Source organism: Uloborus diversus, chromosome 4, assembly GCF_026930045.1.
Source record: "Uloborus diversus isolate 005 chromosome 4, Udiv.v.3.1, whole genome shotgun sequence".
NCBI classification, from domain to species: domain Eukaryota; kingdom Metazoa; phylum Arthropoda; class Arachnida; order Araneae; family Uloboridae; genus Uloborus; species Uloborus diversus.
Window position 1 is genome coordinate 179,397,572 of NC_072734.1, and position 109,126 is coordinate 179,506,697.

Sequence of the window (109,126 nt, forward strand, 5' to 3'; positions counted from 1 at the left end):
ATGTATGTTTGTGGGTGTCTGGGTATATGTGCATGTTCCGTATACAAATCCACAGTTTTCGTCGGATCTCTTCCAAATTTGGCACAGAGGTAAATTGTTACTCAGGAATTCATATAGGTTTGTTTTTGGAATTTAAAAAAGATCCGAAGAGGTTCAAGTTTTTAATCATAAATTGCTCTTTTCGACACGAACAAATTTTTGTATAGTTATGAATTTAGTCGAAATGAAAAGACCGTAAAAAACTGCCCTAGATGAAGTTTCATCAAAGATTAACTACTATCGTTAAGTTTAGGAACTTTTATTCCAAGCTAATAAAAATGATTTTCAACTTATAACCACCAGGAAGTATTTTAAACACAATCAACACCAAAAGTATCATAAACAACGGCCGTTAATGTCTTATAGCGACAAGCGAAACGCATGTTTGATAAGAGAGCCGTAGATATGCGAAATAATGCTGTGCATCGTTTCGTAGCCCCAGGGATGCTCTCTAAGGAATACTCTGTCTAAAGCAACAAACTTAAATGCGTGTTCTCTCTACCTGCATGAGTGCGAGATATCATGTATAACATTTACGACAAGTATATTAGGTCTTAAAAATTTAAACTAGAACTAAAGTCTTGACAAATTTTAAATATTTACAAGACATTAATATTACTGTCTAACTGTCATTTTTACCTACGAAAATAGAAATTTGACGTCAATATAAGAAAATAAAATGTAGCTGACGTGCGTCTTTTTAGGCAAGTTACACTTATTCAATTTTGCTCTACGACATGGCACTAAATCATCATGGCAAGAGCGAGCAGACACATTTGGTAAAGTTTTTTTATATTAAGCAAACTTTTTCAGCGAAATATGCTTTTCTGAAAACATACAAAATAACCTATCACTTGATACCTTCATTCTCAAAAACACCGCCAAAAAAATCCGTAAAACGGTGTGCTATCGTCTGTTAACAACACTGACTGAATTCTTTATCTGAAAATATTGTAACCGCGTCCAAGAAGACTATTTTGTATATTTGTTCCTGATAATAGGGATTGACTTTTATTTTTTGGTAAGCTCACGACTCTTTCTAAGGAAACATTCAATGATTTATTTCCGAATAAAATGTATGTGAAAAGTACTGTTGCATTTTTTGATGTATTGGGGAAAACAAAACCTACAAAGTCGGCACAACGCTTTTCTTTCGAAGCATCACGTAAAAGGTTGTCCCACAAGGTGTGCAAAAGACAATCATTTGTCTTTGCGTTAAGACAATTTACGTACCGCCCGTCTGATTCAACCTCAGACAACGTACCAGTGGACACTACCGAGCCCAAACAACATTCCACATTCTTTTTTGCTTTAAGTTGATGCTACCTTTTCGGCAAATGCTTGATTTTCTGTGTTATTTAAAATATTTTGAAGATTTGAGCCTAGAAAGCGTTGTGAATGTAATTTTTTACGCTCATTTAGATAGAATTCATTCAATTGATTATCCAAAAGATATGTAGCATTAAAAAGCACCCGGGCAATGCCGGGTAGTAAGCTAGTATTGTAAATATACACGTTCAGTTATCTATTTTACTCCTGTCTTATTCAATCATATTCCATTGCCTATCACACTTGCTTCTCACTCATACTGTACATATGTAAATATTGTAAATAGAGTGGCCCTGAAACGACTCCTTTTTTTTTCTTCTTCCACAACCCCCCTCCCACCTTGCCTAAAGTCAATTCCTTCATGTCATTTCCCTCACACCTGGTAAAAGAGCCTTGCTCTGGCCAATAAAATATCATATCTGTATCTGTATCTGCTCGATTATTGCACGTCCAGATTGACTAAGTTCTGGTGCTACACAATTTCTGATGAATTTCAGAATTAAAATTTAGACGGTCATAGCCATCTTAAGAGGATTCATGCTTTTGTTTGCCTTAGAAGACAGTTGAAAGTTTGTTATCTAAGATACATTGTTATAATTATAAAAGAAAATTCAGTCCTGTTTAAAATTATTAAAGCCTTAAAGTAAAATAATTTTCAATGACAATCATTTATTGCCAACTTATGTTGAAATGCCTTTATATTTGTGCTCAAAACTTATTTAAAAACTGAGAGTCTAATATTTTGGGAACTCCCCCGCGCTCACTTTTCTTTATGGGTTACCATGATAGAAGAATGTTTGAATAATGAATCTTCAAATACAAAATCAAATGCATTTGTAAAAGGATTTTATTTTCGACCTAAACGAAATTTTTATGCAGCGGAATAAAAAAAACTTATACTAAGCGAGCTGATGTGTGCATCACATGACTTCCTTTTACTCCAATTTAATGTCATTTCCCCATTACTGGCAATTTTAATGTGATTCAATTGTTTGCTCTCTAAATATCACCAACCCAGTGACCAAATTCAAACAGATTAAAAAAAAAAAAAAAAAAAAACTGCCAAATTTGTCACTAAGTTGGCGACAAAACTTAGCTACCAAAAGACTGGCGATATATCGCCAAGTGTCCGACAAACTATAACACCATTTGAATTTACATCGAAATTAACAATGATTTCCCCCCAAAAAGGGGCAAAAGACCCCCTTAGGAACATCCGAATGCAACCAAAAGGGAAGGTGCACAACTAGGCCGCACTACTAGTCTACGTACCAAATTTCCACTTTCTAGGACGTACCGTTTTTTAGTTATGCGAGATACATACACACATACGCACATACATACGTACATACGGACGTCACGAGAAAATTCGTTGTAATTAACTCGGGGGTCGTCAAAATGGATATTTCGGGTGTTTGTAGGTTCCTAGGCATATATCCACGTGTGGTCGAGTTGTAAAAAAAAACTCAACATTCATTCGGGGGTGAGCAAAATGGAAATTAAGGCCGATTTTTGAGTGAAAATTTTTTCGCGAATACAATACTTCCTTTTTTTTGTGAAAGGAAGTAAAAACAACAAATAACGCGATTTTTTTAAAAAACTCTTATTAAAAAAGAAGAAAGATTCAACAAACTCTGCATGCAACAGAAGAAAAAATAGAATAGAAAAAAGTGTATGTTTTTTTTATGTTTTAAATTTTTTTTAAATAAGGGAACATAAAACTGCTGCAACTTTTTGATCCAATTTCGCAAAATTCGCGGGCATTTTGTTGCAAGTAGAAACGACAAGTGAAGTTAATGAACAAGTGGCTTTGATGACGCAAAATTTCCTGCGCAATTATGTATTTTTTGCAAAATGCTTTCATCTGAAGCAGAAAAGCGGGAACAAAAAAGATAAATTTATGTCTGACTTCGTTCTCTCAGTCGTCAAGGTGTTGACGCTATTAAGATAATTTAATTTATTTCCTTAGAAGGAAAAACAACACATTTACGGAAGAATCATTCTTGCCATCTTAAATATTTAATGGCGCATCGCAGTCATAGCATTTATAAGCAATTTCATTACTCATTTTTCTCGGTGTCTTTTTAATGAGTTTTGTGCTTGATTTAGATTGATTCTGGTTCTTTTTGTAATTGGTCTTGTAGCAAAATAATTATTTGACGTGATTTAAAATGTATAAATAAATTAATGAGATTGATAAATTTTCTGATTTGGACTATATTGGTGGAAAATTTTTCTGCTAACTCAGTTTCATATTTCTTTCTATGATGGAATGGTTGTATATTAAAAAGTACGTTGTAGGTAAAAATGAGCCTTTTTTTTTAAAAATATTACTAGTTGCATTGTTTGAAAAAATAACGTCTAACGGCATAAAAAAAATTGAACTTGATAACGTTTTAACTTCCTTTTTTTTTTTTTTTTTTTTTTTTTTTTTTTGCATAAAAAGAAAAGTTTTTGTTTTAAAAATTTATTTTTATGGATAGAATCCCTTCAGATGTAGTGGCTCTTTTTTTTGAGATTTGTTTTCTTTCTTTTACATTTTTTTTCCAGCCAATTAACACAATAGCTTCTGTAAGCTGGAAAAAAAAATGTGATTGTTTCCAAAATTTTAAATATATATATTTGAAAGAGCACGCTTAAAAACATAGGATCTCACCATATTTTAAATAATATGAGTAAGTTTACCATTTTTTAAAATTATTTTATTTGGTGCCCTTGCATTGTTTAAGCTTTTCTGCCGATGACATCACAAATGATAAGAAGCCATTCACTGATGCCATTCACAGAGCATAATATTTAATTCCCATCTTAACTCACGTGCAATGGCAACGATATGGTTGATAGCAAGCGCAGACGCAATATTTAATTCTCTTCTTGATTATCATAACGTGGAAACGCGGTAGATAGATGAGCCAAAGTACATCGTTTAAGACGTCATAAAGACCACGCCTTACTTTCCAAATCGGAATTTAAAAAAATATATATAAAAAATTAAGCGTTGGGAAAATGATAGTTTTTCTCGCTCCATGTAATTATATTTTTTTAAATTTTATTTATGTATTTATTTATTTTTACTTATTTATTTATTTATTTTTGCTTATTTTATCAATTTCAGTGACTAAAAGTAGTACTTTTGAGTGAAGGAAACAACCCAATTTAAAACTATATTCTCAATTGGACACATATATGTAGCTGTTCTTAAAATGTCGTTAGTTGCGAACAGAGAAATATGCTCTTTAAGTTCTTGACGAACTTCTTGTTTTCTTGTTATAATAAATTCATAAAAAACTTTCGTGGTTTTTTTTTTTTTTTTTTTGAGCAATCACGATTGCTTATTGCTTTCATTTGACTGTTTTGATCTCCCATGATTTTATTTTTCCCGCCAGCACCCTCTGCAGCATCACCGTCGACCGGCCGCCTCAAGATGTTGCTCCTATAGCGAAAACCGTCTCCAGATTGCGTCAACATCCTATACTTACACGCATACATACAAGCACCTACACACACAAACACGTACACACACATACATACACCTACACACACATACACAAACACATGAACACACACAAACACATACACACACACAACTACCCACACTCATGTCTGCACACAAACACATATGCCAACACACACATCCACATTCCAATGACATTTATTGTAAAAAATATATGGTAAAGCTAAAAACAAGCAATAGCATAATCATAAGTCACTAACGTTGAAGAAAAAAATGTGTGAAAAGACCCTCGGTTAATCCGAACTGCGGATAATCCAACCGCCGATAATCGGGAATTTACTGTACTGTAATTTTTTTCAGATTTTTTAACAGTGCTAGTGTACTTGAAATCGCCGTTTTATTTTGACAAGATGTCAACTTTAATATCTATTTTAAGCTTCTTTATAGCTGATATACAATATTTTATGTCGTAAAATACTATTAAAAAAGCGGATTCCCTTCAAAGACTGAAAAAATAACTGAAATTTAAGAAAAAAAAACCATCTATGCCAGTCACTCTACTCTACGGAATTTTCAGCTTAGTACTTTATATTTCGTCATCTAGAATAATGCACAGCATATGAAAAAAAAAAATACGCTTCCATTTTACTAAAACAGGATTTCAGAAGATTAAATTTTTCGCTTCTGAACTCCAGAACATTTTAAGTACAAAAGTAGATGTTTACCAAACATAATTCCAATGTCAAACGCGTAAAGGTCGAAACTCTTACAAGACAGGGGAAAAAAAGAAAAAACTTTGGAACAAATATTTTGTTTAAAAAAAAGTTGAGTAATCCTTTTAGCATTTGTTTAGATGTGAAAAATTTTCACGGCGAAAAGTAGTAAATGACATTTGCTTAGAGGAATAGTTTAGTGCTCCTGTCAGGTAGTAAAATGGATTACGACCTCTTTGCTTTCGTAGGTGTGAGCTCTTCGTTCTCCCTCGGATGTTTTTACAAAATAAAGAGCTTCCTAAAATGTACTTCCCCCAACATATTTGCTTGAGTTTTTTTTTTTTTTTTAACTTCATTGGAAAATCTTCAAGTTTGACATTTAGGGCGTTTTCGTAGTGGAAGTTTTAAATTTTATAAAATCATGTATTTGGAGGAGGTATTATGAGTTGAAATAGACAATATTACATAAAGTTCTTAAGGTGTGTTTAAAAATCGCATGTAGTTACAAAATGTGTTTCTTTTGAACTAATAATAATTAAAGTACGTTGCAATAAAATTAAAGTTGTTTCTTATGAATACTTAAGCAGAGAAATTTTTATTATAATAGAGGAAAATGCAACGATAGTATAAAAAACGATAGAAAAATATTTTAAGCTCATAATTGTAGTTAAAAAGCTACTTAGATTTTCGATTTTATATTTTCATTGTTTCTTCTTCAGTTGTAAAGTACATTCACACAAGATAAAACTAACTCACTAATACCATTAATTTGAAAATACATATTCAGTACGCATTTTTTTTTTTTTTTTGCAAACGAAACTAGTTCTTTGATTTTATGTTTCTCGTTTAATTTTCACCTAATAGTGTCTAGCATTCGCTGTTTTTTTTAACTTCAATGGAAAATCTTCAAGTTTGACATTTAGGGCGTTTTCGTAGTGGAAGTTTTAAATTTTATAAAATCATGTATTTGGAGGAGGTGTAATGCGTTTTAATTGACAATATTACATAACGTTCTTAAGGTGTGTTTAAAAATCGCATGTAGTTGCAAAGTGTGTCTCTTTTGAACTAATAATAATTAAAGTACGTTGCAATAAAATGAAAGTTGTTTTTTATGAATACTTCAGCACAGAAATGTTTATTATAATAGATAAAGATACAACGATAGTATAAAAAACCAAAAAAAAAAAAAAAATTAAGCTCATAATTGTAGTTAAAAAGCTACTTAGATTTTCGATTCAATATTTTCTTTGTTTTTTTTTTTCAGTTGCAAAGTACATTTACACAAGATAAAACTCACTCATATCATTTATTTGAAAATAAACATTCAGTAAGCAAATATTTTTGCAAACGAATCTAGTTCTTTGATTTTATGTTTCTCACTTAATTTTCACAAAAAGAAAAAAAAAATTGATACTAATATAGTGTGTCTAGTCTACCATTCGCTGTTTTTTTTTTTTTTTTTAGTTCAATGAAAACTAATGGAGGTAAGGGTTAACTGAAATTAAAAGCAGTAAACAGGCAGTGTACTGTAACCCGATTTCATTATATTTGAAAAAAAAAAAAAAAACATCACATTATACATGAGCGATAAGTAAACAAACCAAGCTATTTTCAACACATTGCCGTCTTTTAATTAAAAAAATCAAGCCATAACCATTCAATTAAAACCAAAAATTGAGAATCCGATGACTGACTCTAGAAAAGTAATAGAGCAAATTTTTAAAACTAATAACCATTAACACAGTAGTAAGTACATTACAATCATGTAATGACACAACCTTGCTTATTAGTGTTCTTTTCGCATGATGCTTAGTATGAATAAAACATGAAATTAGGTAAACTGAAATTTGCATAACTAGTATTTTTGAAACATAGAGTGGAAATCTTGGCTGCGATTCATGATTGCAAAAACATTTATTTGTCAAAAGCAAATTCAATTTTCTCTCTCTCTCTCTCTTTTTTCAAGGTACTATCTTCAATTTATGGTCATCTCAGGGATGGGATGCTTCCACTTCTGACCAAAAAGTTATTACATAAGTATATTGTTTCTAGAAACCTTCAAAGTTTAATTCTATGCTGACGAATGGGAAAAAAACTGATTTCTTTTTTGTGAAATAAGATGTCCATTTGAGCTATTGAAGCCCAAGTATCGTAGGCTAAAACAAGTATTCATATTTTACTAACAAATTAATACAGAAACTACTTGTGAACATCATTTTTCTCATCATTAAATTGTCCTCTCTGGGTTTTTTTTTTTTTCCTCTCTTCTTTTTGCGCCATTGAGATGTAGGGGAATATGGGACAAAGTGAAATAGTTAAAATCAGTGAGCTTTTTCAAAATGAACAGATTAGAAATTTGTTTTGAAAAATGCAGTTTATAAAGAAAGAGAATCGTATTTTATGATAAAACTTGTATTGAATCAGCATTTTTTATTTTTTTGGCAATAAATTTCCGTTCTCAAAAAAAAAGTGAAAAGTTTTCACTTTTCTTTCATGGGGTAAAGTGAAAAGTATGATATTTTTCAAATTAAATAGTTTCTATTCAACTGTAAAAAATGTTTTTGATCAAATGAATCAGTAAATAAAAGGTTGAATGAATTAATGAAAAGATTCTGAAACAATAAATGAATAATTAAATAAACAAATTAATTAATAGATGAAGAAAAATTAATGAGTGAGTAAAATAGAGAATGAATAGGAAAATTAGTGAATTAATGAATACATAAGTAAATTACTAAATGAAGAATGTGAATAAATTAACTCATTAATTAATGTTTAAGTGATTTAGTAAATGATTGAGTGAGTAAACAAAATAAACTATTTCTGTTTGCCCAGCATAAACATAACTAATTGTACATTGTACAAAATACAGTAAAACCTGTGAAGTTGACCACCCTTGTAAGTTGACCACCTGTCTAAGTTGATCGCTATTTTCCGACACAGAATTTGATCTTATCATATAATTCAACCTCTATAAGTTGACCACCTGCTTAAGTTGACAACTAAAGTAGCGCACCGCAACTTACACAGCTTTCATTGTATTTAAAATACTAATAAGCTTAACATTAACTAAATAATAACTACTACACTGAGAGTTAGAAGGTCTCAATTAATATTTAAAATGTTAATGACATGAACTTTATCATTTTATAATAATAAAAATAATTTTTGTTTATATAATTTTAATATATAATTTTTGATATTACAATACGAGTTTGAAAATTACCTGTATTATCATACGATTTAATCTTCGGCGGTATTTTTTTCATGCCTGGAATAGACTACATGTGCTACGACATAGTTAAAATATTCCCAGATAAGTGGTGCTAAAAGCTGAGTAAATATTTCACCATTTCACTTTGCCCCACATTCCTCTACTACTTCATCCTCTTATTTCACCTTTTTCTGCCTTGTCCCAGCTATCTGATAAATCTTTAGTTTAACTCGAAATGATAATTTCAATTTTCGAGTGTACACTTATTCCTTTTCTATCGTTAGGAAGAAAACAAAACGGGAAAAAGGGAAATATACTATATCTAAGAAATACTTTACATCAACCTACTAATGTTTCACTAAAATAGGAGACTGAGCAACTTGACAACAAATATTATGCGCAGATAAATTTTTGCCTCAAGGCGAAATTCAATTTAACGACTCTTCTACTATAAACACAATACATTTTGCTACTAAAATGTTCGAAAACATTGAAACAAATTACTCTAAAAATAAAGTAAGTATTTAATGCAATTGTCTTTTTTATGATTTTGAAGTTAAAAAATATTAAGCCAAGTCTGCATAGAAAAAAAATCCTCAGCCAGTGCAGTTTATACCGTTTAGATGGCAATAGTTGCTTTATGCTGATTTTTGATTTACTTATATACCACGTTTTGCAAGCATTTGTTATTTTTGCTACTAAGATGACTTCTCACATTTACTAATCACTAAAATTTTAAAGTGACTCATTTTAGAATTAAAAACCAAGTAATACCCAGGTAGCTGCCTATTTCATAATAATTTGATTGTGATATGTTTTTTAAATTATTAAAAATTCATTTATTAGGAAATGATGCTGACAAAAAAGAAAACAAGAGAATATTTTAGTTTTCAAGCTATCTGCCTGCCACAACGTTTAAACTGATAGTTGTGAACGGGTGTGTCAGTCTAATGATTTTGTGCACTCGTCTATTTTTCCAAAAATAATCAGACCAAATTTATATTTAAATTTTTTCTCTTGATGAATCCATGGAGAAACGCAGTAAATAGCTCATTTTTTCATAAAAACTAATGAAAATTTTACTGATAATTCCTCATAAGTTACTCTGTTATACAGTAGCTATAGAAACAAATATATCTATTATCTGTGTCGTCAAAATAAATATCGAAAATATGCTTTTTTGTATCGAATTAACTTTACTTCCCCTAAAAAAAGAAAGGACAACAAAGGATCTTTTTGGCTTTGAATTGGATTCAGCATGCTAAAAATATCCCAAAAACATTCAAATTTCAGAGGCAGCAATAACATCGCATCCTAGTGCAATTTATCAAACAAAAAACAAATAAAAGAAAACAGTGGCCAAAACCTCTCCTTGTGGTGCCATATATACTTCTAACAGGTTGATAAAAACTGATACAAGGGGGAGACTAAAATGCCAAACGTTGTAATGGAGAAGAATATATCATTAATATCCTGTAACTCGAAGCAGTTGTTAGAAAAACCTTGTAATCAGCGTTAGGACAGCTGCTTTGAACTGTAATCTCAAATCACGATTCTCTGGCGCAAGATTACCAAAGGTATTTGATTGAATGGATAATTTCGTTCTGTTATGATGGAAGCACGCGAACAAGATAAAAATATATACGACTCTTATTCGCCTTGCGTATATTTTCGCATTTCCAACACATTCATGACGCAATTTCCTGTTATTTTTTCTTCGGGAACATCCAATAAAACTCATTCTCAAATACTTAAATTTTTTTCAAAGGGTTAAGTTATAAAAGCAATAATCACATTTTATTTTCATGAACTGCTCGGAAATCGTATTTCTGATACTATTTTTTTGCTTGTCAACTGACTAATACAAAAAGTGTTACATAGATTTTTATCCGAAATTGAGTTCGCATGTGCTGCACGTTTTAGTCAATCACACTTGAAAATTCAGTAAGTTACCACCCTATAGCCAGGGCTAAGGCATACATGAAATACACCGCCAGTTCAGTCAATTCCAGCCGAGGACTGCAGTTTCGTGCTTATTAGCACTCATCAGCCCAGCATAGGAGTGACAGAGCTGGAGGTGGAAAACATCTTAAAGAAGCCAAGAGTGTCAAACAAACTGGTATTAGCTAATACAGAATTAGCAGTGACCAGACGAGTGACCGAAGCAATGGTTCGGTTCAACTCGAATTTTGAAGACAAGGCAGAATATTCAGTAAATTACCGCCCTATAGTATCAGTGCTAATTCTGTATTAGCTACCAGTTTGTTTGGCACTCTTGGCTTCCTTAAGAAATTTTCCACCTCCAGCTCAGTCACTCCTATGTCGGGTTGATTTCACTCTTATGCCGGGTGATATGTTTTTTAAATTATTAAAAATTCATTTAATAATTTATAAAACATATCACCCGGCTGATGAGTGCTAATATGCACGAAACTGCAGTCTTCGGCTGGAATTGACTGAGCTGGCGGTGTATTTCATACACTTGAAAATATTTAACTAATACATTAACCCATTAGATTTTTTTTCATTCAAAGCCAGTATCTAGTATACAAAATAACCATTTTTTATCCATTTTTTTATCCACCATTTCTTATCCATAACATTTTATTATTGCTAGTAATTGTCAACCGTATAAATACAGCCTCTTGGCTAGATGAAAAGGTTCAGAAGTGTGAAATTTCGGATACCTTGGACCGTATCCTGACGCACCTCGAAGCGTTTTTCTCAAAGTTCGACTATTGTTTTCTTTAGTCCAATTTCACAAACCAAAAATTGGCATAAAAACTCTTTCTCCATTTGGAGTTTATTCAGTACCGTTGGAAAGCCCATTAAATTTGCTCTTCAGTTAAATCTCTTCCAGTGGTACAAAGTTTGGGACGCCTAAAATAGATTTAAAAAAAAAAAAACTTACAATCTCTTTTGTAAGTCGTAAAACTGAATTTTAAATTGGATTGTTTTTTACCTTTCGCATGCAGTAGCAAATAACTGAATAAATTTAGCTGTTGTCAAACAACCGATAGACACGCATTTCTCCGTCTCAAAACCCAGGATTGAAATGTTTTATTTCATTTTTATTCCACTACTTATTTATTTAACCAATCATTCATTTTTTTTCTTTTGATTTATGCACATATTTTACGATGTTTTAATCTTTTTTTCGTAGTTTTCTTATAACTTGGACCTGGAAAAAGCCAAAAAATGGATGTTTATCTCAAAAAAAAAAAAAAAAAAATGTACATATTGGTAGTTTCTGAAACATCAATAATAATAATAATAATAATAATAATAATAATAATAAATAATAATAAAGTTTTTTTTTTTTTTTGCAATAAGTGGAACTTTATTTCGTGTTAAACTTAAGCATATTATATTTCAGTCATTTAAACTCTCTTATTCAGTAATATCTATTAAAATCCTTAATATTGTTTTAGCAGTTTAAGGGGACCGTGCACCTTGAAAGCTTTTTCTTTTGTTTATTAATTTTGAAATATGAAACTGGGCATAAAAGTTAGTAAGTTTATTAGCATGCAAAATATAGAGCAAAAAAAATGCAACAATATAAAAATTTAATTAAAATTAAAAATTTTGAAATTTAAAATAAAAATTTTAAAATGCTCTATGCGACTCAATTTTTGCTCTTTTCTCAAGCAATTTGCATTTTATCAAAGAACAGAACATCGCCAAGAACATTGGGTATCCATTTAAGGATTGGTTCATTATTAACTGCACAGTATTTTTTTTCGCGTAAAGCAATAGTTTTTGTTGCGAATATTACATAAAAATCAAAACTTTAATATTTTTAAGGAACATGAAATTCTCTTAAATCTTAATGCATACCCAGTTTTATCAAATTACTACCAAAGTATCATATTCTGAAATTTCAAGCATATCGGACAAAAATTAAGTCGCATGGAACTTTTTTCAATCTGTGTCGCATCGAATTTTCCCGTCCAAGATAAATGACGTTAAAGTCTAATTTCACCTACATTTCATGTTCTTCGTATTTTAACAACTACCGAAAGATATTTTCACGATGACTAAATATTTGACATTAATACCAATGTAAGAATTTATTAAAACTTAGTTTACAAGTTTGACACTTAGTTTTACTTAGTTTTTGGCCTTCTTTACATGTTTTACAGCCATTTTAATGGAAAATACGCTTTGTTTACTTTTTTTTAAACACATATAACTTCGCGATAAAACATCAGATCAACAAGAGGTTTTTTTCATACGATTCAGCACACTTCATATATTGTTACTTCCACGGAATAAAAAATCATATTTTTGACCGATTTGAGCTATTTGGAAGGTCCACGGTCCCCTTAAAAAAGTAATGTACAAAATTAAAATATAATACCATACTAGACGTCATTAAATGTCTGGAAAAAAAAGAACTTTTGATTTTGTAATCGGGCACTTTTTATCACGATTTAAAATTGTCTTGTGTTTCGTTATTTTGAATACTTCACTTTATTTTGTATGTGTATCAGTGCTGTTTGTGTGTAATTTGAGCGAAACATTGCACTTGAATGTTTCATGTTTTTTTAAAAAAGATCTGTGCTTTGAATTCACTGAAGTAATAGCCCACAAATTAGAGAAAGAAATTGGACGTAATTTTCCGAATTGGCAATATTTTTTCCCTTTTAATGCAAAATTTCTGCTTAGTTATTCTAGTAGTATTTTTGAAGCACCAATTTTAAGCAAATACAAGGGTCATTTGAAAAGGATTAAGAATTACATAAAACAATTGATACTGTACTAAAATGTTTAACCCGGCATCATTTAATCTTAATTCAGATTCGTTCTTATACAAGAGACAAAGAGCATGTAGAACAATAACCGCAAAACTTCGTTTGACTGAAGAGTTTAGCAGGTATTCCTTACACTATTTTATATTTTTCAAATTTGTAGTGATAAAAACTTTAAGTTTATCATCATGAGACAACTGTAAATATTAATGTATTTTTTCTTTTATTAAACTTAGTAAAATCTTAGTTCTAATAACTTAAATGTCTTTTGAGCAATCCTTCAAACGAATATTTCAATCTTGAAACAAACTTTAAAATTCCAACCCCTGATCTCAAAACACTAACTATCGTTTCTCTATGTCTTTCTCAATAAATAAATAAATAAATAAGTTATGACATGATTTAATGCCTTGTCATAAATGTGGTCATAGTAATTGTGCCCAATTCAATGAAATGACATTGATAGCGTACGAAATTGACGGTACAACGAACTCACTACAAAAAACGGTACGAAAATCACTATCTGAAAAACAAAAACAAAAATCTTGCTGTAGTAGGCTTGGTTTTGTGCGCTTGATTTTTTACAGTTCAAAACTTCAGATATGTTGCATTATCATTCCTAATCCTAGTAACTCCAAGCATTAAGTTTATTTATTTTTTTTCGTTCTAGAGCAAAAACAGCAAGTAAAACTTATGCATGAATCAAAAGCTATGGAAGAATATGCAAGATTACAGTAAAGGAAATAAGCAAGAAGACATCTTGACTGAATATCGTTTATATTTGCAAAGAATAAAAAATAAATAAATAAAAATAAAAATATAACAGTGAACCTCAAATCATTTTCTTAAATTCAATTTTGCGTTTCATTATGAAATATCTGTGCCCTAGAAGATCAGTTTTGTTAAACAGAAAACTAAAAACCTATTACTACATTGAAACTTTCAATCTCCGCCTACTTTGCTGGGGAGAAAAAATCAGAGCAAGAAAAATGACTTAAGGGGAAAAAAAATCCAAATTTGCGAATGTACTAAAAATTTACAGAAAACTAGCTTATGTGAGAAGTTAGATAGTAGATTAGATAAGCTTGGTTCTTAAGAGACAATATACCGAAAAGAACGCATTTAATGGCTGCATTTATACTTGAAATTGAGTGAACCTTTCACTGTTAAAACAGATTTCTTAAAATTGAGACAAAATCGCTCATTCTTGCAGGGTTGGCAAGTTTCTGCCGAGGCGGTTAAAACCACTGGTAGAAACCGGTTAAAACCGGCATGGCAAAAACCACTTTCTGCCACTTTGCGGCAGAAACTGGCAAAAACTCACTAAATGAAAAATTAATTCTTGATATACAACAGAAAATACATGGAAAAAAAATTAATTGTTTACCAAAGTACTGTAATGTTATTACAAAATTATCACAATTCAAAATCAAATGTTTCATTGTTTGGACCCTGCAATTGCCTCTTAGAAAAGGTGGTTTCAAAAATCTAAATAGGTTCTCAATTTACTACGCACAAATGAGAAATTTTAGAATATTCTTTAAACAGACGAGCTAGCCGACAATGCATCAAGGAGCAAGCAATGTTCGTGAAACTTTCATGCATTGTATAACTGGTCCATCATGGTAACTGGGGTTGTGGTAAAAATTTGACTGGAAAAATAAGTTATGAGAAATGGGGTCAATTTGTTTTGCAAAGCTGTGACATTAGGTACAAAATTAAGGCAAGTAAAATTCTGGCACTTTCTTCTTGAAGCATATGATATGCCAATTTCAATCACAAACAATTTAGAGGAAGCATATAAGTGAGCAAATTACAATCAGTAATGCCTGTTTAATTCTGTATGTCACTCCTCTTTCCTAAGCACCTCTGTATGTTTTTTTTATCCTTTGTTAAATTAATCCAAATACTACGAGCCTTTGCAATTGGAAAGTTCCCTTTCTAAACTAAATCAAGGACACTAGCATATGGGATTTTATTTTTTTTAATGATGAAATGTTTAAATTTTCAGTTTACTTAAACAAATATCATTTACTAATTACTTGAGTTATTAAAGACGTTTTTAAGTTTTTGCCAGTTTCTGCCGGTTTTTACCGGTTATAACCAGTTCCTGCCACTGGCATGGCAAAAACTAGTTTCTGCCGGCAGAAAGCCAACCCTGCATTCTTGAGAATATCACTTACTCAAAATGGCTCCGAGACAATTTGGCTCAGAATTAAAAAGTAAGAGTTCTTACTTTTAAAATATACCCTCTTCTCAACACCATGTTCTAATTTTTGAAATACTGCTCTAATCAGATGTAAGCACAAACGGTATCATTTCTAAGAATAGGGCTGTTTCAAAAATGGGAATATGTCGAATTTGTTTGAAAATATGAATGTCTCAAAAATAAGCACATATTGTACCATTCGTGAGTATGGTATTTTGCTCGCCTGTAATTCTTGCAAGTCCATAGACTTATTCGCTTCCTTTGAGAGTTTAAACAGCCACGACGGGCCGTAATCGAACTGAAGCCGATGATTTTTATAAATACGCTCAGTTAATCTTTAAACTGGAAGCTAAAAATATTTTTCACAACAGTGAGAAGTCTGCAGTGAGAAATTCAAGTCCTGCTTTCCTAACTGCGCATGCGTTATTTTTGAGATGGTCGGCTTTCTTGAATTTAAGTTTGACATTTACTTATTTCTAAGTCGAAACTGCTTGGAAAAAATAAGAAGATAAATGTTTTCATTTCTAAACAGATGATTTTTAACAGTGTTGTGAGTGTATCTGCTAAATTCACGTGTCGTATTTTTTGAATATGTTTCGTAAACATTGTATTGCCAATTATATGACTATAAATAGTGGTGATCATCAGCAATGGTGTCCTATGCCCATTACATATTTTCCTTTTTACTCGCATCCTCTATTGGAAGTTATGTTTCACTAATGAGAAGTAACTGGTACAGACCTGAGAATTATAGTGTTTCCTTCGCATTTTCATCACATTTCAGTTTATGTCACCTTTGTAGATAGTTGGACTTGGATAAGAAATTCTTTACGGCTTTTTAATGACGTAAATCCTTCTTGTGGGAGGATTCAATGTATTCCAAAAGGTGGCGATGTTCTCAGATTGATTCAGGCGTCTTGGCCGTAAGGATTAGCTAGTAGAAACTTGAACGTCTTGTTTGTTCAGTGCAATACTCGTGAGCTGGAGCTCATGATGATCAGGTGTTATTACTTGCATTAGTGAGCCCAAATCTAATTCTTGGATACTTGCAGATGAGGTATCACTCCATTGTATTGGCTTTAGGGGGTATCTTCTGCAACTTGATTACAGTTACAGGTACGAATTATTTTTTAAATATATTTCTTTAATGGAGTCGCAAAGATTCATTCTACCTTTTATTTGAATTGACTCTCTATGTCCAACTAACTCAAATTGAGAACATGAAACAAGTTCTGGGTCATTTTCAAAACAAACAGCTGTCCTTGAAATTCAATGCCTGCTATGTTACTTTATTTATTTTTAACTCTTAAGCACTTAACAATAAAATTAGTTAATAATTTTCAGCTCTGTAAGATGTATAAATGTTAAGCCTAAATAGGACTAACAGAATAAGTAAGCGCAAAACAAGCAGTATTAGTCTACTAATCAAAACAGCGCAAATAAGCAGTTCAAATCTTTATCTTAATTTCAACTCGAAATTAATCAAAAATGTCCTAATTCGACAGATGATTTTTTGAAATCTTTCCACATTCTGAAGAATCGTTCCATTTTTTAGCCTACTTTCCCAGTAAAAGTCAGAAAAAGAAGAAAAAAGCATGAAAGAAGGCTTAATGCATCTTAAAAATATCGTGAAAAACAAAAAAAAGTCAAAAATAAATAAAATAATTAAATAAATATTGAAAAATTAAAAATTGGAAAGTAGGGTATTGAGATGGGGAAAAATGTCTGTCGGTCTGTCTGTCTGTCGGTCTGTCTGTCTGTCGGTCTGTCTGTCTGTCGGTCTGTCTGTCGGTCTGTCTGTCTGTCCCCCCCTAATAACTTTTGAATGAATAGTCCGATTCGAACAAACTTTTTTTTGTTCGAAAGATCTCGGCGAGGACACCTCATTCCCATATTTCACTTTTTGATTTGAACTATTTTTTGTTCAATTTTGAACAGTTCAAAAAAACTTAACTTTAGCGCCTACGGGGAAATTCAAAGCAATTCCGAACTGTGAGGCGAATTTGCTTCAAACAAACTTTGTAGGAAAAAGCTTTTGATAAAAAACTTGTATATAAGATATCTTTTTGATTTGAACAATTTTCCGTTCAATTTTGAACAGTTCAAATCCCTTAACATTAGCGCCTACGGGGAAACTGAAAGTCGATGTAGATTCCGTACTTGAAGGCGGATTTACTTCAAACAAACTTTGTTGGAAATAGCTCTTGACGACCTACTCCCGACTCCGACTCCGAGAATTTAGGGGGACCTGACACCGACTCTGACAATTAATCGGACTCCGACTCCCCGACTTCAACTCTGACTTCGTAGCTTTGGCAAACATTTATACACGGAGGACAAATGACTGACTCCGATTCTTGGATATTCGACTCCAACTCTTTTATCCCAAAATGAGATTGACTCCGACTCCGACTCCGCTGCTGTGGTTTTAACTGTGAAATAATTATTGTTGATATGATTTGTTTTTATTTTCACGCTAAAGTTTTAATTTAGGTATTTAGTTTTCGGTGAATAAACTCGAAAAATATGCGCAGACGATTTTTTTTTTTTTTTGACAATGAAAATTATTTCTTTAAGTTGACATTTTATTGTTTTTTTTTATTTTGGTAAGTGCATTAATTCGTTTAAAAAATTGTTTTCGGCAACAGGGGGAAAAGAAACGATTTTTTTTATATGATGTATTTATTTTAATGAACTTATTATTATTTTTTCGTTTTGAAAGCTGTTAAAAAATTTTTTTAATGGAAAGAAGTGTATTAGCTGCTTTGTTTAAAAGGTGCTGCTATTTTATTTGTTCGTTTTTTTGAAGAAAAGTAAGGAATATTTTATTCCTAGAAATCAGCTTAAAATATTAAAAAAAATATGTTTGAAAAAATTTGCGATTTTAGCTATTTTTGAGAATATTGATCAGGTACTAGAAAGTAGTATGGGTATACGGGAAAGTAGGCTCGTCTAGTTCTAGACGGAACTTCTTGTATTACAACAATTTAGTATTTGTATTTAGTTCGGCTTTCATTTTTATCATTTGTTCTTTTTCACTGCTTGTCGATGAAATTAGTATCTCTTCGTCATTCTTAATTCTTGTTATTTGTCTTTACATTTTCTTGTTTTTATTTTTTTAATACCCTGTTTGCGTGTTTTTTTTTAATCAACTGTTTTCAATTGTTTTTCTTTCACTCTATTTTTTCTGCCTTTCTTTAAATGTTACAATTGCTTCGTTAAATATTTTTTAGCAAAGTTAAATTAATTAAAATTAATTATCAAGAAGCATTAATTGAAATAAAAATTATTAAAAGCATTTCAATTATGCTACAAAATTGATTGCTTATAGGTTTTTTTTTTTTTTTTTTTTTTTTTTTTCAGAAATACATTACTTAACCGCTTAATGGTTTTTTCCTGGTGAGAAATATACAAGGTGTTCCGTTTTAACCCGCAAGATCTTTATTTTCGCAACCGTCAGTCCTAGATGTATACTTCCAATTGCAAAAATGTTCAAAATCAGATGCAGAGTTAAAATATTGAAAGTTTGAAGTGAAAATAAAAATAAGCCAAAAAATACAAAATTTAACATTTTATACAGGCTTCAGGTCCCCTAACTTATATTTAGGGAAATAATTTCCATTAAAAAACAATTCTAACACAAAAAGTTTGAAATTAGTGCGACCAATATTAACCGAGATATGAAACGCAGCGTTTTGTGACTTGCGCCACTTTTCACTGGCTGTCAATAACACCTTTTGGGGGAAAATATAATGGTTAACAAGAGTTAAAAGTTATGTGTGTGCATAGAGTGGTTTTTCAAGTTGTTCGACGTTTTGTGGTGTGTTTTTGCGTATCACAGCATAACATTTGCATTTATTTTTGAATAGCAATGAAAAATATAAATACCTTGTTTTTCTTACTTCGACGACCTGTCATTCTTCTGAAAGGGCGATAAGTTCCAATCTCATCTTCAGTATGGTCCCTAAAACTTTGAAATGGAATATCTCCTTGAGTTATGGTCGCAAAAATGTCAAGTTTTCTGTGTCAATAATAGTTTTTAATGGAGATTATTTCTCTAAATATTAGTTAAGGGACATAGGGGCCGTATAAAAAGTTGAATTTTGTATTTTTTGTTAACTCTGCATCTGATTTTGAACATTTTTACAATCGGAAGTATACATCTAGGACTAACGGTTGCGAAGATAAAGGTCTTGCAGGTTAAAACGGAACACCCGGAACCACGGAATTTCTGCTCAAAGTTTCATTTTGCTTTGTTTTTTTCGTTACTCTCCACTTTTGACTTCTTAAACTGTCTTTTGTGTTCCACTGCGTTTCTCATCTCGGATGACTTTACATCCACAATCTCACACTTCTTTGCATTTTAAAAGATGTTCCTTGAAACCCGGGAAATACGTATTTGCAATCAATGGTTAATTTGTATTTGTCTATGTTGTTTACAGCTGCTACTGTGTTACACAGAAATATTTATTCACTTCATATGTTTATTCTTAAATGGCGTACCAGCATGGGTGACACCCGGGCCGGTAATTTAAGGTGTCACCCCCCTCCCACAACTAACGAAAAAAGAAGGTTTGAATGTTCTATGTAAACATAAAAACATGAAATTCATACAATTTTCAGAAGCAACTGCATTTGTGTTTTACGAAGTTTTAAGTGGGATAATGTACAAAAGAGAAATAAAAACTGAACGCTTCTTATATAACTTGCCCTAGACGCAAATGTGCAGGACGTCGAGAGGTCAGAAAAAAAAGTAAGGAGGTGTACGAAATTGATGGCTCTCGATGTTCAAACGTATTTTAATCATTAGGAAAAATAATGGGGTTCAGTTTTTTGGTTTAAGAGGAAGTTACTACTATGTCTAAGGGGTCATTCATTAATTGCGTAATGGTCCCGAGGGGGAGGTGGTTTGAAAAATCTCTACATACCCTTACTTTGGAGGGGGGGGGGTAGACCCATTCTTACGTAATATTTTCCAAATCGATATTTTATATTAGAAATAGCGCTGTCAAGTGGTTTGGCAGGAATCATATTTCGTTTTTCAAAGAATGAATAGTGTAAAATTTAATAAAGAATTGCACTATGTATGGCATGTCTTTTTTTTAACTAGTATCGCATCATACACAAAAAAATATTTGTCGAAAAAACATTAAGTCTAGATTCCTTTTACTAAATAATTGTTTGCAAAAAACATTTTTAAAATATTCAATAATAGTAAAGTTAATAAATATTCCAGTGATGTAAGGATCCTTATTTTATTATTTTGAAAAACGGAATGGAATCTTACGTAAGATTGGAGGGGGTGTTAAAACTTACCCTTACATAGGGGGAGGGGGGTCAAAAATTCCCAAAATCATCCTTACGTAATTAATAAATGGCCCCTAAGTATTGAAAATATGAATCTAATCCTGAATATAATATTCACTCCCTGATATGAGATCCCAGGGTTCCCCCTCCTACCCCGGAAATTTTCAAATTTGTAGTCTTGAAAATGCATTTTAGCTGCATATTTTTCTCAAAATTGCAGTTCGTCTTTGGATGACACCCCCCCCAGACGTGTGACACCCGGGATGAATCGTCCCCCCCCCCCCGTAGCGACGCCACTGGGTTTTGTACCCTTAGTTTAGTGACACAGCAGATAAATTTTAAAGACGTTTTAAGCAATAATCGAGTTTCGGTTTGGACAATTTTATTCATTTAAAGAATATTGAAAGTTTAGTAACAATTATCAATTACATGTATAAGAAAAAGTTTTTCAACACAATATGCATGAAAATAATGAGTGGTAGCAGAGTAGGCAAAGTCCTTTCCAAAAAATCAGTTACAGTCGAGCCCGCTTATTGGAATAGGCAATTTTCCAGGAAAAATTATTCTAATAAGCGGGATATTCCATTATCCGGGATAAAAATAACACACATCAACGGTTTAGTACATGGTAATTTTATTACATTAAGCGGGATATTCTATTATCCGATATTCCATTAAGCGGGCTTAGCTGTAATTACATTTAGTTATTTATTAGCTAAGAAAAATTTTTGGGACAAAAAAAAATTAAGTTCATAGAATAAAGGATACATATCTTTTAAATATCGAATTTTGTGACTGACATGCTTTGAGTATGACCCATATGACTTTTTAAAGGCTATTTTTTCAATGAATCCTTCATAAAACAGAGAAATATTTGAATTCAGGTTCTTTGTAAAAATAGTATTAGTATAATTTAAACAGAATAATAAATCACCAAAAACTACTCCCATTAAGAGGTTCGTTTGCGATATATTGTAGCATGGAATAGATTAAAACTAATTTTTAAAAAGAATGGAATTAAATTTAATGTGATAAATATAGCCATATTCTATTTCAATATTCAGTAGATTTACACTGCTCTAAAAAACAGAAATATAATGCTGAGGACTTCATGTGTACGTTATGTGTGCTAAACCTCATAAAACATTAGCATCCCTAAAGAAATCCTTAAGCAAGGAGTGGGATAAAATATCAGTAAGCGAGTTGTGGTCCACATTAAGGCTAAAGGTATCCACTTTGATAATTTGTAACTATATTAGACGAAATAATGTATTCGTACTAGTTCATAAAAGTCGTAATAATTTTATTAGGATTAAGAGTATAATATGTCCACCCTGGTAGTAATGAATAAGAAAATAAGTGAATGAATTCAATTCAATTCAATTTATTTCAATCAGGGAAATATATATACATATATATACACACACACACACATATACATACATATATATACACACATATATATATACATATATATACATATATACACACACATATATATATATATTTTACAAATATGCATTTCACATATAAAATAAAAAGAAATTACAAACAGAAATATATTTCTCTCAGTCGAATTGAGAATCCCTGATTGAGTAGATGGGAGTAAAGGCTATACAATAGCCTGACTAGCTCCCACCACTCAGAGAAGAGCTTAATTTAGAGCCAGTTTATAACATAATATAAAATTAACAAAAAATAAATGCATAATCATACAAAGAACACATAAACACAACACAAGTAATTCAATTAAAGTACGTCTAATTTTATAACAGAACCGAGGCATACTATTACGAATATGCTGCTTTATCCTAAATTGACTGCAGTTGAATTGAGTATAAAATTTTTTAGCCTATTCTTAAACAAATTTCGATTATTAATGGTTTTTAAACAATTGGGTAAGGTGTTCCACAATCTTGGTCCATGAATAACTAAATGAATTTTTATACACTGAAAAAAAAATCCTAAACGTTACTGAGTATTTCCGTGCAGCGTTGCGAAATTTCAATGATTTTTAACCACTTCCTGGAAAAATCAAGTTTTCTTGTCAAATAGTTTCCTGAATTGCTTCAAGTCGCACGAATGCAGACTTCTCACTGGTGTGAAAAATATTTTTAGCTCCCATTTTAAAGATTAACTGAGCGTATTTATAAAATGTATCGGCTTCAGTTCGATCGTGGCCTGTTTGCACTGATAAGGCGTGCAGAGGGCGCAAATCAAATCGGACTACACAGCTTTTCAAGAATCGCGGGGGAGAAACATTCTCTGTAATTACTTGCAATTCTGTCTTAGCTGTGGCCACCTAAGCAATACTGCTTTAGGAGCTTTCATGGAAATGCAGGAAGGTGCTAAACTATGATATTTTACCTACCTAAGTTTACTCTAAAGTTCCAGAGACATGCCTGGGTTAAAACAGGAAGATTTCTGAATATTTCAGGAAGGTTACTGAATTTTAGCAGAAAACGTTCTTGGTTTTTGTAAGATATGTTACTGGAAGAAATTGGGCACATCAGCTGCCCATTATTTTCCAGGAACGTTTCTGAATCGTTCTTACAGTGTATGAAGGAATGTAAATAAAGTAGTAAATGAATGCGTAGGTGATTTAATAAATGATTGAATAAGTAAACATAATGAACTAGTGTCACTTTGCCCCACTTGCTCTTGACTTATTGTACAGAACATTTAAATTAAAAGTAAGCTTACACTGTAAAAACGATTCAGAAACGTTCCAGGGAAATAAAATCTTACAAAAACCAGGAACGTTGTTTCCATAAAAGTCAGTAACCTTACAGAAATGTTAAGAAATCTCCCCTATTAAAGTCAGTCGTGAACTTTCTAGAAAAATTAAATAGGTTTAATTTATGTGATTAGAACCGTCCTGATTTACCAAGTAACCGCCAGAAATATTAGAGCAACCACGGCCAAGCTACGCGAAAATTGCAAGCAAGAACCAAGCATATTCATTGCCTGCAATTCCTGCCTCGCAAAGCTGTAGCTATTCAGTGACTTATTTGCTCCCATTGGAAGCTTAGTCAATCCGGACAGGCCATAAACAATCTAAAGCCGATACATTTAGTAAACACGCTCCGTCAATATTTAAACTGGTGGCAAAAATTCTGTAATCCCGAAACGTTCCACGGAAATAACCAGTAACGTTTCGGAATTTTTTTACAGTGTAATATTGAATAAATAAAAACTGCATCGAATTAGGTATCATATGCTTTGATCTTCAGCGATAGCTTTTTACTGACTGGAGTAGCCTACTGGTGATATCACATAGTAAAAACATTATCAGATAGGTGGTGCTAAAAACAGGGTAAATATTTCACCTTTTTACTTTGTTTAACATTCCTCTACATGTATTTCATATTTCATCTTTACGGCTTTCGGGTTAGAAGACGTTTTGAATTTTTAACTTGATGCAATATATTGCACAGCTTGTTTTCAACCTTCTGTAACCCCCTTTGAACTCTTTCGTGACCGAATTACTAGAAAATAAGGTGAGAAATCGAACCAGTTATCGCCACATTTTCAGTTTTGGTACGTTTACGCCTTTTGCTTCTTGATGCATCAAATCATATGCAAATTTAAATCAACCTTACCATGACAGCTCTGTCAAATTTTTTAAGATTAGTATTATTATTATTGTTGTTGTTGTTTTTGTTATTGTTGTTTTCTTGTTGGTTATATTACATTATACTTAGTGACTATGTTTTTTCCTGATTATGTTTATAATACATAAAATCAAAAAGAAGTGGGCTTAATCCGGGACAGCTGCAGCCCTCTCTTATTCCGAGACTTAGCAAGTTGACAGCAAATCACATAACTAACAAAACAGCAGTACTCTTCGCTGTCATTGATTGCAGGAGTACACGTAAATCAAACGAAGAAAATCAGTTCCAAAATGTTGAAAAATATATTGATAAAAATTATTAATGGGGCATTCCACGGTATTTTTGACATTATGTAGAGTCCGTAACGTGACCTTTTTTTGCCATAACTTTTTAATTTACCGTTTGATTTGCGAATTATTTTAATTTGAGCTGGTGTGTTGGTAGGAAAAGATCAAAATAGAATAATATGCTAATCAAACAGTAAATTAAAAAGTTATGGCAAAAAAGGTCACGTTACGGACTCTACATAAATGTCCAAATTACCGTGGAATGCCCCTAATACAAGATAAAATGACGAAACTACAAAGTGAAAATTTTATTTTCAATCATATGAGGATCTCACGATGAAACAAGAGAAATCAATGAATGTTCAAACAGTGTGAAGTGTCCTCAAACTATTTAGTTTTTTCTTGAATTACTTGGTAAATAATAGTTTACTTTTAAAAATTTAAATTAAAATTTTTCCCCCCGTTTCTATATGAGGCGTACCATAAGTCCTGCACAAGTGCGTGGGCTTAATTTTTCAGAAAAAAATTGTTTAAAATATAAATTACTTTTCTTTTTTTTTTTTTTTTTTTTGCAATACACATGTTACATATATCATTAAATAGCAGGGTTCGAAAAAATCATGATATTTTCGAATTTATCCGATATTTTGACATATATATCAGATATTTTGATGTGTATCCGATATTTTCAATCAGCACAAACTCACGTCTTCAAAATAGTAAATGCAGCTTCAAAACATTCTTTATTTCCTTATATTGTTATTACAAAATGTAGACTTAAAATTAAGGTTTCTTTTATTACTTATATCTAACATTTCATTTCACATTTTAATCAATTTTAATAGAACTAAGGCGATACGGGGGTTTCAATTTTTTGTAAAGTAATTTTCAATGTTTTTTTAAATTAATTTTCAGCATAGTTACAGGATGCTAATAACAACTCAAATATAAAATTTCATTAAAATAATTTTGAATTTATTTTTTTTAATTTAAATTTTGATTTTATAACGCTTTCGTCATATTACTCCTTGAGAATGAAATTTCATCAAAATTATGAAATACTAGCTAAATATGATACGTAAAGCCACCAAAAATAGAATATTGAATTATTTTTTCAAAATTTTGTGATAAAGATAAATAGTGGGGAAAAAAAGCCAAAAACTAGACATTTTCGTTAAAATATGATCATATTTTAATAAAATATAGCAAACATATTCCACAAAACTAAGCAAACAGAAAAATCTTTCACAACAAAATGTTAAGAAAACACTTTATTACTTAACATAAAATTTTCAGCAGATTTAAATAATAATTTTCCAGTTTGAATTTTGTAGTTAGGTCGGAAATTAAGTTTTGAAAAAATCAACATTTTCTATTTTACTATTGCAAATTTCATTATTGAATAAACCTCCATTTAATTTTTAAAAAATTTCACCACAAATATGATCTTATGATACATTTGAAATGATATTAGTTTTAAAAATTAAAACTTTATTTGCGTTTTTACTCATGCATTTTTATATGCATTTTATATGCATTTTTTAGTAAAACAAAAGGGGCAAGCTCCCACAAAAGGTGTCACCGACTCAATTCTTTCTTTTTTAAACGGTTCAGCTAAGGTTTTAGGTTTTAGAAATATAATCAATGAAAAATGTTGTTTGACCAATTTTTGCTCATCTGAAAGCCCATTAATTTAGCATTAACTGTTTTACTCATTTTTCTTCTGTTATCTAGTTTTACACAGTTATATGATTCAGAAATAAAAAATATGTATTAGTTGGTGCACAGTCATAAGAAATTTTTCTTCTTTTTTTTTCGGACCAATGTTTAATATTAAATTAGGCACTTTGAATCTGAATTAAAATTGTTACATTGCTAATAATTTTATGAATATAAAATAAAAAAGGAATACTATATTACTTTGTTATATTAATACATCATAAAAATATAGTACATAACTTTTTGGTTATTTCAAAAAATAAATGAACGATATTACTATGATTAATATAATTTTAAAAATTGAAAATTTCGTAGCTGAAAAAATAAACATCGAAAATGTCAGAATATCATGATATTATCTAAATAAATATCGGATATGCATCGAGGTATATATCATGATATATATGTATCGACTGATTACTTTTAATATATGCATTTTTACTCATGCATTTTTATATGCATTTTATATGCATTTTTTAGTAAAACAAAAGGGGCAAGCTCCCCCAAAAGGTGTCACCGACTCAATTCTTTCTTTTTTAAACGGTTCAGCTAAGGTTTTAGGTTTTAGAAATATAATCAATGAAAAATGTTGTTTGACCAATTTTTGCTCATCTGAAAGCCCATTATCGCCTTAATTTAGCATTATATGTTTTACTCATTTTTCTTCTGTTATCTAGTTTTACACAGTTATATGATTCAGAAATAAAAAATATGTATTAGTTGGTGCACAGTCATAAGAAATTTTTCTTCTTTTTTTTTCGGACCAATGTTTAATATTAAATTAGGCACTTTGAATCTGAATTAAAATTGTTACATTGCTAATAATTTTATGAATATAAAATAAAAATGGAATACTATATTACTTTGTTATATTAATACATCATAAAAATATAGTACATAACTTTTTGGTTATTTTAAAAAATAAATTAACAATATTACTATGATTAATATAATTTTAAAAATTGAAAATATCGTAGCTGAAAATATAAACATCGAAAATGTCAGAATATCATGATATTATCTAAATAAATATCGGATATGCATCGAGGTATATATCATGATATATATGTATCGACTGATATATATCTGTGAAACCCTGTTAAATAGTAAAGCATGATTCATTTTATTTTAGCTTTTACTTATATATTTTTTTTTATTTGCAGCATCAAAAAAAAATCAAAGTTGGAAAAAAAAAGGGCGTGTATTTTCTCGGATTGACCATACTATCTTTATTTGCTTATTATTAATTTCTATTTTCTTGTGTTTTCAATGCTGTTTTCATAACAGGCATTGCAACAATAGAATTCATGACTGATGTGAACGTTACGTTTAGTTGTATCTAATCGCTCATTATTTTCTTTCCAGAACCGTACCCTTGGCCTCAAAATCAACGTAAGTCTATAAATTATTTAAAAAAATTATTAAAATTATTCTCAATAAATAAAATGTTTCATTTTCTTAATTTCAAATAAAAACATAACTATGGTAGAATAGCGAAGTATGCCTATCACAATTAACAGGTAGAATATGATTGTTTCCTTTAGTATTGAACGAGTAACTAAATCTTTTCTTTCTGCGACGTATTTTGAATCTAACTGAAAATTTTAAATTAAAAATCATAAAACTGCACATCTTTTGAAGTAATTTCCTGCTTAAAAAAAAAAAGAGTGTCTCTTTTGAGTTGTACAGAAACGTGTCTTATGCCGATCATTTTGCATGTTTAAAATTTCTCTAAGTTTTTCAAACACCATTAAACTTAAAACCAATAAGTTTAAAAGAATATGAAATTCACGAAAAAAAGCCATTTTGGTCATTTTGTGGGAAAACGTAGGGGAGACTGGGGATTTTGATCCCTGAGGATACATGATCTCATAGCCAAAAATGTAACAAAATCATTAAATAGAGATTTGAAACCTGAGAATTATGTTAAAGTTATACTTGTACGTAAAATCTGGCAACAGTTTGTTTCTTTCAGCCATTTTGATTTTGCTCAAGAAATAACTGTCTAAATGTATCAATGAAAACTTTTTTTAGGAAAGCATTTTGAAGTATATATTATTACAATTTGAAAAAAATACTGAACTGTAATGTTAAAGTATATACAGTCTTTTATAATATAGAGACACATTTTTAGTAAATTGCCACTGATTGTTAATAATATAATCACTGAAGTAAATATGCTAAACAATAAAAATATCAGTTCGCACTTGTAACCCACATAACACCTCAAACATCCAACCATAAATTAACTCTACTGATGAGTTACGTTTTGATCAGCCAAATGAGCTTGAACAAGTTGAAATCGATGTCAAATCCTTTTTTGAATAGAAGAGAAAAAATGATTTTTTGCTATCGTTAGATTTACATCAAAAAAGTTAGTTGCATATTATGTAGACCCATTAGCGGATAGAATGCTAAGTTGGATTTCTAGAGTTTGAAATAAGTTTTCTAAAGCGAAAAGGTAACATGCTTAATCAATCTATTTTTCCTGAAAAGTTGACAAAAGTGTAGTAAATAAGAATAAATGTGTTAAGTTGCACACATCCAGATGGGTTGAGCTGAACTTTAAGAACTACAACAAACGAATTGTTCGCATTTGACTTTTCAGGTTTTGAAAATATCTGATAGGCTTTCGATTCTTTTCTATAAGTATGCTGATACTTACATTTTTCATCCCTCTTTTTTAAAATTAATTCAATTGATAAAACTTTTAATTTTACTGCTGCAAGACAAGGAGCAAATAAGTTGATTTTTGTGCTTGCCGTCCTTTTTCTTTTTTTATTTGTTGTAATTTGAGTTTCATTACGCTACTTTAAAAAAATTGTTAGCTTTATTTATGAAATATATTGTTCACAACTATATTAGAGAATACGTTATTGATCAAAAGCATCATAAGTTCAATAAAGTTGTGTACATTTTCTTTTACAAATGTCCTAGTGGAATTTAAAACAATGTTATTATGTGTTCACTTTATTATAATTTAATAAAGAAAATTAGAAATAGTGTTATTTTTTACAAACATAATGTAGAAAACTAAAATCCATTAATAAACTCCTGCTCTAATGAAAAGTCAGTGTATTTTCGCAGTAGGATCACGTATCCCCATTGAAGGTATCATGTGTCCCTAGGTGTGGGGATGCATGATCCCTTTATGAAATTAATGAAAAAAATTATTTTACCAAAACTATCTGTTTAATTTCAACTAAAAAAATACTGTCAGAGAGAAGGAAAAATTATCTTTCTTCACACACTTTTATTTGAAAAAAAAAGAGAACTTAATTTGCAGCCGAGAAAAAAAATTGAAAACTAAAGTAGGGGTCAAGTATCCCCAGTCTCCCCTATTTTTCTAGCACTAACAGCTTATATATTTTATTTAAATTAATAATTTAAGTAAGTAATGAGTACAATTTTGTTCCTTAAGAATCCACGAACGTACTGTGTGTAACGATGGTTATTAATATCTAATTAAAGTAGACCTAATCTGGAAACTTTACATAAGAACTCAAAAAAGAATGAAAATAATATCTTACAATGCACTTACACTGGTTTCTGAAATACTATTTTAAAAAAAAATCCTTCTAAATTTCGGTATTTTTGAAGGATTTTGTAATTACATATGAGATTGTGATTAAGAATAATGTTTATTTTTTTCGATCGGCGGCTGATTGAAGTGATCGAGAGAATAACTCCTTCTATAAGTCAAGAATTCCAAAAAAAAAAAAAGCAGCGGAAAGTTGTCCAAAATGGGAAAGCTAACATCTTGGTCTAAAGAAAAAAAAATATAAATGTTTTAAGGATGATAAAACTTGAAACTAGTTTCTTCTTACAATAGGCTCCAGATTTTCGGACTGCAATATGCTTACTTCAAAACAATAATTTGGATGAGGTAGAGAATAATTTTTTTAGAAAATGGAGCAAGGTCGACTTTTAGGACAACCAATTGGGAAATATTGGGGTATTCATTTAAAACAATGAATACTGTATCTAGCCTCTTTTAGTCCCCCCACCCCCGAGTTGCTATAGTAGCACTGAAACCCGTAGATGTTTTTTTTCTTTCTTTCTTTTTTTTTTTTTGTAACCCATATTCCTTTCCAACACTTGTCAACAGCTCAAGCTATGATACCAACTTCATCTTCTTCTTTGACAGCTGCCCATTATTGGAAATCTGAATATGAAACAAAGTGTGACGTAAAATAATTATTTAGAACTCTGTCCGTACTTAATATGAAATATTTTACTTAATTTTTTTAAATATTTTTTTCGTGCATTTTATTCCATTATTGTGTTATTATATTGTTAAAGTTTAATTTTTTTGAGCTTTTTATTAAGTACTAAGGAATCGCATAAAAGAGTCATTTGAGTTGAAATACCGTAAGAACATTCTTCTTATATATATCTTAATATTTAAGCATAATTTAAGATGTTTCATTATATTCTATGGCCTTGAAAATGGGGACGACTCCCTCCGCCCTGATCCCCGTTTTGAACAGCTATCGATACCCCCATTTAAGTCACCGGCGACTTTTTTTTTAAGTGGCACTCCTTTTGAGAGGATTTAGACAATTTATCTTTAAGTTTTTCAGAATTTACCTGAAATCTTGAAGAAACAATTCTATATTCCCAAAATCAAGATGGCTTAGTTAAAGTCAATTTAGTAAAAAATGAAAATCGGTCAGAAAAGTTGAAAGTTAATTACAAAATAATAAATCGTCAAACATGACAAAAAAGAGTAAATCTGGTAGGGCCAGTTCTAATCATTAAGAAATTGTAAGTCCACAATTGGCCCGCCGTCCTTGTTGTAAACAACGCTACCCTTCTTGAAAATGCTTTGCCACAAGACTGCACCACTTTTAACTGTAGATTTAAACATGCTCACATTTTCAAAATAACTGCTTTTTATTTACATTACAATAAAAATAATCTATAATTATGTTTGATAAGTGTCACACAAGTCTGAATATGCGAAGAAAGTTTCATACATGAATAAAAAATAAAACATATTATAGGCCATCCGTTTGTGTGCTCAAATTATAGCTTAACATAATGGAATAATTGAAACATTTCAAAAAAAAAAAAAATCTCTAGAAAAATATGTCATTGCAATTCAAGCTTTATGTAAATTTTTGCTACAGAAAGGTTTTGTGAAACAATCAGTTAAATTATTTTTAGTTTCCCAACAAATTTTATTCCAAATTCATTTTCATCAATCAAATTCCTTAGGAAATGGTACCCCACATCAATCTGCTTAGTTCTGGAATTTTCTATTGCAGAACTAGAAAAATCGATCGCAACTGTCACAGTACAGAGTACTATTAATCAATCTAAAATTCTGAACTCTTTTCGCGGCCAATTCATTTAAAATTCTTTTGATCCACATAACTTCCTTAGATTGTTCACTAATTGAACTATACTCCGCTTCCATCGTTAGCAGTGCTACGCATTTTTGTTTGAATGTACACCATATTATTCGTACCCTATCCAAAAACACTACAAGCGTCCCCCCCCCCCGCCAATGGAATCCGGTCGTGATATTTCCCGAGGGACTCCCATCTGGTATGTCACGTCAGTGACAGGAACAGGGGATCCTCGGGGGTAATGGGTAATGGGTCGTCGTGATTCGAACTGTAATCTGTATCAGAATAACAATGATTTATTCAATTTACAGACAAAATTTAGATTTCAGGGATCGACGAATGTCAATATGTACTTTGCCTTGGTATTTCTTTAACCCATTTAATTCTCACAGCATGCTATTTTATGATTTTCAGGATATTCTTATTCTACTTCAGATTTACTCAGAAGTGACATGAAACTGTATACCTCTGTTCCCCGTTCCTGTTTTTTTTTTTTTTTTTTTTTTTTTTTTATCTTTTTCCCCGCCCAGAATTTATTTTCATCGAATTTAACATTCAGCGCTAAATCTTGTCACTTCACTATTTTCGGAATCCCAAATTCTATAAGCATTCGTATGAAACGCATATCCTACCATGACTCCCTGTTTAGCTTTCATATCCAATTTCTTTATTTTCTGTTTTGGAATTCCAATATACGAAATACAGCCATAAAACACGGGAGTGTTTAATAGATGGCTTTCTTCCCTCAAATAGCTCAAAAAAGGTTTTGGTTTTACCTTCTAAAATCGCTCTCTTCCGTTAGTGGAAGCACATAGCTGCTTCTGCTCAAAACTGCTGAGGCACACCCGATTCATTTAAAAGTGTTCATTAATGTTGAGTTATAGTGTTCCATGACGCTACTTTGTTAACTAAAGGATTTGTTAGTTTTTTCGATTCTTATGCTTTGGTCGCTAAGGTAAATTTCAAACCGGGAGTTCAGAAATTCCTTTCCGTAATCGGACTTTTTCCCGCAAATCTCTCTGATGTTCTTTTGAAACCTGACAAAGTATTTGAAAACCTCACTTTTTTGAAAAATCGTCTATTATTGCGAAAATACCTCCCCCCCCCCCTAAAGAACTCAACTGCTAAGGAACCCATCGCATTTAAATGCAAAAGATCTTACCCGGCTTTGGCTTGAATCTCCGTTACAAGTTTAATCAAAATTCTCCGATTTTTCCGTTTTTTACGGATAACAATCTGGCATATTTTTTAATTTTTATATGCAGTGAAAGACAGTGAAGTACAGAATCACACTTTGTAGTATTTATAATATACTTTTTGTCTCTCATCATAAACACATTGATGCCAAACTTTAAGACACAAAGAGTTCTTAAAGTTAAATTTGAGGGAACTGACAAGTTCAAGGTTACAAGAGTTTAAAATTCTACTGTAGTTCTCGAGCATCTACTTTTGTAAATGAGTATGTCCTTCAAGGCGAATAAAATATGACAAATATTGCATAATAATGTAAATATTCTACTTTAAATTAAAAATCTGTAATTTTGTCGAGAAAGCAACACTGTTAGATGGAAATGAAAAGCTGAAAATTTTAAAATGTAACCAGGCATGGCATGTTGGGAAGGTGTATAATCTTAATTTGTCGAACGGAACTTACATATTTGCCGATTAATAAAATACTGGTGCAAGCACACATTAAGTAAGCACAATTAAGTACAATATCTAATGAAATTTGGATATTCGAGAATTCAAAAATTACAACATTACAATTATGTCCCCAAATTTGCCGAATCGGCAGACAAAGTTTTCCCAATATGGCAATTTTAGGGAGGTCATAGAGACTTCTCGTGACCTCCCATCTAGTGCCCTTGAATATAGTTTCTAAAATCATTTTTATGTTCACAAGTTTCAATGGTACTAGTGCATTTTTCCTGAAGTAAAACTTTAATTTCCTGCTGACGTAAATATAAAACTTTTAAAACAGAATAGTTTTGTGTTTGTATCTTAAGATGCTAATTTTTTTTTTTTTTTTTTTTGGAGTGCTTCATTGATATTTTTTTTTTTTTTTTGAAATAATTATTTTAGTTTTGTTCGATAAGTATGAAAGCTGGCTCCAGATTTCAGAGAATTTTGAGTCGTGCAGACAACAAAGTATTGTATTTCCAGTGTGGCAAAATCTTCAACAAAAAATATCAGTAAACTTGATACTGTTTGCATGTCTCTCGGTCACGTTATTATTTTATTTATTTACATTTTATTCATCGAGTTACGTACAGGATATAAAAGTTACTTACGTTATAACGTAAAGTTTATCAATAAAATGGTTAAATGCAAACTGTTATGGAATTTAAAACTGAACATAAGAAAGAAAAAAAAACAGAAGAAAGAAGTCAATCGCGATAAGCTAAAAATTTACTAGAAAACATAAGAATTTAAATTTTAAGTACTAACATCCTATATAACACAAAATATAATCGTTAACAAAGTCTAATGTTCTAATAACTTTAAATACGATCAAGAAAGGAATTGATTTATTTTTAAATCAAATTTGAGTTTCAGAAAATGTTTAAAAACTATCATACGTGCAGTAAAATATTCAGAATCACAACAACTGCTCGGATTTTTGCTATAAAGCAATCCCTACAACTTACTAACTTAACCAACTGAAAGAAATTGCAAAGTTAACATCAAAGAATATTGGGATACAAATTATGATTTCAAAATAAACAATGTTATTTTACATGCATTATCGATTATAAAGAAAACTACATTTTTAGGAAAAGGGAATGAATAATATAACTAGCACTTACCTTTAACTTGGATTACAGCTGAATAGTCCTGCCTCAGTATATCCGAAAAATAACTAACATGGCTGTCGATACCTTGAATTCATTAGTTTCTCTTCCCGTATGAAAAGAAACACCTTTTGCGCATCGTTTTGCGCAATCTAAAACAGTTTTACAGTTTTTCTCTGTCATTTAGTAGAGCAGTATTAAACTGTAAGAAACGAGCTGATGTGTGCATCACATGACTTCCTTTTACACCAATTTAATGCTATTTCCCTATTATTGCAATTTTAATGGGATTCTCTCTCTAACTCTTTAAATATCACTAGCAATGGCCACATTGAAAGCAGATTTAAAAAAAAAAAAAAAAAAAAATCGCCAAATTTTTCGCCAAGTTGGCGACAAAACTTGGCAACCAAAAGACTGGCGATATATCGCCAAGTGACCGCCAAATTATAACACCACTTGAGTTTGCATCGAAATTAACAATGATTTCCCCCCAAAAAGGTGCAAAAGACCCCTTTAGAAACACCCGAATGCAACCAAAATAGGAGGTGCACAACTAGACCCCACTACGAGTCTATGTACCAAATTTCAACTTTCTAGGACATACCATTTTTGAGTTATGCGAGATACATACGCACATACGCACATACACACATACGCACATACATACAGACGTCACGAGAAAAGTCGTTGTAATTACCTCGGTGATGGTCAAAATGGATATTTCGCGTGTCTATACATTCTTAGGCACTTTTCCGCATGTGGTCGAATCGAAAAAAAACTCAACATTCATTTGGGGGTGAGCAAAATGGAAATTAAGGGCGATTTTTGAGTGAAAATTTTTTCGCGAATACAATACTTGCTTTTTTTGTAAAAGGAAGTAAAAACAGTTTATTGCTATAAAAACAACAATTGTTTTTTGCAGTGTATTTGCTTCTTTACGAACTGTGCAGAACTATCTTGTTCCACATACAATACCTCAAAATCAAACTTCTGATCTATTATTGAGTTTCAGAAATAAATTATATATACCTAATTTAATCACTAAACAAAACAAGGAGTAACGGCTATGAAATTTGAACAAAATTGTACTAATTGTATTGCTTTAAATCTTAATAAGATTCAATACTTTGACTTAATTTGTGTGTTCTTAATTTAGTTCTCCTGTGTAATATATCCAACATTATAAACAGAAGTCGTATGAGTTAAATATATCTGCAATAGATAGTCATTAAGATATATTTTTTTAAAGTAACGTTAATAATTTCATGCTCAAAAAATAATAACATTTAAATAGAAACGCAGTCCTTGGATAGTAATGGCTTTCCATTTTTTTTTCCTATGCTTTGTGAAAAACAAAAATGGGATTGAGAATATAAACTGTAGTTTTTATTAAATTTTTAAGCATTCATTGGAGCAAAGCTTTGATAAATTTAAGTGTCATATTAGTAGATAAATGTCAATTACGCAGATGAGCAAGAAAACTTCAAGGAGATATTGAGAGCTAGAAACGTACAGCATCCTTTGCCATAGTTTCTTGAAATATCTGTTCAAAACCTTAATTTCTAATACATATATAATAGTGTGATACATTAGATATACTGTTTCCAATATGTCAACGGAGATTTATTCCCTTCACTAAACAAATTTCTGAAAGTCGAGATAAAATCTATTTCCTCACGTTTCACGACGGCTCATTGTGCATTTTCAAATGAGCAATTGTTTAGTAGATTGATAGTGGAGAAAATAAAATTAAATAATAAAAAAAAATTTTTTTGAATTTTGACATCTTGAATTTAAATTATGTTTTTCGCAATCACGTGATTTTTTGCGTGTGTGGAGGCATGTGTGTGTGTGTGTGTGTGAGTGTGTAGGTGTGTGTTTGTATCTGTGTGCAGGCGTGTGTGTGGGTATGTGTGTAAGTGTGTGTGTAGGTGTGTGCTTGTGTCTGTGTGCAGGCATAAATGTGTGGGTATGTGTGTTTGTGTATATGTGTGAATGTGTGTGTGTGGGTATGTGTGTGTGTGGGTATGTGCGTGTAAGTGTGTAGGCATGCGTGTGTGTATGTATGCGTGTAGGGTATGGACGCAACCTGGAGACGGTTTTCGCAAGAGGAGCAGCATCGTGAGGCCGGTCGACGGGTGGTGCTGGCAGAGGGAGGCGGGGGGAAAATAAAATCAGCGTAACGATAAAAACAGTCAAATGAGAACAATAAGCAATCGTGATTGCTCAAAAAAGCTTTCTGAAAAGTGTACGCACATAGTAACCACGCTTAACGCTGCTTTATATAAAGCGTTCTAAAAAGCTTAATAACAAAGCAACATTATGGTTATTGCAAAAATTTATTTTAAAAAAATGCATGAAAACAACATTTATTTGATGGTTTCTGCAGGCACGTTATATTTTATTACAAATTTTCGGTGATCGTTTTGCCGTTATTGTATTCCATGCTACCAAAGTTACGTATAAGCATGCATATTTCATGCAACTTTATAAACATATCAAGCGTGTACTGTACATGTACATTGCACCTTATTTTCCCGTGAAAAAAATCATTTTGAGTGCTCTCATCAAACAGTAGCATCATTTGAAACGTGGAAGTGATCAAAGTTTATGCTTCCTCTTTTAACAAATCTCCTCTCGACTAGACTATTTTTAAATTGAGACTACAAATTTCTATATCTATGTATGTTTTCATCTCTATATTATTATTTTTTTCAATCTCTAAAAGTTTAAATATTTTCTATCTCTATACATTTAAATATGCGACTAAAACCATTGTAACAAATCCGCGTTCTGCAAATAGGATATTTTTAAATCAAGATTATAAATTTCTATCTGTGTATTTTTCTTGTTAGCCTTCTCAAACGCTCATTTAAACTCACGCTTTTGCAAAGGGGTTATAAAGTAAGTTAAAAATCAAGAAATAAATAAACCTGTATCAATTCTCAGAACTAATTCTTTGAGAAAATGTTAAACTTATACCAGCAGTTACTCGAAATAAAATGAATAATGTTCAATACTTTAGAAGAAAACTGTTACAAATTATCTTCAATAAATATTCGAAAACAGCCGATACTAATTGATAACCGCACAGCTTACATCTGATTTTTAAGTGTCAAAGATTAATTTCTATACTGCTACCATTGTTTATTATGCAACTAATTTTCTTAAAATTGATAAATACTTTTCGTTTTATTTAGCTTCAAGGCAAATATCTAATGGAAACAATAATAATCCAAGTGGCCGGCAACAGGGAAATGTACCTGCCCAAGCCGGTCAAAGTATGGCGGATATGCTTCAGAAAGCGATACAAGCGAGCATAGCTCGACAAGATGCCGCTGAACAAGCAGCCCAAAGTCAATATAACGGCCAACAAAATGAAGGTGACAACGATTACGGTCAAAGCTCTGGTAATGATTATCCACAAGAAAATGGGAACTCGCAGCAGAGTGAATACCAGAACAGCGGTCAAGACTACAGTAGCAATGAAGATAGTGGTAACGATGATTATAGTAGCAATGGCAGTAGCGATAATGCTGATTATAGTAGCAATGGAGATAGTGGCATTGCTGATTATAGTAGCAATGGTGATGCGAGTGAAGCTGAAGGAAGTTCCTCCGATTCCTCTCCATCAGAAAGTTCAGTAACTTCTGCCAGCCATGCAATCGGTAAGTCAGTCTGACAGTGTGGGATTTTCATTTTTCATTTCATACCATGATTGCATTAATGATAAAGTCTTCTTTGTTTTATGTCATGTTATTTTCTAATTACTTAGACTATCTGAGCTTCATGGTTTCTGGACTCCATCCGAAAATATAATTTTCTCTCAAGCCCCCGTTCTCCAGGGAAAAAGTCTTTAAATGTTCGATGAAATGTTTCTCAATATTATTCGTTTTAGATCTCTTATTAACATCGTTGATTTTATCTTTAAGTACAGCCTCTCTCTCTCTCTCTCTCTCTACCCTATCTCTCTCTACTCTCTCTCTAACCTCTCTCTACTCTCTCTACCCCCTCTCTCTACCCTATCTCTCTCTACTCTCTCTAACCTCTCTCTACTCTCTCTAACCTCTCTCTACTCTCTCTACCCTCTCTCTATACCCCTCTCTCTACTCTCTCTCTCCCCTCTCTTTCTCTCTAGCCTCTCTCTCTCTCTCTGTCTATCCCCTCTGTCTCTAGTCTCTCTCTCTAGCCCCTCTGTCCCTAGTCTCTCTCTCTAGCCCCTCTGTCTCTAGTCTCTCTCTCTAGCCCCTCTGTCTCTATTCTCTCTCTCTCTCTCTCTAGTCTCTATGTCTTTCTATCTTTTCTCTCTCTATCCTCTCTCTCTCTCTCTCTCTCTCTCTCGCTATCTCTCCAGTCTGTCTCTCCCTCCCCAGTCCCTCTCTCTCTCTAGCCTGTGCCTTTCTCCAACTTCTCTCTATCTCTTTCTAGCCTGCCTCTCTCTCTCTTATAGCATAGGGTAGACCTACCAGTGAATGTAGGCTTAAGCGAAATTTAATTTTCAAAAAATCAAAACATCGTTAAAAACTGTAGCTTTGGCAAATGAGACTAAAAATACTTCAGCTGATATATTTTTATAAGCCTTTTGAAAATTTGAGAGAAGTTTTATGGTTATAAATTATATATTTCAGAAGGTTGAAATGAAAAAACGTGCGTCAACTTAGTGAATGAATGACTCTGCTTAAAGACACACCCAGCTTCATATGTTGTTTTTAGTAACCTTTCACATGACAAGTAAAATTAGTTGAAACCCGTTGCTTTGCATTTGTAGACCTGCTACAGAAGAAAATGTAAGACCACTAAACTTCAAAGAACAACTTTTTCCGCATCGTTATCAGCAAGCAATGATAACTTTGAGAATATCTTCTATACGTTACCTAGTCTTTACTGATCAGCAGTTTAGTTTCCAAAAGTTTAATTAAGTTTTGGCACACTAACCCGTTGGCGCGCTGAATGTTTACGCATTGTTAAGAAAATAAGATATTCATTAAACAGTAATATTAATAGAAATCATGATGAGATTTTTGAATGAAGACTTTTCTGAAGCAAATATGAAATTCATTAGTATTATTGCGCTATAATATTTTTACCTTTATCTAATGCAAAAATATTGCATTTTGCTCTGATGGCATCAGTGAATGGCATTTCATCACTTGGGATGTCATGAGCATAAGCGTAAAAAATGAAATTGAATCTGCGCATCGATTAAAATATTGTTTTAAAAATACTAAACTTTTACAGTGATTTTTTATTATTAATAACTAAGGTTTCTTGAAAAACTTTGTTTTTTGCAGGGTCAAAGGCAAAATCAAATAGCAAGGCGAAATCAAACAGCAAGCCAAAAAAACCTCACAATAACCGAAATGGACGAAAGCATTCCCATGCAAATCATAAGAACAAAAATCACTCAAACCACAAGAAGAAACCCCACAAGAATCATAGAAATTCGGGTAGTTCAAAACCAAAATACGGAAATAAGAAAAAGAAATCTACTTCCGAGCCTTATCCTTCTTCAGCCTTGTTCAATACCACAACTGTACCTGAATATATAATGGCAATGACTACTAATGTTCCAAAAGCTGAGACTTCCAGAAGTACTGATTTAGGTGGAAGTGAAACACAAGGAGGTATAAGTACTACCCAGAGCCCTGAAATCTCGTCAGACGCAAGTGAGGGTACTACACAACGAGCAGAAAGTTCAGCGCAAGAATCTGGAACAACAGACGTGTTACAAACTACAAGTCAACCGGCTGAAGCGAGTGGAGATACCACAAAAGCTGAAATTACCACTCAAGTGACTGAAGATGCTGTTAACAGCAAAACATCACAATCTAACTCTGATGAAGGCACTACTGATGAGTCAGATAAAAGAGATGATTCATCATCCACCATTCAAAGTGATAATAATGGCAACGATAAAACAAGTATAAAACCATCCTCTAATGATCAAAGCATTTCCACTACAGTATCTGAGGCTCTTAATGTTTCAAATATGGAATCTAAAACAACTCCAAAAATTTTAAATATTGGCCAAACAACGGGAAGTACTCAACGACCGAAGAAAAAACACCCTAACAGAAACAAACCATCGAAACCTAAGCGTAAAAACAATCACAAAGGAAGTGGGACTAAAAAAGGGAGAGCAGGTTCAAATAAATCAAGTAATGACAGCCACAACTCTACTCAAAGTACCTCAACTTCGGAAGAAAACAATCAACCACCAGCTGAAAGCAGTTCTTCCTCTGAAAACAGCTCTTCTTCAACCAAAAACGAGCAACTCTCAACTGAAAGCACTGTAGCTTCAAGCGAAAACGAACAACAATCGACTGAAAACAGCTTAACTTCCAGTGAAAACAGTGACCAACCAGAATCTACCACTTCAAGCGATCTAGCTGGAGGCAGTATAACTAGCATGAGTACACCTTCTAATGACCAAAGCTCTACAACAGTATCACCTGAGACTAGTGATACTTCAAGCACAGGATCAAACACCACTCCAAAACGTTCGAGTAACGGTCCAAAAAAGGGGAGCAGTGAACGACCATCCAAGAAATCTCCAGCAAAAAGTCGGTCAAGAGCCAGTACAAACAAAAAAAATAATAGAGGAAGTGGAAAAAAACGAAATAGATCACAGTCAAGTACTGCTAAAAATGAAGATCTAAGTTCTACTCCAAGTATCTCAACTACGAAAGAAAACAATCAATTGCCAGCTGTAAGCAGTTCTTCTTCCTCTGAAAACAGCTCTTCTTCAACCAAAAACGAGCCTCTCTCAACTGAAAGCACTGTAGCTTCAAGCGAAAACGAACAACAATCGACTAAAAACAGCTTAACTTCCAGTGAAAACAGTGACCAGCCAGAATCTACCACGTCAAGCGATCTAGCTGGAGGCAAACCAACTAGCATGAGTACACCTCCTAATGACCAAAGTTCTACAACAGTATCACCTGAGACAAGTGATACTTCAAGCACAGAATCAAACACCACTGCAAAAGGTTCGAATAACGGTCAAAAAAAGGGGAGCAGTCAACGACGATCCAAGAAACCTTCATCAAGAAGCCGGACAAGAGCCAGTACAAGCAGAAAAAACAATAGAGGAAATGCAAGAAACCGAAATAGGTCACAGTCAAGCACTGCCAAAAATGCAGATCTAAGTCCTACTCCCAGTACCTCAACGTTAAAAGAAACCACGCAACAACCACCTGAGAGTATTTCTTCATCAACTGACAGATTTTCTACTTCAGGCGACAGTGATCTACAAGCAGATGAAAGCAGATCTTCTGAAAACGAAGAAAATCAACAAGCAGATGAAAGCAGATCTTCTGAAAACGAAGAAAATCAACAAGCAGATGAAAGCAGATCTGAACATGAGGAAAAGCAACAGGCAGATGAAAACTCCTCAAGCGATGACAATCAGCAAATGACTGACAACAGCTCAATTTCAAATGAAAATAAGGACCAGTCAGTTGACAGCAATTCTTCATCTAGTGAAAGCTCCAGCAGTAACACAGGTTCGTCTTGTTAAAGTATAAATTTGCATGCTAAAACTCGCATTTTCCTAATAGAAGTTCTAGTTTCAATACTCCGCGAACATTTTTTGCTACTTTTAAAATTATTTTACAAAACACTCGGAAAAAATTTTAACACCAAAAGATGAATAAATGCTTATGAAAATATAAGTGGGATCATGAAATTAAACCGCTAATGTCATTCTATGAAAAAGGAAATAAAACATTAATTCCCCTGTTTAAAAAAGAAAATCTCCGTAAAATTGTCCATTTATATTTTCGAATAATAAAAAGGGGAATATGGGGCAAAGAGAACTAGCGAGGCAAAGTGAAATGGTGAAATATTTACCCCGCTTTTAGCGCCACTTACCTGGTAATAGTTTAACTATGTAGTAACATATGTTGTCTATTCCAGTCAAGAAAAAAGTAACTCTGAAAATCAAAGCATATGATAATACAATCAATTTTCAAAAATTGGTACTCAAATTGTAATATTTTGTTGTAAGTCAAAGATTATTTCAATATTATCGAATGATAAAGTTCTTGTTATTAACATTTTAAATATCAATTGGGACCTTCTAATATTCGGTTCAATATTCATTTAGTCAATATTTAGCTTATTTGTATTTTTAATATTTTTCAAAATTAGTCAAGTACATGCGGGACAAAGTGAAATTTATTTATTTCAGTTACTCATTCAATAATTTACTAAATCACTTACGTATTCATTTATTAACTAATTTATTTACATTCCTTCATTGAATAATACTTTTATATTACTTCATTCATTCACTCATTTTCTTATTCACTCAATTATTTTTCCTCGTGTATTAGTTAATTAATTTATTTATTTATTAGTTTATTGTTTCGTTATCTTTTCATTCATTCATTCATTCTTTTACTTGCTCATTAATTTGTTCAAAGATATTTTTCACAATAGAAAAAAAAATATTTATTACGATAAATATTTCATTTTTCACTTTGCCCCATGAAAAAAACAAAGTGAAAATTTTTTCCTTTTTTTGAAGAAACAATTTTACTGCCAAAAATAAAGAATAAAATTTCAATGCAAATTTTAGTATAAAATACAATGTTCTTTATTGGTGTACCGCAATTTTCAAAACAAATTTCCAATTTGTTCATTTTGAAAAAGCTCAGTCCTCTTAACCATTCCACTTTGGTCCACATTCACCTATATATACAGTAGACCCTCGTTTTATGCGGGGGTTACGTTCCACGGAAATGCCGCGTAAATCGAAACCGCGTAAATTGAGAGCTAATAATAGTGTTAAAATAGGGGTTTGGTTCCGTAGATAACAAAATACTTCATTCTAGTGATGACTAATTGTTTAATAAGTTTAATTCGTACTTATATGGACTTTTATGCACAACATGCATAAAGAAAACAGAAATTAATTTTGTGTTCCGTTTATAAAGAGGAGTAGAGAGAGGAGTGTAGGCCTATGATAGTCTTTTGGCAGTCATTAAGAATTTTTCTCTGTAATTCTTTGCAGAGCATTAACGCATCCATGATCACTTGCATCATTTCCATGATAGAATCTTCCTTCACTAACAAATCAGAAAGATCATTTCTATTGTCTATGAATGGCTCAAAATGTTCAATGTGAACATTTTTGGTTGTGCGTCATCGATGTCGATATATTCGTTGCTTTTGTCCTCCTTTCTCACTCCTAAAAGCTCTCCTCCCAGTGAGTTCTGAACTGTGTGAGTTTAATAACTTTATTTCTGGAAAGAGCTCTGGAACCAATCGCATAAAATGTCTCCAGTGGCCCAAGCTCGGTCATTAGCACGCCAAAATGCATATTACACGTAATCTGCAATCTTTAGGAGTTTGGATTTTGAAAGAGGGGAAATTTTTATCTGTTTGCATTGCCGCATCCGCGTAAAACCGAAACTCATCCGCGTAAAATAAAATAAAGGTGTCAAATCTTAAACCGCGTATAATCGAAATCGCGTAAAATAAACCCGCGTAAAACGAGGGTCTACTGTATAGCAACTGCAGCAAGGAGCAGATCTGGTGTCTTTCTAATGCGGCTGTGTTAGAGGTTCTACCTTTTACAGACCTAGTGTGACCCCCGATATAATATCCATTCTTTCATATTTCACCAGTATCGGCGGATGCAATACCACCAGAATGGGGTAGTTTCCTTCAGTCAAAAATACCACTTTTAGTCAATGAAATTGATAGAATAAAAAAAAAATAATAATAACATGGACCCAGGAAATTCTTTCATTGTTACAACAGTTAATTTTTAATTAATTTTTTAAAATGTTCGATTTTTCAAACAAGGCGTGGTCTTGATGACGTCTCAAATGATGCGCTTTGGCGCATCTTTGTACCGCGTTTCCACGTTATGATAATCAAGAAGCGAATTAAAATTGCGCTCTATGCTTGCTTTCAACCCTATCGTTGCCAATACACGTGAGTAAAGATGCGAATTAAATATTTTGCTCTATGAATGGCAACACAGAATGGCATTTCATCATTTGTAATGTCATCGCCAAGAAATGTAAACAATGAAAGCTACCTATTTAAGTATTTTTTTAAAAATATTAAACTTAAACAAATTAATTAAAAAATGGTCAGATCCTATGTTTTTAAGCATGCTCTTTCAAAAAAAAATACTTTTAAAATTTTGGAAACGACCCCATTTTGACTCCCAGTTTTCCACCAGATGCAGGCACTTGGGTAAGGTAGAGCCGCTATATAGATAGGCCGACGCATCAGCTTAAGCTTAGCCATTTTGGATCGGATTTTTCATTGTTGCACTGCTTGGGTTACCACAGCAAAGTTTCGGATTTCGCCAAATTTGCCGAAAATAATATTTTATCCAATAAATACTTCACGTGCCGCTAATAATTGATCACAGTGAACAATCACCAAACGCGATAAGTCGCCAGAAAAGACAACCACTCAAACACGCGCTCCGATCCAAAAAGAATGATCTTCAGCTGATGCGCCGGCTGGTATATATAGGGGCCTTAGGGTAAGGAGCAGCTAGATTTTTTTAAATTGATACTTTTCCTAATAACAAGCAAATTTTTATTTCGGTCCACCAACTTATCCTTTTTTCATGCCTTGTAGCATTTCATTTTCTTTCATTATTTCTTAGAAGTTAAAATTTTGATGCAAAATTTGCGGAATTAGGGGGGAAATAACTTTTAATAATGTTCCTTAATAAAAAATATTCATGATATTCTTCTGAAAATATCAAAGCGGAAGCTATTAAAACTTCTTTTGTGTTCAAGAATTAAATAGAACTTATGCATTTGTTTTTCAATAGAATGTATTATAATTTTTACTGAAATCTCATGTAGTAGTACTTTCAGTGCCTTAAAGCTGCACGCCAATGATCTGAAAAATAGTTTCAAAAGTTTATTGTTAGTATCACAGTAACTGACCATATTGTAAAACTAAGTTCCAATTAAGGCATGATTACAACTCTTTTTTTTAAAGAAGTTTGTGTATGCATTGAAAAACAATATGTTGACACTAAAGTCAAGGGTACCTTCTCTAAAATAATAGTACCTACATAGTATAGTATGTAAGTGCATTTTAACATATCAAGTCTTAGATTTTAAGAGAATGACATGTTCGATTCGGCGACACACGCTTTGGCGTCAATATTGGATCATGCGCAGTACACACTACACAGTATATGATGTACAAATGGCCTGCATTGCTGAAGTTGAAGGAGGTATAATATTAAAATCTGAGCCTTTAGGCATCAATGCGGTTTATTGAGTCGCAGCCTATACCTATTCAGCAACATTGTCTAGAATTTTGTATTCTTTCGAATTAACAAAGTTGGCACATGGCCCCGTCTTCCATCAATCTCGAAAAACAGCTTTTCTATCCCCTAAAAATGATTTTTTTTTCTTTTTTCATAACGAAGTTTTAAGCTAGTAAATTTATAGCTCACAACCATATACAAAACAAATAATAAATTAATCAGAACATGATCAAAGAAGGAAACATAATGGCTTGGAGCACACATTTGCTAAGTAGCTATAGGTATTTTTCTTCAGAGAATTTTCAAAGCTTGGATTTGAATCAAAATACAAATGTATTATTCATTAGCTCTGAAATTTAGATATTGTGTATGTTGAATTTTTAAGAAAGCATGAGAGCAGCCGTTATGTGTTCTTGGTCAGCTAGTTCATTTCCAAAGCTTAATCCATTTTTCCAAAAAATGTTACTTCAAACTAGTACTCTAACCATAGACTTGCAGTTGCAGATTAATAGTAACAGTTTAATAACTGTGAAATAACGATTTGGTTATCTTTCTGAATACACATTTTTCACATAATATCCCTACTATCCTTTTAAGATCGATAAATTTATCAAAAATAGAAGCTAAATGAGCATTTTTTTTTTCGAATTTACTATCAACAATCTCACAATTTTTAGAAGAATACTTTTAATTAAAGGATACATAGCAGTTGCTTTTGTTAGTATTAAAAAGTGCTCAGAAATATCAATTTTCTTGTTATGCTATCCATTGTCAAAAATGGAATTTTAGATAGTTTACATCAAGGACAGTTATATTTAAGCATTTTTTAAGCATGATGTTTCAACTATTTTCAAGAATTTTCGAATCCAAATGTTATAATTAGAATATAGTTAGTGGAGTATTATTAGTATAATAGCTATAATAGTAGCAAATGCATGCTTTAAGAATTCTAAACGCATTAATTGAACCTTATATTTCAAGAGACGACTCTTTGACCTTCACATTTTACTAACCTTAATTTAATACCATTCATTCAGGATGGATAGAAATTAGCTTATTGCTTTTATAACAGCTTTATGCTCATATTTGCTGAAAGCTCAATTTTAAATAAAAATTGCTCTAAGACCAAGTATAATACCGCAACAATTCAATGCTTTGTTAATCAAAAATGAGAATAAAAAATTGTAAAGAAACTCTCTATTTTAATAAAATTAAACAACTTCCAGAAAACTCACAAATAGTTTCAATTACAAACAGATTGGAACTGATACTCTTATATCTTAGCTAAAAAATGTACAAAAAAAAAAAGGGTCATGAACACACAAGTCAAGAAAAAAAAGTGACTCATCCAAGAATTCTTATCAAAATTTCAGAATTTGAACTGAAGATGGTTTTTATTTTTTTGAAATGTGTTTCATCCGAGATATTACTGGTTACATGCCAAGCTGTATGAAAAAATTATAAACCGTTTTGACGATTCTTCCTTCTCTGAACACATTCATTAGGAGTGTTCATTAGAAATTTTAAATTAGGAGCAGAAAAATATGCATTCTGCCCGCTGCAGTTCAACTTCGAATAGCTACAGTTCAGGAACATGTTCTTCTAAAATCTCAAGAGAAGTTCAAAGTTAGATTTGAGAAACCTATTTGCATTTGTTAAACATGCAACTGTCAAGCATTTGTGCTTGAAGAGATTATCTGATGAATATAAAGATACAAATAGATTTTGCATGAATAGTGAAATAAAAGCCATATTTCGACTTATTTAAAAATTACACAGAGCGAATGAACTACTTTGTTATACAAAATGAAACTAAGAAGAAGAATGAAGAAAGAGATAATCCCCAGTCGCCAACAGGCACCCATTTCATTTAAAATGACTTCCAAAAAGTCGCCAAAAGAAGCAACCATTAGTTCCTTTATTTATTAAGGCCATATCGTGTATCGTGCTACGACAACACGCTTCCGATCCTCAGATCCTCAGCGCATCGGTCAACTCCAACTTGGCAACGTAATTCAGAGTAAACTTCCTTAAGGTAATTTATTTTTTGCGCAGAGCATCTTTGTAAGAAAAATAGCTATCAAAAGTCAAAAGTGGCTGCCATTTTTTATTTTTTTTAGATCTAGCAGCGAGTGGTTACTATTTCGAATTTCTAGTTTGGAGCTTTGAATAAAATTCAAATGTCGACTAATTTAAGAATTGTATAGAGCGAATGAACTTCTCTGCAATACGAAATGAAACACAGAAGAAGAAAAATGAAGAAAGAAGGAAATTAAAGAGTTTTCATGGTGTTTTCAGAAAGCAATCTCAGTGAGTTGCAAAATTATTAATCATTCTAAAGCTTCTAACGCAGAATATTTGGACACAAAAGGATCAGTAAGAATATTGTTTCACATGGTGGTTGAAAAAATAATAAGAGCTTGCTGCATCAATACTACAAACACATCAAACGAAAGCGATCATTTTACTTCTTTCAAAAGTCTCGACAAATGATACAGTGAAATTTCGTTACAACGAATACCAATACAACGAAATTTCCGTTTCAACGAACTACATTTTCAGTCCTTATATAACTACTATTACATTATTTGAATTCCATTATAACGAAATTCCCCTTACAACGAACAACATTTGCAGTCCCTTGAAGTTCGTTGTAACGGGATTTCACTATTAACTAAGTTCTTTGACAAAGCTTGTTCTCCAAGAGTAGCAAAGTAGGGGAATGTGGGACAAAGTGAAATGGTAGTAAATTAATAAGAAGTAAAAGTATTAGCAGTAAATTAAAAAGAAAAGTTGATGGCCCAGGTGAAGAAAAGAAGAAAAATTTCCAAAGCAGAAGCTATAAAACATACTAAATAATTACTGGTCCAATTATAACTTCCACTCAGAAGCCACAGTGAAGCTGCTTCTTCTGGTAATATACAGAAAAGGTTCATTTTTAAAACCATGTTATTAACTTGTTCCCAAATTTTGCGAATGGTGATCACAAGCAGTAAGAAGGATGTGCTTCATTTAGAAAGATGCATTCCAATTAGACATAAACTGAATTACAACTAACTTTTTAAATAACCAGTTTTGCAGTTTTGACTGATTTAACTTTCACTTAACTCAGAAAATTCACTCATTTTTAATTGTTTCAACTCATAGATAAACATTTTACTTTCACTTCAAATATTGACTAAAACCAGTTAGACGCGGTCAACTAGAACTGATAGGACACAGTATGCTGATTGACACTACAAGAAAAAAAGATTCACCTAAATCCGAAACATTTTCTTTCCCAAGTAATTCAAGCAATATGCATAAAGTGACCTCCTATAAAATGACTGATGTCTATTATTTTCCACAAATGTCGAATTCTGAAAATAAACAAGGAGGGCTGACGGATTTCATGTGAGATGCTACTCCTATGGACCAATTGGCATTCATTTTCCATCACTTGAAGCACGATGAATCAATTTGCAGGAAGTTGAAAGTTTTATCAATTTATTTCTTTTTCATCACGATTAATCATCTAATGCTGCCTCGAAAAGGTTCTAAAAATGTTTTTTAATAAAAGGTTGGATGGAAAGCTTTCTAAAAGCAAATGCCATTAAAATACTTCAAATACTACTGGCGTGTAAGTCTTCAAGCAAAAGCACTGGTCTTGGAACTGCGTCTAGTCTTGGAACTATCATGTACCAGCTGTGCCTAGAGCAAAGCATAACTGCAGTATAATAGCACTACACTGAGTATGTCAGCAGTAAACTGTAACTGAAGTATAACTTTGCCTCTTTTTTCTTTTATTGAGTAGCGTCAACCAGAACTGACAAGCCATGATATGCTCACAACCGCTACAAGAGAAAAAGTTTCACTGTCATCCAAAACGATCATTTCCCAAGTTATTCGTATAAAATATAATATGACATCCTATGAAAAAAATGTTTTGACGTCCTTTTTAAATGTATTACTCGGTAGTAGAGCAAAGTTGCAAAATTCAAAAATAAAGATAAAGATTCGAAAACGACAGAAGACCTGCTTAAATACTTGAAACAATATTTATTTGACATACCTAGAGAGTTCTGTTCAATTTCAAACATATTAAAAACTGTCAACTGCTAAAAGGCAGTAAAGAGTATGAAAGCTTAAAAATGAGGAAAGGAACAGATACCAAATTGAATTCTCAATGAATCTGCAAAAACTGTCAGACTTTTGCTAGAAGAAGAGTGAAATTTTCCATTTTACGAAAGACATTTCTAAATTTGACAACAGAAAAGAAAACAATCATCAGGTATTTATTCTTGTTCATAATTTATTTTCTATTAAATAATAGTTACTTTCAAGAAGTCTTGGAAAATGTTTGTAGTATGTATTTTAATGATAATGATACAGAGCTCATGTGTGTTGAACTTAAATACTTACATAATTTTTCTAAAGGCCTTTGGATAAACAGAGAGAGATTGAGAGAAGATTTTTTCCCTAGTATCTTGGATGAAGAAAGCATGAAGAAATAGCAATGTCCATGATCAGTATATAAGATAATGCTAAGCAAATAACCTTTAGCATTAGCTTATTGGCAAAAACGTCGAACCTCATCCCAATCTGAAAAAAAAAATTCTACCATTGTCGATTTCAAATGTTCTCCTAAAAATATTCCGTTGCCTTAAAGGCGATAAGAAAAATTATCTTTTCAGATTTTTTCAAGACTACCTAACTAATTTTGAAATGTAATATATAGAGAACCATGCTTCTAAAGATATTGACAGCAGAAACATTGCTGGTACATTTGTTTCTATGAAAGCCAGAAGCAAATTCATTTGGGGGGGAGGGGGTCGGTATTTTTACTCGCAAACTCTTTATTCAGTTTTATTGCCCGCACGATTTACAAGGGGTTATTTCCAAGTGACACTTTACAAAGCTTGCTAGAATTAATTACGTTTCAAACACACGCCTTTGTTTAGGTATAAATGTAGAAAATGGTATTTAAAATTTTTTTACGTATTCCTAGTTGATATCTCATTGAAATTACTAATAGTATTAACTTTTATAAATGAATAACAACACTTTTTCAAACGTTTTTTCTTGAAAACTTCGGTGAAATTCCTAGTCAAGTATCGAACTCGAAAAAATAGATTTTTTAATGCACCAGACCAGCCATTTAATAACTTGTTTAGAAACAAATTGATGCATTTGAAATATCCGAAAAAACAAACTTTAAAGAATATATATTTATATTAAGGACTGAAAAAAGGAAGTTTTTTCTCATAATGTTGAGTTTTTTTTACAAAACAACAAGATCCGTCTTATATATTTTATTTTGACTCTTCAAATATTTCTGGTAAATTCATCAACAAAATTAAGTTCCTTTAACTCTGCCTTCATATTATTTTTCTTTGTATCTCAATACTTTTCCCGAAGCCGGTATTTATTCCTCTAAATTCAAGGCAATGTATAAGTTGTATTGATCGCTTTTAATTACTTGTACCAATTTTAAAAAATGTCTGTCCAGGATATAAAAGAAACAGAAAGGACGATAACTACCCCTAAACACATATTTTCAACTTTTTAAAAAATAATTTAACATAAAATTAGTTCGAACGGTTGTATATTCAAAACACGTTGACTAACCAAACAAATCCTACCAGCAGTGACAAACACTTTCTTTGTCGAAACGTCATTCCGCAAATTAAGTACTCCACAAACTAAGAAAGATATATTTTTCAAATATCTTCCCTTAACATTTTAAAGTGACACAAAATGTAGCACAAAATTTTCAACAATCAGAAATAGCAAGTGAAGAAAACGAACCATCGGAAGCAAATGCCTGGACTTGTTAGGAGAACTAGAGAAAATGTAGTACTTCGTAATAGGAGAACTCTAAAATCGTCAAAACTGGTAACTTTCAGTGATATAAGAACAGTTTATTCTCCTCAAATCGAATTCGTTCAAATAACCTAATCGCACTTTAAGAGCCTGATGCCCAATAGGAGCAATAGACTTAATCGCTGATGGATCTAGATTTGTCTTAATAGTTCTACAGAAAAAAAAAAAGTTTCCGATGAAGTTACATTTCCCCAGAGTTGGTCAGCAGAAAAAATAATACTAGACTACAAAATTTAAATAAGATAAGAAATAATACTAGACTAATAATTTCTACAGAAAAAAAAAGTTTCCGATGAAGTTACATTTCCCCTGAGTTGGTCAGCAGAAAAAAAAAACATTTGTGGATCCTCTTGTTCACGGTAGAACCCTTTATAAGGCGTCTTACAGAACTTTCAATAAGTACAGCGGTTCTAGTAAGGTATACCATCTGTACCTTCTCTCTTATTGGACAACAACAGGGATCATTCGTTGCACATAAGCAGCCTTGAACATGATGTCACTGCACTAAGTAGAAAACTTCTGGAAAAAACGCTGCTGAAGAAGTAAAGAAAAAAAAAAAAAAAATAGTCTAGGAGTCTCTTTCGACATTGCACGAAACATTTGCTCTTGTCATCGGATATATCTGCAGCGAAAAAACTTTTTCTCCGAAAAAAAACATGATCATATTGAAGATATCGCTGCATAAATCTCCTAAAAGCATAAGCCTTTTCTATCGAAAGTTTAAGTTTACGTTAAAGGATTAAATCTGTCATGTATGTCACTCTGGTTTAAATACTTTCCAAGTTCTTGAGGCAATGCATAATGGACTCCAAACACCCCGAACCCACTATAGTTGGGGGAAATCCAGCCTGTCAGCATTCTGACGGCTACGCAGATCCTAATCCCCACTTTACAACGCCTCCAGGTTAGATTTACCCCACCTATAGTGACACTTCTACCTGCTTTCAAATTGATCTAGTTTCAGTTCCTCAGATGTCATCTACAGGATTTTCTGCACGACATGTCGCATTCACGTAGAAAATCGGCGTCATTCAAATCATTCAAACGATTATAACTTGTGCTGCAGCCCTCACAAGAAGCTGAAAGGGATCGTTAGTACGTTTGTTATTTTCCCTCGATGGCTGTCAATTCACTAATTTTTTATTTGACTCTTTCTAATTTTCCTATTTACTTGTTATCAATCTTCCATGCAACACTTTGTGCACTCTGTTTGCATATGCACGTACTAAGTGTTCCAAAAGCATACTTATCAAGATAGAATATCATTTAATGGGGTGATTTTGGGGGATATATTAGCAGTATTTCCTTAAATATGCTGATGCATTATAAGTTTTTCCCTGGTGATTGTTTTCACCGAATAATGCAGAGTTTTCCACAGTTGAGGAATCAGCTGAGGTTCAGAACGAATAAAGCCAGCAAATCTTCTTACGACGGAAAACTGGAGTAAAAGTTCAGCTTGACATAAGAAGAGACATTTAAAACGAATTCCAGCAAACGGGATCTGTGTGATAGCCAGCACTAAGGAAGACCAGGAGCAACTTCACGATATTGATAATCTCCTATTACCAGTATCATCAATTCAGACGAAGGGTTTCGGATTTAAAATAATAATTCGTAAATTAAACTTCCCGCACATAGTAAACCATCACAGGTTTATTCTATCTCTGCTAAATTTACTAGTAAAAAGAAGTAAAATTTCGTTCCTGGTAGGTATATTTCGAGTCATAATGTATACATAAATCATTCTTTAGTTCATGGGCCCGTTTTTTCAAAGCCACCGCTCTCTCTGAAAATTCATTAATAATATTATCACTTTGTTTGGCATCCTATTCTGCATTATTTTATTGCTCTTTTTTTTTCAGTCAAAACTATTTTAGAAAGTTGACTTTGTGACACGTAATAAAACTCAAGTTATTTGACTGCATAAAAGTATGATCAAAGACATGAAGTATTTTTCTTGGCACCTCCAAATATAACCCCCATATGCCCAAAATGAGGTCCAGCGCCTTAGTGGTAGCACTTCGCGCTTTCATGCCGCAAACCCGGGCTCGATTCCCGGGATGGATAGGGTAAATTCAACCTTTCATCCCTTCAATGGTTGTATGATAAGAGAACCAAGCTCGCCTAGAGGATCCAGATTCGGTTGACCACCTAACCGACACATCTGCCTTTGCCCCCCAGTGTCCTCGGTCACGAAAACTGAAATGGGAATAGTAAGCCTTGGTCTTCCTAGACAGTTGCGCAACTGAGTTATATACCGGAAATTTACCAATATAAGTTCCAAATTTTTCACATATTTCTGAAGTGGCTAGGACCTTCAAATGCATTTTATGCTTGCAGTTGTGCTTTTTCTGATTTCGAAGTTTAAATAACAAAGATATAAATATTAGTTTTAAACGGTCTTAAGTTGTCTAACACATCAAGTAAAACATATTAAGTGCTGTTATAACAAAGTGGTGATTTAAGTTCTCATAAAAACCAGTTAAAATTTTTACGCCTTTGAAAAACTAAAAAAGATTTAAATTTCAAACGCCCTAAACTGTTATTAAAGATACAATAAACACTCCGTCACAAGAAAATAAATTCACCTAGAAAAAAATGAGCTGCAACAAAAAAACAAAAAACAAAAAAAAAAAAAACTCGTCAGGAGAGTAGCTTGGGCATGAAAATGAAATGATAGAGACATGAAAATGATTTAAATTTCGACGTCAAGGAGGCATGCGCGCTATGAGCCTATCTGATATGAAGCTGGGAGAGTTTTTAAGCATGATGCTCATGCTTTAGTGTGATTCAAACGAGTGGTTCAAGGGGAGTACTATAGGTATCAGAAAACCAGGTTGATTAGATATGCGCATTGACCTCCATCTCGGGCGGAGAGATCTGGTAGTTGCTCGGTGGCAGCAACATTGTACCTAAGTAGGTGCAGTCGCGGAGGGTTATTGCATCTCAGGAACAGAAATTAGAGACAGGATTGATCAACCAAGGGAGCGGCAGCTTCAACACCAACAGTGTCACTAGCATCGATTCGACACCCTTTATCACCTTCCATGCATCCCGTGGTATCACTGAAAACCATCCAGAGATGTCGAGCTGAGGCTGATATACAAAGTAGCGTCCATTACGATACCTACCACTGTCCCCACATCATGAGCAGCGTCCATTGGACTTTTTCCGAACTCGGGCAATCTGAACTGGAATTAACTGGAGGCGCGTAATCTTCGGCAATGAATTTCTATTGAGCTTCAGTGTCGATGACCTACGAACACGCATGTTAAAGCTTCCTTGAGCGACTTAAGGAGATTACACAGTATGTAACAGTTAGGGAACGATTTGTCTGGACACACGATAGTCTATTGTACTCTTTCTAGACACTATACGGACTCGCAGTTACGAGAACATCATTTTAAGGGTGGTTGTGCTACCTATGCGATTAAGTCCCAGAAGTGACATTTATCAGCTAGACAACGGTCGTACACACATTTCACAACTTTCTCTCGACAATATCTTCAAGGAAATAAAGTGCTCCCGTAGCTTGTTAGGTCACTAGATCTTTCACCAATAGAGCACGATTAAGTCCTACTTGGAAATCCATCTCAGCCGCCCAAGATTACTAGTGAGTTAACTGCCTAATTGCAAAGATTATGGCATCATGTTCTGGTCATAGGTGATCTACTTGTCTCGATACCATGCCGCCAGGCCCGGATCTGCGTACCCACAGACCCCGCAGTATGAAGGGGGGGGGGGACGTCATTAAAGGACCCAACGGCCCAACAAATTTAAAATAAAAATTTAAAAACACTATCACTAATACTTATTAACTTTGCACTGCTGCCCTCTGCGGAGGGGCCCTGCATAATAGTTGCAGGAGGCCCAAAATTTATAGATTCGGGGCTGCATGCCGTGTTTCTGAGGTAGCTACAAAATTTATTGATTTCTAAACTTTTTCGTGGCATACCTTCTTAATCAAACAATCTTTCGTTCTGATTTAAAAACTGAAAAAAAATATTTCCTTATACACCTTATACATCTAAAGTTTCGTGTTGATAGCCCGTTTCCTTCTGGTGCAAGTATTTTATGTGACAGAGAGTATTTACGGCAACTGATATATCTTTTACGAACTTAAATCTTCAACGTACATTGCTTTTCAAACCCGCAATAAACAACTTTCATTTCAAATAAATTTTACGATTTAAAACATATAATTTGAAGATGAAATGAAATAATTTATTCATTAGAACTATTTTTTCCAGATATGTCTCACACAGATGATCTACTTGGAATGGAGCAGAAAAAATCTAGTAGCTTAGAAACGAATACTAATAAAAAACAAGAGCAGAAAAACTCAGAAATTCGTATTCGTAAAAAGCACCATCATAATCGAAATCATCACAAGAAAAATCATAAACATAACCACAAAGGAAAGTCACAAACGTCTCGTAAAAATTCAAATGGCTCCAAACAGAAACATTTACAAGGAAACAGTACAAGGAAAAAAAACGGAATGATGACAAGGGCAACAACTCCAAGCGATTCAGATAATGATTCAACAACTTTCCGTGGTTCGTCTGTCGATACTTCAACAATGATACCAGTAGGAGATTTAACTATGGGTACTGATGAAGTTGAAAACTCAAAAACAATGAGCTCTGAAGATTCATATGGTTCAAGTTACGTTCCAAGTACAGATAATGAGATGAGTTCGGATTCCACCACTGTTAGTTACCTTACTTCTCAAGACACACCTTCTTCCCAAAAGTCCGCTTCAAACAGTCCTGCAACAACAAAATCACAAAAAACAAAGAGTTTCAACACACAAAGTCAGAAAAAGCACCACAATAAAAGTCACAAACGAAACCACAAGGGAAGGTCACAAACCTCTCGTAAAAAAACAAATGGCTCCACACAGACACACGACACAGGATATAAAGCACGAAAATCAAAAAATTCCAACAGACAAAGTCGGAAAAATAGTCACAATAACTCTCGTAAACCTACGCACAATGGAATGTCCCATACCCCTAGTAAAATGACAAAAGTCTCTAAACAAACACAAGTAAAAGGAAATAATACAATGAAAACAACCGACATGATGGCAACAGCAACAACGTCGAGTTACTCGCATGATGAATCAACTACTATCAGTGATTCGTCTGTTGCTACTTCAACAATGGCACCACTAAATGATTTACTTATGAGTACTGATGAAGGTGAAAACTCGAATACCATGAGCTCTGAAGATTCTAATGGATCAAGCTACATTCCAAATACAGCTGATGAAATGAGTTCGGATTCCACCACTGTTAATTACCTCACTTCTCAAAACACACCTTCTTCCCAAAATTCCACTGCAGACAGTTCTGCTGCAGCGAAGCCACAAGAAACGAAGAGTTTCAACACACAAAGTCGGAAAAAGCATCACAAGAAAAATCACAAACCTAGCCATAAGGGAAGATCACAAACCTCTCGTAAAATTACAAATGGCTCCACGCAGGCACACGATTCAGGATATAATGAACGAAAATCAAAAAAATCCAATAGACAAAGTCTGAAAAACCATCACAAACCTATGCACAATAGAATGTCACATACCCCTAGTAAAAAGAAAAATGGCTTTAAACGGACACAAGTAGAAGGAAATAATACAATGAAAGCAACCGACATGATGGCAACAGCAACAACGTCGAGTTACTCGCATGATGAATCAACTACTATCAGTGATTCGTCTGTTTCTACTTCAACAATGATACCATTAAAAGATTTATTTATGAGTACAGATGAAGGGGAAAACTCAAAAGCCATGAGCTCTGAAGACTCAACTGGTTCAAGCTACGTTCCAAGTACAGATGATGGAATGAGTTGGGATTCCACCACTGTTACTTACCTCACTTCTCAAAAAACACCTTCTTCCCAAACGTCTAGTTCAGATAGTTCTGCTCCAGCGAAGTTACAAAAAACAAAGAGTTCCAACAGACAAAGTCATAGAAAGCATCACAAGAAAAATCATCAACCTAACCACAAAGTAAAGTCACAAACCTCTCGTAAAAATTCAAACGACTCTAAGCAGAAACATTTACAAGGAAATAATGCAAGGAAAAAAACCGAAACGATGATAAGAGCAACATCACCGAGCGATTCAAATAATGATTCAACCACTTTCAGTGGATCTTATCTTGATACTTCAACAATGGTTCCAAAGAGCGACTTAATTATGAGTACTGATCAAGCTGAAAACTCAAAAACCATGAGCTCTGAAATTTCAAATGGCTCAAGTTACGTTCCAAGTACTGATGATGGAACAAATAATGGGGACTCTACTACTGTTAGTTACTTTACATCCCAAAATCCACCTTCTTCCCAAAAGTCCAGTTCTGACAGTTCTGCTACAGCGAAGTCACAAAAAACAAAGAGTTCCAATAGAAAAAGTCGGAAAAAGCATCACAAGAAAAACAATAAACCACACCACAAGGGAAGGTCACAAACCTCTCGTAAAAAAACGAATGGCTCCACACAGACACAAATACCAGGAAAAAATACAAGAAAAACAAAAAATTCCAACAGACAAAACCGGAAAAACCATCACAACAACGCACGTAAACCTGTGCACAATAGAAAGTCACATTCTCCCAGTAAAAAGACAAATGACTCCAAACAGACACAAGTAGAACAAAATAATACAATGAAAACAACCGACATGATGGCAAGAGCAACAACGTCGAGTTACTCGCATGATGAATCAACTACCATCAGTGCTTCGTCTATTGCTACTTCCACAATGATACCATTAGAAGATTTATTTATGAGTACTAGTGATGGTGAAAACACAAAAACGATGAGTTCCGAAGATTCAAATGGCTCAAGTTACGTTCCAAGTACTGATGATGGAACGAATAATGGGGACTCCACCACTGTTAGTTACTTTACATCCCAAAAGTCCAGTTCAGACAGTTCTGCTACAGCGAAGTCACAAAAAACAAAGAATTCCAATAGACAAAATCGGAAAAAGCATCACAAGAAAAACCATAAACCTCACCACAAGGGAAGGTCACAAACCTCTCGTAAAAAAACGAATGGCTCCACACAGACACAAATACCAGGAAAAAATACAAGAAAAACGAAACATTCCCACAGACAAAACCAGAAAAACCATCACAATAACGCACGTAAACCTTTGCCCAATAGAAAGTCACATACCCCTAGTATAAAAACAAATGGCTCCAAACAGACACAAGTAGAACGAAATAATACAATGAAAACAACTGACATTATGTCAAGAGCAACAACGTCGAGTTACTCGTATGATGAATCAACTACCATCAGTGATTCGTCTATTGCTAGTTCCAGAATGATACCATTAGGAGATTTATTTATGAGTACTAGTGATGGTGAAAACACAAAAACCATGACTTCCGAAGATTCAAATAGTTCAAGTTACGTACCAAGTGCTGATGATGGAACGAATAATTGGGATTCCACCACTGTTAGTTACCCCACATCTCAAAGCACACCTTCTTCCCAAAAGTCCAGTTCGGACACTTCTGCTACTGCGAAGTCACAAAAAACAAAGAGTTCCAACAGACAGAGTCGGAAGAAGCATCACAAGAAAAACCATAAACCTAACCACAAGGGAAGTTCAAAAACTTCTCCTAAAAAAACGAATGGCTCCACACAGACACAAATACCAGGAAAAAATACAAGAAAGGCAAAAAATTCTAACAGACAAAGCCGGAAAAACCATCACAATAACGCACATAAACCTATGCACAATAGAAAGTCACATACCCCTAGTAAAAAGACAAATGGCTCCAAACAGACACAATTAGAACGAAATAATGCAATGAAAACAACCCACATGATGGCAAGAGCAACAACGTCGAGTTACTCGTATGATGAATCAACTACCATCAGTGATTCTTCTATTGCTACTTCCAAAATGATGCCATTAGAAGACTTATTTATGAGTACTAGTGATGGTGAAAACACAAAAATCATGAGTTCCGAAGATTCAAATGGTTCAAGTTACGTACCAAGTGCTGATGATGTAACGAATAATTGGGATTCCACTACTGTTAGTTACCCCACATCTCAAAGCACACCTTCTTCCCAAAAGTCCAGTTCGGACACTTCTGCTACGGAGAAGTCACAAAAAACAAAGAGTTCCAACAGACAAAGTCGGAAAAAGCATCACAAAAAAAGTCATAAGGGAAGGTCACAAACCTCTCGTAAAAAAACGAATGGCTCCACACAGAAACAAATACCAGGAAATAATGCACGAAAAACAAAAAGTTCCAACAGACAAAGTCGGAAAAACCATCACAATAACGCACGTAATTCTATGCACAATAAAAAGTCCCATACTCCCAATAAAAAGACAAATGGCTCCAAACAGACACATGCAGAAAGAAATAATGCCATGAAAACAACTGACATGATGACAAGAGCAACAACGTCGTATGATGAATCAACTACCATTAGTGATTCGTCTGTTGCTACTTCAACAATGACACCATTAAGAGATTTAATTATGAGTACTGATACTGGTGAAAACTCGAAAACCATGAGTTCTGAAGATTCACTTAGTTCAAGTTATGCTCAAAACACGGATGATGGAATGAAAAGTGACTCCACCACACTAAGCTCTCTTACTTCTCAAAATACACCTTCTTCACAAAAGTCCACTTCAAAAAGTTCTGCTAATGCAAAGTCACGAAAATCAAAGAATTTAAACAGACAAAGTCATAAAAAGCATCACAAGAAAACTCAGAAACCTAAACACAAAGCAAAGTCACAAACCTCTCCTAAAAAAACAAATGGCTCCAAAAAGAAGCACTTACAAGGAACTAGTACAAAGAAAACAACCGAAATGGTAACAAAAGCTACTACACCCAGTGACTTATATGATGATAATGCAACAAGTATCGTATCAAGTACAGATGGAGACCATTCCTCAGTAACTGCAACAAATAAAAATGACAATAGTCGGAATACCTCTCCATCAAATCACTCCCAGACCACTAAAAAACCAGCAAAACCACACTCAGAACATCATCACAAAGGCCACAAACATGTGAAAACGCATGATGAGAAAGTTACAACAGCCTCTTTAGAAAATAGTTCGATTCCTACTGAAAGTACGACAGAGGTTAAAGCAACTGAATCAGCAGTTCCAACAACAACCGCAGTAGTGATTGAAACTTCTACACCACCAGAAACTCTTTCTCAATCTACATCAAAAGCTGAAACGAAACCAGGGAGTGAACATCATGCGTCTGATGGACAACCGAAACATCATAAATCTGAACAAAAAGAAGAATTTCTGATGTTAGAGCATGGTGATAGTTTAGATAACGATAATAAAAAAAGTGAAGGGAATGGACATCATGCCTCGCATCGGCAACAAAAAACAAAACCAACACATCATAAGCATGGGGAAAAAGAAGAGTTTACGATGTTAGAGAATGGCGATAGTTTGGATGATAATAATAATAATGGTGATGGTACTGAACATCATGCCTCGCATCGGCACCAAAAAATGAAACCACATCATCATAAACCTCAGAAGAAAGAAGAATTTGTGATGTTAGAGCATGTCGATGGTTTAGATGAACATGATAATAATGGTGATGAAGATGTCAATAATGAAAATCGTGATGATAACGAGGAGAACACTGAACATCCTGCAGAACTTACTCCCACGGAAACTACGCCTGAAACGGAGACAAAAAATGAAAATAAAGAGTTACCTGAAACTGTGGCACCAACGGAAACTACTGTATTGATTGAAACTGTGACAACACAAGAAACATCTACACATTTTGATACAAAAACCGAAACTCAGACAGGAAGTGGACATCACACTGGACATCACAATGGACATCACACTGCACATCATCAGCACAAAGGAAAACCGAAACATCATAAACCTGAGCAAAAAGAAGAATTTTTTGTGTTAGATCATGGCGATAAATTAGACGATCATGAGGATAAAGAGCCAAAAATAGAATACGTAGTTTTAGAGCATTACGGATCAGACGTAAACAACACACAATCCGAAACTAATGAGAAATCGCATCATAGAACACACCATCACCATTCCGGTAAAGGAAACCATCCTCATTCTTCAAAAAGTGGCAAAGATCATCATTCCAGATTGCATTCTAACTCTGAAAATACTGTGCACGATACAAACTATAACAGTAAGGATACAAGAACAGGTAAGCGTTTCTCCCTAAATTTAGAATAACGAAACGTTAGGGTAAAAAGGATCACTTTTGACCTATTTCAGCATTTAAAGTCTTAAAACAACAAAAGTATTATATTTTCATGTTTTTGTTTAGTCAAATTTTGACATTAATTTCATCCTAAAAGCATTCGAGCGATTTCAAGAAGCATTTTGAAAGTTACAAAACAAGAAATAGCCATAAAAGCATTGACTCATTTTTCCCTATGATAGGAAAAAAAATAGATCATTATGTCAAAACGATGTTACTTTAGAGTATGGGTGAACCAGTTTATTAAGGAAGCAACTGCAATAAAGAGACTCAAAAATATTACATTGAGCAGTTTTATTTTGATATTTTAAAATGATACTGTTTGCGCTAATTGAAAATTGAATATTCCATTAATTTTATGCCTTTTCCACAAAGGGATATTTTCTGTTTGGAGAAAAACGTAACAATTCACCATTCAAACATTTAAAAAAATAATAAATATTCAGATTGTAATCCTTTTTGATCAAATTATGTATACCGATAAAAAAAAAAAAATCACGAGTTTCAAGCAGTTGCCGCCAATTAGCGCTGACGCTATGCCTATCCTCGCTTCTTGCTTTTTTTTTTTTTTTTTTTTTGTAACAACTTTTCTGCTTGATTTCGGCTCTAATATTCTATTGCTGAACTTAGTAATGCGACGAACAATAGAAGATGAGATACAACAATTTAAAACCGTGGATCGTTCGTGAAAAGGGTTCCTTCGCCGTCCACGCAGATCAAACAAAAATAACTATCGTTAAAAACATATCGCACCGGTGGAATGATAGGGGCACATCTCAAAAATTACGTTTTATGGAAGTGCCAGAAAATGTACACTCTAGTCACTTACTAGAGTCTTTTTACCAACATTATTTTTTAAAGATTAGCCAAAAGAAAAGCGAAGAGAGCCAGGGTGAACATTTCAAAATTTTGAAAATATCTCAGTCGAATCCATTGAAAATTATCTGTTTTGAGATCTGCTTTTTTCATTTCAAGGATGCGATATGCAGTGAATACAGTGGTGGAGATAATTGAGCACCTTTAACTTATTTTTATTGAGGTGAAATAAAATTTATCTTAAGTGGTTTTGTTAAATATTTTTCATAACATATTCATTTCAAAACGGATAATTCTTTTGAAGTAACCCTACTCATTTAAGCATTTTACTGTTTAAATTGACACATTATGCCCTTCTATGTAATTTTTGTAGGTGACGGTTCTGCCACTAATTCCGAAAGAGATGCAGAAGCAAATTCGGCAGCTGGAAATCAAAGTTCGTCAGCAAAAGTTGGAACAACCACGGAATGTATGGATGCATCTACTTCAAATGTAGATTCTATGTCAACTTCACTTTCTACAGAAGTTGCGAGATCTGCAGTACCTCTTGTCGCACCACCCTCACTAATACCTCCAACAATGGAATCAACTGCTGCACAAGACAGTTCAACTCAAAAAGAAACTACAGAATCCTCTTCTGCATCAGCTGAAACGACATCATCTGGAACAGGTACAACGAGAATTGTGGAAATAACATCAGAGCCTGAATCCTCAACAGAAGCCATACCCGCCACAACAATAGCGTCTACAACTGAATTCATGCCAAAAACAACGCGTGAGATAACATTTCCCATTCAGTAATTCAATTATTTAAAATCATTTTTAGCTCTTACTTCAGCCCTAGGTTACGTAAAAATATTTTTTACAAGTACTGAATTCAGAACACCATTCTAAATTTTAAAAATATTATTTTATTAGAAAGTTCCTAAAACCTGCACGCATCCAAACTATTTGCGTACGAAAATTTGCCTTTAAGTACTTATTTTTTCTTTGCTGGCTTGGATACTTCTAAGATCGTTGGATATCTACTCTAAAATCACTGATATTTTCCATTATTAATTTATTTATTTTTTCAGATATTTGACAGTAATTCGGTTTTTATCGCAATGTCCTTTTGATTGTTAAAAATATTTCTACATTAAACTTTGTATTGTAGTTAATCATTAGTACCTTATTTACAACTATCGAGTTTTCTCTATAGTCTTGGTTTTTGCCTTATTTGCGAAGGTATAGTTTCCATACAGTTGGAATTTATTCTAAGGCAAACATCTTTCAGACTTTAATTCACTGTCAAAGGCAAAGACAGGAACAAGTTCTTCACTGCAGCCACCTAAAATACCAAAGCTATCAAAACGTTGATAAGATTTGCAGTTTTTTAATTATCCAAGTTCCTTTTATTTTTCAGTCGTAAGTCGTAAAACTCTTAGTTTTAGATTTACAAACACAGAACTATTACTCAGAACTTTCACTGGGCATTATATGCAAAAAAGAAATTGAACACAATGCCTAATAAATAATTAACTTTTATATTTCTACTTTTTTTTTTTAAGTTTTGATTTTTTTCCCTCATAATTTGACACCAAAAATTGCATTTGATTCATAATTAAATTTAAATTTATCTTCTTTTACATAAAGTTAAGTTCAAAAATAAATGCCGCGTCGTGATCTATTCTGAATTTAGATAAAGTTTGCGCTTAATGAACAAAAACATATATTCTGTTATTCATTACATACCAAAATATTCAATGTGATAAGCGAAGTGAATATTTGATTTGAATTCGTAACTGAAATATTAATTGAAAACTTCTGGGAAATTATTTTAGCTTTAAATTATTAATATACTTTTATTAGCTTCAATATTTCGTAGCAAAATCACTTTGTGAAAATAATCACAGTCAAAATTTGAGTTCGTGTTTTAAAAACTTGATCCCCAAATATGAAAGATCTTCTTTTATATCTGTCACTACTTTTTTTACTTATCCGTTTTTTTTTTTTTTTTTTTTTTTTTTTTTTTTTTTTTTTTAATTAAGATAACACCTTGAACTAAAGTAGGTTTGTTCTCTTGAATTTCTTGGGGTGAATGATTATTTCGTTGGTTTAAATTTTTAAATTTACTTGCCTTTTCAGAAGAAAAAACAGAAATAAATCCGTCACCCGAAAATGAAACTACAAAGAAGGAGACTTATACAGAAGCAAATGAAGGGACGGACGTAAACGAGACGATTCAGGAAACTATCCAACCTGACATAAACACATCGTCAGAATCCTCAGAAACAAAAACGAATGCTATATCATCAGAAACAACAATTTCATCAGCAGTAAAGTATACGACATTACAACAAACTGATAAAACAACCGAAGAAGTGACAAAAACAGCTAACGAGGCAAATGAAATATCAACGGAAAAAAGTGGTACAACTACTGAAATAAATGAGACGATTAAGGAAATAGGAGGTGAGACACAAGAAACAACTGCTGAACCACAAAAATCAACAACTACACCACGAGAAACATCAGTTGAACTACAAAAAGTAACAACAGAATCACAAAATGTAACGGCTGAGTCACAAAATGAAACTGCTGTATCGCAAAAAAGTACAACTGAATCACAAGAAGCAGAAGCACAACCCGAAGAATCAACCAGTCTAACAAGGAAAACAACAACTGAATCAAACGAAACGGTACCTAACTCAAATCAAGCAACCGATGAATCAAAGGAAGTAACTCAAGAAGTTACAAAGGAGGAAGTTACCTCAATGACTGAAAAAAATCAAGACACAACAACGAAGGTAAAGGAACTAACTACCAAAGAAATTGAAACAACTAAATTAAATGAACCAACAGGAGAAGCAGCAACTGCATCCATTAGCAGCAGTGACGCACATGAAGTTACAGCTGAAGAAAATAAAACATTTGAAACCTCACAAGAGAGCAGCACATTAACTAATGCACAGACACATGAAGACAAGGATATGTTTAAATCTCCGGAAACTTATACAACGTCCGAAAGTATTCCAGATGAATTTCCTTTTACCATGGCGTCGACTGAAAACTGCACTAATGATTATACAACAATAACCCCACCAGAAGGTCAGTGCTTTTTTCATAAGTTAGCAATTAAATTGATGATTTATGAGAAAAATGTATTTTGCAACATTCTATAATCCCCTGTCTGTACTTTCATATTACTATGCTCAATCTCATTTTAAATGTAGTTGTTCATTTAACTCATACAGCTATTATAGTTTTAGCTTTTTAAAAGAAAGCTACGGAAGGAATTATTGTTACCATATATTTAATTGAAAATATTGCGAGTAATGTATACACGCAAAGCTTACAAATTCAACAACTTGTTTATCTTTTTGTATGACTTTCTAACAGCACACTTTTTTTTTCTTTCTACGTTGTTGGGAAATGGTTCGACTTTTTCATATCTAATTACATTTTCATTTTTTCTCAATTATGGTTTGATTGTTTTTCAGTACGATATTATAAGATAATATTAGACACAATCAATCTCATATTCGGTTTATTAAATTCTAAAACGTTTTTCTGATTTTTTTTATTCATTCGTTTTTTAATTAAAAACTGTTTCATTGAAAATTTTTTTACTCTTTCTAAGCGCTTTAAAGTTTGATGCCAATTTTTTCTTTCTTTTTCAAATTTTCGCATTGCTAAACAGAAAGTACTTTAAACAAATTCATCGGTGGTTAACTTCAGTTTGAATCATTACCTTTAGAAAGGATTCCATTTTTTTTTCAAATATTTATCCAAGCTTTCATACTTTTATGTTTAAACCAATTGAACTTTCAAAACATAGATTGTTCATCAATTTCTTAAAAATTAACATTATAAACACACAGTTTTACATTCTTGAAACTTATGTCGGAACTATTTACAAGAAAAACTATTGAGAAATAACTATTAATTTCTGAAAAATATAATTTTTGATTAAAAAAAAATTAGTCATATAATTGATTTTTTTCCATGATGTTCAATATACATTTGATTAGTGTAATTTAAACCATTTTAAAGCTAAACACTATTTAAATAAATCTAAAATGATCGATAACATTATAATACAATAAGATTGATAAATTTGAAATAAATGAAATTTCTCTTGTTTAAGAGAAGAGTTTTCTACTTGATTATCTTTTAACTAACAACGTTCAATGACAAATTTTTCATTATAGATGTTGCATTTTTTGTAAATATATCTTTCCTTAAAATTGTTAGGTGTGCTTAAATTCTTATTTTAATGTTTGGCATGAGTTTTATTTTCGGAAGTTCTCTAGATTATCATTTTAACCTCAATGTTTTGTAGTTTGATATTTGTTTGACGATCAGCTGGGAGCGTGAATCTCTTTTTATTCATATCTGCAGCGTAATGCGCGGCTTTATTTTAAAACCAATGTTATACTTTATTATAAAGGCTAACATTTAAGCGGCGTTAGATACCTACGGTATGAAATGAAGTTTGTTACAACTATCACGATTTTGGTTAAAAGTCGTTATACTTTAAATCTTTGCAAAGTTTCGTCCACATATTATTATTCGTTTTGTTAATTTTATTACTGCGTTTTAAAACATTATTATTACATTTTAACTCTGTTATTTCTTTTGTGTACAAAACTATCTCATTTTATTTTTATGTCTTAAATCTTTCATCTAAATTGTTATAAGTAACCACATTTTTACATTAATTTTTAGTCAGAGAAATAGTAAACGATCAACAGACTTTTTTTTTTATTTTAACTTAAAGCCCATAAAATGTTTCAGAGCAAGAATAAATTTTGCGAATTTCCCACTATCGAAATAAGAATATTTTACTGAGATATAATTGAATATTAGAAACGACGAGTTATGAGAGAAGGCCTTCCATTATTTGCAACAGTTTTAGAGTGAAGCCATTTTACGAAAAGTAACTTACGAGGTTTAAAACCAATAGTTGGAATTGTAGGCATCAATTAGTTAATGCAAACGCTTTGTAAATTTTGCTATTACAAAAGTTTCATCAGTACCTAAGTTTAAACCAAACCAAACCCAGTGGTACGACAGTCAATGGAGGCCAAGGCCTACTGTGCCTATCTAAGTCCTCAAGAGCTCTGGGGTGCTAGGCAGATGTTCCGATTAGGTGGTCAGCCGAACGCGGAACCCCCAGGGTGTAGTTCCCAAGCACGCTTGGTATTCATTTTATGATCCACTGAAGAGATGAACGGCTGAACCGACCATGTCCTACCCGGGAATAGAACCCGGGCCTGCGGCGTGGGAGCGCGAAGCTATTAAGCCACTGAGCTTCAGTACCTAAACTTACCGAGCTTAAAATGTATCATAATTTTGAGTTGATCTCTACTTGCTTTAAATAAAGAAGATTTCATTCGTAACTTAACAACGCTTTTTTATTACGTGTCCCTTAATATTATGCGAACAGCATCTAAGGAGGAACATTATGGGAAGGTTAACCATTATTTTCCCACGATGCGTTGCTAACTGGTTTCAAGATCCACTTATTTAAGGTCCTACAATACAAAATTAACCATTTATGAAATAATAAGTGGTTTTTAAACTTTATTAAGTTTTGTATTTTATTTTGAACTTTTTCTGATTTTATTCCACTGTGAGAGTTTTGTTTCTGGTATGGAAATGGTTTTTTCAATGTTTCCAGAAAAGGCAACTGCTTTTTGTTTTCCTGAAAAGCACTTTCACAATTTTCAGGGTTTTATATAGCTTTATTACTATTATTATTCGTACATAACCATAATTATTTTCCAGTTTGAAGGCAAAAACTAAAAATATTCAAAATATTTCTACTCTGTCGTAACTGGTATTGACGAAAACAGCAAAAATTCAATTTTTCTATCAAGGAATAACCGAACATGGTCCACTCACATGTTATACATTTTCTTTCTTTTTATTATTTTTTCGTTCGTAAATAACTGAGTTTAATTTCTTACTTTGTGTTAGAAGTTTATTACATCAAAAAATTTTACTGAGAGTAAAAATTTGAGAGAAAAAAAATACATGCCCGTAACAAAATAAGGGATAAGGTGTCTAAAGTAATATATGAAAATTACGAAATGGTTTTGGGTAAAAGGCGAGAATGCTGTATTAATATTCATGCTTTTGATAAGTTTTAGATTTATATATAAATTAACTTTAAAGTACTTCAAATGGTAAATAAGTAAGAGATTTACTTTCATACAGAATTCCTTTATATTATGTTTTCAACATGATGCTTTGATTACGAATTGAACGCCCCATAACTGATGAACACACTTTTCCGTGCAACAACAGTGAAGGTCAAAACAACAGTTGAGGATCTTTAAAAATCATAACTATATTTTCATTAGGAACGAAACTAAACAGCATTTGTTTTCAGCTTTTACTTTGGGTGAAAAAACGGCAGATAAAATGCTTTTGTTAATGCATATGCCAGAAATTCAGTCGTATTTATGTACTGCAAAATACATGTTTGATTAAATATAATGATAAATAGATTTTATTAATGTAAAATTAAGAACGTCTCTGTGGTAAAATTAAATAAATATGTTTCAGAAAAAGGAAAAAAGAAAAGAAACAGCCCCATTAATAAAATAACTTCATTAAAAATTAAATGAAATGCCTCTGAAAAGATTTTTCAAATAATTAACTCTATTCCTAAACATCTTAAACAAAGGAACAATTGCTTGATTTTTTTGGAAATTTAAAAACAAAGGCTATCTAAAAAAGTTCTTTACTACAATCGTGTATAAAATGTGTCAGTACGTATTCCTCATTTCTGAACTTGTGGGCATTTATCAATATTTAAAATATCTCTCAAAAGTATGGTAAAGTTAGGTATCCTCTGGTAGTTATCGCTTAACTACATTTTTCGCAATGCTTTCTCATTTAGTCTCAGTCATTTCAAAGACGAACCTAAAAAAATTAGCAGTAACATTGAAAACATATATCAAATATCCTATTACAATGAACAATGTCTTCCGTATTTCTAGATTTTACATTTAATTAGCAGCATATAATTATCAGTTGAGACTTTAATAGTTACTAGTTTATCAAAAAATTTCACTCGTATAGAGAAAAGAGCTAAAAAGAGAGTTTGTCAAACTTTCTTGCTGAAAAGTATTGTAATGTCTTAGCAAGCAAATACGAATTTCAATGAAGTTTTTCTATTTCTGCAATGGTAAGAATAGCACAATAAGAGTAGATGCGTTCGCTTATTTTACCCCAAAAATTATTCTTTCAGTCATACAACAGAAGATGAACTTTTATGGAATTTTTATCGAATGCTCTTTAACAATGATATTAGTATCTGAAAAAAATTCTGGAAATCACTTTGAAATCAATTCCTTGATCAAAATAACTATTATATGAAAATTAATTCAAATTTGCGAATTTAAAAAGAGCTTAATGGCTCCCAGCTTTTGGTCAAAAGTGAAACTTTTATCCTAAAAATATTTTTAATGAAACTAAATTGAATTCAGGAGTGACGTGTCTGCAAAACGAAAGTTACTACAAATGCGTTCCTCACTGTCGACACACTTGCTTCAACTTCAACAGCGATTTCCCTTGCCCTTGCTTTTGTGAGCCAGGTTGCTTCTGTAACGAGGGACTTGTGGTTGATGAAAACGGAAAATGCATTCCAAAGGAGCAATGCACTGAAGATCCAAATGACATTTTCTGTGAGTTGGTGAAGTTTCTATGACAGAATTTGAAATGTACTTGAAAAACTTAACTCTGAAAATATCTCCAAGTGAACCTGCAAACATTTTACTTCGCAGTTCTAATCAATTATTAAATGTAAAATGCCAAAAACAGATTTTATGTACTTAAACACTTTAAGTTATATTATAACCTTAAATATAATATTTCGTTATTTAATTCAACCTTTTTTTTAAATCCCGAAAGTAATCGCGCATAAAATAAGGATTAGTCAACAGTTAATAGATGATTAATTCTGTGAAATACGTTCAACAAGCTTCCTAATGGTCACTGCTTGCATTATTTTAGTTGCTACGCTGGAAACCTTTCTTTTGTTGCTAAAAAAGATAGTGCAATCGTGGTGAATTGAAGTAGGAGTAGTATAATAACTGATCAAGGTTTTTAAGTTTTACATTTCATACAAACCTGCCAATCCGTTTTCAAAGATATGATTGTACACGTTGAATATGAGTAAATATTGTAGATAATCAGCGTATCAAACTTAACACCGTCATATTACCAGTAAGAATCTCAAAAATTACAAGTTGTAATTTTTTTTTTTTATTTATTTACTTTTTTTACTACAGGATCCTTTTGCTAGCTTTTCCTCAATGCTTTCCTTTTCTGTTGCGCACATTTTCCTTCGCAATCTCTCTCTCTCTCTTTATCTCTCTCTCTCTCTCATGATATTGTCGCTGCCTTTTTTTCCCCCTTTTAAGATAGATAGCATACTCGTATACTGTTGCCGGTTAGTTAAGTGGCTAGATTATGGAAAATTGTTCAATTAAGTGCCTTTTTTTTTCTTCTACAAACCTTTATTATAAAGTATAGCATCAAAAAATGTCTGCTCTATTGACATGTGAAGATATTAGTTTAAGTTTTATTTTGAACTGTTTTCTAATAGTGCTGACTGTTTCGAATTGAATTGCTTTTGCAACCACATTTTGATGGATATCTTGCATAATTCAGTCCTTTACCTTTAGAACTCTGAAACCAAACTTGACTTTTTGTGCCAGCTAAGTGCATTTTTATCTTCGTAATTGATCACATGCTTTGTTTTTATAAATTGCTAATGCAATAGATTCGGAGTTATTGAGGCCACGAGTATATTGTGTAGAAAAACATCAGATAGCTCGAAATTCATCGCAACAAATCGTGAAAAAAATGAGGTAGATTATGCATATCATCTCAATGATAAATATCTTGAAATCCATCACGAACTAACTATATATTTTACTGCCAATTTCTTCATTGCTATAAGATTGGTAACCACAATGGATATTGCATCTTTAGTGATCAACGTTTTAAATAATCCTTTTCTGAATATTTGAGTTGTCGTTTGAAACTCAGTGGGTTATTTCTTCATTAAGTTGCCAAGTTCAGTGATGCAATTGTCACTTAAAATACCATAGCCACATTGTCTATAAAGATCGTTTTTTTATCAAACTATTATTCTGCGCGTGGAGAGCAATATGCCTCACGTCTTGTGTCTCACTTTTGAGTAGATTATTTACCTCTTCCACTGTTTCTCTCAATAAATTTGGATCCTCTATTAATTGGGATTTAGATAAAAATAAACAAACCTATTTTAAAACTTTTGCATTTTAATGTAAGTAAAATCTGGTTTTATTGAACTTGGCGTTCTTGAAATCTGAAACATCACTTAGTTAAGTATGGTCTAAGCATTAAATATATTTGTAATATATTTAATGCTTATATTTGTAACATATGTGTTACATTGCATTATACGTTTTTACTGTTGTATTATACGTGTAAAAACAAATTGACCTACATTACATGATAATCTTTGCAAAATATTATGTTTGTATGATTTATCTGCCTTATGTTCAATATTTTTCTTTTGGAATCATTTCTAGCTATCTCAATGTCATTTTTAAACATTATTATAACTCAAGAAATAAGTATATTTTTATCTTTTCAGTGCTTATAACATTGACTTCCAACTTCAAATAGCAAACAAATTGTTCATTGCTTTCGTTAAAACACATGATTATTATAAGGTTTCATGTGATGAATTTTAATTTTAAAGCTAGTCTCTCAATAAATGTGCAATCATATGAAAATAATAATTATAAATTTATTTTCAAAACTCACTTATTAGAGCAACCATCCTCAACTTGATTACACAAGTAAACACACTTTTACTGATTTTCTTTATGTCATTTCTACTGTATTTCTTATGTTCTTTGTACTTAGAATGTTGCAAATGAATTTTTCTCATGGTAGTCTTTTTAATGCTAACTTATTATACGTTTGTTCATACTTAATTTTAATTTTTGTGTATGAACAAGCTAGCATATAAAGATTTATTACAGATTCTGTAATTTATGCTTTCTATCTTTCATAGCACTTTCTCTAGCACTGGCCTTTGGGTGTTTCTGTTGAGACTCAACACACAAATATTTCTGAACACTTTACCAAAAGAAAAGTAACATTTTATTATATAAAAACGTTTGATTATTCTTAGAGTTCTTTAAACAGCGATTATTTTGAATTTCATAGCATTAAGTTGAGGCATGTGTTTGAGCCTCTGTTTAGATTTCTAATGTTTGAGCTTCTAAATCGTAATTTTTTTGTAATGAATGCTGCATGAATAGGAATTAGTCAATTTGCTTCAATGCCGTTGCAATACCTTTTCAATAATAGATCAAATCGCTAGCATATTTCTTTGAGCGCAACTTATGGCGTCGGATTCTGTCTACAGAAATATAAATCTACATACGAAATGATGTTGTGTCAGAAAATGTACGAGGAGTACTCAAATAGCAAAATTAGATATATTTAAATTCTAAAAGTTTGTACTTGTAAAAGCTTGAAAGACCTTGTTATCTTCTAAGAAATAAATCATCTGAAAAATGCAGAAGACTGCTGAGATAAACAGCGGGTTTTTAGGGGTTTTTTTCTAAAAACAGTAAAAAATGTGCAAAAAAGTAAAAAACCACTTTTAAGAGGATTTTTGCTTATACAGTCAGAGTTTGGAGGGAAGGAGTAAATCTCTTTTAACACCGTTTACATTTTTAGAGTTTTGATAAAAGTAGAAAAAATAATGCTTTTGCCATAGCGAACTCTGAAAATTACAATGAAGTCCAGAATCGAATTAATTTTTTGCCAGATATGAAAGATTGACTTAATTCTTAAATTTAAAATGTATTTGATTTTTGGAGAACTTTTAAAAAAATTTACAGTTACTGCCCTTTACCTGCATACAGCACTGTACAGAAAAGATAAAGTAATATAATAGATGACAAAAATGCAAAAAAATGAAAATTTTGCAGTTACTGCCCTTTACCATCACACGGCAGTATTGTTCAGCTGCAGTGATGCTTTCTAAATTGCCATAATTTATTATACAATCAATGCAGGAGCTATACATTTAATCAAAATAAAAAACGAAAGTTCAGCGTACTTATAGTTACGTTCTTGTTAAATTTATACTATGAAAACATTTAAAAAAAGGCTACAAATTTAATCCGGATAAATGAGGGCCGGATAAACGAGGTCCTACTGCAGTAGTATTTTTCAACTCATTTTCGTAGTGTTGTATTTATTTCCGTATCTCGATAGTTCTGCGTAATATCAAAGATGAGCGCACCACGTTTTGAGAATAATTGCGTTTGATCATAATTACATTGGTATTTTGGGACTGGTAATACCAGTACTACCACGTTATGTAAATTAATTTTAACAAGAGCGATATTTTGCTTATTTTTTATTTGATAATGGCTTACATTTACCACCAGCATACATTTTTCAAAAAATTGTGCATGACAGTGTTATGTGTGCTCGTTATGCTATTCCCCACGATTATAAATTTCTATCCTATGAGTACTTGTTGTTATTGTATAGAGTGTACTATCTGTGAGTACTTGCTTATGAGCAATTTTAAGAACATGTAGTTAACACTTGTGAAAATCTCATCTATGTCGCTACAATTGTGGCACGCAAAAACTTTGGAATCCTAAGGTATTAACTAAAAGGTACAGCGTCTAGGCGAAAAGCTTTTATTTTTCACCATTTATTTAAGAATTACATAGTTTAGATAAAAAATTTCCATACGAATTGCTAATAGATCTTTGAAAGAACTCTGGAAAATCCTCTACCAAAGTAAAGAAATAAAATAGTAATTATGATTTTAACTAAACATATTTTTAACATTTAAATATTTTTTGTAACAGTTCTTTAACATCATATAAAATTTTTTGTGCACATTTATTTATTCATATTATTATTATTATATATATATTTTTAAAGTAATGTATCCTCGGCCGTTCACAAAAATTTTTCGCAAGTTTCGACGGTCCCCGAGTCAAAAGTTTTTTTTTTCCTTTTCTTTTTCCAAAAAAAAAAAGGAACGAAAAAGGAAAAAATTAAGAAAAAAGGGGAAGAAAATCTCACCGATCTGTAAAAAAATTGGTATGTTTTCAACAGTCTGCAAACGCAAAGTTTTTTTTTTTTTTTAATAAACAGAAACAAGAAAAAAAAAAAGAAAAAAAAAAGAAAAAAAAATCATCACCGCTTCTGCGACTTTTTCCAAACTCTCTTGTCGGTCCGTGGGTCAAAAAAGGTTGAAAAACGTGTGTAGCAGACATTTTAAAATTAATGCTAAGTAAATTTTGACATTGTTTTAATAAGGTAGTCATAAAATATATCACTAATTACAAATTCCACCAGCATTTACTAAACCAGTATTAGTCCTAACTTTCTTCTGTAAGAGTGGAATTTCCTATGATTCGTGTAAATACGTGATTCCACATGACTTTAACTTCTACTTTTACCCTTTTAGCTACCTGTAACGATGATGAAGAGTATTGGGTATGCATGCCCAAAGTAAGAAACACTTGCTACAACGTTGCCAGATTGATGACAAAGAAAGATAAAGACTGTGTGTCTGGCTGCTTCTGCAAAGAAGGCCTAGTTAAAGACGAAGAATCAGATGAATGTTTGGAACCAGAAGACTGCCCGACGCGTAAGTAGCTTCATGAGATTAAAGCCCTGTATGCTAAGTGTGGTATACAGGATTTCCATAAGATCAGGGGTGTGTTGGGGCCGAAATGCACAGGAGCACTGTTCAGAAATATCATTCCCATTAATATCTAATTTTATTGTATTCAAAAATCATAATTTCTTTCCAAAATAGGTTTATTTTATTCTATTCAAATCTAAAGTCTTCTTAAAATTTACATTTTTAAAAGCATTTTTGAACCTTATAATAAATGGCTTTGTTTTAAAATGTGTAAACCAAAATAGTGCACAGTTAAAAGAAAGGATGTCCCATTTATCTGCTTATCCAATTTGTTTGGTGTTTCGTATTTTTCATTTAGATATCTTTTAGTAATCAATAGGTGATGATTTTTTTTAATATCTCAATATTAAAAGTTTGGCTAATATACATAAATTTTACACAGTTATAATGTGTAGCATTGAATAGTTTTTTGGCAAATTCTCTCCCCCCCCCCCCTGTTTCCGTTTTATTACATTCTTTTTTACATTCGTATGATGAAAAGGGTGTAAAAAACATTTCAAGAAATAGAGAGGTTAAAACAAACCTAAAACATAAGAAAAAAACTTGTTTCAAATAAATTCAAAATATTTTTATATAAATAATACTATCTGTTACAATTTATTCCAGTCCACTATACGATTACTAAATTTGATTAATGCGAACATTTTTTTACAAATTATTATTATTAACGCCCCAGCTTAGATTTACCTATTGAGCTTTCGCACAACCCAATACAGATACAAATACAAAGAGACAACCAGCAACAGGCTATGAGCCCAGTTAGGCTGGTCCTAGTCAGCTTATCAATCCTCAATGAAGATCAAGAACCCTCTCAAAACTATTCACACCATTGCCAAGTAACAGCTCTCTCTCTCTGCTTCTGGTAAACTATTCCAAATTCCAACAACCCTCTTATAGTAACAATTTTTCCTGTTTAGCTTGGGATTTAGAAAGCTTACAATAATGCCCTCTGGTTTTGCCATATGTGCAGAAATGTAGCCCTTAAACGTCATCTGTTTTAGTAAACTAAAATAAGTGGATCATGTCCACTCTTGATATTCATTGCTCAAGACTATATTTCATGTTCCGGGAATCTTTTGCGATTTGTCAATGCAAAACAAGTCTGAAGATGGTCTCTGTTCATTATTTTCCTTATACACAAAGTGGACCTGGTCTCTTTCAGTGATTAATACACTTACTAATACGGAAAATAATTGATGTTTCAAACTTATTTCAATAAACTTAAGTAGCTGGATGATTAAGTAGCTCTTACTATTCTTTGCTCAAGACTAGAACTCATCTTCCGTAATTGATCAATGCGAAACGAGTCTGAATATAGTCTCTGTCCGTTCTTTTCCTAGTGTCACAATGGGCAGAAAGAGTGACTTTCAGTGACTAAATCAATGCTGACAATAAATAATTTCTCAAACTTATTTGACGCGTCAATGCTTAAAAATAAAATATAAAATCAATTTTTAAGTGAGGCTTTGGGTAGTTCAAAAAATCTTTTTTTCAGCTAGAGTCCAGGACATCCCCTATTTTTTTAGACTTACTAATAGTATTATGCTGTAAAAGTTTTAGTTTCTTACTCAAATTTTAAGAGGGTGCTGAACGACGTAACATGGAAAATATCACACAAATTTAGTAACATTTTATTTTCCCAGCTGTTTTTTTTTTTTTTTTTTTTGTAAATAATTGTTTTATTGCAATGTATATGCATATTACTTGTAAGTATTATAATATGTAGCATTATTTTTCAGTTCATACATTTTTTAACCCCTCCCCTCTCTCCATACTTATGAAGTTTGGGGGAGGGTATTGAGCACCCTCTTTCAGTTGAAATAAAAAAGTAAAAACTCTTAAAGTATATTACCATCCACAAGTCTAAAAACCTTGAGAGGTGTCCCGTTATCTAAGAGAAACTTTTTTTTTTTACACGTATTTTTGAACCACCATAGTGAAGCTGATAATTGTTACCACTAATTCTGTCTATTTTCTTAGCTACATGCGAAAAGAAGGAGCAGGCAGTAATATGCTTAGATCCATGCAACACTTGCAGTATATTTAGAGGCTGCACTAACTGCACATTCACCAGTTGCAATGAAGGTTGCGACTGCCCAGAAGGCTTTAAACGCGACGACAACGCAGAGTGTATCCCAGCGGATGACTGCCCACCATGTGAGTAACTCAACGTATCTCTTTAATCAACAAAAATTTGTGGAATTGTGAACTTCAGAATGCGGTCCTAACATGTCATCATAAAATGTAGAGAAGTAGGGAAACATGGGGCAAAGTGAAATAGCGGGGCAAAGTGAAATGGTGAAATATTAAATCCGCTTTTAGCTTCACTAATCTGGTATTATTTTAATTATGGACTGCCCACCATGTAACTCAACATGTCTCTTTAATCAACAATATTTTGTGGAATTGTGAACGTCTGAATGTGGTCCTACCATTTATTTATAAAACATATAAAATTAGAGAAGTAGGAGAACATGGGGCAAAGTGAAATAGCGGGGCAAAGTGAAATGGTGAAATATTTAATCCGCTTTTAACTTCACCAATCTGGTATTATTTTAATTATATAGTACCATATGTAGTCTACTCCAGTCAGGAAAAAAACACCGCCGATGATTAAAGCATTTGGTAATAGAGGCAATTGAAAAAAAATTGATAATCATATTGTAATATTTTGTTATAAATCAGAAACTATTTTTGTCACTATAAAATGATAAAGTTCTTGTTATTAACATTTTAAATATTTATTGAGACTTCGTACTATTCAATTCAGTATTGATTTAGTTAATATTAAGCTTCTTGGTATTTTAAATAAATTTTACAATAGGGAAGTTTTCGATTTTTCAATTTTATTTTTATATGATGTAACATGTATGAACATCATAGGTGAAAAAAATTTTTGCGATACGTTAAGTAGTTTTTTTAAATTAATTATTAAAGTTCAAGCGCTTGTGACGTCAAATGGCATAGGAAGTGACGTCACGCGCTCTTCCGATAGGCGAGAAGCTGAAGGACGTGCATATTCGACATCGAAGACGAAACGTAAAAGGCTTATCTCCTCGCATTTAACTCTTCGCGTTTCTGGAATATTAAACCTCTCATCCTCTCGGAAATATTCGAATACCATCATTGATGTTAATTGAGGAAGATTATTTAGATTGTGCTTTAACGAATCCGGCCTCCATAGTGTGTTCAAAAGAATTATTGAATTTCTAAAAAATAAAAATATCAGCGCGCTCAAAATGTCCCTAGCGAAAACAAGGGATCTTCGGCGGAAGGCTGCCCATTAGCGCCCTGTGACGTAGGCTCGTGACGTTTCAGAAGCGCGCACTTTTGCTCGTGGATTTTTAAAAATGCATTAAAAATCAATCACGGTGTTTTAAAATTCGGCGATGGTGCATTTTTTAGTTTTGAGGGTCAATTAACAATATCCAATAGCCAAAATATGAACATTTAATAGGTTGCAACTTCCCTATTAGTCTAGTACATACGGGACAAAGTGGATGGGGCATAGTGAAATAGTTATTTCATTTACTCACTTAATCATGTATATAAATCACTTACGCTTTCACTCATTAATTACTTCATTTACATTCCTTCTTTTAGTAATTCACATATTTATTCATTTCTTTTACTCGATCATTTATTTTTCTTCATGGATTAATTGATTTATTCATTTAATTATTCGTTTTTTGTTTCATTATCTTTTCAACTATTTATTCAACCTTTTATTTACTAACTCTTTTGATCAAAAATATGTTTTATAATCGAATAGAAAATATTTCATTGGAAAAATATTTTATTTTTTACTTTGCCTCGTAAAAAAAAGTGAAAATTTTAAACTTTTTTTTTTGAAAACTCAAATTTACTGCCAAAAATAAAAAGTGCTGTTTACACGCAAGTTTTATTGTAAAATACAATGTCCTTTCTTTATGTACTGTAATTTTCAAAACAAATTTCTGGTTTATTCATTTTGAAAAAAATCAGTCATCTTAACCATTTTACATTGCCCCACATTCTCCTACTAAAACTGTTTCCAACGATGTGGCTTAACTACAAAGATAGTGCTCCCCCTCCCCTCCATCCCTTTTTAGTGTTTAAGTCTGTCAACATTTTCAGAGAGCTCAAATGTAATAAAACTGTATTATGCGAAACTGCATTCTCACTAAAGTTTCCAGCATTTCTTCAGAAAATAAGCGGATTTACGTAAAATGTTTTTCTGCTGCAAGAAGTCAATATATTTCCTTAAAGCAACGTTTCAAAAGTATGAAACTGTGAAATACTTTAAGAGTTTTTCTTATGTATTATACCAATAGATGCAACAACCTAAATCAGAAATAAAATTGGGGTAGTTGAAAGTAATGTTGCGGAGTCGGACAGATTTTGGGGTAAAGGAATCGGGAGTCAAAAGTTTAAAATTCAAAGAGTCCGAGTCGGCAACTTTCCTTTAAAATACGCAACTGTACCAGTGCTTGCGGAATCGGAGTCGAACTGATTTTGGGGTAAAGGAGTCGGATCGATCATCCCCCCCCCCCCGACTCCGCTGCCCTGGTTGAAAGCAGATAAGTTGTGGCTTCAAGTTTACCGTCAGGCCCTGAAAAACGCTGGGCCCAGGATCAGGGATCCTCATTTCTTCTCAACGTTACATTTAATAGATTTTGCATTTATGAGACTTGAAATTAATTTTACTAAAAACAAAAATTTATTAAAATGTCTTTTGTTTCTTTTTATTTAATTCCCAATTATTTGCAGTTCAAATAAAATATTCAGTATGTTTGTAAAACAAATTATCTAAGAGTATTACGTTGACATTTTTTGCAGTTTTTGGAAATAGAGTATATCTGGAAGTGAAGGGTCTGCATAAACACTAAGATCAGGACCCTACTATGGCTTGATCGGGTCCTGTTTATTGTAAATGTTAAGAAAACCATGCGTAACGTGGGATGCTAATCAGTCCCCGTATTATTTTTCAGGTTCAGAAAGTGATGAGTGATGAGTAGCATATAAAAAAGACTACAGGTGTTGAGAAGTCAAAAACAGAAGCCTCGGAAATATACGATGAGTGTTGTAATGCTGGAAAGAAGAAAATAAAAATGTGAAAGCTGTTCATGTACTAGATTGTTACAAATAAGAAGCGAATAAAAAGTACAATAAAAGTTATCAATGTCATTTTACAAATGAAACACATTAAGACAAAAATAAATGATTATATAAAATGAAATTTTTAGAAAAAAAAATCCATAAATTTGCAATTGATAAAGAAATTTCTAGGTAGTTACTAGAATGCCCACAGAGCGCAAAAAGTAAGTGGGTAATCACAGGTGCAAAAAAAATTCGTTCAAATCAGAACTTCCTAACTGCTACTTTGTTTGAAATAAACAAAAAACGTTTCATTTATTTTGCGAACGTACTCATACAAACTGAATTACGGGTGGTTACAATTATAATAACTAAAAGAGTAAGAGTGACGTAACATCATTTTCTTACCATAAAGAAAATTAATTACGCGGGGAAAATTGCTTGAAAAAATAAATTTAATGTGAACTGGATGAAACGTCTTCTATTGTATTTTGCAATCGACATTGGAGCTGTAACTATATTTTGTGCTAGTTTACAGGTATGGGTATGTCATTTGAAAACTCTTCAATCGAAACGACCAAAGGTTACAGTTCAATATATATTGCATTAAGAAAAGAAAATACATTTGCACGAACAAATATCTTTTTTGAATACACATTTCAAAAAATTAAGAGGAGCAACTGCGCCCTCTTCTTCCACTACTAGCCTGCTGGTTTGTATTAATAAGGTAACTACTGTTTTACTCCCATTATTTTAAGCAATAGCTTTGCCAGTTTTGAAAATATATATTTATATATTTGACAAAAATTATTCTTATTATTTTGTTAACACATTGACGATGGAAAGCACAACAAATTGTTCTGGACAGCAACTACGAAAGAATTCAGAAACACTATCGCCAATTTTGTGCAAACAGAAAGTGAGGTCTCAAACTCTTGAAGAAAGATTGACTTTTCAATTGGCCAAGGATCTTGTTTAGTAAAGGAATGCGCGATTAATACATTTTGACAAATCTTACGAAAGTTTTGATTTTATTAATTGACCTCTTAATGCACCTGTATTAGACAAATTTAAATTTATCCTTGAAAAAATGTGTAAATTTTCGCTTAATGTGTTTCACGTGTAAGCTGACTGTATGCTCGTAGCAGAACATTTTATTTTTTCATTTAACCAATATCTTTAGACCGATAGCAGAAACCGCGCCGTGCGACGCGACGCGACTCCACGACGCCTGATTCCTAGACGGTCTAGTGCAGACAATTTCTAAACTGAAAAGATTTTTTTTCTGCTCTAATCAGTCGAAGCAGAAATCTACAGTGCCGAAGAGAGAAAAAGTGAAATTAAAAAAGACGCTTAAATCTGTGCAGGAGCTTCAGTGGTGAAGAGTTTAGAGCACTAGCTAGCTATAGCTTGACCACGGAGAGATGGCGATAAACGGGAAGAGGAAACAGAACACTTCATTTGGTAATCGGTAGGATCAGCAAGATCGAGCAAGCAGTAAAGTTTTTAAACGTTTTTACTTAGTATTTCCTACTCTACTAACAGTAAAGTTTTTACTACTTACTACCTTATCGGTAGTTAATCGGTAAGATTGCAGTATAGTTTTTAATATTCGCGAGATCTGGCTGAACGCATTTATAACAAAATGAGGGAGTCCATTTCCGCTCCGAGTTCATCCGCCATAGTCAAACTATAGGGGAAGATGACCCAAAGCGGGTAGGCCTTCGTATGCCCCCCTCCCCATGGTGTGCAAGCGGCGATGCATACGTATGTCGCGTTTACGTGAACACCCCCAAGTTTTTATCAGTCCCAGCGAAGCAGCAGTGAAATAGCATGGCGCAACCAGGCTTAAAATTAAAAAGATGATACATTTCTAAAAAAAATTAAGTTTTGTAACTTATTCTGATTAGTCGAAGACCTGCTTATTTTTTTGATTGTCAATGATACTACGTTATTCTGACACCATCCACTTACAACATACGATAGTCATTTCGTTTGTTTCTTTTTTAAATTTAAGGTTATAATTATTGAAATAAAAAACGTGCCTTCGGGCAAAGCGGATATAGGATTTAATCATATATTTATTTATAGTTTTTTGACTCGTGTGCTGACTTAGATTTCCTATTTCAATAGGATAAATCTAACTTTAAAAAGATATTTTTTAGGATCGCAATAAATTAGTCAATTAATTTAATCAGTAATTTCTTTATGTTTCATAAACAAATGTGCTGACCTTAAATTGGATAAGTAAAACTTTTTTATATATTTTTTTATAAAGGCAAGTAGGTAGTCAACTAATTTAATCATTTATAACTTCATATTTGATTGGCAAATGCACCCAATCAGAATTAGTTAAGCTTACCCGCTTTGGGCTCCCTTGTAGGGCAAAGCGGGTTTTTCAAATATTTGTAAAGCTTGATAATAAATAAATATTGGGTTTGAAATAACACAAAAATCATTTTTTATTTTGAAGTCAAGAACCCTGCTAGGAAATATAACCGAAATTGTTACGATCAAAACCCAAAAACTACAAATTTCGAGCGTTCTTCGAAAACCTACCCGCTTTGGGCAACCCTCCCCTACCTGCGCCGCAGTTTTCAATTTTGAAGCTTTTTAACTTACGTTCTACCAATAAATTTTAAATTGTTTTTTAGGCATTCCTTGGTAATGATTTTAAGTATTATGGCTAATCTAATGTTGGTTTGCTTTAAAGACTTTTTTTCTTATTTTAATTCTGTGTCGTAGACTGCTGACGGAAAATTCTGCTGCCGGGATCTTTAATAATACCAAAAAAAAAAAAAAAAAAAAAAAAAAAAAATTAAAAGAAAGAAAACTAACAGTATTGATTTCTTCCACGTGCGCTCATTTAAAAAAAAAAAAAAAAAAACATTTACGAGTTAAAAAAGCATTAACAGTACGCATTGAAAGTCTTTGAAAAGATTATCATTCGATGCAAGATATGCCAAATTAGTTCTTAATCAGTGCCTCATAATCCCAAATTCCAGTTGTCCAAAAGTAAAATATTGATCTGTTGCACATTTGTATTTGGTTGCTATTGAGTAGACGTTTAGCCTATTTTCGGCAAAAAGTGATTAAAAAAAAAATAACTGTAATTTGAATTCCGAAACTTTGAATTCAAATTATGTTTTTCGCAATCACGAGTTGCGACAAGACTCTACTGGTTAGAGTTATTGTTTCTAGAAATGGCTCCCCCGCCCAAGCATGTCCCTCCTCCTGGGTGCTTACGTGTATATAGTTGTGTGCGTGTGTGTGTAGGCTTACGTGTGTGCACGTAGGCGTGTGTATGTGTGTAAAGGTGTGCGCGCGTAGGCGACTGTGTATGCGCATGCGTGTGTAGGACATGGACGCCACCGCCCAGCAAAAGTGGGTTCCGGGAGACAGTGCTCAGGACCAGCCGCGCCGCCGCCGGTGGACGGTGGTGCTGCAGGCCTAGTCCAAGATGAAAAAGGAACCGGAACATCAAGGACTGTCAAGTGAGAACAATAAGCAATCGTGATTGCTCAAAAAAAAAAAACATTAATTTTTTTTAAACGGAAAAAGGATATTACAGTCGAACCTTCATATATCGAACTTCCACAGACCGAAATTTTCTATGTATCGAAATCCCAGCAAATTTCTATGTTTATTACATAGAAAAATTGTTTCTATATATCGAAAAAATTTCTATATATCGAATTTTTTTTCCGAGACATTCGTAGATTTTTTTTCCTCTTTAGACTGTTTGTCTCATGAAAAATAAAGGTTAGGGGAGAAAATTATGTTCACTAAAGGTTGCTACGAAAATCATAAGGAATCTGGGGTTGAGGGCTGTGTAGATAGGTCGTTGTTTCGTTCTAGAATTCTTAAATTCCCTCAAGTTTATTTCAAATATCTTAATTGTAACCAGTAACATTGTAAAATCAGTTTCAAGTCATCCCTTTCGTCTGTTGATTATCGTTCCTAATCGTTTTAGCTGCAGTAAAAATCATTCAAGTTAAGTAGATTAATTTTTTACTTTTCTCTCGATTTGTCAAAACCAAAATCCCCTTTGTTGCAGATCAAATTGAATTGCCGAAGAATGAAGATGTATGAAGGCGCAAAAATGTAATTTCCGTTATTTTTTTAATTATTAACTTTCATTTAATCCGATGCTAGTATAAATTAGAAATTAGGTTTCATACACGAAAATCAGCTTTAATTTTAATGTTTTAGAAGATTTTTAGGATAAAATGAGATCGTTTCTATATATCGAAATTTCTATCTATCGAATTTCTTTCCGGCAATTTGCTACTTCGATATATGGAGGTCCGACTGTAATTGAATGAAGTGCTTAAATATTAAAAGTTAAAATATCAATTGTGGGGTTATAAGGTTTGGAAGTGTCTGTCTGCCGTCCCAACCCCTCTATTGACTTGAGGGAACAGTTCTGTCCGTGGCTGCAATTCGGGCCTCTCTCCCCCCTCCCCACACTATTTATGGTTCATGTATTTACTTTATTTTCCAATTTAGGAACCAAAACTAGAAATTATAAAAAACAAGCTGATGTGTGCATCACATGACTACCTTTTACACCAATTTAATGTTATTTCTCCATTATTGGAAAAAGTTATTACGTACATAATTCATCAAAATCTTCAGAAAACGTGATTACAGCTGTTAGACTTGCAACAATTATCACTCATATGCTCTCAAAACCAGCTTGAGAAAGCGCTTTTTTTCTCTTTTTTTTTTCTTTCATTTTTTTGCTGCCGCTAAAAATCTTATGGTTTTTAGTTGCCGTTTTTTGCCCCCCCCCCTCCCCCTTGTTTTTCAGTCCCAATCACCACCTCTGGTTCTCTTTGAGCGAATTTATTTATTTATTTAATAGGCCAGAAATTTAAAAAAAAAAAACCTCAGAAAAACCACTAACACTAAATTATTGTCATTTTATTTTAAACTCTAAATTGCTCTTCAAGAAAATACCAAAAAAGTTTCGAACATGTTTAGTTTTTTGAGCAATCACGATTGCTTTTCGTTTTTACGTTCATAGCTGATGTCTTATACTTTTTGAGGCCTCCGCGCACCGGTGCTCAACCGGAGTGGAGGCTCCTCGTCCCCTGGAATAATATATGTAAGTGTTAACTATATACACAATGAAAAACCGGTTCTTTGGGCAACCGAGGCCTTCTAGATAGATGGGCAAGCATCCGAAAAGCGCATGCTTGCAGCTGAGCACATGCTCACATACCAATTCTTTTACCGAAGCTTGATAATGTGCAAACAGCGTTGCATCCAGAGGGATTCACTTTTGCCCGTTAAGTTCAAGATTCGTGCGTTCAATGGCGGCCAGTGGTAGCAGCTACAAAATTGCGCATTTATGTTAGGAATCGACTTTATTTACACCCGACCCCTCTCGTCTTTACATAATCCTCTTTAGACAAAAACAGCATCCAGTCCTAGGAATCGAGCCACTGGCATCTGTTGAATATTGATATCTTGAATGCAAATTATGTGTTTGGCAATTATAATTGAGACAGGAAACATTTAAATCAATCACTCCAAAAGCAAAAGCTAACCAACATAATCAAAATGGCTTATTTACTTTATGTTTATTTGAAATTCTGCATAAACTAATAATTATAGTTCCTTTTTTTTAACTGTACAGTTTTAAAGAGGTAGTATTTAACTGAATTGACATTTTTTACAACATTTGGTTTGAGTTTTCTCAAACAATGCATGTTTCACTCATCGATCCCGAGCTGCTATAGTTAGCAATGTCATTTGACTCTTATATTTGGTAATTAGCATATACATCTTCTCAATGTTAGAAATAACAAGTAGAAGAGCTCGGGTGTTGTATGATTCTTTAAGCTTCCTCTTAATTTCGAAGCAGCTGATCATATTGAATGGCAAAACTGTTCTCTAACAAAACCACCTCTTTCAATGCATCTGCAAGACCAAGACTTGGAAGAAATATGGAAAGAACAAGAAGAGTTTACAGAACTCACTTTTGAGGAAGTTCCCCGACTGTTAAACGTTAAAAAAACGACTGTTAGACATTGTGAAAGCTAATATCTAAAGCTGCAATAAAAGCTTGGTAAAACTGCATGAGATGGATACATTCGCGCATAACTTCAAGCTGGAAAGAACTTCTAATGTTTGACAACGAGGGACAATGGTATTCAAACAACCTAACATTTAATGTGCATAAGGTATTGTGCTGTGCTGCTAAGCACAAAAGTCGTATCTGCAGTCGAGTTCAAAATGAGAAATTGCCATTTAAAGTTTTGCGCCTCCATGTATTTGATTCAGATGCAATTTTTTTAAATTAAAAAATATACATATTTCCCACTGTTAAATGACCATAAAACATTGTTGTATTTAGGTGAAGTGGCAAAGCGAAATGGAAAGATTGGGTGCCTGGAACATTGAGCGTTGTGTTAAATACTGGGTTACGAGACAGCAGATTCACACGTAGGTGAGGACATTGTCGTGAGCATGGCGCCACTGCGCATCGTAGCGTATGTTGTGATGTTCGACAACCTGGTAGCCAGTTTTCTTTGACAAAATGAACCCTTTTAAATAATACGCCCCCTTCCCCACCTTCCCTCATGAACGAAATTGCTAAAAAGAAAAGAAAAAAAAAACGTAAAAATTTCGATGGCGTTGGGTGCACCCTATTCTCTCCTCCATGGAAACTCTATAGATATAAAAGAAAATCTTGCTGCCAAAGATGATGTTCACGTGAAAGTTAAAATTCAAGCAAAAATACTGTTAAAAGAAGGAAAGAAAAAGTAAAGTAAAAATGGAAAAGAGCTGTTTTTATTGAAAATGAGTAAAATATTGGTACGAGAATTGCAATAAATATATACGTGTGTTTTTAATTAAAAATGTTTTGAAGATTGCCTTGTAATGAACTTATACAAAATTAAATCATCAAAACATAAATCTGGGTCGAAACTTCATTTGCATAAAGCTACATTCCACAAATTTCATTTTACTTAAAAAGAGCTGCCGAGAGCTTAACTGGGGTCACAGGAAAAATATTAACTAAGAACCCCACCTAACTGCCAGACCCTACTGTCTGCCCACTTAGCAATAGGATCTAAATAATTTTTGACTGTTTTTCTTATTCTTCAATTTTTTTAACTCCATAACGTTGACATCATCAGCAAAACAGCTCAAGTTTCCAAAAATATTTTCTATCATTTATAAAAGTAATAAAAAGAGGTCCAAAAACTGATCCTTGAAGAACCCCACGTAAACATTTCACTTCATTTAGAATGATTTCCCCTCGAAACGACTATTTGTTTCCTTCCAGTCAGCCAATTCCAAACCCAAATTAAAATTTTCCCTCTGCTTCTTATATCAGCTAGTTTGCTTAGCAGAGTACTTTATTGAAAGCGTTTTGAAAATCAATATGAGCAACATCTACACACTTTTTGTTATCTAATGCTATGGTGTCATAGAAATGCAATAAATTAGTAGCACACGGTTTACCTTTCTTGAAACAATATTGCAAACTAGTCAACAGACTATTAGTCTCCAAGAAATTCATATAATCTTGATTTTGATTAAAGTTTCAAAAGTTTTACAAACCACTGAAGTCCGACTTACATGTCTATAAAGTGTGTCCCAAAAGTTTAGAGACAACAAGGTTTTCATGTTTTACAAGTTAAAAAGAGAAGTAACGAATTCAAAACAATTATAAAAAATGTCAGTACAATATTAATACTTAATAAAAAAAATTACACAATCACAGACTTTGTGATAAAAATTTAAACTAATATTTTACTGCCCAGGAAGTTTATAGACAAATCATTATTTTCCTTTAATGTTCAAAATTTTAAGCCATTTTTTCTAATAACTTCAAAAACTCGATCAGGCATACTTCAAACAAGAGACTGAAGAACTTCTGGCTTTAATGAAAACCAACTGCTCCAATAAAATGCTTGGGTTTATCAATAGCTCTATTTCAAACAAATCTAAAGAAGTTCTTCTGCCCCTATATTGAAGTTTGGTAAGACCTCATTTGGAGTATGGTGTTCAGTTTTGGTCTCCTTATGCCGGCTACAAGGCTAATAAATGGACTTTCTCATTTAGACTACGATTCCAGGCTTAGAATGCTGAAAATGTACAGTCTTGAGCAAAGAAGAGACCGAAGGGACTTGATTCAGGTGTTTAAATTTATTAAAATGAAGATGTTACGGAGCTAAAGTTTAGCACTGAAAACAGGACAAGGGGTCACTGTTTTAAGCTATTTAAATCTCAGGCTAACATGGATATTAGGAAAAATTATTATTTTAGCAGGGTAGTGGAACCTTGGAACAGCTTACCGGAAGGGGTGGTAATGAGCAAGGGAGTAGATAGTTTTAAGAGGGTCATTGATCTTCACTGGGGATTGTAAATTGACTAGGAACAGCCTAGCTGGGCCCAGAGCCTGTTACTGGTCGTCATATTTGTATTTGTAATTTGAAAAGCCTAAGATCTTGAACTGTTGCAAACTGCCTCCCATTAGCATATACATCTTGAGCTAATATTCCCCAGAAATTCTCTATTGGGTTTAGGCCAGGACTAAAGGCTGGCTAATCCATAAGAGTTACTTGGTTTTGTGTGTAAATCACATCATTGTAGAGTTAGACATGTGAATGGAGCAGTTGTCTTTGTTGGGATTTCCATTGGTTCTCACCAAGCAATTTTACAAATGGAAGTAACTTCTACAAGCGTTTTCCTATAATCTTCGGAACATTGAGGACCTTTCAAAAATGATATGTCGGTTTTTCCATTGAAAAGGAATGCACCTCAAACCATGAGTGAACCTTAATCTTCCCCTCATTGTCTGCTGAAAAAAGTTTGAAGTTCCTTGCAAATATCGTGCCAGTTATATGCGCAATCTTCAGGACCATCTAAATTGAATTTCTTTTCATCACTAAAAAGAACTTAACCATTCATTTCTCCCATTCATGTGATTTCAGGCCCACTGAACACGAGTATCTTTATGCAGTTTTGTAAACTTCGGCAAGGAAGAATTTTTCGATATACAAGAAATGCACTTGCCTGCAGTTGTCAACGTACTGTTGATTTTGACACTATAAAGCTTACTTCTTTACAAACTGACCGTGTTGACAGGCTCTGGGTTAAAAACTTCCCATCTCTCTATCTTGACGTTTAGTTATTTTCTTCGGTCTTCCAGAACAAAAGGTTTGCATCAAAACTATTATTTTTTTGACAAAATTTGGTAAATACCAGCCCTACTGCGTTCAATTTTACTTTCAATGTCAACCACTTTCCATCCACCACCCATTCAAACGATACATTTGCAAAATTTCCTTTTTAGACAACTGCACATTGCAGGACATCTTGGCAATCATACAGAACAGAAACGCAGGTTCGTTTTTGTGTCAAAAAACTTGTGCGTCACAAGAAAATGACCTTGTAGAATGCAAATTTTGACAACCAGGTTTTTCATCGATTGTCTTTATACTTTTGGGACAGCATTTTTTCGTTTATATTATTTTAAATTATATCTATGATCGATGAAAGTTGTTTGAGCATTTTATCATTATTATGTCATCATTTGTTATTTGCATAGCTTATTTCGCCTTGCTTACTCACATAGTTAGCAGGTGGTTTCAATAAAATAATTGTCTATAAACTTTTAGGACACACTTTAATTCTCTGCATTACAAATGTGACGACCAGCAACAGGCTCTTGGCCCAGCTAGGCTGGTCAGTCAATTTATTAGTCACCAATAGTCGGTGAAATTAGAGCAAAAACATTTCACTTCCGGATACCAGTATGAAATTTTGTACAGAGCTTATGTTCATATAAGAGAGTAAAAAAACTCCAAGAGGCAATTGATTGGAGGTCAAGATCCCCCCTATGGTGACGTCATCAAAATGGCCACCAGGTATCGGTTAGTACGTTGGTTTAACTGCTCAGAACTACATAATAGGTCATAATATTGTAAAATTCAAATACATTACCTGATAGCCGTTTAAAAAACCTCTTCAACAGTCTTCAGTTTTATTTTCTAAGACAAATAGTTCAATAATTATTACAATATCAACATGAAAATTGATAGGAAAACAAGGACTTTTCTGTATTCTCCGATATTGAAGTAAAAATTTTACTGTTTTACCTGCATTATAAAAGAACCTTTCCAGTTTCAATAAACTTAAATTTGTACTTCATGTTTTAATACCTTTTGTCAGTATTTTACCTATATATTGAATGAAAGAGGGGTTAACATATGCAGAAATAATCAAAGTCACCGCCCCAAATGGATCAAGGACTTAACAATTAATACTAGCATATAATAAAACAATTTTGTTTAAAATGCTTACATTTTAAACATAAAAGAGAAATAGACGAAAATTACACATTTTAATACAAAGAAAAAGTACCTATTATAACGAAAGCTGCAATAAGTTTTTTTAAGGAACGTTTTACGCATTGCACTGACTCACTACAAAGAAGTGTACAATTCAGACCTGATCTGACGCATTGACAGCATGCACACATCTTTTTGCACTTACATGATATAGTTAACATAATGCAATTTCTCCATTGCTATTTCGGGGTGTGCATACCAAAGAGGTTTAAACTCTTCACCGATATTTTTCCATCTCCACTGACATGGATCAAAGAGCTGAAAATTTCGCTGAAGACATTTTGTACATAGTGAACACTGCAATATTGCTCTCTTTAGGTGGTGCAGAAGAACGTAGCTAGATGGTGGAATACATTCAGTTGGTCTGTTTTGCTGGGTGAAGAAAATTTTCCTAGCCTCATTTACGGTTTCCACTGAGCTTTATGAATGATATGTAAGGACAACGAAGTGCTGAACAAGTAGGAAATGCTTATCGTCTTCACTGATGCTCTCTGGTACTTTAGTATAGTACAAAAAAGCTTTGCCAACATCTCTAAACGCCATCCATGTTTTCCATGCAGTAGTTTTACCAATGTTGGCAAAACTCGACACCGTGTCAGCTCTTGTAAAGTCATAGAAAAAACGCAGAAGATCTGGAACACCTTGTGGAATTTTATGATGCAAAAAGTGGATGGGAATATACCACAGATATTTTCTACTTCCACACTCCACCCATAGCTCTTGCAGTTTCGGCACTCTTGAAAAACATACAAAGCAATCACGATACATGCACAAAACATACAACATCACTGTCAACACTTTTCACGGTGATCTTTGCATGACCCAAGTATTCTATTGCATGCCACACATGAAGGAATAGCCTAGCATCGGCTTCTTCGTGTAACACAGGAGATATGGTTTTAAAATTGTTTTTGACTGAAGCAATTACAGTGTCTTTGAAGGTGCATACAACCTGCTTCCCATCTGGTAGATCTTCATGAGATTTTCTGCCAAAAATTCGAAAAGCTCCTCTTTATTTTTATCGTTTACAAGAAATTCACAAGACTTTGGCATCAAAACATTGGATTTAATACTTATTCTTGGCCCAGATCCTCTCGATTGTCTCGTGTCGCTTTTCAAACTTCCTTTTAAACACTGGTCAAAAACTAAATCTACCCTATCAACGCTTTTTAGTCTCATTAAAATGTACGGCTTCACAATCTGATCGCAGTATTGTTGGACATTTCGAGTAGACTGAGGAACAAGCATGTGAATCAGTGCAGTCCCATGAATGATCATAGAAGAAGCATTTGGTTCCAGAATAGCCTTCAAATCCAGTCCAGTAGATTGGACGGTACAAGAAACTATGTCGGACTTATTACTTGGTTTCCTAAGTTTGCCAAGGTTGGATATAGAAGGCGGACACAAGCTGTTTTCATGGGAAAAAATTCTTTCACATCCATTTGCCTTGCTTCGCAGGCAACATAGCTCAGCAAAAAGAGTGTTGTCCATCCTCAAATCAACAATATTTTGCTTGTCTTTGGACATAACAGATTTTTTTTTTTTTTTTGCTGCTTATCAGGAACAGATTGTTTCTTTTAATAACATCATGTATGGATAATTTTCTTAACACCAAGCGATCTTCTACAAATGTATTGAATTGGCTTATTCCGATTGCTTGCGCTGACATCAGAGAATCTCTCAGAGACATATCTGAAATCGGAGACATCTTTCTTCCTAAAGAATAATTCTTTTGCTGCTTACTGTAGCTAACTCGTCAACTTCGAAAGGATTCCCGTGTTCTTCAAATGTTTCAACTATAGGCTGGAAATACTAGTTTGATACCAAATACAAAGAAAACTCACCCTCTATTATTTGTAATATACAGGCGAACCAAATGACTTTTTGATTTTCTACTACGGGCAAAGCCGTGCGGGTACAGTTAATTAATATTTAAGAATGTTTTTGTGAGTACTAACCAGTTCATTAAGGACCTTTTGCAAGCTTTCCAAAATTTCCATTATGCAATGTGTGTTCTCTGCATCTGGAATTTTCTATACACCTGGTGATTTATTGTAGTGTGGGTAAGTTTTGCACATTATTTAAACACATCTGATTTACAAAATAGTTTATCATTACTAATTTTGATGGCGGAATGTCTAAAAGGAAAAGAACTCCAGAGAATAGGCTTTTATATACAAGGTTAACCATATTGTCTTGCAATAGTTTTCTATTTCTTCATTTTGGAAATCAATTACAACTGTCTCTTGTTTTAGGGATTCCTTTCATTTTAGCTGTCGTATAAAGATTATTTACTATGTTAGTAAATGTTTAGATATGAACACAGAAAAATTTCTACAGTATATTTCAAAATCTTTCGTATAAGATTCAACGAAAAATAGAATAGCTGGAAAATGAAAATTTCAAAATGCTTATTAAAACTCTGTTCAAAAAGAGAATGCTCAACAGCTAAAATATTTCAATACCTTTATTTCTTAAAAAGAAAAAATAAGCAAACAATTCACAATAAAATGCACAGAATCACAAAGCATAAAAACTGCAGAAATTAAAGAATAACAGAAAATTATTTGAAAGATCATTAAAAAAAATAACAGAGCAGAATTCACTTATGACAGAAAAGGTACTTTTTCAGGTTTTAAAAATATTTTTGAATGATAAAAACTCTGATAAAAACTAAATTTTAAAAACATTTTCCTTTAGATTAATTTTTTATTTGAGATCATATAAGGCGTAATGAAGAGTGCAAGAAACTATCATGTAAAAAAAGAGCAAAACAAAATATATTTAGTGCACAAAGAACTGCTTATAAATCATCATAATGGAATTATATTGTATATCATTTGTACACTAAACTCTTAATTTATTACATTTGAGGCACCGAAAAGCAAAAGGATGTAAGAATCTTAAGTTTTGAGTGAAATGCCTGCAAAGTTCAACTTGTTGCTAGCCTTCATTGAAAAGCTTTTCTACATCATATTGTGTAGCAGCAGTGTCCAGGACTACTATTACCATCTCTTGTTGCAAAACAGATAAAAGTTTTTTGAACTATTTGTACTAGTTATCTCAAACCGTTTTATTTTTGTCACTTACACCCCTTTGCTTCTAGGTACTCCATTTCGTTTAAATGCATCAATTCAATTAAAGAATCTAGCAATACGCAGAAAAAGAACGCATCAGATGAGCCAAAAACTAAGCACTGGAAATTCAGCAATGACAATTACTTAGACATCACCTGTAACATAATTAAGCAAAACATTTTTTTTTGAGAGAAAAACACACACCATTTTGTATAATTAATTAGAAAATTGCCAATTATCATTTTATCCTCTTTTAAATTGAATCATTACGTTAGATATTTATTAATTAGTTACAACATAGTCTAAACTTCTCGACTGTTCACAACAAAATCCTGAATTTATAATTTAGCACGGTTTCTTTTCATTTGGATTATGTTTTGAACCCACAATTAAATGCAAAGTACACCAATCTTAGACTTAAAAACTGGCTAAGAGGTAGGTGCTAAAATTATTTAAAGTTGTAGTTTTAAGTTGGGATTAAAAGTAACAAAGTGACATCGTAAAAGTAACATTGTAGTGACAATGACCAAATGCATATGACTGTACAGTTTGAAAAGTATCATGCTCTCTTTTGATGCATTAAAATTCACACAACTTATCTTATATAATTAACCTTCCAAGCGGCAGCCATGTTTTTCTAGAATTTCTGATTTGTGTCACCACCGAAATACTAGGTGGACCCATAAAGAGTCAGTCTTTTCTCAAACGAATTTTACCCCCCTCGTAATCCGCAGTGGGTGGGGATTTCCTTCTGCTTCATTAGGGACGCGTGACACTGAGCGACAGCCTACCTGCTCATCAAAGCTAGTACAAAAGAGAATGTGTGGAATGTAGTTTCCCTCCTAGTTGCAACTTAAAACCTGTTAGTTCAACAAAAAAGGGGACATAATATGGATCTTATTTGAAAGCATAAGGATAGTTCGTTTTTCTTCTAAATTAGAATGTATATCTCCTAAATAATGAGACAAGGGAGCACATATTTTGACGCAACATTTTATTGAACTAATCGTACATATATTTATGTATTGAGAACAAATATGACTTTAATTTCTGTCCATTAGGTTTATTTATACCATATAAGTGACTTTTTTTTTAACTTTAATATCTTTAACTAGACTTTAACTGGCTTAAATTAAAAACATTTGATGACTAACTTCTCTGAAATACCTCAAACAACTGACAAAAGAATAATATTCATTAGTTATTTTTAATAAATCAAGTTTTTTTTTGTTCCATTCAGAAAGTTTCCAATGTTTGACTGTTTTGAGTAACCTTTTGTCTAATAGTCTCTTTGAAAAGATCAGAAATATCTTTTTATGCTGTCCTGTCCTGGATAATGCTCTTATCCTAATACCGGCACTCTTTTAACTTTATTCCATACATTTCACTAGTATCTTCAAAATGATCATAAAATTGGTCTAAAAAATTGTGTGAGTAACCACACTACATACTCACATAATACGTAATGTCTTGGCAGCTTATTTTATGAGCTAGCGCGATTAATTTTTAAGGCCTTCAAATGGCTTTTTACACTATACGTTTTTAAAAACTTAATTTTGACAACAAAAAGTAAATAAAATGTAAAAAAGGGTATATAACCTTACATATATATAACCTTAATATATAACCTTAAATTCAAACGTTGTGAAACTTCACGTTTTTTTTTTATGCAGCTAGAAGTTTTTGGAAAATATTCATGTTAGTTTTCACTCGTAAAGAAACTAAATTACAGAAAACAAAAACCATCACATTATAAATAAAATGTTTTCATTCGTGCGATAAGTGAAATAATAATGCGATAAGTGATGTTAAAAATGAAAAAATAGTAATAAAAGCAGCAGACAGGTGTTTCGGCATTCCAAAGAGCCTATTCTTTAATCAAGTAAACAGAGCCTGATTACCGCAGGGACATGCAGGGCACAGGCCTCTCCTCTTACATATCAGGGGAGGGTGGAAAAATATCCGTAATTTATCATGCTAAATAAAAATAATGATTTCACTCAAAATCTAGAGTACAATGTTATCATTGATATTTTCGCAAATGCAAAGACGAGGAAAAAATCTCTTTATTTGTTGATAAAAATTCCCCTTAAAAAATTGATCTATTTGCAAATCTCAAAACCACTCCAAGTTTAGGCTGTACTTACCATTAAAAGTTATATCATAATACCTTTGATATTTACTTTAAACTGACAAAGTTTAACCTCATATTATATAATTATCGTATACTATAACTTTTCTACTTTTTGAACGTTGTGATTAAAAGTTTACCACCAAATTTAGCATGGTTGTGTTAATACGCAAGTATCGAAATATTTTATAGCTATAGCTTCAGAATAAGCGGAAATATAGGGAGGCCGGGGGGGGGGGGGGGGGGCAGAATGAATTTCATGCCCCGTGTCTTTAAAAATCTTAGTCGGGCTTTAGGGGGCCCTGAAATACAAATAAGCTCCATGTCCACTATCAGAATGATCGGGCTCTGCAAGTAAATTAAAAATATATTATGTATAAAAAGGCAGCTGCGGAATGGCACAATTGTGATAAATCTAACATAATGTAAACTCTAGTTTGAATATAAGAATATCAGAGAGTGATTATGATTTAATGTCAGTTTTCATTCGATTTAATGATGTTATATATTTTTCACCAGACGCGCGTTAGAAATCCTACTTTTTAAATATTTCATTCTTCTAACGCCTTTGGCACTAATCATAGTTGAATTGAGCGGCTATTTCCAGTTGTTCAAAATTGGAATGAAAAGTCGAACTTGATTTTGAAGAAACAGCTTATGTTCTCAAACGAAAGCAGCCAGCAGTGCACTTTTAATAAAAATGCTTTAAGAATTATATGTTAAAGAGCGCTTTTGTGTGTGTTCCAAAGCTCTTGGATAATAAACCGTAAGGGCTAAAAAGAACATAGGTCGAACGCAAAACTACTATGTTTTTTTTTTCTTTTTTCAATGGTCTCACTTAGATATTTTTTATTTTTAGATCCTTTTTCTTCTTTGAGTACATTTTGAAGCTTGAGTCCTACCTTCGTTTAGGATATGTTTTTTCTTAAATTCCAAGCTACTTTTTTATTACATGTAATTAATTTATTTGCATTTCAGAAAGTTAAACTATTGCCTCATTTTTATGAGTTTTTTTTTTTTTTTTTTGATGTTCTGTCATTTTTGATCTAAGTCGAGCATTTAAAATTGTTATTGAAATATTATCTCAAAATCTCTTATTGTTCATATTCAAATATAATTAGGAATACTTAAGTAATAAATAATGCTAAGATTAAAATTATTGCTCAATGATAAGTATTTTCATTTTATTTTAAAGCCATTTTTCATATGTATGTTTCTTTAAGTGTATGTTTTGCAATGCTCGCTTTTATGAATATTTTTGATAATCAAAGCCAGAGATCGAATAATGCGTATGAAAATTTTAGTGCTATATAATCAAACATCGGTTTAATGACAGATAAGGGATAATTGTTTGATTTTGTGTTCAAAGTATGGTTTCTTCCAAGCGTGCCTTCTTTCTACGCATAGGATGTCTTCATTCAATACTTTAGTTAGACCATTTCAAATTTAAATGAATGCTTCTGCTACAATGAAATGGATGCTTGGGGGAAAGTTGTTCACTATCAAATCATTGTAAGCAAATCATTAAGTGACAGAGCAGGTCCTTGTGATTCTTTTAAATGCACCAGAATAAAGGAAAAAAACTGACAGGAAACGGGACATTGTGATTAGTTTAATAGAAAATGCGCATGTGGTTCAGGCTTACAACTTGAGTGCTATTGATGGATTAGGTTGCATGCATCTACTTTTGTCATGTATTGTAGAAACATTCAACTAATAACAAACTATGCATTCGGGAATCTATAAGTAGGAGAGGAGGCTTTAGTATAAGAGACTTACCGTTTTTAAAACTATATTCTCTGTTTTTTTTTTTTTTCTTGATTGTATATTGGTACACTTCTTAATTTATTTTAAATATTTATATACGATAATTGTAAATGCTTTCTTTCTTTCTTTCTTTCTTTTTTTTTTTTTTGATAATTGCAAGCGAATTAGATGTTTTTTTTTTTTCATTATTTAACTTTATATGCTTAGCAGTAATTTTGAAGGATTATTCTGTAAATCATACCTATGAAAAGAGTTTCCTATACCAATGAAGTTAAATTGAATTCATTTGTTTATTTTTTATAATTTTCATTGTCTTTTTTTTAAATAGGTGTTTGACTTTTTTTCTTCAATATTGCAATTTTTAACAGCATCTTTTATGAAACAATCACGAATTGCTTACTATCCTCATGTGATCAATGTTGATCTTTCTCTGATTTTTTCAGATTACTACCGCGACGGCTGTTTTTAAAATTTATTTTAGAGTGCAAAATTTTCGTCGTCATAGTTACGAATTGTCTGCTGCTTGATTTTATTCTTTTTTTTTTTTTGTTCAGGGATTGAATCAAATAGAGTTTACATTAATTTTTTTTTTTTGTGTGTGTGTAAAATTACTTTTTTACCGAAAGAAAAGAACCCACCCATATAGATGAAATTAAACTGCAAAAGTTCATCATATAAAATTTGCGGATTGCTAATTCCCATCATTTAAGATTGACAAGAAATAAAACTGTATAAATTTATCTGCTGTAAATAATCTTTATGGCAAGTGTACTCGTGGATGTCAGCCATAAAATCTTAATTTTTTACTACCGCATACAAATCACCATTTTTTTAAAATTGATACGCCTCGTATTACTTATGCTAGAAAACCACCATTCATAATATGACGGGTGCAAATTTCTTGGCCATTTTTATTCCATTTGTAGAAGTAAGAAACCCAACGAGTAGGCTGCTATCAAAATTCGTGATTAGGAAAAATGTCACTTGAATTCAAGACACCAAAATTCAAATGAATGTTGGATGCTGTATGGTTTTAAATATTTTATTATTAACGTCGCTCATTCTTTACTGCATATAATTTATTTCTTGATGCTAATATAATATGTGCAAAATTTTATGATTCAATAGTGTTCTTTTTCATGAATAAATGGAAATTCGAAAAACAGAGATTGAAATGTTTATAAAATTATAATTTCTCAAACGAAGAATTTTTCAAATGCTCTCACTTCAATCATTGATTAGGAAAATATTACTTTATCAAAAACGAGTTTTAGTTATTTTTAGCTTTTTTTTTTTTGTCTTTAAAATTGTGATACTTGACATGTAAAGTAATATACGCCTCTTGTAAAAATTTCGATTTTTGAGTTAGTAACATTTAAAAAAAAATTTCTAAACATCATTTTTTTCACGTCTGACCCATGCTTTGAAAAAAAAATAAACTGGCTCGCATCGAAAAGAAATAATTAGTCATTAGTTACCAATTAGGTTCAGAAATCATTCTAAAATGATTAAGAAAAATTCGATCGAATCTTTAACTATATGATGTTTTCATTATATGCAGAAGATATGTACCTTTCGTATAATTATAAGTAAGGCCTTTGTTTTTCCTCTGTTTAATTTCCAGTTTTAGTTTTTCTTTATTATTAATATTGTTATTATTTCAGAACTACTAGTTATAGAATTAGATTCTAATTTTAGACTGAAAATTTAAGTTTTTTATCGCAAAATGATACATAGCCAAGCCCAGTTACGGTTAAAGCGATAAACTGAGAAAATATTATATGTGACGGAAGAGTTGTACCTGACACCTAAGATTTTATAATTGTGTATGTATATATATTCCTCCCCCCTCCCCCATCCCCTTTAATACACATTCAGGTTTTATGATGCCTATTTTCCTAATTAAATAACGTTGTACTTAAATACACGTGCGTATGTTTTAAATAAAATAACAAAATAACGTTAAAAGTACTTAAAAGAGTCATTCATTGTAGTGATATTTTGAGAGAAGCTACGTTGGGTCCCATCAACGCCAGACAGCAACACGCCTCCCATTCAAATTGAAGGAGAGTCTACCACACCTCCTATTACACGCTAGAGTGACTTAAGGGGGAAGCGAAAAATGCCGCCACGAATATATTCGTAGCTTGCCGTTTTCAGTACGAAAAAGTTTCCGAACATATTCGTAGCCTGCCGTTTTTAATATAAAAATAATTCCGAATATATTCGGGCTCGCCGCCAGGAGGGTTAAAAACTGAGCGTATCTATGTATCTATGTATGTCCAAGCTTCTTCTCCCGAACGACAGTGAACTGACCATCGAACCAGGTATCGATGAATTCGTCATCTTCCCGTTTTTATGTTTGGTTATTTAACAAAATCTTCCGGTAATAATTAGCGGAGATATCAATTAAAAGCTATTAATTATGACTCTTAGATTTCAAAATAAAATCCCTATTTTTCGAAGGCTTTCCTCCATTCAAATTATTATTCAGTGCTTCATCTCAACTTTCTGCAACAATGCTTTTATTAAAATGTATAGCGTGAAGAAAACCATTGAGATAAAAGATTTGTTGTCAATTTTTTTTCTCAAATATGAAGAGGTAAAATTCTTGTTTTTGTTTTGAGGCTTTTCCTGTAATTCGGGGGATTTAAAATGTCTATTTTTTGGGGGTTTTCCGCAATCTGCCGCAAAATTTCACTGACTTTTTTTTTGTTTCAAGCCTGAGTGTTGAACTCGCGTCACTTGACGTAACTTTTATTTTCGAGGTGGACCGCAGCTACTGTCTAACTACGGATTGTATGGAAAGTCAAACATCCGGTTTACACACGGAAATGGAAGCATCTATTAGTTTTCAGGGATGGCAGATTTTGCAGATGTATGTTACCCTTTAAATTAAGCAGAGTCTCATTCAAATGAGCGGAATACGTGCATAAAATTTTAATTTTTCCCCTCATTCAGATGGAGTCGCCTTAACTGGATGTTTGCCAATTCCATACAATCCGTGGTCAAACAGTAGTATAATATACTAGCCGCACTGCAAGGATTGCACGGTCTACCTCGAAAATAAAAGTTATGTCAAGTGATGCATATTCAGCAATCACGCTTGAAAAAAAAAAAAATATATATATATACATATATATTAAAATATTGCAGCCGATTCTGGAAAAATGATCAAAAAGAAAATATCTTAAATCTCCAGATTACAAGAAAAGCTTCAAAACAAAACCCAGAATTTTATTTGTTCATATTGAAGAAAAAAAAATGGCAACAGATCTTTTTTCTCAACGATTTTCTTTACGCTACAAATGTCAATAAAAGCAATGTTATGGAAAGTTGAGATGAAGCCCTGAATAATGATTTAAATGGAGGAAAGCCTTCAAAAAATAGGTATTTTATGTTCAAATCTTTGTATTCTAATTAAGAGTTTTTAATTGATATCTCCGCTAATTATTATCGGGGGATTATGTAAAATAGCCAAACATAAAGAGAGAAAACATATGAATCTATCGTACCTAGTTTGATGGTCACTTCACAGGCGTTTGGGAGAAGTAACTCAGACATAGATAGATAGATACATAAATAGGTACATACGCTCAGTTTTTAATTATGTAAGATGAATTCATGTTCCAAAGATTTCTTTAATTTGTCAAACATTTTCTGAAACTGTTGATGTGTCCTACTTGTCCCAGTCGAATTGGTACCTACAATCCCAAATTCTAACGTACATTACTACACTTCTTTTTAGATTAGCTGTACAGGGTGTTTCCGTTTTAACCTGCAAGACCTTTATTTTCACAACCGTTAGTCCTAGATGTATACTTCCAACTGCACAAAATGTTCAAAATCAGATGCACAGTTAAGATATTGAAAGTTTGAAGTAAAAATAAAAATCAGTCAAAAAATACAAAATTTCAATCTTTATACGACCCCATGTCATCTAACTTATATTTAAGGAAATAATATTCATTGAAAAACAATTCCAACACAAAAAGTTTGAAATTAGTATGACCAATACTCACCAAGATATGAAACGCAGCGTTTTGTGACTTACACCACTTTTCACTCGCCATCAGTACCGCCTTTTGGGGGGAAATATAGCAGTTAACATGTGTTTAAAATTATACCTGTACATAGAGTGTGATTTTTCAAGTTGTTCGAGGTTTTGTCGTGTGTTTTTGCGTTATCACGGCATAACATTTGCACTTATTTTTGAATAGCAATGAAAAATATGAATACCTTGTTTTTCTAACTTAAACGGCCTGTCATTCTTCTGAAAGGGCGGTAAGTTCCAATCTCCTCTTTTGTATGGTCCCTTAAAACTTTAAACTGAAATATATCCCTGAGCACAAATGTTTGCACAATGTCAAGTTTCTTGTGTTTGTAATAACTTTTAATAGAGATTATTTCCCTAAAGAATAAGTTAGGGGACCTGGGGCCCGTATAAAAGTTAAATTCTGTATTTTTTGACTCATTTTTATTTTTGCTGCAAACTTTCAATATCTTAACTCTGCATCTAATTTTGAACATTTTTGCAACTGGAAGTACGCACCTGGGACTAACGGTTGCGAAAATAAAGGTCTTGCAGGTTAAAACGGAACACCCCTGTATACATAATACTATGTACAAAACAGAGTATGTCACCAATGCGCACATCTCCCGAGTCCGTTGCAATCTGCTCTGTTCTGAGAGATTGTTTTCCCCCAGTGACATCAGAGGGCATCGACGTCACTACGATTACGATAGCGGAGTTTGATACACCACAGGATCTGAGAAACTTTAGTGCAAGTCTGCTAACCTTACAAAACCAAAAAGCAGGAGGAACAAAATGAAAAGATGGAATAATTTTTCATAACCTAGGAATAAGAAGAATGCTAGTTCAAAATTGAAAAATTTTCAGTTATAAATCATAGAAAAATTAACCACCAACGAACTATAACATTTACATTCATCTTCCAGTAGACTCTTAAATGATTAAAAACAAAATACTATTTTTCTAAAAAATTATTCACTATTTTATTTGTAGCATCTTTCTTCAGTCTAGAAATTGGTTATAGATGAAAACTTCAAAATCAACAAAAATAAAGATGTTTAACCCCATGACCCTTCCCTTGTATTTGCCACTGTCTGTCTTGAACAATGCAAAATGTGACACAATCGTTTCTAAAATCTGACATTACAGGAATATTTATATAACAGTTTAAGAAACCCATAGATTCTTCAACTATAAAAGTAATTCCCACAAAAAAAATTCATAATTTCACAAAAAAAAAAAAAAAACCTTACCTTCTATTTTGGAAAATAATGAGGCATAAGTGAGTTGTAGAGCTCAATGTCTACTTCAAGGAAGAGGCAAAATATGACTCGATCAAACTAAAAACAAATTAGAAAAAATTATGCCTTACATATTTTGGGAATAATGAATTTCACAGTCCACACAAAAATAAATATTAACTATTTAAAATTGAATGTTGCTAGACAACATTGCTATCATTGTATTATGCTTAACAGTACTGGATTTAGAAATACGCACAGATTGTAACTGAGGCACTAGTACAAAGGTATAAGTTAGCATTTCTGTTCAGCTCATTTTTATTGATGCATATTTCCCACTTTTACCAAAATAAAAATTTGGAGTGGACTACACACTACTTAAATGAAAAAATCAACCAAAGTTTTGATGCACAAAAATTGCAAATCAATGCATACACATGTTTTGTTGTAACAAGGTACACCTTTTTCAATGCAAAGAAGTGTAAGCTTTTGGATGAAAAGTCATCCGAGGAAGGACTTTTCATCAGACCGTTCCTTGAATGACTTTTCATCCAAAAGCTCACGCTTCTTTACATTGAAAAAGGTGTTCCTTGTAACAGCAGAACACGTGTCTGCATTAATTTGCAATTTTTGTGCATCAAAATGTTGGTTAACTGAATCATTTAATTTTCAAGCACAAAGGTATTTATTCGTTACACACTACTTCCTTTCATGCCTAATAAATAATCAATAGTTTAGTTGTTAACCAAAGTACAATTTAATTACAACATTATCGCAATTCAAAATCAAATGTTACATTGTTCAGACTCTGCAGTTGCCCCTTAGAAAACTTGGTTTCTAAAATCTAAACAGTTTTTCAATTTAATGTGTACAAATGAGAAGTTTTAGAATATTCTTCGAGCAGGAGAGCTAGCAGGCAATGCATCAAGGAACAAGCAATGTTCGTGAAATTTTCCTCTATTGTATATTTTTTTTAACTGGACCAACTAGTAACTGGGGTAATGGTAAAAATTTGAGGGGAAGAATAAGTTTTGAGAAAGGTGGCCTATTTTTTTTTGCAAAGCTGTGACATTAGGTACAAAATCTATGTTAACATTGGCAAGTAAAATTCTGGCACTTTCTTCCTGAAGCATAAGTTAATTTCAATCACAAGCAGTTTAGATGAAGCATATAAGCGAGCAAATTACAACCATTAATGCCTGATTAATTCTGTATGTCACTCCTCTTTCCTAAGCACCAATATGATTTTTCTTCCTTTGTTAGATTCATCCAAATATTACCAGCATCTGCAATTGAAAAGTTCACTTTTTGAACTAAATCAATGGCTAGGATTTTATTTTTTAAAATGATGAAATGAAGTTTAATTTTTTTTATTTTACATTTACAAATATCATTTAGTGATTAATTGAGTATTTAAGACACTTTTAAGTTTTTGCCACTTTCTGCCGGTTTTTACCGGTTATAACCAGTTTCTACCACTGGCACAGCAAAAACTAGTTTCTGCTGGCAAAAAGCCAACCCTGTTTTAAGCTGGTTCAGGCCCCATAGTTCAAACTCTTGTTCTACGGCATATTGGTTTTTAGTTACGAGATAAAGGTACATACACCTGCATGTGCTTATGATAATTACTCAGACATGGTCAAAAGAGAATATTTCTGTTGTCATTATATTAATTTGTACGTATGATGTGTAAAAATGTTGTAAAACTACTCAACGCAAATTCGTGGGAGAGTCAAATGAAAATCTAAGCCATAATTAGTGTTTTTTTTTTCTTCTTTTTTTTCTCAAATACAACATTTTGAGCATTTTGTAAGAGAGCAAAATAAGAGATAAATAGGGGGGGAGTTGTGAAACAGTTTTCCCAATAAGTTTTCTTGATTTTTTACTTATGCCAGAAAATTTGGAAATAATTTAATAATTTGAAACAAATGAAATGTCTTTCATTTTAATATAAAATCAAACACACTGCAAAAGTAAAAACTTTCAAAAAAAAAAAAAGGCAGATAAATGCTTTACAGTTACAAGGAACCTTTCTTTTTTCAATGCAAAAAAAAAAAAAAAATGTGAGCTTATGTATGCAAAGACATTCAACAAAAAGTTTTTCTTTTTGTCATCCTATTATAAAGAATCCTCATTTAAGAATAAAAATGATATCCTGGGAAAATCTTAAGAGCTTTAGAACTTACACAAGAGGAATTTTTCTCTAGATAGTCTCGCACAGTTCGAAGAACGACATTGGCAGCATTTTTATTTGGATACCCATAAATACCAGTGGATATGCAAGGAAATGCAATTGTCCTGATTCCATTTGATTTTGCAACATCTAGACAGCTCCGATAACATTTTTCTAACAAATCTGGCTTTTCTCCTATTGGACCAACTGTATGAATAACATCTAAAATACCATTTAAATAAAAGAATTAATTATTTGGAAACAAACAGAAAATAGATAATTAGTATCAAAGGCAAAAATTTAATTTTAAAAAGTAAGGATTTGCATTTCAAAATATTGTTCAGGAGAAAGTAAACAATTTCTTCAAGTCCAGGTTTCTTCAAAGAAAATTGAGTTTTTTTTTTTCAAAAACTAAATGTGTTACTGTTTTACTATTTAGTTATTTAAGAATCACAACATTAATTTTCTTGCAAAGTAAAAGTGACAAGGGTTGTATCAAAGCGTGTGCACAATTTTCACAGCTAATGTGTACAATAAAAGTGGTGCTTGAAGAACTGCCTCAATGTTTGCTTTGTGTAAATCTTCAGACATCGGAATAGCAAACTCAATGAGAGAGTTTCTCCATGTTCCAACAACAACTAAGTCAGAACAGGTCACATATAATCAGAGGCAGCAATTGGGACTGAAAAGTGTGTGTGGGGAGGGAGGGGGGGGGGGAGACAAAAAAATTAAAAAAAAAAAAACAACTAAAAGCTATAAGACTTTCAGTAACATCCAAAAAAAAAAAAAAAAAGAGAAAACAAATAGTACAAAATTTTGTTTGTGCAGGTTTTAAGAGCAGATGAGAGGTAATTGATAAAAATCTAACAACTTAACTTCTGTCTTTCTTAAGATTTTGATAAATTATGTACAGTCGTCCCTCGCTACTTCGCGCTTCGACTTTCGCGGCTTCCCTACATCGCGGTTTTTTCTAGTTTTTCATATTTTGTGCAATATATTAAGCAATAGAAATGTAATGGTGGTTGAGGATGCTGTTTTATGTATAGGGGGCTCTAACTGTGATGAAAACCTACTTAAATTGCCGTAAATAAGTTTTATGCTGTCTAATTAGAAAAATATATACAGAATCCTACTTCGCGGAAATTCAGTTATCCCGGTAAAGTCTGGAACGAATTAACAGCGATAAACGAGGGTTGACTGTACGCAATAACTTTCCCAGAAGAAACTCAGATATGAATTAGACTTGCATTATTTACCCCAAAGCACTTTGAGGTATCACAAACACTTGGTAATAATTTCATTAAACAAGTATGGCTTGTTTAAGTAAAACAATTGATTTACTAATATCTAAACAACAAATACATAAAATAAAAGTTATTGTTTTTGCTAAATGATGCTTTGTAAACATTTATACTAAGTAAAACAAATAATTATGTTCTGAAAATTTTGACATTTCTGCTTTTTTATAATTTTTAGTTTTTGTTCTTTAATTGGAAAATAAAAGAAACAAAAAAACCAAAAAAGTGAGGAGGAGAGGTTGCTCCCTCTTGCCCCCCCCCCCCCCCCATTGAATGGCCGCCACTGCATACAATACTAAATGTGTAATATCTTTATAACTTTAAATTTTCACTCAATACATTTCTTGTGTGTATTTCAGGAGCTACAGCAGAGTTGAATTTATTTTTGATTCAAGATCTGCAAAACTAAATTATTTCTGAAATATTTCCTAACAGTTTGTAGATATTGGAGCATTTAAATTTATTTATTTGTTTGACTAGAAGTGGAAAAAAATATTTTTGTATCAGCCTTAGAGCAGAAGAAAATAAGTTCTGTACCTGTCATTAAGACAAACTAGTTATGTATTTTATGTATCTTTATATCTTTTATGTAACATTTCTTTAGTAGTAAATAGTTTAAAAAGTAAAACAAAAAAAAAAAAGAAAGAAAAAGAAAAAATAAAAGAAAGCATGTTTGCAGGTCAGGTCAAAGAGCAGTTTAAAGTCTCCAAAATAAAAACATAACTGCAACCTTATCAAAACTGCCAAATAATGACCATTAAACTACGTATTTAACATGTAATTTTTTCATGCAAGCAAGTAAATATTTATTCAAGATCATATGAAAGGTCAAACTATTAGAGTAAATCGTTTAACATTAATTGAAAAAAAAAAAAAAATCAGGTTATACTTTTTTAATCCTTTTGGTCAGAATGTAGAAGGATGTAAGAGCAACAAGAAAAAATTTAGGAGTGATTTTAAGGGAAAACACGTTAAATAATGGAACATTTTTTGACCTTTCAATGAAGCAGTAAGAACTAATAATAAGTTTCTATACGCTGAAAATACATGGAAAAAAACTTTAATGAGCCACGAAATTTCTTAATTTTTGCAAATACAAAAAATAAAGTAGTAAAAACATATCCAAATTTCTCATACTTTATGCAAACAGAGTGCATAAAATAATTAATAAAAAATAAAACAAATAGCTAGTAAAAGTAGATTAAGGAACCAGTATTATAGCCATGATTTTATTTTGGAGGAGAACCTATGACGCTTAACTACATGAAGACACAGCAGTCCTCCCCCCCCCCCCTCTCGGAACTCGGAATTGAACACACATTAATTCTGTGTACATGACGAAGTTCATACTGTTACAAAACTATATTAAGTAAAACGCAAACATTGAGGTACATTTTTTCAGGTAGGATATTATACTTTAAATGAAATTTTTGTTCAAAATTTTCAAGACCATCCATTTATATCCATAGTTAATAATTGAAATTCTAATACGCCATAAAAATACAACTCATGTGAAAAATTAACACACTTAAACTAGGTTAACAGTGTTTTGTTCACTAACTTCAAAAATTTCATTTTCATTAGTAAACTTGTAGAAATTTCGTGATAACATTTTTATTCCTAATTGGATTTCAGACAGAATTTTACTTCCATAACTCAAAATAATAATGTAAACAATGAAAACCAGACTAGAGCTCTGAAAAATATACAGAACAATGAATAAATAAATTTAAATAAAAAAAGTGTAAAAATGTATCAGAAAAAAATAGATTTAACTGTACCAACGTGTTTTTTTTTGCTCGAGCCAGAGGAAGGAGGGGGGTGGGGGGTCCACGGAGGTCTGGAGTTTGAGAACCTCTGACCTAGGTCATGATGTTACTAGAGTGAACGTTTGCCAAATTTTTCACAAGGTATGAAACTTCAAAAGTTAAACATAGAAAATTTTAGGCATGCATCTGATCATTACTGTTCAGAAATTTATGCATAGGCATACTTTACTTCTTGCAAGGCTGACTTAAAAACTTACAATTTGCAGGAAGTCGATAACCACCAGTAATTTTAGCATCACCAGTGGAGCACCCATTCAGAGTGATACATTCTTCTAAAAGCATTGGTCCAGCAGCTCTATGAATAGCACCATCAACTATTGAAAATGAACAAATAAATTTTTAAAAATATTACATATGAATGAAGACATATGAATACAGGTGTCCCTCGTATAACACGGTTA

At 32.6% G+C, this 109,126-nt stretch overlaps 2 protein-coding genes across 8 annotated transcripts; one reads left to right on the top strand and one right to left on the bottom strand.

Annotated features, from left to right (window-relative positions):
• The first annotated feature begins 16,647 nt into the window (after positions 1-16,647).
• LOC129221403 (dentin sialophosphoprotein-like) lies at positions 16,648-81,881 on the top strand. 7 transcript variants are annotated; one of them, XM_054855877.1, is made up of 12 exons: positions 16,648-16,825; positions 28,002-28,028; positions 37,983-38,450; positions 40,074-42,287; positions 56,152-61,616; positions 61,665-62,112; positions 63,359-63,760; positions 65,113-66,075; positions 70,467-70,664; positions 75,488-75,670; positions 77,708-77,884; positions 80,698-81,881. In XM_054855877.1, the coding sequence occupies exons 1-12, from the start codon at positions 16,762-16,764 to the stop codon at positions 80,715-80,717; spliced, it is 10,629 nt and encodes a 3,542-aa protein (XP_054711852.1). In that variant the 5' UTR covers positions 16,648-16,761; the 3' UTR covers positions 80,718-81,881. The 7 variants fall into 7 exon arrangements, with proteins under 7 accessions (XP_054711852.1, XP_054711851.1, XP_054711853.1 ...); XM_054855876.1 differs by having other exon boundaries at positions 56,152-62,112; XM_054855878.1 differs by lacking the exon at positions 70,467-70,664 and having other exon boundaries at positions 56,152-62,112.
• An 11,744-nt stretch (positions 81,882-93,625) lies between these two features.
• On the bottom strand, positions 93,626-109,039 carry LOC129220269 (macro domain-containing protein RSc0334-like; the record flags this gene model as incomplete). Its single annotated transcript, XM_054854652.1, is given in 4 exon segments — positions 93,626-94,408; positions 103,438-103,524; positions 105,612-105,820; positions 108,923-109,039. Coding segments are annotated over 3 exon segments (410 nt in total), but the record flags the coding sequence as incomplete, so codon positions are not given.
• Between the last annotated feature and the right edge of the window lie 87 nt (positions 109,040-109,126).

Bases quoted from the DNA above. Each gene is read 5' to 3' on its own strand.
- LOC129221403 (XM_054855876.1), top strand. From the start codon at position 16,762: ATGAGGTATCACTCCATTGTATTGGCTTTAGGGGGTATCTTCTGCAAC. The intron at 16,826-28,001 runs GTACGAATTATT...TTTTCTTTCCAG, and splicing joins CAACTTGATTACAGTTACAG to AACCGTACCCTTGGCCTCAA. The intron at 62,113-63,358 runs GTAAGCGTTTCT...TAATTTTTGTAG, and splicing joins CAGTAAGGATACAAGAACAG to GTGACGGTTCTGCCACTAAT.